The sequence below is a fragment of the Mesoplodon bidens genome (assembly GCF_964165515.1).
Source record: "Mesoplodon bidens genome assembly, chromosome: 2".
Lineage (NCBI taxonomy): Eukaryota > Metazoa > Chordata > Mammalia > Artiodactyla > Ziphiidae > Mesoplodon > Mesoplodon bidens.
The window spans coordinates 158,759,771-158,885,531 of NC_138177.1; the positions used below are offsets into that span (position 1 = coordinate 158,759,771).

At 39.8% G+C, this 125,761-nt stretch overlaps 3 protein-coding genes and 4 pseudogenes across 15 annotated transcripts; 4 read left to right on the top strand and 3 right to left on the bottom strand.

The window, feature by feature from the left end:
* Positions 1–672: 672 nt before the first annotated feature.
* On the bottom strand, positions 673–1,114 carry LOC308605372 (ragulator complex protein LAMTOR3-like; annotated as a pseudogene). Its single transcript has 2 exons — positions 913–1,114; positions 673–825 (listed from the first exon to the last, which is right to left on the bottom strand). The product of its transcript is annotated as a ragulator complex protein LAMTOR3-like (transcript).
* A 12,956-nt stretch (positions 1,115–14,070) lies between these two features.
* ZMYM1 (zinc finger MYM-type containing 1) lies at positions 14,071–41,523 on the bottom strand. Of its 4 annotated transcripts, none has more exons than XM_081223306.1 (11): positions 41,483–41,523; positions 40,778–40,822; positions 29,415–29,584; positions 28,226–28,298; positions 27,772–28,021; positions 21,372–21,546; positions 21,070–21,282; positions 18,007–18,160; positions 16,982–17,119; positions 16,762–16,799; positions 14,071–16,407 (listed from the first exon to the last, which is right to left on the bottom strand). In XM_081223306.1, exons 3-11 carry the CDS (start codon positions 29,508–29,510, stop codon positions 14,101–14,103), a joined length of 3,444 nt encoding a protein of 1,147 aa, XP_081079432.1. In that variant the 5' UTR covers positions 29,511–29,584; positions 40,778–40,822; positions 41,483–41,523; the 3' UTR covers positions 14,071–14,100. The 4 variants fall into 4 exon arrangements, with proteins under 4 accessions (XP_081079432.1, XP_081079434.1, XP_081079431.1 ...); XM_081223308.1 differs by lacking the exon at positions 40,778–40,822 and having other exon boundaries at positions 14,071–14,576; positions 16,176–16,407; positions 41,470–41,516; XM_081223305.1 differs by lacking the exon at positions 40,778–40,822 and having other exon boundaries at positions 41,470–41,516.
* Positions 41,524–60,954: 19,431 nt separating this feature from the next.
* ZMYM6 (zinc finger MYM-type containing 6) lies at positions 60,955–113,439 on the top strand. Of its 6 annotated transcripts, none has more exons than XM_081258972.1 (16): positions 60,955–61,081; positions 62,146–62,312; positions 73,144–73,228; positions 74,064–74,313; positions 77,466–77,640; positions 77,739–77,930; positions 90,168–90,318; positions 91,245–91,360; positions 92,171–92,446; positions 92,619–92,769; positions 95,360–95,532; positions 96,637–96,787; positions 98,010–98,144; positions 98,741–98,781; positions 108,730–108,874; positions 111,477–113,439. In XM_081258972.1, the coding sequence occupies exons 2-16, from the start codon at positions 62,220–62,222 to the stop codon at positions 113,306–113,308; spliced, it is 3,966 nt and encodes a 1,321-aa protein (XP_081115098.1). In that variant the 5' UTR covers positions 60,955–61,081; positions 62,146–62,219; the 3' UTR covers positions 113,309–113,439. The 6 variants fall into 6 exon arrangements, with proteins under 6 accessions (XP_081115098.1, XP_081115102.1, XP_081115103.1 ...); XM_081258973.1 differs by lacking the exon at positions 60,955–61,081 and adding an exon at positions 61,185–61,272; XM_081258974.1 differs by lacking the exon at positions 60,955–61,081 and adding an exon at positions 61,295–61,358.
* On the bottom strand, positions 64,063–64,488 carry LOC308612749 (small ribosomal subunit protein eS12-like; annotated as a pseudogene). The gene has a single exon. The product of its transcript is annotated as a small ribosomal subunit protein eS12-like (transcript).
* On the top strand, positions 67,759–70,760 carry LOC308612688 (ribonuclease P protein subunit p20-like; annotated as a pseudogene). Its single transcript has 2 exons — positions 67,759–67,813; positions 70,356–70,760. The product of its transcript is annotated as a ribonuclease P protein subunit p20-like (transcript).
* A 1,383-nt stretch (positions 113,440–114,822) lies between the features above and the next one.
* Positions 114,823–118,732, top strand: TMEM35B (transmembrane protein 35B). Its single transcript, XM_081224181.1, has 3 exons — positions 114,823–115,015; positions 116,424–116,604; positions 117,581–118,732. Exons 1-3 carry the CDS (start codon positions 114,908–114,910, stop codon positions 117,676–117,678), a joined length of 387 nt encoding a protein of 128 aa, XP_081080307.1. The 5' UTR covers positions 114,823–114,907; the 3' UTR covers positions 117,679–118,732.
* A 2,971-nt stretch (positions 118,733–121,703) lies between these two features.
* Positions 121,704–124,490, top strand: LOC308605378 (platelet-activating factor receptor-like; annotated as a pseudogene). The gene has a single exon. The product of its transcript is annotated as a platelet-activating factor receptor-like (transcript).
* The last annotated feature ends 1,271 nt before the right edge of the window (positions 124,491–125,761 follow it).

Consider the following 125,761-nt stretch of genomic DNA (forward strand, 5'->3'; position numbering starts at 1 on the left):
TATTGCAAAATAATATATACAAAGTTAGGTTTGTACTATTTTATTACTTTTACTAAGCTATTTTATCTTCCTCACATTCAACACAAAGAAAATAATATGAAGAAAAATATGTCTTCATTATTCACAATAAGAAAAAGAGTCTGCTTCATTCTGCTGGCCTGGTGTATTGTACAATAGGGAACACTTCATGGTTCACGGGGATCAAAGTATCGTTTTTCAATTTTTTTTATTTTTTAAATTTTTTGGCTGCACCCTGTGGCATTTGGGATCTTAGTTCCCCAACCAGGGATCGAACCTGCACCCCCTGCATTGGAAGAACAGACTCTTTACCACTGGACCGCTAGGGAAGTCCCCAAATTATCATTCTGATTCTAACCCACTGAATAGAATCTCATACATATTTGGTGACTGGACTAACTCCATGGGAGCTGTGATAGATGGAACTACTTCTGTGGTATCCCCAGATCTCACTAAATAAGGAAAGCCCCTACACAAGAAAAGATATCAATCTGTCCATGAATTCTATCTATAGGCTCTTTCTTTAGTGTAAGGTGGGAAAAGGGGCCCTTTCTTGAGTACATGGATACAAGTATTCTTGTGGTCTACAGATTGCTGGATTGACATTATGTCTGATATAATGAAGATAAGATATACATTGAAACTACTGTCAGACTAAGAAACCTCCACCACTTGTCTCAGTTCTTCAAATAATGGAGCAAGTTCCTTTTCTAGGCTGACAATTAGTCCTGTATTGGCATTGCTGCTGGCTATGAAACTCACCACCAAAGGTAGATGATTGAATTGAAATGTCTGGTAGGTGTTATATTGGATTGGCCAAAAAGTTAGTTCGGATTTTTCCGTAAGATGTTGTGGAAAAACCTGAACGAAATTTTGGCCAACCCAATAGTAACAGATGATAATTTTATTTTTTGAAAGTCCGAGTTTGCTCCCATGGTGTGTTGCAAGGGCAAAAGTAGATAACCAGGTCTCAGAGCATGCTCTGGAGCATTATCATTGGCCACTTTAATGACAGGCACTCTATCTGACACAACAGCATGGAGCCCCTCAACACTTGGTAATTTTTAGACAGGAATTGTTTTAGGTCATCCGCCATAATGAACCCCTTTCTCCTGGCAGGATGTCTCCATGCCTGAGTTTCCAGGCTGCCAGGTTCTCTCTCCAACTATTATTATAGAACTGTCTACTCCTCCCTTTAATTCTGCCAATGTTTCGTTTCATATAGTTTGATAATCTATTATAATATGCATAATTTTTATAATTGATATCCTCTTGCTATATTTGACCTTTTTTTTTTTGGCTGTGCTTGCAGCATGTTGGATCTTCTTTCCCTGGCCAGGGATGGAACCTGTGCCCCCTGCAATGGAAGTGTGGAGTCTTAACCCCTGCACTGCCAGGGAAGTCACCTATATTTGACCTTTTTATTAATGTATAATGTCCTTGTCTCTTGTAACCTTTTAAAAAAATTAAAGTCTATTTTGTCTGATAATATATATTCACTTGTTCTCTCTTGGTTACTATTTCTGTGGAATATCTCTTCCCATTCTTCCAGTTCAGCTTTTTTGTCTCTTTGGATCTAAAGTGAGTCTTGGGCTTCCCTGGTGGTGCAGTGGTTAAGAATCTGTCTTCCAGGGCCTCCCTGGTGGCGCAGTGGTTGAGAGTCCGCCTGCCGATGCAGGGGATACGGGTTCGTGCCCCGGTCTGGGAGGATCCCATATGCCGCGGAGCAGCTGGGCCCGTGAGCCATGGCCGCTGGGCCTGCGCATCCGGAGCCTGTGCTCCGCAACGGGAGAGGCCACGGCAGTGAGAGGCCCGCATACCGCAAAAAGAAAAAAAAAAAAAAAGAAAGAATCTGTCTTCCAATGCAGGGGACACGGGTTCGAGCCCTGGCCTAGGAAGATCCCACATGCCGTGGTGTAAGCCTGTGCGCCACAACTACTGAGCCCGCATGCCACAGCTACTGAGGCCCGCACGCTTAGAGCCCGTGCTCCCAACAGGAGAAGCCACTGCAGTGGGAAGCCCTTGCACTGCAACGAAGAGTGGCCCCCGCTCGCCGTAACCAGAGAAATCCCGTGGACAGCAACGAAGACCCAACGCAACCAAAAAGAAAAAAAAAATAAAAAAAAATAAAGTGAGTCTTTCATAGACAGCATATAGTTGGATCATGTTTTATTATTTTTAAAATTTTTATTATAGTCGATTTACAATGTTGTGTCAATTTCTGCTGTACAGCAAAGTGATTGTTTTACATATATACACTTTTTCATTTTCTTTTCCATTATGGTTTATCACAGGATATTGAATATAGTTCCCTGTACTATATGGTAGGACCTTGTTGTTTATCCATCTTATATATAATAGTTTGCATCTGTTAATCCCAAGCTTCCAATCCTTCCTTTCCCTCCCCCCCTCCCCCTTGGCAACCACATGCCTGTTCTCTATATCTCTGAGTCTGGATCATTAAAAAAAATTTTTTTTATTGAAATATAGTTGATATACAATGCTGTGTTAGTTTCAGGTGTACAGCAAAGTGATTCAGTTATATATATATATAATGTATATACTTGTTTTACATTTTCTTCCATTATAGGTTATTACAAGATATTGAGTTTCCTGTATTATACAGTAGTGCTGTCTTTGTTTGTTGGATCATAGTTTTTAAAATTCATTCTGTCAATCTGTCTTTTGATTGGAGAGTTTAAACTATTTATATTTAAAGTAGTTACTGATAAGGAGAGACCTACTTCTGTCATTTTGTTACTTGTTTTCTGTATGCCTTATAGCTTTTTCATCCCTCATTTCCTGAATTACTGTCTTTTTTTTTCCTGCCTCGCCACATGGCTGGCTTGTGGGATTGAACCTGGGCCCACCGGAGTGAAAGCACCAAGTCTTAACCACTGGACTGCCAGGGAATACCCATTACTGTCTTCTTTTGTGTTGATTTTTTTGTAGTTAAACGTTTAGATTCTTTTCTCCTTTTTTTGTATATTCTCTTTTATTTTCTTCACCTTACCTTTTCTGTTCTTTATTTTATTTATTTATTTATTTTTTGTGCGGTATGCGGGCCTCTCACTGTTGTGGCCTCCTCTCCTGTTGCGGAGCACAGGCTCCAGATGCGCAGGCTCAGCAGCCATGGCTCACGGGCCCAGCCGCTCCGCGGCATGTGGGATCCTCCCAGACCGGGGCACAAACCCGTGTCCCCTGCATTGGCAGGCGGACTCTCAACCACTGCGCCACCAGGGAAGCCCTCTGTTCTTTATTTTTAAAAATTTTTATTGGAGTATGTTCTTTATTTCAGTTATTCTAACTTTTATACCAGCATTTAGTTTCCCTCTATAACTCTTACTCTTGCTTCATGTTTTCAATATTATCCCCTATCTTTTTGAGGCTATTCGTTATGTATATTTAAAATTTTTGTTCTGGATATTTCTTTATATCTTCTTCTTGCCCTGTAGTTTAGTCAATTTATTGCATTTCTTCAATAGTTTATGCTCCTCAGCTATCTAATCTTTTCCTGAGTTCATATTCCTCTGGGACTATCAGCCTTATTGGCTAAGTAATGGGCACCATGGAGAAAGGCAAAAGGCCAGGCTTCGCTTTAGTCATCTTTTTCTACCTCAGAGAGAACTCTTTGAAAGTGAAACCAATATAGAAGAGCAAAGCTTAATGATAAAAAGAAAGAGCTGTGGTGACATCATTTGCATGGCTTCCAGTTCTACCTGAATTCAACTTCACAATTCACTTAAGTAATATGTTTGCTTAAGCTAGTTTGAATTGCTTCGGTCACTTGATAATCAAAATTGCCTTCACTAGTTCAGCTGTCTTCATCATATACTAGATTTCTTTATATATCTGGCCCAGTGAACTATCCATTCCTACATAGATGACATATTTTAAATTTCACTGCTTTATATGAGTTCCAGTAGTTTTTTATTTTTCCTAAAGAAAAGATTATCTTTGGTTTTCTATGGACTCATTTTCTTTAGTGGAATACGTATATACATCTTAGGGTTCTTCAGAGAAACAGAAGCAATAGATTATACACACACACACATATATATATATATTTTTTGGGGGGGCATACTTTTGATTAAAAAGCAAAATATAGCTTCCATATATTTGGAGGAAAACCAACTAACATTATAATTAGTATTAAGGAAGAACTGAGCAGATACTAATAAAGGTAATAAAACAAGATGGGTGTAAAAGCAAAGGTCTCTTTGGGGCATGAAAGTGGGTAGCCCATGGAACTGGTATAGACTTCTATCAGGAGACATACTGGTGGAAACTCAGGTGGAGTCAAACAAGAGAACAAGAAGAGAGGGCTTCTGGTTTTGTATGCATATATAAATTTAAACATGCGTGTTGGAGAACTTTCAGGGTATTGGAGCTGTGCTGCTTCTCCTGAGGACTCAAGTAATGTCATTGTAATTAATAAAGCACGTAATTGTATACCCACCTTGTTTTGACTGTTTGCTATTTTGTAAGTATCACTGCATGAAGAAAACCTTGAACTAAAGGGGCAAGGAGGCTCACAGGGAGGCTCAGTCTACCACTGTCCCATGTGAGCTGGCCTGGGATTGTAGTAATCTAGAAACATTTTTCAGCGTGCTTATTGCCCTTGCCATCTCCCTAGAAGATTTGGCCTGCCTAAAGAGGGAGCAGAATGAAGAGTTAACACCATTTCCTAGATATAAGAATGGATGAGATAAGAAGTTTACTTTCAATACTTTGCTACTCTTTAATGTTCCTAGTAGATGGTAAGCACTCAGTAAAATGGTAGATACTTAATACTGATAAGTTTTATTTGGCATTGCTTACATTCTAACTCCTCTGCCTTACTTCTGCTTAATTGAACTCATCTGGCAAAAATCAAAATCATAATTCTCTGTCTAATCCATATACATTGACTGTCTTTAAAGTCTGCTTACTGATCTCTAGGGATCCCTTTTTGCTGCCCAGCAATCACACGATTTTCATCTTTATTAAATTCTATTTCATGCCATATCCTTTCTTCAAAGCTCCAATGCCTCTTCTTTCATCTTCATTTTCAGAAGATGACCTTTTCTGTTTCACTGAGAAAACAGAAACACTCAGAACTTTCACAAGCTTCTACAGTCATATCTCCCCACCTACCTACATCCGTACCTACATATTCCCTTTTTTTAAAAAAAATTATTTACTTACTCATTTTGGCTGTGCCCGGTCTCAGTTGCATCATGCGGGATCTTCGTTGCGGCATGCAGGATCTTTAGTTGTGGCATCTGGGCTCATAGTTGCAGCATGCGGAATCTTAGTTGTGGCACGCATGTGGGATCCAGTTCCCTGACCAGGGATCGAACCCCAGCCCCCTGCATTAGGAGTGCAGAGTCTTACCCACTGGACCACCAGGGAAGTCCCTGTACCTACATATTCATTTTTTTCTGTTATAATGGATGAACTGTCCATATTTCTAGCTGAGGCCAACTCCTCCACCAAAGAGGATGGCAAATAACCACATGAAAATATTCCCAACATCATTACCTTAAGAGAAATGCAAATTAATGGGAGTATATATATCTATATCTGTCTATCTATCTATATATCTATCTATCTATCATCTATCTAATCTCCAGTGGGATATAACTACACACCTATCAGAATGGCTAAAATAAAAAGTAGTGACAACATCAAATGTTGCAAGGGATGCAGAGAATCTGGATCGCTCATACATTGCTGGTGGAACGTAAAATGGTACAGCTACTTTGGAAAATAGTTTGGCAGTTTTTGTTGTTGTTTTTTTGTTTTATAGAAAACTAAACATGTAATTACCATTCAATCCAGCAATGGTACTCTTGGGCATTTAGACTAGAAAAATGAAAATTTATGTTTACACAAAAATCATGTACACAAATGTTCATAGTAGCTTTATTTGTAATAGCCTAAAACTGGAAACAATCCAAATGTCCTTCAAAGCGTGAACTGTTAAACAAGTACATCAAAAACATTACTCAAGGACAAACAGGAGTGGACTATTGAGACACGTTAACAACTTGGGTAGATTTTAAGGGTATTATGCTGAGTGAAAAAAGTAGTCCCAAAAGGCTATATGCTGTATGATTCCATTCACTCTTGAAAAGACAAAATTATAGAGATGGAGTATAGATTAGTAGTTGCCAATGGTTAGGGATAGAAGGGAGAGAGGAAGCTTGGTGTACTTACAAAAGTATCACAAGGGATCACTGTGTTGATGGAATTTTGTATCTTGACTATAGTGGTGATTACATAAATCCATACATGATAAAACTGCATAAAAGTAAATACAAGTACACATGAGTACATGTAAAACTGGTGAATCTGAATAGGATCAGTGGATTGTATCAATGTGTAAATTCCTGTTGTGATATTGTATTATAGTTATGCAAGATGTTACCATAGGGGGAAGCTGGGCGAATGATATATGAGATCTTTCTGTATTATTTCTTGCTACTTTATGTAAACCTACAATTATCTAAAAATATGTAAGACGGTTGATAGTATCTATGGCTTGTTTCTGATACTTTTGTGGTAGTGCTCCTAATATTTCACCTTTAAGCATGATGTTATACATACTATTGGCTAGGTCTATACGTACACATTAATAAATATATTACCAACATTTTATTGTTAACAGAAGAAACCTTTTATTCTAATTTTACCAAGGTTTTAAAAAGCAGGCACAAAAGTTAAAGCTTTATCAATGCTAAATTAGTGTATATATTGATATCATTTTTTTAATTTGATATATTTTGTTGCATTTCATTAATAAATTTCCTAATATTGAAACACCTTTACATTCTTGACATGAACTGCAACGGGTAATAGTTCATCATTTAAAAAAATTTTCATAATAGAAAACTTCACATGTAAAAGCTGAGTAACAGGGACTTCCCTAGTGGCGCAGTGGTTAAGAATCCGCCTGCCAATGAAGGGGACACAGGTTCGAGCCTTGGTCCGGTAAGATCCCACGTGCCGCGAAGCAGCTAAGCCTGTGCGCCACAACTACTGAGCCTGTGCTCTAGAGCCCGTGAGCCGCAACTACTGAAGCCCGTGCACCAAAACCCCATGCTCCTCAACGAAAGAAGCCACTGCAAGGAGCAGCCCGCTCACCACAATTAGAGAAAGCCCGTGCGCAGCAAAGACCCAATGCAGCCAAAAAAAAAAAGCTGAGTAACAATACAATGAATCCCTATGTACCTATCACCTAGATTCAACTATGAAATCATGGCCAATCTTGTTTCATCTTGACCCTCACGTACTCCCCCTCTCCCGTTATTATTTTGAAGCCCCAGATTTCATGTAGTTTCATCCACTAATGCCTGAAGTATTTTTGTCTAAAAGTGACTTTTTATTTATTGGCTGCGTTGGGTCTTCGTTGCTGCACCCGGGCTTTCTCTAGTTGTGGCAAGGGGGCTACTCTTCGTTGCGGTGTGTGGGTTTCTCATTGCAGTGGTTTCTCTTTGGTGCAGAGCATGGGCTCTAGGCACGCGGGCTTCAGTAGCTGTGGCACGCAGGCTCATTAGGTGTGGTGCACGGGCTTAGTTGCTCTGCGGCATGTGGTATCTTCCCGGACCAGGGCTCGAACCTGTGTCCCTTGCATTGGCAGGGAGATTCTTAACCACTGCACCAGGGAAGTCCCTAAAAGTGACTTTTAAAAAAACACATAACCACAATGTCACTACAAATATCCATTGTTCACAGTTGCTTAAAGATCTAAACATGGTTTACACACTGCAATTCATTGACATGACTCCTGCTTCTCCTTTCATCTATAGGGTGCTCTGCCATCTTATTTTTTCCTTGTAAGTTTTTGTTAAAGTTTTTTGTTTATATAACTGTGCAGTCTCCTAGGATCTGGATTTTGCTGGTTAATCCCACTGATGTTGTTTAATATGTTCCTCTGACCCCCTGTATTTCCAGTAAACAAGCAGCTAGATCTAGGGTCTTGATAAGATTCAAGATCAAATTATTTGGCAAGATTACTTCATAGGTAGTGCTATATCAGTCAAAGTCCAGCCAGGAGACTGGAAGCACATGTTATTTGAACTATAGAACTAGAAAGGCTAGATCACTAAGGTATTACAGCAGCAGCAACTGTAGGAAGCTTCTAGGACAGGGAGAAAAAAGAGAAGGTGGAATTATTAATACTTAGAAGCCTGGAAGAAGAGTCCTGTTGAACTAAAATTCAGACCTCTGAGAAGGATGCATATCTCAGCTGGTGAATATGTCCATTAGGAAGTACACAATGTCTGGCTGTATTAGTGATGTGAGCAGCCATTGATGATCATTGCCTAGATGCATTAAACAAGGTAATATTTTATTCGTCATTTAATACTTGCAAAACTTTACCATGCTTTACATCAATGCCTCTCAGTCAATCTGGTTATCTGAACCTTATTCTAATACATTCTTCAGGTAGGGGTCATGGAAACAATGTTCCATGAATTTGCATATTGATGATAGCCTGTGACTCTTATGCTTTAAAGTCCATTTGGCTGGATATAAAATCCTGAGTAAGTTCATATTACTTCATTGTCTTTTGGCATAGAGTGTCATTATGGAAAAGTGTGAAAATAATCGGATTTACCTTCCCTATACCTGCTTTTTTTTTGGCATGGACTCTCAAAGGACTTTTTCTTCAAAAAACCCTTTATAAATTTTTTCATTCTTTCTTTAGGCCATTTCTCAGTACTGACCATTCTGGGTCAGTGTTCCTAGGTGCACAGTGTCTTTTCAATACAGAAGGTCTTTCTAATTTCAAGCAAGTTCTCTTGGATTCAGTGCATCAGCCAGGGTTCAGTCAGGAAGCAGAAGCCATACTAGTTATCTGAACAGAGAGAATGTAAGGACATATTAAGTATAGTTAACTAAGTTACTGAAAGAATAAAGAGAACATCAAGATGTCATGGAGGTAGCAGCTAATATCCTGAGATGAGAGAACAAAGAAAGGAGATAGGGATTTAAATTTAGAGGGGCCTCATGGAGCTGGAAGTTACACCTCTGAGGAGGGATGATGCTGGTGCTGGTCTCTCAGCTTGGGCCTAAGACCTAGATCCCTGAAGAGGGGCTGTGGGTGTCTCTGACAGGAGGAGGCATGACAATAGGGCTTCTGCCAAGTGTAAGAGAAACTGCAACCAGATTCAGCTGCTGCTAGGGAAGTGCTGGATGAAAACAGCATTGCTGGCATAATGCTCACAAGAACCACAAGCAGACATAAAGCTCACAGAAAGAAAGGATGGAACAAATCCTTTCCTTCAGACTTGCAGTCTCCCTCTAGTGACCCCTATTGGCAGAGGCTAAATCCAGCTAAAGCAGAAATGATCACCACAAAGCCGAGTATAGAGGGGTGGGTGCATAGACAACAGCATAATAACTGGCACATAGTTCTTAGTATTTGCTCTTTTCCATTGCTTTGGATTTCTTTGCAGACTCTATTTATATGGATATCAGGTTTTCAATATGTGATATCACCCTTCTCTTGATTTAAAACATTTTCCTTCTTTCCATTTCCACCCTTATTTCTCAATTGTGTTTATCAATTGTGTTTATTCACTTTTGAGTTCCTTCTAGATTAGTTTTCACTTTTACAGTGACTTTTAATTTCTAATGCTTTCCTGAATTCTTGCCATTTATCTTTTTAAACGTTTCTTTTGTCTACTCATCTGAGTTTTTCTAATTCTTATAGTTCTTATAGCTTTTATCCTTTCTTAATTTCTTTTAGCTTGGTTTGAAACAGGTTTTTGTTTTGTAAGGATTTACTGTTCTATATTCTTATAATTTTGTATCATATTTCACAATTCTTTTCTGTTGCTAAGTTTTAAGTGAAACATTTACCTGTACTTTTGAGAAGAGACAGAATTAACTTTTCCGTCTTCAAGGTTCATGAAATACTATTATTTTCACAAAGTGACTAAAATAAATGACCTAGTTCTGAGATCTGCTTCCTTTGCTTCTCTCCCTCACTTCACATTATACATTGTCTTTCCTTTGACCCTATTGTCCCTGTCCTGCAGAATTTGGTGTATACAGCCAGCAGTTTCTCCTTGAAAGGGTTTTGTTTTGGAATGAAACTTACATTTGTTAGTTTCAAGAGCTCGTAGGACCTAGACTACTCCCACAAATTTGGAATTTAGCACAGTCCCCTTAAACTCACCTGCAAATTGGCATCTCCAGGAACCTTCACTTTTTGGCTGCAGTTTTCAAATTGGCTGGCCATGCTTTCCAGTGGAAACCTGTTGATTTGGGAGATCTATTCTCAAGGCCATCAGACGTCCCACTGATTTTCATCCATGACCTTCCATACAGATAAATGGCACTACTCAGGTTCTACAGCTGCTTTTGAGTTTGTCGCTAATTTTATTTTGGGATTGTGGGGATACCTTATCACCAAGACTTGCTATAGATGCCATGCATGGGTTTTTGCTTTTATGAAGGGATTTGGGAGATTAAAAAAATACACTGCTATTTCTGCCATCTTCTATTCTTCAATGTACTTCTGGTAGTTTAGGAATATCTGTGATAACAGTTTATATAAAAGGTAGCAGAGCACAGTGATTAGAAGCATGAGCTATGGAGTCACGCTGCCTGGGTACAAATCCTAGATTCACTGTTTACTAATTATGTGACCGTTAACCTCCGTGTCTTAGTTTCTTCCATAAAATAATAGGTTGTGAGAAGTGAAATAACATAAAGCACTGAGAAAAGTACTAGGTTACATAGTAGGTATTCAACAAAGAAAGCTGTTTTTTTTTTTTTTTTTTTTTTTTTTTTGTGGCCACACTTGCAGGATCTTAGTTCCCCGACCAGGGACTGAACCCAGGCACCCAGCAGTGGAAGCGCTGAATGCTAACCACTGGACCACGAGGGAATTCCCAGGAAAGCTGTTTTAATTACTGTAGTTATCATTTTTTTCTTTTTCAGGTCTAGCTCTTATTTTACTGGCTTTATAGTAGACTATTAAAAAAGTAAAAAAAAGGGCTTCCCTGGTGGCGCAGTGGTTGAGAGTCCGCCTGCCAATGCAGGGGACATGGGTTCGTGCCCCGGTCCGGGAGGATCCCACATGCCGCAGAGCGGCTAGGCCCGTGAGCCATGGCCGCTGAGCCTGCGCATCCGGAGCCTGTGCTCTGCAACGGGAGAGGCCACAACAGTGAGAGGCCCGCCTACGGCAAAAAAAAAAAAAAAAAGGGGGGGGGGGAACCACCCAACCTCTTGAAATTAACTCTTGCTTCCACAGTAAGATAGAAGTCACAAATGCGAATAGCTAGAAAATAATGAAAATGAGAAGAACACATGGTAGGCAAATGTCACTTTAGAGGAAAGTTCATGGTGTTAAGCACTTTCATTACCAAACAGAAAAGAATGAAAATGTATGCAATAAGCATTGAATACTAAAGATTAACTGCCTTCTATTAAAGTAGAAATCAATGAATTTTTTAAAAAGAGTAAAATGACAATATTAAATGTTGGCAAGGATGTGGAACAACAGACACAGATATTGTGGGTGGGAGTAGAAAAATGGTATAACTGAGAAGTCTAATTAAAGTGGAAGATGCACATAGCCTTGGCCCATCAAGTCCACCTCTAAGTAAGTACCTTAGAACAGACCTTCCCAACTTGTGGGCCGGTAGGGTAAAGCCTCAGGTGGCCACAGCTCTCAAAGCCTCATCTTTTATGCTCTGAAGCATACAAATATTCTTTTCTGTATTATCATCTATCTATCTACATGAAGAGTTGGTAAGCAACCTCTTCTAATATCTTTCTTGGATTTCCACATTAGAAAGCCAAGTTTCACCGGAGTCAAGGCCTTATTTTATTCTCTGCTGGATCTCCAGCAGCTAGAATAGCACCTGGTATACTGTACTTGCTCAATAAATATTTGTTGAATGTGCATACCACATTAAAAAAAGGATCATTGGAGTATTATAAAAATGCAAAATCAGACATATAAAATATCCATTTAAATAAAGGATGTCCACCCTAGAGGGGTGGGATAGAGAGGGTGGGAGGGAGACACAAGAGGGAGGAGATATGGGGATATATGTATATGTATAGCTGATTTACTTTGTTATACAAAAGAAACACACCATTGTAAAGCAATTATACTCCAATGTAGATGTTAAAAAAAAAATTTCAGCACACACACAAAATAAATAAATAAAGGATGAACTTGTATACTCATATAATGGAATGGTATTCAGCAATTAGAATAAATGAACTAGAAATCCACATATAAATCTCAAACAACACTGAGTGAAAGAAAGAAAATTGCAGAAAGATAAGCACAATGCAACTTAAAGTTTTATATAAAGTTTACAATCATGTGCAACAAGGCTATGTATTAAGTATAAAATTATATATGCATGGAATGATGCACCCCAAATAATCATTGCCTCTGGGGAAAAACAGAAATATTATCAGGAAAAGATTTGCAAGGGAGCTTTAACCCAATCTATAATATTTTATTTCTTAAAAAAAAATCTGGAGCACGGCAAAATGTTAGGATTTAATAGGACTAAATGTTAATTGTTATGTTCTTTTATTTTTATGTTAAAAATCAACCATAATTAAAAAGTAGAGTAGGACTGATAAATAAACCTAACAATGTGTATGGAAAACAACTAAATAAAATAAATCACTAGTTTTGGCCTAATCAAGAAAGAAAATGTGTATAGAAGATCAATGAAGAAAGCAAGTATAGGTATATAGAAGAAATTTAGAGAATACTTTCTACAACTCTAAGCAAATTCATTTGAAAGGACTCAATCAAATAGATGCTCTTTCTAGAAAAATTACAAGTTATAAAAGAAAACCAGCCTCAGATACATCTACCACTAAATTCTTTCAAATCTTTGAGGAACACATTTCCCTTGTTATCTAAACTTTTCTAAAGTGTTAAGACAGAAAGAGTTCTTTCAGAATTATTTGAAAAATAGTCATATTTTCATAAAGTAGATTAGGAATTCCTATTGTGTCATCCAGCTAAAGTCAACCAAAACCACAGCAATATTTAGAGTTTTAATGTTTAATATATGAGGTTTCACAGAAAAGGAAATACAAATGGCTCAAGCAGATACGCAACCTTATTCTTAAGTGAAAATAAAAAATTCTATTGAGATTTATCTCCACAGAGATTAACATATTATTCAACTAACAGACTGGTAAAGATCAAAATGTTTGTTAAGGGCCTCCCTGGTGGCGCAGTGGTTGAGAGTCCGCCTGCCGATGCAGGGGATACGGGTTCGTGCCCCGGTCTGGGAGGATCCCATATGCCGCGGAGCGGCTGGGCCTGTGAGCCGTGGCCGCTGGGCCTGCGCGTCCGGAGCCTGTGCTCCGCAACGGGAGAGGCCACAACAGTGAGAGGCCCGCATACCACAAAAAGAAAAAAAAAAAAAAATGTTTGTTAATACTTTATAAAGATTCGAGGAAATAGGAACTCTCACACATTGTTGGTGGGAGTATAAAATGATACAATCTTTATAGAAAGCAATTTGCCAATATCTATGAAAAATAAAAATGTACAAATCTTCTGACCTAATAACTTCAGTTTAAAATTTTATCTCACAGCATCTCACTAATGTGCAACATGACCTATGTACAAGGTTATTAAATGCAGCATTATTTGCAATAGTAAGAGACTGGAAAGAAAATGTTTATCAGTAGGGACTGCTCCAATATATTATGCTACATCCATACAATTAAATCTTACGCAGTTATTAAAAAAAGAATCAAGAAACTCTATGTACTGATACGGGACAATCTCAAAAAATTATGTTAAGTGAAAACGGCAAGCTGAAGAACAATGTGCACTGCACAGTACATTTATGATTAAGTATCTCCAGAAGGATATTTAAAAAACAGATAATACTTCTGGGAGGGGAAACTGGGTACTAAAAAAGGGAAAGAGACTTTTCACTGTATATCATTCTGTGTCATGAATTTTGAACCAAGTGAATGTTACATGTTCTGATGAAAAAACTTTTTTTCTTAAAAGACAAAAATTTGAAATAAAAACTGATAGCCAACAGAAATACAAAATTCTTTCAGGTAAATTCAAGTTAGCAAGTTTTATATTTCTTTCACCTGTAGGATAAACTTTTCCACAGTTCCACTGAGTCTTTCAGGTTCCATCAGTTTATTTACCAATTCCTGCTCAACAGCCATTAGGGCTAAGCCACTAAGCCTTTCTTGTCCCCTGGTATGACATAAATATGTTTTAAGACGAGACAGTGTAGAAAATGAATTTTCAACACTTGCTGAAGTAACTGGCCAAGACAAAGCAATATATAATAGCATTGATATGCAAGGAATATTATTGTGAAGACCATGCTGAATAAACAAATGGCCAAGATTGCTGAAGCTGATGCAATCATAATCTAGGACAAAGTTGAGCTTTGCATATTGCCGATAAAATCTAAGTTCTGGGATGATGTCTGCATCAAGTTTATAAAATTCTTGGACATCTTTAGCTGTTGCTTCATTTAACGGTTCATTCCATTTAAGTAACAGTTCTGAAATCTGCTTCATTTTACAATAATCAAACTCTGAAAAACACAATTTTAAATTCTGTAATATAGTATCCAAGCCTTGGTAATAAATATTAATTTTATATTGCTCTTCTGTTGAGGTAGGAAAAAACATATTGTCTGAATTGCTAGAATCTATTGTTTTCTGAATTTTTCTTCTTTTCTGAAATGAAGGCCTTTCAACTTCAAAACCTTTACAGGTTATTTTTTGACATACTTCCTCTGCTCCATCCCAGATAGTTTTGAAATAAGTATCATTTCTTTCAGATGATAAACATTCCAAAATTGCTTCTATTTTTGAAGACAAAGAAAAAATGTCTATGGTTTCACTTTGAAGCTCTTTGGAAAGAATTCCTGTAACACTTAGTACTCGATAAAGAAATTTCAAACAAAAGATAAATTCAAATTTGGAAACCAATGCCAACAAATCACTCAATTCATCAGCTAAACTTGTGTTTGAAGAATGGCTTGATAGAACTTCCAGTGTTTCAATAACCTCTGGAAGACCCTCAATCACAGATAGTAACGTACGATCATGGACTGTCCAACATGATTGTGATGTATGTTTCTTGCATGTTTTGTTTTGACTTAGCTTATAAATGTTTTGAAAATTTACAGACATTTCCCCATGAATAGTGTTGAACAAGGAACTGAGAGTATTTAGAGCACTTCGGAGCTCTTTTACTTCTTTGCAAAACCTAATCACTGCTAAATCCAAAAAATGTGCGTAACAATGCAGGTATAAAGCTCTTGGCTCTTCCTTCTTGAATTCTGCTGCAATTTTATTAAATTTTCCCCTCCAGTTACTGGTGCTATCATAGGCCTGGCCTCGTATTTTATCCAAATCAACTCCAATTTGCTGCAGGTAAGTTTTAATACTCCTGTGTAAGTTGGTCCCAGTCATCTCTTCAACATCTATGAAACCCAAAAATCTTTCTTTAATTAATATAGCCTTTGATGTTTTCTGTGGGTATCTTACACAAATTGAGAATTGTCCTTTAGTGGCACTATCAGTTGTTTCATCACATATTATTGAAAAAGCTGAGGAGACATTGATCTCATTTACAATATCTTGTAACATTTCAGTCTTTATTATTTCAATAATATCATTTTGAACTTGTGTACTATTGTAGAAGTCAACTTGTGAATTTGTAAGTCGAAATATTTCTTCTCCTTTATCTTTTGCTCGGATTTCTAAGAATTCTAAAAAATTGCCTTTATTCACAGATGAAACAGACTGGTCATTTTCTCTTAAGAGTAAACACTGCTTTCCAAGAAATAAAATATTTTCAATTATAAGCTTTAGGTACTTTTTATTTCCCTCAATCTGTTTTGAATGATTAGATAAACTGTCATTAACGGCTTCATCACAAAACTGGTATTCCCTCCAAAATTGCAATGACTTTGAATGCATTTCACTTTTTTCATGCTTTCTGAATTTTTCCAGAGTTTTTTTCCAATTGGAAATTCCTTGGGCTGCAAATGACTCTCCTCCATAGCTAAATTTTTTTTGGCAGAACAACTGACACGAATAACAGAATATCACATCCTTTTTAATACTGTTTTCTAATTGCTGAAAATTTGAACACCAAGATTTTTTAATACTTCGTGATTTACCTTTAACTTTTTGTACTCTGGATGTAAATTTTGGGTGACGTAGTCCATCGCTTATTTTCATGGATTTCATACTGTTTGTAGCATCTTGGTTTGACACATGATCTTTTTGTACTTCTATACTGGAGCCAGTTGTATGCTGACTGAGTACTGATGAAGATGGTGAAAGGCTTGGCTGTTCCACATTACTATTAACAACACCATTACTTGATTCACTGGGTGAAGTCTTAGAAATCTTGGGAGAAAATGACAAAATAACATTTTTTTGAACAGTTTTCAAATAATCAATTAAAATATCGAACATATCCGTTCTAATAACAAAAAAATCAATGGGTGAGTTACAGTATGAGCTCCACTAGGGGGAAACATTAACAATTATTTATAACTTAGTATTCTTATTAATAATTTCAAGTCAAACTTGAGATTTGGGAAACTGAACGTGAATAACAAAAGGTGTTTATTGCTCTACATTTTTTAGCTCTATGATCAAATCAGGAATGAATATGCTCAAATATACACGTGCACAATATGTTTAAAAATATAAAGCTTAAAAAAGACAGTAGCAAAAACAATTAAGAATAAAACTTACATCCTCAACGACATTTGCTGTTACTGAAGAAACTGTACCTGTTAAAATAAAGCATAAATTGTAGATCTCATACCATAATCTATAAAATAGCATCATTAACTATATAATTGCTTATTTCATATTAGGCAACCAAAAGAAAACTTAAAGACAGATTCTATATTCTAATCAAGTATGGCAAAACAGTGTATATGTCAAACAACGTCACATCATCAATTTTTACCTTGTAATACATCAGAGTTCATGACAGGCAGGGCTTCACGAGTATCTGCCAATGACACTATATTGCTTATAACTGGAGTTGTATCTTTCTTTGGAGAAAGGAGATCTGTTGAAGCATCATGCACCATGGAAACATTTACTGATAAAAATTAAAAGATATCTTATAAACCAGGCAGAATCAATCAATCAGAAAGCACTGTTTAATTACAAGTGTTTCAATGAATAACGCAAATATCTATCAATAATTGCTTTAAGTATTAGTGGGTATTGGAGTAATTTTTATTAGGGCTTAGGAATATCCAGGTTCTTTAGGATAAGATTAATATCAACATTAAACGGATAATTTACATTTTCCCATCATTTTATATCTTTTACCTTTGCACGCAGTTTATCAGTCCTTTCATACTATTTGCTTGAACTGTCAAGCAAATCTTTAATGTGAAATTACCAATGAAGAACACTGCTACAGAATCTCCTAATGGGTATCATTTCTAACCATTCCAGGATTCATAAACTCAATATGAATGGAGCTGAGTTGGTGTCTAAGCTAGTATTAAAGAGATTTCTATAATAAGCCAGTCTGCATGATGCACAAGCCCCAGGGGAATCATTCATTCCACCATCTATGAAATTAGCACCACTGGTCCTATATGAGGCTCTTTGATAGAATACACAGTCGGCTCTGGATTCTCTGTCCCTTTCTATTAGTGAACATCAAAGTATTTCCGACTAGCTCTACTCCATGTGAAAAATGTAACTAATAGCCTTGTTTTTACAAAGCAGGGCTAACTAGAAGATTCTATATTCTAATATGGCAATCTTTACAAATAAATATTAAATCGCTGGTGATGAAATAGCCTTCCTTTTATGCAAAAATACCGGAAACAGTTCTTTGAAACAAGTTTTAGATTGTTTTGACTTGTAAGTCAGTTTAAGTTAGAAATGAATCAAGGTTATAAATTAAAGGAAAGCAGTAATATTCTTCAACAGTTACTAAATCTCTGGTAACTGCTAAAAAAATAGTACCTGTAGAAGATTCCATCTTAGCTTTACTGTAAGCAGAGAAACAATGAACAGAGCAGAAAAGCTCTGTCTTCCCCGAGTCATGGGTAGTCTCAATCATTTCGTCTGAGGGTTTCAATGATTTGCAAAGAACAGATGTAAGTGTTTTGGCTGGTTTCTGTTAGAGAGTAAAATAATATTCATATTCCTGGTATATGACATATGCTCACAACCACTGCTTAGTTGAAATATTATAATAACAATGAAGTCATATTTTTGCACTTTCATAAAAACCAGAAAAAAGGCAGTTATAGATTGTAATGACTAAAATGAAGGAAACCGATTAATCTATTAGGTAACTATTTGTATTATTTGTCAGGTATATTAATAGCTGTAACAATACATATGCAAGCAATGAAGAAAGTGGTCATAAAAGATGTTCATCAATCCAGGCAACTAAAGCCAACTGGACAAATGAACAAAAGTCTTATAATTACAGATCTGTCTTTAATGCCAACTTGGGCATCAACTAAGGAAAGCCTTTTACTGGTGCTAAGGAGGAGCCAGAAAAGGGTGCCTAACACACATTACAAGATGCTGTGGGAAACACTGTTTTTCTAGCCTAACTTCATGGTGAAAATTCAAGCATGTTGTAAGAAAGCAGCACACAAGCAGTAAGAGGTACAGAACGTAGTGCATTCTGTAAGCAGTAAGGTTGCAAAGGAAAAGGATAGAAAATGGGGAGGTTCACCAGCTACTCTTTCTGGTGAAACGGGAGCCATCATTCCTGAACTTAATACTAAGTTAACACTAATGACAATGATGAAATGGAACAGCTTTTAGGGGTACAAAGTGCAAAGACAAATGAAAATATCTTACAGATTTTCTTTTTCTGTGAAAGAATGGGATATTGGCAAAGGAACAATGAAACAAAAAGTAGAGTGTAATTTTGAAAATTACTATTTTTGTCCCTTATTAGTAGGAATTTTCATATTTTACGAAATATAACAACTCACCAATATTTACATTAACCAACAATAGTGGTATAATTTATAACTAATTATTACTCATGTGGGAAAGCTAATACTTAACTAATGTACTCTAGTAAGAAGATGTGGCCAGGGACTTCCCTGGTGGCACAGTGGTTGAGAAGATGCACAAAACATTAATACCTATCAATATTTAAAGTATCCCTGTATGTTGACCCAGAAATTTATACTTATAAGAATTTTGGGGGCTTCCCTGGTGGTGCAGTGGTTAAGAATCCGCCTGCCAAATGCAGGGGACACAGTTCGAGCCCTGGTTTGGGAAGATCCCACATGCCGCAGAGCAACTAAGCCCACACGCCACAAGTACTGAGCCCGCGTGCCTCAACTACTGAAGCCCACATGCCTAGAGCCCACGCTCTGCAACAAGAGAAGCCACCATGATGAGAAGCCCGCACATCACAACATGCAGTGAGTAGCCCCCGCTCGCTGTAACTAGAGAAAGCCCACACGTGGCAATGAAGACCCAACACAGCAATAAATAAATAAATAAATAATTAAAAAAAAAGATGTGGCCAAAATAATTACAATTATACCAATCAACTTTTTAAAATAAAAGGCCACCCCATTTTTGCAGTTTTGGATTCACAGGTTTGAGTGCTTTACTAATTTTTTTTTTTTTTTTGGCCACGCTGTGTGGCTTGCAGGATCCTAGTTCCCTAACCAGGGACTGAACCCAGGCCCTTGTCAGTAAAAGCGCAGAGTCCCAACCACTGGACCACCGGGGAATCTAATTCTTGATTACAGTTCACTAACAATGTGGATTTTCTACATTATCACAATCACACAATATCTTAAATGCAGCAGGGCATAGTGTTAGGTGGTGTTTCTTAACTCATCTAGCCAAATAAGCCATGCCCCATCACATATGCTGAATAACTGAGTACTCAAATACAGGCTCTTAAAAACAGGAGAAGGTCTATTTATTGAGTGTGAGGGGTAAAGAAAGAAAAGGAACGGCATTAACTGCTTTCAGACAAAGGGTTCTATGCTCTCTATTCTCCCATTTCTGGTCCCAAGCAGGGTACTCTCATGGTGTGGGCATTCTGTCATTGAAAAGCTGTGGCTCACAAATGACCTATTTGAACTGTGGCTTGTCAAGACTCCCATCTTCACTTGCTTGTTTTTTTTTTTTTTTTTGCGGTACGCGGGCCTCTCACTGTTGTGGCCTCTCCCGTTGCGAAGCACAGGCTCCGGACGCGCAGGCTCAGTGGCCGTGGCTCACGGGCCCAGCCGCTCCGCGACATGTGGGATCTTCCCGGACCGGGGCACGAACCCGCGTCCCCTGCATCGGCAGGTGGACTCTCTACCACTGCGCCACCAGGGAAGCCCCAGTTGCTTGTTTTTAAGGAAGAATTTATAGGGATACAATTGGGTCTCAAAGCATCACCTGAACGAGCAAGACATGTGACAGTCCACCTCATGAAAGGAGCTCAGACCACTATTGTGTTCAGCTCACTTAGTCCTGCAAAGCAGGGCCAGCTTCTCTGCTCTCAGAGCCACCCATCCAAGGCTCTCCTATCAGAAATAGGGGATTATTTCTCATTGGTTTATTGCCTACGAGGACTCCTGATTCAGAAAAAAGCGTGTGACATTCTTGATTCATCTTAACCTTGCTTAGGTGTAAGAATTAAATACATGGAATTAAAAATAAAAAACATTTCTGTGGTTGAGTCCTACTGACCAATAGACTACTGTTATGTTTGTTATCTAACTTATAAATAAGCTTCCCTCTGATTGCCTTTTCTTCAAGACAAGATGATCACCCTGAGGTTCTTTAGGAAAATCTCCATGCAGCATTCATCATGAATTGTTATGTGAAAAACAACTGTCGGAAGTCTTTTATATCATCTCCTTCATCATCTTGCCAATGAAAAATATTCCCAATGGTACTAAAATCTATACCGCCAGTTTCCTAAAGTGGAAACATTCACAAGCCAACTAATGGAAGGAATTCAATCTTCCATTTTTCATTTGAGTCTTATGCAATCAAATTCAAATGGAGTGGTCCTCACTTTATGCAACAGATCTTTATTCATACCTGCTTATATGCTGTAATACTCTTTGAACTATTAAAGTAATGAGACTGTGCTTCCATGTGAAGTATATGGAACAGACTAGAGCTAGTGGAACAGTAAGCTCCACAGTTCTCACAACAGTTCACGATGAGGTTGTTAGCAGAGTGAAACTTTGAAAAACAGGCATTACTGCAAAGACTACGTTTCATGTTCTGGTATTTTACTTCATACTGAATCTAGGATTTAAAAAAAAGACTTAGTAAAAACTCTGATATTTAAGCAGAATAATCAGAGTCCCTCAAGGTTAAGAAATATTGCAACTTACAACAGTAGTCTTCTGACACATGCTGCACTTGGCTGGAATGCTATTAGTACATATGGTATCAAATGGTTTTCTTTTTTCTTCATATGATGAAAGACAAGATTGGCTGCAAAAAGTTTTGCTAGTGGTAGTATCTTCCAGCTGGATACTGATCACATCCTTTAGATTTAAAATGTCTCTAAAAATAAATAACAAGGGCACCATTAAACTCTTTTACCACAATTATTTCTTTCTTTTCATAAGCTAAATCACTCCCTTAAATAACCCTCTCCCCTATTGTTTCATTTACCTGAAGAACTGTGAAATAGTAGGAACATCAGCCTTGAAATAAGAAAACGTGAATTTGGTATCTAGTTCTATCACTTACATTAAGTAACAGTGATTAAGTCATTTATATTACCTAAATGTTAATTTCTTCATCTATAACGTTAAGGATTATAAACACATTTGATAGTACAGTTTGAGGATTACCTTGCCTGTATTAGTTGGTGCTAGTGATTACAGAATGATGATGAGAAATCACATATTCATACCTGACAAACTTTGGAATCTACAAGACAGAGGATTTAGAAGTTTGGCCTACAAATTCCTGGGGATTCTCCAGATACTTTCAGGAGGTACACAGGATCAAAACTATTTTCATAATATTAACATGTTATTCGCTTTTTTCACTGTGTTGACATTTGAACGGATGGTGCAAAAGCAATGGTGGGCCCCTACAATTCCACTCCTAGGTATATACCCCAAAGAACTAAAAAAAAGTACTCAAAAAAGTACATATACACAAGGGTTCCTAACAGTTACAACAGATAGCAACAGCCTAAATGTTCATCAACAAATGAATGGATAAACAAATTGTGGTATATTATTCAGCTATAAAAAAAAAAGAATGAAGTACTGATACACATGCCACAACATGAATGAGTCTTGAAAACACTATGCTAAGGGAAAGAAGCCAGACATAAAAGGTCACATGTTGTGATTCCGTTTATATAAAATATTCATAACAGATAAATCCATAGATAGAATGCAGACTGGTTGTTGCCAGGGGTTGAGGGGAGTGAAGATAGGGGAATGGGGAGAAACTCCTTAATAGATAAGGCATTTTACTTTGGGATGATAGAAATGTTTTGGAACTAGATAGAGGTGGTAGGTGTACAATACTGTGAATGTACTAAATGGTACTGCAATGGTTTTTGTTATATGAATTTCACCTCAATAAATCGGGAGGAAAAAAAAAAAGCGATGGTGGGTAAAACTGCCAGAGCCTTATTTAGCATAAATCAAGGCAGTGACACCAAAAGGTACCAGTATTTGCGCTATTCACAACGATGAATTTGTTGTAAGTTATTTACTTTATTAAAACTCAATCCTTCAGTACATCTTTTTAATATTCTGTGAGATGAAATGGGACGTAGGCATAAATTATTTCTCCTGCACACCAAAGTATGATGGTTGTTTCAAGGAAAATCTCATGTAGGAATGTTAAGAGTTAAAACCTGAGTTAGGGGACCTCCCTGGTAGCATAGTGGTTAAGAATCTGACTGCCAGTATAGGGGACAGGGGTTCGAGCCCTGGTCCAGGAAGATCCCACATGCTGCGGAGCAACTAAGTCCGTGCGCCACAACTACTGAGCCTGTGCTCCAGAACCTACATGCCACAGCTACTGAAGCCCAAGTGCCTAGAGCCTGTGCTCCGCAACAAGAGAAGCCACCGCAACGAGAAGCCTCCGAGTGGCCCCTGCTCGCCACAACTAGAGAAAGCCCACGCACAGCAACAAAGACCCAACACAGCCATAAATAAACAAACAAACAAATAAATGAGTTAGCTACTTTTTTCATGGAATACCTATTTACTTCAAAGAATGACTATCAGGGAAACTATTAACCAGAAGTAGGTATCTGGCAGATATTTTCTCAAAAATGAATAAAGTAAGACTGTTACCTCAAGGAAAACAACTGGCAGTAGTTATTGCCAATGATAAAATATGAGCTTTCACTGAAAATTAGAATTTTGGAAAACCTCCAGCTTGATAGCTTCCTAATATGTAGACTTTCTTGGTGAGATTAGTGATTTGGTTTTAAAAAAATGTGATTTTTAAAATAATGCATAATGAAACACGACAACATTTAGATCTGCATACCTCAGGGAATCAATATTTTCCAAATGATGATAGCATGAAGCAAAAATCAGCTGTGGGTAAAAGAACCATTCAAAGTACAAATAGACCAATAAATTTTAACGTGACGGTACAAAAAATTCATTGATATGGCTTCAGATTCTACCTTGTAACTAACCTTTAAGAAACTGTAGTATCCTTTAAGGAAACTGTAGTACCAAAGAACATCCACAATTATATGAAATGCTATTAAAACACTCCTCCCTTTTCCAAATACTTATTTGTAAGGTCAGCTTTTCTTCAGACTTCAACCAAAACAACATTTTATAACCAAGTGAATGCAGAAGCAGATATGAGAACCTAGCCAGACAGTAAAGCAGTTTGCAAAACTAATAAAACAGTGCTCACTAAATTTTTCTTAAAACTTCTCCTAAATGTTAAAAAACGCTATTATTCAAAAAAAAATTTAGGTCAACATGCAGAGTTTATTACTTTTAAATGAGTTAATAGTTAAAAATTCCTCTTTTTTTTTTTTTTTTTTTTTTTTTTTGTGGTACGCGGGCCTCTCACTGTTGTGGCCTCTCCCGTTGCGGAGCACAGGCTCCGAATGCACAGGCTCAGCGGCCATGGCTCACGGGCCTAGCCGCTCCACGGCATGTGGGATCTTCCCGGAACGGGGCACGAACCCATGTTCCCTGCATCGGCAGGCAGGCGGACTCTCAACCACTGCGCCACCAGGGAAGCCCCCTCAGTTTTAATTTCTAACACAATATATGTATAGGTAGATGTAAGCTACATAAACTAAAGCTCTTTGGGTCTTCAAAAAATTTTAAGATTGTAAAGGGGTCCAGAAACCAGAAAATGTGAGAACTGCTACTACAGGAAATACCAAGATATCTGGCTACCTAGATCCCTCAGAATATCAATCTTTCAGGATAATAGTTTTCCAGATGAAATACTCCTGAAATCAACCCTATTTTAAACCTCAATATTTACAAATTTTTAGTGTACAAATCTTCCTTGACTTACAATGGGGTTATGTCCAGATAAACCCATCTTAAATTGAAAATATCATAAGTCAAAGACGCATTTAATACACCTAACCTATAGAACACCATAGCTTAGCCTAGTCTACCTTAAAGGTGCTCAGAACACTTACCTTAGCTTACATTTGGGTAAAATCATCTAACACAAAGCCTATTTTATAATAAAGTGATGAACATATTGCATGGTTTGTTGAATATGGTACTGAACATGAAAAACAGAATGGTTGTACAGAATGATTTTAAGTGTATGGGTTGTTTACCCTTGTGATCACGTGGCTGACTGGGAGCTGGGGCTCACTGCTGCTGCCCGGCCTCATGAGAATATCATACTGCATACTATCATACTAGCCCAGCTAAAGAACAAAATTCAAAATTCGAAGTAGGTTTCTACTGAATGTGTATCGCTTTAGCACCACTGTAAAGTCAAAAAATCATTATGTAGAACAATTGTATGTTAGGGACTATCTATACTATAATCTTTCTGCCTCCTTAAACAGCACCAAAATAACAGGTTAATTTTCATTATCACAACACCAGTCATTTTACTGGCTTAAGATGTAGCTCTACATGCAGTATCCGAGTTGTGACAAAATTTTTTCTAGGATTCACTGTGTGCCAAGCAGTGTTTAGGCCTTGGGGACATAAAAATGAGTATAATCTGGTCCCTAATGTCAAGAGGTTCATAGTCTAACTGCAGCATTATCAATTCTTTAATAACATTAATTTTACAATCAATGTTTTGGGAGTTATGAACACTATGGAAACACAGACCATGGAACAATTATCTGGGTGGCTGGGGGGAATAAGAGGAAGGAATGGTATGGGAATAGACAAAGGGTACAGATATTTGAGGCAGACCTTTAAGACAGCAAGAAATTAGCCAGATGGGAAGGAAGGCAGAAGAAATAGCACTGGCAGAAGCACTGAAGTCTGAAAATGCTCATTGGCTTTTACTGCTAATAGCATACTAGATTGCTAGCTTCTAATCTACTAAGGCCTTATTTAAAGAAAAAAAAATCAAAAATGAATTTTGTTAAAAGTGCCTAAAATTAGCTTAACCAAAGGCTGAGCATAGGTCTGAACAACTTTCCTACAAATAAGTGTTACATCATTAGTGCATGGGCCTATTTTAAACTCCACTAATTTCTTTCAGGATCTCTGGTTAGCTTCAGTTGGGATACAGAAGTACAGAAATACACTTAAATACACAGCTCTCAAAAGAAGAGTCTTATCTTTCTAACAAGATTTAAAATGTCATTTGCAAAGTTATCTTTCATTTGGATCATGAAACAGAATAAAAACTACATTGACTCTAACACAACATTGTAAATCAACTATACTTCAATTTAAAAAAAACCTATAGCAACTCAGAACAGATTTAAAATCACTGCTATTAAAAAAAAACCTCATCAAAAACCTCAACTGATAATTAGCTAAAATCTTGAGAACTACATAACTAATACAAGAGGCTAATGAATATACAGTAAAAAGTTCTGAAAACAGTAAAGGTTACTCTGAACAATGGACAGCCTCTCGCAGCCTACACATCACTGTACCTACCACCTTTTCACCAACCTATAAAATAGTATTTTCTATCAAAACATTTTTATTCCAAAGGAAGTAAAACTTATTCCATGTTTCGTTCATATTGGATTTCTTTGCCTTAGAGAATAACTTACACACTAAATCTTTCCTGCTTCAGCCTTTTCAATCTGTCTGGGAGCTCCGCTGAAGATGTATAATGGGTAAACTCCAAACACAGCAACATGATACTTTTAACTTCTCAGAGCCTCAGTTTCCTCAAAACCAAAAGAAAATATTTGGACTGGATGATCTCTAAGGTCCCTTCCAGTTTTATGATTCTGCAGAGAAAGAAAGCATGCTGAAGAGAGTGCCATACAGCCCACGGCAAAAAAGAAAAAGGACAAAGTATAGTGTTAAAGGGTTTACAAAGCACAAAAGAAAGGTAAGTAGAGTTCTGGGGAGGAAGACTTGAAGCAAGGGTTAACTCCTGAAGCAGCAGCCAAATGAGGAGCTGAAGCAACCAATATAAAGGGTATGTGAGTTTGTTAAGAGAATAATAGCGATAGTCAACATTTACTGGGTTCTTATTACATGCAAATATTGTTCTGATCACTTAAATATATTATTTAATGATCAAAATTCTTACGTACATTTAACAAAATAGATGGGAATACTAAAAAAGAAGTTCTCAATGCTTTTTGAACTTTAGCACGTATATGAATCATTTGGGGATAAATGTAGTTCTGATTCAATAGGCCTGGGTGACACCTGAGATTCTGCATTTTTAACAAGCTCCCAAATGATGATGCTGATATAGTTGCTCAGGGATCACATAGAGTAGCAAAATGTAAATTGAGGAAGCAAGATTCAAATTGTGGCAATCTGATTCCAAAACAAGATATTATTTGAAAGGAATTTATATTTACTGGCAAAATTGGTAGCCTATGCATTTTCTTGTTCTGGAACAAAGACATTTAAAACTTTACACTAGCATTTAATGAGTACTAACAAACCAGAATTATAATACTATGGGACTCTCAAAGCACTGATCCTTTAGACATCTTAGTGTAGTGTTCAAAGTTCTGGACATTACGAAATCACTACTACTTCCTTTCTTCTCATCTAAATTGCTTTACATATGTAAAAAAAAGTTAGCAAAAAAGATCCCAATAATAGTTCACAGAAAACGTAAAAAGATTACATACATACATCTATGTTTACCTAAGGCTATTCAATTTTTCAAAAGAATTAAACTACTTCACTTGCCATTACAAGAGAAACATTATATAACTTTACACCTTGGAAGGTCAAAAAAGTAACTGTTATATGATTAAATTTTTAGTAGGTTGCTCACTATACAGTTAAATGATAAAATATAATGGGCACGCAATAACCCCACATACAGAGAATTTCAAATGAAAAGAATAGGAAAATAAGTTTCAGAAGTCATTATTTAAAGGTGAAGAGAAACACAGCTCCTATCATTTTAATTTCTGGCAATCTCTTGACAAAAAAACAAAACTATTTCTGAAGAATCTATTAGAGGAACTAAAAGCAGAAGTAGCTTCTTTTACCTAAACCAAGGTGATTACTTCTTCAGAAAAAACAACAAACAAACAAACAAACAAACAAAAACACGCAGAAAATTACAACCAAGATTCTGATCAAGATCTATGTAGGGAAGTAAAAGAGGCCATAATTTAAAATTACATACTTTGAGCAGTTCGAACAAGTTCTCTTCGGAAGAGCTGGTGAATTGAGAGATGAAATGTATTCAGTGATGCACAGTGTGGAGCAGAAAAGCTGAGTAGACCCTTTCCTCTGATAAGCAGTTTGCCCCTTTTGAAGGATTTTTTTACAGCCACAACAGGAAACCTGAATAGCTGTGGTTGAAACTGAGGGAAGCATCTTATTCATGCCAGATGATGCCAGAGAAAGCTGAATGCCTGTAGTCATCTGAGAAGCTATAAACACAAAACAGGAAGGAAAAAAATTAGTATTTACATAAAATTAAGTATGCATTCTTCCATTATCTTATAGAGGTTACTTCTCTTGGACTTGAAACCCAAAACAATCAATGCACTATTCAAAGGCATTCTAAAAAAGTAGAATAAACTGGCTATCACATTGGTCAGAATAAATATGATTAACTTAAGTAATTCTATTACCATTGTCTGAAAACGTAGTGTTTATTTTCAGGTCATTCTCCTGAGTTTTGGGCTGTTGGGCTGGACAATACTCCTAAAAAAGAGTTGAAAAATAATGAAAATGACCAATCAATAGAAAATGATATATTATGCTCAAGTCTGTTCAGTGAATTGCATAATTGAATTGAACCATGGCACATAAGTAAGCACTACCCTTTTGGTGACCTTTGACTGATAACACCCATCAATTACTACAATATTTTCTACTGTACCTAGATACGACTTTATAAATTTTTGTTAACACAGTCCCTCACCAGCTACTACAAAAAGAGAGTAGACATACTCAATAATGATACCTATTTTCCCTTCTTGTTCTGATCACTAATAGCTAATTGTCTTCATAAAGTCCTTAAACACAAAATTGTTAGGTTAGGCTGAATGAGTCTTACGAAGGAGGATTTTTTTCAGAGCAGCAGGCAATCTACCTAAACTTGATCTATGTCTTTGAATGTCCACGGGCTGAAGGAGCAACGGGTACTTCCTAGATGGACAATATTCCCATTGTCACCAACTCAATGGGAGTCATACTCTTACTTGGTATTGATTTACTTTAGCTATTTCTAAACAGAATACTAGAAATTAATTAAAAATGAAATTACTTTTCATTTCACTATAAATTCCAGCTGGTTCATATATAAACATTCTAAGGAAATTTGGCCCTACTTACAAAACACTCACAGCTTGATTCAGTTTTTCCTTTATATGTTCTTTAGCATTTGACATGTCTAAAAAAGTTTAAGGATAAATATGAAACTAATTTGGATAAACAAATAATAAAAAAATTCTAAGAATTTAAAATGTACTAAATAATTCTAATACTTAATAGAGACAGCAGCATAAAAACATGTAACTAGTTACTTGTATTGTTTCAAGTTAAGAAAAATGAAAACAAAAATGTGTTAACCTCATTTAGGCCCATAATACCCTAAGCAATCCTTTTATCAACCCCCAATCCCATTTCCAAACAGTCCAACCTTCTCTCATATTCTTGCATATGCTCACTACAGCACTTACTGCACACCCTGTTATTATTTGGTCAACTGCTTTGGGGAAGGAATTAAGATTTTCAACTGATAAAGCAGCATCTGCATAACTAAAATTTATAATTAAATGCTACTCTAGAAAATAGAAAATAAGGTAAAATATTTACCTGGGCATTGTCAGGTTCTGCCTTAATTTCATCTAGCCTCCTCAGTTGTGGTGCCACTGCCTTGTCACATTCACCATCTGTTGTCGATTCTTTCATCTTACTATCTGATGCGAAGAAATCCTCTAGTTTCAAACTAATGGTTTTTTTCTTGGAGAACAGTATCCAGATTCCTAAAATAAATACGAACTGATAAAGAGTCTGATTTTTATTTTATTTATTTATTTATTTTGGCTGCGTTGGGTCTTTGTTGCTGCACGCAGGCTTTCTCTCTAGTTGCGGCGAATGGGGGCTACTCTTTTTTGTGGTGTGCGGGCTGCTCGTTGCGGTGGCTTCTCTTGTTGCGTATCATGGGCTCTAGGCGTGTGGGCTTCAGTAGTTGTGGTGCGCGGGCTCAGCAGTTGTGGCTTGAGGGCTCTAGAGAGCAGGCCCAGTAGTTGTGGCGCACAGGCTTAGTTGACTCTGTAGCATGTGGTATCTTTCTGGACCAGGGATTGAACCTGTGTCCCCTGCATTGGCAGGTGGATTCTTAACCACTGCACCACCAGGGAAGTCTCAAGAATCTGATTTTTAAACGTTAGTCCCTTCAAATATAGTAATTTTCTGGACGCACAAAACATTCTTTCACAACACTAGCTTCCTTCCCTCATCCATTACTCCCCAATATAGCTTTGCTTTCTACACTTCTCCAGTATATAAACCTTTATGCTTTTTTCTTGCAGAGACTAGTCTCTATTTCTATTCCCTCAGGTCTCCTCTTCCCCTCCTTATTGGTTTCTCTCATAGAATCATTTAAATACATTCAAAAATTTCTAAAGCTACTGCCCTCCCTCTGACTGTTCCTTCACTTGCCTTTGAAATTCTCTCCTTCCTTGACTTTTTTTTTTTTTTTTTAAAGACAAAGGATTTCTTTTATTTATTTTCTTTATTTGTTTGGCTGCGTTGGGTCTTAGTTGTGGCATGCATGGGTCTTTGTTGAGGCTGCAGGATCTTTCACTGCGGTGCGGGCTCTTTGTTGTGGCACACAGGCTCCAGAGCACATGGGCTCTGTAGTTCGTGGCACGCGGGCTCTCTCCTTGAGGCACGCAAGCTCAGTACTTGTGGTGCATGAGCTTAGTTGCCCCGCAGCACGTGGGATCTTAGTTCCCCAACCAGGGATCCAACCCATGTCTCGTGCATTGGAAGGCGGATTCTTTACCAATGGACCACCAGGGAAGACCCTCTCCTTCCTTGACTCTTAAGACTCCAAGACCTATTTCTTCTCCTACCTCTTTGCCAGTCTTTTTCTCAAACATTTATTTCACCTGCTTCTGAATATCTGTGTTCCTCCAAAGCACAGTTCCTCAGGACTCTTCTTGCTTGCTCTATGAGCACAACCTGGGATTCAACTATCATCTATAGGCTATTTTTCCCCTACATACCTGAGCTCTAGCCCATATACCCAATTGCCTATTAAATATCTCCACTTGTATGTTCCACAGGTCCCTCAAATCCAGGAGATTTAAAATCATATTCTTATATTATCCACATAAACCTGCTTTACACATGTTCCCTTTCTTGGGAAATGGCACTATAGTATATACTCAATTTCCCAAGCCAGAAATCTAGGGACAGTCCTAAATGCCTCTTCTCCCACACCAAATTAGATCAAATATACCTTCTAGTTATGTCTTGAAGCTATTTTCCCATTATACTTAATGCCTACCCCCCCCCCATCAACGGATTCCTTTTTGGTAAATAGTGTTAAGAAGAAACAACAAGCCCAAGCTGGACTTAACTGTGCTAAGCCCCGCCAAGACTTATTGATAATACCTAACAGAACTGTAGTTTCAGCCTCTCCAAGGAGTGGAATTTTAAGCCAATCAGTTTAATTTCCTGGTCAGCAGTAGTGAGGTAATCTGCCCAAGACCCCCTGCTTTCCCCTAAGGGAAGGTGACCCTGTCTAAACTAGTCCACTCTTTTAGCTTTCTTGTCCTACCCTCTTTCTGCCTATAAAAACGTTCCATCTTGTACAGTTCCTTGAGTGCCCTGCTATTTACTAGATGGGATACTGCCAGATTCATGAATAAAGTCAGTTAGATATTCAAATTTACTGAGTTGAAATTTTCTTTTTTCTTTTTAAACAACAGCTAAGGACTTCCCTGGTGGCGCAGTGGTTAAGAATCCGCCTGCCAATGCAGGGGACATGGGTTCGAGCCCTGGTCTGGGAAGATACCACATGCTGCAGAGTAACTAAGCCCGTGCGCTACAACTACTGAGCCTGTGTTCTAGAGCGCGCTAGCCACAACTACTGAGCTCGTGTGCCGCAACTACCGAAACATGTGCGCCTAGAGCCGGTGCTCCGCAACAAAGAGAAGCCACCGCAATGAGAAGCCCACACACCGTAACGAAGAGTAGACCCCACTGCAACTAGAGAAAGCCTGCACGCAATGAAGACCCAATGCAGCCAAACAAACAAACAAAAAACTGTAAAAAAAACCCCAAAACAATAGCTAAAATCCAAAATCAATATAAAAGATTGCTGTGCATTCAAGCTTAAAAAAGAATTCCATTTTATAACTTTTGAGGAACTACAGGAGCCTTTGATTGTGTAAGCAGATAGCTCAGGGGGTCCCTGGAGAAAGAGAACCAGGAATGGCTTTCCTGACGTAAGAGAACCCATTTTGGCCTAAGCCATTTTGTGATCTAAGCCTGGCCTCAATGCTTACCCTTGAACAGGTCTCAGTAATTAATGATCTTGAGGGAATGCAGAAACAAGGGAGGAGCAGTCAAAAAACAACAGTGCAGCCTTGGGGCAAGGGTCCTGGTTCCTCAAGGGAATAATAATATATGTTTCAGTTCTGCAGGAACTAAGGCTCCCACCCAGGTGGAGGATGGAAAGATGATGCTGAGCCTCCAGACTCCAATCAACTAAAGCTTGGACTCTGTCAACCTTTCCCCCAATTCTATGCTGAATTCTCCTCTGCTCAAGTCCCTTCATGAACAGGCATGTACCCTTAGCTTAAACTTCCCCAATTTTGCTGTTGGGGAGATACTGCTTTGGTAAAGATCTCCAGTGTTCTCCTTATTTGCTGCAAGTAATAATAAATAAATCCTTCCTTCTCCAGATCTTTGGCTTGGTTGTGTCTACTGGCTTGACGCCCACCAAGAGGCAAACCCAGTTTTCAGGTAACAATTGTGCAGCCCCAAGGCCTCTTCTCTCAAGGACAGACTGGTTCCTTGTGTTCTTCTTTTTCCTTAAGTGAGGTCTATTTTCCATTTTTCTTGTAGCTGCCACCTCCAATTCTAAATCCTTTGGAACTCTTTCCCTTCCTGCAATCCTAACTTGGCTGCAGAGGACAAGTCTCCTGGATTCCTCTTACGTCACCTCCAAGAGAAAAGGATACTCTTTTAAAAAAAGGGCTTTACAACTAATAATTATGGAGGGTAGGAGATAAGTAAAACAGATATGGTTAAGTTAAAGTTCTTACTGGAGTAACTCCAGGTCTGTGGTTTTATTCTGAGTTAGTACGTTGAAAACCCCGAAGTTCTGTAATTGTCTTTTATTTTTGAGGTTGGGACTCGGCCACTCAACTCACTGATCTTTAACTTAGCTCTTACTGAAAGCTCCTGTCGACTTAAAAAATGCACAACATAAGAGTTGCGAGTTAAGTTTTATTTGGGGCAAAATGAGGACTATAGCCCAGGGAGACAGCATTTCAGATAGTTCTGAGAAACTGCTCCAAAGAGGTAGGGGGGAAGGTCAGTATATATGTGACTTTGGTGAAGGGGGAGTACATTTCTGCTAGTCACGAGGAGCAGTCATCACCATGAAGGATTTTAGTGCTTTTCTAGATATGAGGAGATAACAAGAATTGGGCTCATAAAATCGGCTCCTGAAAATATCTAACTATCTGAAGACCTGTTCTGCCAGTTTTTCCCAGAGCACAGAGTGCCTCATTTCTGCTCTCCACCCTGAACTCCTTTCAGGGGGTGTTGAAAGTCAGCAGCTGCAGCAGCACATGATTTAATCCTTGTAGAGGTAGTTGGCAAGTGCCAACGGCAAGTGCTAATTTGTAGTTGATATTCCTATCCCAAGGCAGAAAATTAAATAAGGCCCGACTGTGAAGTGCAATAACAGCTCATATAGTCTCTGCTCAACCCATTTGAGCGTTAGATACAACCAGCAAAGCAAAACTCACTGGAAATTAACTACTAGATTGTATATTCCCTTCACCTGAAAGTAAATATGCTATGTAAGTCTAAAGATCAATTAAAAATAAAACATATAGGAATCCCTTCATACATGTCAGTCATCACACAGGCAAAGAACAGAAAGTACCCTGAAAGTGTAATCAATCTAAAATATATTTCTGGGACTTCCCTGGTGGTCCAGTGGCTAAGACTCTGCACTCCCAATGCAGGGGGCTGGGTTGGGTCCCTGGTCAGGGAACTAGATCCCACATGCCACAACTAAGAGTTCACATGCTGCAACTAAGAGTTGGCATGCTGCAACTAAACATCCCACGTGCCACAACTAAAAGATCCTGCAGGCCACAACGAAGATCCTGCACCCGGCAATGAAGAGCCTGCGTGCTGCAACTAACACCTGGCACAGCCAAATAAATAAATAAATAAATAAAGTATTAAAAAAGGCAGAGCAGTTAAATATTAAAATATATATATATATATATACTTCTGAGGTAGAGGAAAATGGTATATACCATTTCTTTAGCTACTAAAAAACCAAAAAGAGCAAAAGACATATACGAATGACGAATTCATTACTTCCTTTTTCAATACAATGAACAAAGGAGTAAAATAAGTCCTAGAGACTTCTTTTTAACATAGTCCCACCCATCTTCCCCAACTGGGGCTAAACTATATATGCTGGAGACTACTAGTCATCATAGGATAAATATCTTTCTGCTAGTTAGTACTACTTGTTAATAAGTAATTTAAAACATTTTAATTTAAACCAAAGAGGGATATATCATGGAGCAGAAAACAAAATTCACATGTTTTTAAAGGAAAACATGAGTATCAGAAAGAGAAAGTTAAAAAAAAATCTCATTCAAAATCATGTCAGAAACTCCCACAAAAGCTTAAGGAATAAATTTATACTAGGAAGTAAAAGACCAATACACTGAAAATGATATAACATTGATAAAAGAAACTACACATGATTCAAAGAAATGGAAAGATATCCCATACTCTTAGATTGAAAGAATTAATATTGTTAAAATGGCCATACGACCTAAAGCAATCTACAGATTTAATGTAATCCCTATCAAAACACCCATGACACTTTTCACAGAAGTAGAACAAATAATCCTAAAATTTATAGGGAACCATAAAAGACAAAGAACAAAGCCAGAGGCATAATGCTTCCAGATTTCAGACGATACTACAAATCTACAGTTATCAAAACAGCATGGTACTGGCACAAAAATAGACATACAGATCAACAGAACATAATAGAGAGCCCAGAAATAAACCCACACACCTATCGTCAATTAATTTATGACGAAGGAGGCAAGAAAATACAATGGAGAAAAGACAGTCTTTTCAGCAACTGGTGTTGGGAAAGCTGGACAGTTATATGTAAATCAATGAAATTAGAACACTCCCTCACACCGCAAACAAAAATAAACTCAAAATGGTTTAAAGACCTAAATATAAGATGCCGTAAAACTCCTAGAAAGGAACAAAGGCAAAACATTTTCTGACATAAATCATAACCGTATTTTCTTAGATCAGTCTCCCAAGGCAAAACAAATAAAAGCAAAAATAAACGGGACCTCATCAAAAGCTTTGGCACAGCAGAGGAAACAATCAACAAAACAAAAAGACAACCTACAGAATGGGAGAAAATATTTGCAAGTGATGTGACCGACAAGGCCTTAACTTCCAACATATAAAAACAGGTCATACAACTCAATATCAAAACCCCCAAACAACCCAATCAAAGAATGGGCAGAAGACCTAAATAGACATTTCTCCAAAGAAGACATACAGATAGCCAACAGGCACATGAAAAGATGCTCAACATTATTAGAGAAATGCAAATCAAAACTACAGTGAGGTATCACCTCACACCAGTCAGAATGGCCATCATCAATAAGTCTACAAATAATAAATGCAGGAGAGGGTGTGGAGGAAAGGGAACTCTCCTACACTTTAGTGGGAATGTAAATTGGTGCAGGCACTATGGAGCAGAGTATGGAAGTTCCTTAAAAAACTAAAAATAAGGGGGCTTCCCTGGTGGCGCAGTGGTTTAGAGTCTGCCTGCCGATGCAGGGCACACGGGTTCGTGCCCCGGTCCGGGAAGATCCCACATGCCATGGAGTGGCTGGGCCCGTGAGCCATGGCCGCTGAGCCTGCGCGTCCAGAGCCTGTGCTCTGCAACGCGAGAGGCCACAGCAGTGAGAGGCCCATGTACCGCAAAAAAAAAAAAAAAAAAAAAAAAAAAAAAAAAAGCTAAAAATGGGGCTTCCCTGGTGGCGCAGTGGTTAAGGATCCACCTGCCAATGCAGGGGACACGGGTTCGAGGCACGGTCCGGGAAGATCCCACATGCCATGGAGCAACTAAGCCCATGCACCACAACTACTGAGTCTGCACTCTAGAGCCCACGAGCCACAACTACTGAAGCTCGCGCGCCTAGAGCCCGTGCTCCTCAACAAGAGAAGCCACCACAAAGAGAAGCCTGCGCACCCAATGAAAAGTAGCCCCTGCTTGCTGCCACTAGAGAAAGCCGGCGCACAGCAACAAAGACCCAACACAGGGAAAAATAAATAAAATAAATAAATTAATTTTAAAAACCACTAAAAATAGAGCTACCATATGATCCAGCAATTCCACTTCTAGGCATATATCAGGAAAAGATGAAAACTCTGATTCAAAAACATACATGCATCCCAATGTTCACAGCAGCACTATTTACAATAGTCAAGATACAGAAACAACCCAAGTGCCCATTAACAGTTGCCTGGGTTAAGAAGATAAGTATATATATACAATGGAATATTATTAAGCCATAAAAAAGAATGAAACATTGCCATTTGCAGCAACAAGGATGGACCTAGAGAATATCATACTAAGTAAGTCACTCAAAGACAAATATTGTATGATATCACTTATATGTGGAATCTAAAAAGTAATACAAATAAGTTTATACACAAAATAGAAACAAACTTACACAGACACAGAAAACAAACTTACAGTTACCAAAAGGAAAGGGGGAGGGGGAGGGGGAGGGATAAATTAGGAGTATGGGATTAACAAATACAAACCTCTATACATAAAATAGATAAGCAACAAGGATTTACTGTATAGCACAGTAAATATATATATATTCAATTATCTTGTAATAACCTATAATGGAAAATAATCTGAAGAAATATATATATAACTGAATCACTCTGCTGTACATCTGAAACTAACACAATATTGTAAATCAACTATACTTCAATAAAACAAACAAAAACCCTTGAGACTGCAAAGAAACTGCAAGCTATTAGCAGTTACTTCTAGACACACAGACCTCCAGACGGAATGTATACACTTTCCTCCTGGAAAATTAGTACAATATTGCATACATAAACCTGTCGATGAAAAATTAATCAATTGTCAATCTAAGAAAGAGAGAATTTCCCTCCCCACTATACTTGTGCTCTTACTGTTCTACTTGCAAAGTCATTTCTGCCTATTCAAATTCTACTCAGCTTCTAAACCAACTCAGTTCTAGATTTTATCAAACTGGCAAGAATTAAAAATAAGATATGCCTAGATAAGATAAATCTAGGCATAACAGAATAGCTTTTAGTATGCTAAATTCTTCCACTGGAAACAATTATAAAATTAACAGGCTTTACCTCTGAGGGCACCTTCCAGGATAAAGGAAAATGCCCAAGCAGAGAATAGCAGCATAGTGAGCTAAGGAGACAGGAGTTCTGGGTGCCTAAGTAGTTGGAACTCAAGAGGCACAATCTGGGAGGAAAGAACCTCACAGAGATAAGCCCCCAAATTTGCACACAAATATTCCCCTCCTCCACTTACTAGCTAACTCTTAAACTGCACATCTACAGAGCAAGACTCCAAAAAACCTAGCAGAAAGCAGCAGTTGGGAGGCTAAAAGATATTACAGTAGCTTTGCAAAGCTAAGAACAGTTGAAATTTAAGCCCAGCTAAGGAAGAGGGGACTTGGTAAAGATGTGGACTTTCAGCTGAGACTCCAGGAGGCCAAGCCCTAAGAGTAAGGGCCACAACCCAGGAGAAAAGACTACTTCCTAGAAGAAAGGGCAAACCTAAATAGATCAGCCCTAATTAATGCCTAACAGAATCCCTCAACAGGATCAATGTAATCTGCTAGTACTATCTGCACACTTAAATGAACTGCAGTCCTCTCTGGAGGAGTCTCTCAAAATTTTCACCCACAATGTCCAGAATAAAAATGTATGAGCAAACTCCCCCCAACCCCCCAACAAACAAAACTGAAGGGACTTCCCTGGTGGCGCAGTGGTTAAGACTCCGTGCTCCTAATACAGGGGGCCCGGGTTCGATCCCTGGTCAGGGAACTAGATCACACATGCATGTCACAACTAAGAGTTCGCATGCCGCAACTAGGGAGCCCGCCTGCCACAACTAAGACCCAGCACAACCAAATAAATAATTTAATCAAACAAAACAAAACTAAAAACCAAGGGGAAAAAAGACAACAGAAACAGACCCACAGTGTGACTCATTGATGTTAGCAGGCAAGAACTTTGATGTGTTTAAGAAAATACAGAAAAAGATGGAGAAGTTCAGCAGAATCCTGGAATTCAATTTTTTAAAAAATCGTGGGAATTTGAGAATTGGAAAGTAAAATAGGGAAATTAAGATTTCAACAGATGAATTTAATATCAAATTAGTGAACTAGAAGACAGGTTAGTAGAAAGTAGTCAGACTGATACATAAAAGGATACAAATAATGTAAGCAACATGTGGGAAATAGCAAAATGGTCTGACACACATGTAAACTGAGCCTGAGAATAAGAGAAAACAGGCAGCGAAACAGGAGCAACATTTAAAGAAATACTGGCTGGACAATTCCCCAAAATGAACAAAAATTTCAAACCACACGAATTCAAGAGGTTCTGTGAATAAAAATAAGATAAACATAAGGAAAAGACAACTCTGCACATCACAGTCACACTGGTGAAAACCAAAGATAAAAAGAAAATCTTAAAGGCAGCTAGAAAAAAAGGACATTAACATACAGGGTAACAAAAATAAGAATGAAGGCTATCTTGTCAGAAACAATGAAGGCCAGAGGCCAATGCAATAACTTTAAAATGCTGGGGGGAAAAAAAACTATCTAAAATTCTACAGTCAGTAAAAACATCCTTCAAAAATAAAAGCGAAATAAGGGCATTTTCAGATAAATGAAAATGGTGAAAATTTATCACTAGCAATACTACACTGTAGAAATGCTAAAGGGAATTCTTTAAGCTCAAGTGAAATACTCAATGGAAATTAGGCATAAAAACTGGAAAGGAAAAACTAAACAAATTGTCTTTATTTGTAGACAGCATGATTGTGTATACAGTAATCTCTAAGGAATCTCCTCTTCCTCTCCCCAACCCCAATAAAAACTACTAGAAGAAGTGAATTTAGCAGGATCATAGGCTAATTCAAGGTCAGTATTTTAAAATTTCCTCTCTCATCACTTCTCGTCACCATTGTACTAGAGTTTCTAGCCAGGTTAATAATACAAGAAAAAAAATGTAAAATCGTCATTACTTATAGATGACATGTTGTGTACATAGAAAATCCAAAAGGACTTCCAAATAACTACTTAAATTATTAAGTAAATTTAGCAAGGTCAATACTTAAAAAAATCAATTATATTTCTTTGTAGTAGAACAATTAGAAATTTAAAAATTTAAAGTAACTATTTTCTATAGTGTCATAAAACATCAAATATTGTAATAAATCTAATGAAATACGTCAAGATCTCTAGACTGAAAACAAAACAATGCTGAGAGAAATAAAGTAAGATCTAAATAAATGGAGAGAGACAGCGACTGACTCAATATTAAGTCAGTTTTCCCCAAACTGAGCTACAGATCAAAATCCCAGCAGTTTTTGTTGAACCTGCAAGATGATCATAATGTACATAAAATGTATACACAACCTCGAATAGGCACTAGAGTCTCAAAAAAGAAAAAATTTGAGGACTTACTAAAAAGCTACAGTAGTTAAGATGGTATGGTATGGGCACAAGCAAAAATAAAATGAGTAATGTAAGAGTCCAGAAGCAGGTATACTCTTATTTCTTTGCATTACAGCTACTTCTTTACGCATTACACTTTCCAAAGATTTGTTTTATTCGTTGAGTTCTGCAAGCTCTTTTACTGGAATGATAGGAAGACTGGAGGCAGAAGACTAAACGCTTCTCAAACCAAACTAAAATGTCCATTTTTAGTTCTGTAGGCAATGGGGAGCCACTACTGATGAAGTGCATAGGTACTGGGGTTATAGAGATAATTACCATGTGCAGACTCTCATAACACTCTGCCTAGCACAATGTAAGCATCTATGAGGTACAAAGCAGAAATGAGGTAAGAGAAGATGGTCAAAGAACTCTTAGAAGGTTAAATTTGAGCTAGGTTTTCAAGTAGATGTCTATGAAGCAATGACGGGGGATATTCCAGAATTAGGGACAGTATGTGGAAAAACACAAATATATGGGAACTATAAGAAGTGGAGTTACTGATGAAGATAAAATGCAAGAGTGCTAGTGGAAGGAAATGAAGTTGGAAAAGCAGATGTGGTTCATATACGGAAAGTCCTTAAATACCAAAAACCTTGAACTTAAGTCTTGTACATCAGTAGCTTTTGGGGTTCAGCAAACACTTCATATTTCTTTAAGTAAAAATTTACTTTAAAAAAACCAATAAAATTATGAGATACACTTAACTGTGTTACATACCAAATGTGAAGTATTTTGGTGACCTCCAAAGCATTAATTTGTGCTAGAATAACAGAGACCTTCAGAAAATAGCTTTTCCTGCCATCAGGGTGAATATAATTCAATGCCTTGTAGCTGTGTCATTGATGAGGAAGTTTACAGCTTTGAACCTATACTTTTTGGGTTCTGAATTGTATATGTCCACTCACAGAAAATCCTAGAAGTGAATTTACTGTTTTAGCAAGGGCATCTACTCCTTTAACTAATACTCTTGCCTCAACCTAAGAGTTAAATGCACAAAGTGTTAGGACGAAATGTAGTTCTGTTATAAATTTCGGGGGCTTCTTGTCTTATATATTTGTGATGAGGAATACAAGCTATCGTCAGATGTTATCAGTGATTCAACTCTTAAAGAGAAAATTCTCCACTTACCTACTTTTCAGTCAGTTTAATTTAAAAGTATGATGAGATTGCAACCTGAGAAAGTTAAAAAAGTCACCGTTTGTAAACATTAGTCCATGCAACCAAGATACTTTCGATTCAATCTTGTACACAAAAGCAAAATACTAACATAAAATGACAAAGATTGCACCTTCATCTAATCAAAATTTCAAATCCCATTTCATGACGAACCAAACATTTATAATAATTAAAAAATATCTTTTATTTAAGATCCCATGTACAACTCTCTTTGCAAAAGGAGTTCCATGATTTTTTTTCGGTTTGAAAAAAACTCACTGCTTAACGAGGGAGAGCCACAGGTGTGATCAAAATTATGTTTTAGAAAAGGAGGCCATGGAGAAACACCGAAGGCTGAAGGCAGTTACGGCGCAGGAGCAGAGTAGGCGGCAAGAAACGCAGGAAGCTGGGGGGGGGGGTGGAGCGGGCAGGGGGGGCGGCAAAACGCCCCGACTCTCTGCGGACTAGGTTAAAGGAGACGACAAACACTATCCTGACCCTGAATTCCCGGCCCCCACATGGCGGCATCCGCACGCAGGGCTGAGTCCCTAGAACCCCGGCCCTCCCAGACATTTCATCCTTCTTCCGACTGGCCAAACTCTCCACCCGTCTCTGGTAAAGCACAGAAATAAAGACCGACACTACAAGCGCTTAAGGAGCCTTACTAATTTCTCTCACCGACGGTCGCCGCGCTACGTTTCTCAAAAGAACTTCAACGGGAAACGGTCGCGCAGGCCACACCCCTTCCCCGTCGTGCTCTGCGGCCGAGCATGCGCAGTGCATCCGCCCCACCCCCACCCAGGCGCTGGGCTACTCTTCCGTCAATACGAAAAGGCAAGCTTGCGAGTGGGTGAGCGGGCTGTTTAGATCCCTGACTCGGGACTAAGAGTTTAGCCCTGAAGCCCTATCTATTATAGGTGGCAGCCAGATGTGCACATTTCTTTTTTTATTTTTTAAAATAAATTTATTTATTTACTGTGTTTTTGGCTGTGTTGGGTCTTCGTTGCTGCGCACAGGATTTCTCTAGTTGCAGCGATCAGGCTTCTCATTGTGGTGGCTTCTCTTTGTTGGGGCGCACGGGCTTCAGTAGTTGTGGCTTGGGGGGCTCTAGAGTGCAGGCTCAGTAGTTGTGCGCACGGGCTAAGTTGCTCCGAGGCATGTGGGATCTTCCGGACCAGGGCTCGAACCCTTGTCCCTTGCATTGGCAGGCGGATTCTTAACCACTGTGCCACCAGGGACGCCCCAGATGTCCAACTCGAACTTTCAAATTACGTGAGCCGTTAGGTTTTCTTTTGTACTTAACCTATGTTGACTTGGTTTTCTGTCACGTGGAGCACAAAGTCCTGTCTTTTTTTTTTCTTTTTTAAAATAAATTTATTTATTTATTTTTGGCTGCGTTGGGTCTTCATTGCTGCACATGGGCTTTCTCTAGTTGCGGCGAGCAGGGGCTACTCACGGGCTCCTCGTTGTGGCTTCTCGTTGCGGAGCACGGGCTCTAGATGCGTGGGCTTCAGTAGTTGTGGCTTGCGGGCTCTAGACCACAGGGTCAGTAGTTGTGGCGCACGGGTTTAGTTGATCCGTGGCTTGTGGGATCCTCCCAGACCAGGAATGGGACCCCTGTCCCCTGCACTGGCAGGCAGATTCTTAACCACTGTGCCACCAGGGAAGTCCACAAAATCCTGTCTTTTAATAAATGTACTCATGAGCAATTCCTAACAATAAATGTGTTTTACTTTCTAGGTTCATAAAATTTGTCTCACTCAGCAAGATAAAGCAGTTGAGCCTACAAGATGTTCAGGCTCCTGTTTCTTTTTCTTTTTTTTCTTTTTTGCGGTACACGGGCCTCTCACTGTTGTGGCCTCTCCCATTGCAGAGCACAGGCTCGGGACGCGCAGGCTCAGCAGCCATGGCCCACGGGCCCAGCCGCTCCGCGGCATGTGGGATCTTCCCGGGCCGGGGCACGAACCCATGTCCCTTGCATCGGCAGGTGGACTCTCAACCACTGCGCCACCAGGGAAGCCCTAGGCTCCTGTTTCTAATGAATGACTCTTATGAGTAAAAAATATCCATGAGCTAAGCCTTACCTTTTGTGTAGCAACTTTAAGAGAACTGGAGCAGTGAGTGCATACCCCTGCTTCTGTTAACAGGACTGAGGAAAAAAAAAAAACACTATAAAAGAAACTGAATCCTGGTTCTGGGTGAGGACTTCCATCGGGTGTGCAAACTGCTTGTTCATGGGGCAGTTATCTAATTTTTGAGATATTAATTTGTGTTATTTGTTGTACACTTTTCCTCCCTTGCATCATTATCTCAGGGATTTTAGTAGGACCAAAAGCAGAAGCTGTTGGAAGTCAAGAGCTGGTCTCGTGTTTTGTAAAAATTCAATCTGACTGAAAAGAGTATGAAAGTATCCAGGGAGGGAGGGAGAGAGAGACAGAGAGAGAGTTGTTTGGGGAGACAGGAGGCAGAGACATGCCTTAGAGGAAACCAAGGAAGAAAAGATTTCAGAAGTACAGGAAGAGGATGAAGGTCTATAGTTCTGTGATTTTAGGGGACCTGCAACATGTTCTTCAACTGCATTATGGGGAGAGTGCTGGACCCTGAGAATAAGGAGTTACAACCTTGCCGAAGATACTCGTGATCAAGCCACTGGTCCTGATGAGAACCTGCAAACTGGGGCAATGGTCATCTCTGATGTAACCAGTCTGGACTACTGAGCTAATAGCTGCAGAGATTCCATGATGCTTTGGTGGCGAGTAAGACCCACCATGGGACCTATACATACCTCTGGTGGCATTCTTCTTGGGAACACCAATAATGACTGAGATTAAATTTTCTGCCAGTGTAGAAGCATGAGGTCTCAGATTTAGATTTAAGCTGATTATGAGAAAATAAGTAAGTTATTTCCTCCATACTTGCATATGCCCTAAAATTCATACCTGTTACTTTTGGATGAAGCATGGGAACCCAACTTGTTTCCTTGACTTACCTCTTTTAAATAAGTATCTAAAGAGAGAAGCCCAGTAGGAGTCAAGCCATAGTCCAAGAAAAGCCCTCAGGATCTCATCCATAATCAATGACATTCATACCCTTTGGAAAACACTTAGATATTAAGAGTATCCTGCTTTTGGCCCAAGAGTAGGAGTTCAGAGAGAATGGGAATTAATACCAAACTTTATTCTTTGTATTCTATGCACCCCCGCCAAAACAGGCTTCATTTATTTTTTAAAGTCTAGTGCTAAAATTGCTTCATTGCATTATCCCATTTGGGTAGTATATCCATTTAGCATGCTTGTTTGCAAGTATTACATAACTCAACTTTAACAGGTTTAAACAATAAAGGCAATGCATTGAGTCATAAAATTGAACAGTATAGAAAGAGGATAGACTCAATACTTTTCTGGACTAGGTTGTATTTTTCTGTAATTCTCTCAGCTCTACCCTCTGTTTTTTTTTTAGTTGAAATATAGTTGACTTATGTACGTTAGTTTCAGGTGTATTACATAATGAAGCTCTGCCTTTTAAAAAAAATTTTAAACATCTTTATTGAAGTATAATTGCTTTACATTGTTGTGTTAGTTTCTGCTGTATAACAAAGTGAATCAACTATACATATACATGTATCCCCATATCCCTTCCCTCTTGTGTCTCCCTCCCACCCTCCCTATCCCACCCCTCTATGTGGTCACAAAGCACCAAGCTGATAGCTCTGCCTTTTTTTTTTTTTTTTTTCGGTACACGGGCGTCTCACTGTCGTGGCCTGTCCCATTGCGGAGCACAGGCTCCGGACGCGCAGGCTCAGTGGCCATGGCTCACGGGCCCAGCCACTCCGCGGCATGTAGGATCTTCCCGGACCGGAGCACGAACCCGTGTCCCCTGCATCGGCAGGCGGACTCTCAATCACTGTGCCACCAGGGAAGCCCCAGCTCTGCCTTCTTTGATTGACTTTATTTTCAAGCTGGCCTCCTTCATGGTAGCAAGCTCATTACCATGGAGTATACTTTCTCATTCACAATCAGCTGGCCTATCTGGGATCTTGTGCTGATTTTGAACCAATTAGTGTGGTAAGGAGCCTAGGATACTGTTACTGAATTATACCAATCAGGGACAACCCTTGGAATTGAGTGGTAGTATCAGTCCTCTTTGAAGCACATGACTACCACACAGTGAGGACAGTTGGAATGGAGGATTGCATAAGTAGCATGATTTCAAATACATTTAAAAAAATAACTCACGGAAAGAAGATAAGGGAAAATACGCTAAATGTAAAGAATTGCTGTCTTTGAGACAATGAGACTGAGGGTAGACTTCTTTTTCCCTTACAACTTAAACTATTTATTTATTTATTTATTTATTTATTTATCTCCCCCACCACCCCAACCATAACCTTGTATCGCTTTTTATAATGGGGAAAAAATCCTCATAAATTTGCTAGGAAAAAAAATCAAGAGTCAAAGAATGATGCAAAACAGTAGTGTGAGATTTCACCAGCTTGTGAGTAGTAGCTAACTGGCAATATGTGGAACAATGTGCCACAGGGAGAGTAGGAATGTGTCAATTCTGTTTGTCTCCTTTAAGAGCCCTTCTCCCTCCTCAAAGTTCTTTATGCTAAAAAAAATTTTTTTAAAGCACCTTAATTATGTGTCTCAGGACAATTATTTGAAATATATTTTAGATTTTATCTGCTGGTTATCACACAAACAAACTCAGACGAAACTCTTTGTGTGAGTCTTGCTCTGCATCTCTGCCTCACATGCACTTTCTCTGTTTCTGAAACTGGGTGTCTTTGCCTCTTACATCTCATTTCCTAGCACTTAACACAATAGTGGACAGGGAGTCACTCGATAAATGTTTGTTTAATGAATGGATCAGTGAATGTATCATTTCTGCCTCAGGATGTCTTTGTTTCTATTTCTCATTGTCACTGTCTCTGGACTATGAATCCAAATGACCAAATACTAAATAAATTCACCTTGAAATTGGCTTATTTTTTTCAGCTGATATTAAATCTTACAGGGGCCTGGCATTTGGCACTGTTCCCCAGTGTTTCCATTATGACCTCCGTGGAACTCTTGGAGTCACTTAATCTGGGCCAACCTAGTTGGTAATATCTGAAATAATAGTATTCTTTTCCTGCTAGCTCATCTTCCCATTTTAAAATCAGCATATAGCAATACTATCTTTGGAGTCAGACAGCCCATGTGTAAATTCTGGCTATCTCATTTACTAGTTGAATGACCCTGGGCATTAACCTGTGTGAGCCTCAGTTTCCTCATGTGTAAAATGGAAATGGCAATAATACTTTATGGGGTTGCTGAGGAGATCAAATGGGACAATGTATATAAAGCATAATATCTGCCCAAAAGTAAGTGCTGAATATTGGTAATTATTATTATTAATTAACAGATATCTGTTGAGTGTTGTTTACGTGACAGGCACTATACTAGATGGTGGGGATTAAAAAAAGCACCAAGATAGACACAAATTCCTGCCTTCTTGGAGCTGTTCTAGTGGGGGATTTTGACATGTAAATAGGTATTACCAACATGACCCTTTGAGTGTGGAAGTATGGGATGCTGGGAGGCCCATAAAAGTTCCCATCTAGCTCACTCTTGGAGGTCAAGGAAGGCTTCCAGGAGAAAATAACATAAAAGTTGATATAAGAAGTCTGAGTAGGACTTAACCAGGCAAAGAGAAGGGGGAAGAGTATTCTAGGAACAGCCTGTTCAAAGGCTGAGGCAAGAAAGAGCTTGAAGCATTTGAGGAATTGAAATAAATTCAGTATTATTGAAGCCTATTATACAAAGTGGAAGGAGTAGCTAGGATTGAGGCTGGAAGTAGATGGGGGTCACATCATGTTGGACCTTATAAACTAGGTTAGGGAGTGGCAAGGGTAGTGGGAAGACAAAAGAATTTTAATCAAGGAAGTTACTTGATCAGATTTACACTTTAGAAAAATTGCTTTGGCTGCTGCTGTTGGGGGTAAGGGTAGGAAGGACAGAATACCTGTAGGTACAGAGACCACTTCTGAAGACCAATTCAGAGACTGACTGATGTAGTAATCCAAATCAGAGATGATGGTAGTCTGACCCGGGTGTAGAAGTGGGGATGGAGAAAAAAGGACCTATTAAAGAGATGTTTAAGAGAAAATCACTGTGGATTAGTATGAGATGAAGGAGTTAAGCATGATGATCAGAAAACCTGGTGGGGAATTCCCTGGCAGTCCAGTGGTTAGGACTTCGCACTTCCACTGCCAGTTGGGGGGGGCGGTGGTGGTGGAAAGAAAACCTGGTGGATGGTGGTCTCATTCCATGAAATAGGGAACACAGGAGAAGGAGAAGTAGTTGAGGGGGTGGGGCACTGGGGCAAATAATGGGTGCAATTTTAGATTTGTTGAGCTTCAGGTCCTATGGAATACCCAAAGGAAACTATTTAATAGGCAGCTGGAACAGTTCAGAAGAAATATCTGGGAAAGAGTTATAGCATTGGGTCATCACAGTGTTGATGATTATAGCCACAGAAGTGGGTGATGAGAGTACACTTATTGTGGGTACAATGAGGTGAAAAGAAGACCAAAGAGAGAGGCCTTGAGGAGCACTGATACTTTAAAAATTAGTACAGATATGGGAACATAGGAAAGAGATTAAAAAGAAATGACCAAGGCGTACGAGAATATGGTATCACAAAGCAGTGAATATGGTATCATAGCAGTGAATTGAAGAGTGGGTGTGATATGAAGAAATGAAAACAGTGAGTATAATCAGCTCTTCCAAGAGGTGTGTTGTTATGACAAAGAAGATAAAGTGGTAGCTGGTGAGACACTCCCTCCTTTGTAATTGGAGGAAAGAAAGAATGGTTGGTATAATTGCAGAAAACCTTGTGAGTTTGGTGCCAGGAACTGAAGTTCTTATTTAATGGCTTCTATGGTATTTTCTCTGTGAACTAAGAGGTCAGGTCATCTGCCATGAGTGAGATGAAAGGGTCACAGATTTGAAGAGAAGGGAGAAACTCTGAATAGTCATTGTGAAGAATGAAAGAGAGAACTGACAAAAAAGGCATGGGAAGATTTCTGAACAATACCATTAGCACAGTTGAGGTTGAGGAACTTGAATGTATATTCGTGCCAGCCTGGTAGGCTGTATGATTTTTTACTAACAATAGTAAGCAGCCCAGGTGTAGGCATGGAGAAGTTGATTCAGGGTTGTTTTTTTCAGGTAGGTACAACAGAAGGGCCACAGGAGAAAGGTGAGCATATTGGCAAGTGACTAGTACAAAAATCTAAAAGGAAGAGAAGACAGTGGAAGGTTAATAGGATGAAAATAGACTGATTAAGGAACAGATGTCTTCATAAGATAGAAGTATAGCTTTAGAGTATAGCTTCCCTGCGCCACCAGGGAAGCCCAGAAAGTGGGCTATCTTAATATATTATTTCAGAGGTGGAGCAAATTTAGGTGGTTGAAGGATTCAGGTTGTGGCCATTGGATGTGATGTTTCCATGATTTTGGTTACAAACATCTGGTCAATTGCATAGTATTCTATTATGTCTGGTATGTAAAGAGTGCACAGATTGAGTTAACTTCTCTTTCCTTGTGCTCCCAGAGTATCTCTTCTGTAAAACCACACTGTAGACTAATTATCTGTTTGGTTGTCTGTCCTTCTTCTCAGAAAGTGTATGTGCCAGGGCTTCCCTGGTGGCGCAGTGGTTGAGAGTCCGCCTGTCGATGCAGGGGACACGGGTTCGTGCCCCGGTCTGGGAGGATCCCACATGCCGCGGAGCGGCTGGGCCCGTGAGCCATGGCCTCTGAGCCTGCGTGTCCGGAGCCTGTGCTCTGCAACGGGAGAGGCCACAACAGTGAGAGGCCCGCGTACAAAAAAAAAAAGAAAGTGTATGTGCCACAGTTTCCCTATTCTTTCAACCAACCCTTTATTCCAGTCCCCTATTTATTACATTCCCTTCTTCCTAAGGAATCGTAAAAGCATTATTATCTACTTTGTGACTTATGATTCAGTATTTGCAGGCTCAGCGGCCATGGCTCAAGGGCCCAGCCGCTCCGCGGCATGTGGGATCTTCCCGGACTGGGGCTCGAACCCATGTCCCCTGCATCGGCAGGTGGACTCTCAACCACTGCGCCACCAGGGAAGCCCATGATTCAGTATTTTTGATGGATTCTTTTACATCCAGGGGACTTTTGTGCCTGGGGAGGAACACTCACAGCTATTTGTTTGTTGCTTAACACCCAATTTACTAAAGTCATATTTCTAATAAACAATATGTTGAAATCATTTTTTTCTTGAGCATTAAACATGGAATACACGTTTGATTACTTTTAACTTCCTTAAACAATTTAAACTGAGGTTACAAATTTAATATGGCTGATACTTTATTTATTTATTTATTTTTGGCTGCGTTGGGTCTTCCTTGCTGCGCGCGGTCTTTATCTAGTTGCAGCGAGCGGGGGCTACTCTTCGTTGTGGTGCGCGAGCTTCTCATTGCGGTGGCTTCTCTTGTTGCAGAGCATGGGCTCTAGGCATGCGGGCTTCAGTAGTTGTGGCACACAGGCTCAGTAGTTGTGGCTTGTGGGCTCTAGAGCGCAGGCTCTGTAGTTATGGTGCACAGGCTTAGTTGCTCCATGGCATGTGGGATCTTCCTGGGCCAGGGCTTGAACCCATGCCCCCTGCATTGGCAGGCAGATTCTTAACCACTGCACCACCAGGGAAGTCCCTGGCTGATACTTTTGAATATCTCATATGCCTTAAAAATCAGCAAAGCCTGTACAAATGCAAAGATTACACAGTTGACTACACTTATATTTAACATATTCAATGCCGTAGGTTAAATATTACTGCATTATTTTTGCACTGTTTTTATACCTCTTAAGTTTATACCTATATTATACCTATACTTTGTTATCTTCTTAAGGTTTCAGTAATATTATTTTAAATATCTGGGATTTCAGAAATATTACCAAATTCAATAGAAAAATAAATGCAATTTTAGACCAGTTGAGGTTCTGGGATCTGCGATATCAACTAATTCTTTCTTAGTTGGGATTTAAGACCTAGTTTTGCTGTTCAAGGTAATTTAGACTAACTTAAAACCCCTTTTTTAAGTAATAAAATTAAAAAAATATCATAAGACATAACTCTCTGTCATCCTTATGGTTTTTAATTTTCGAAGCTTAGTGTCTATACTGGAAATTTTGTAAGCCCTAAGTTTTGCATGATCAATAGTCCCTAATCAATCATCCTGCCATTACATAACATCATTCTGCTTGAAAACTTAGGTATTTCTAACCAGTATTTTATTATAAGTAGTAGGGCCATTTAGTTGTTTTATCACCTGAGAGATGAAAGTTTGTTTCACTTTTCTCATCTTTAGAATATCTGTTGAACTCTATTTTACTTGCTTACTGTTAATCTGGTGCTGAGTAACTGCTGGACTGTCTTTTATCTGGTCATGATAATTTTATGAAATCACTAGTGCTGATGGCTCCTTTCTATACTTGGTACTTTTTTTTTTAACATCTTTATTGGAGTATAATTGCTCTACAATGGTGTGTTAGTTTCTGCTTTATTTTTTTTAAGTTTAATTTTATTTTTTTTCTGCTTTATAACAAATTTAATCAGTTATACATATACATATGTTCCCATATCCCCTCCCTTTTGTGTCTCCCTCCCACCCTCCCTATCCCACCCCTCCAGGCAGTCACAAAGCACCGAGCTGATCTCCCTGTGCTATGCGGCTGCTTCCCACTAGCTATCTACCTTACGTTTGGTAGTGTATATATGTCCATGCCGCTCTTTCGCTTTGTCACAGCTTACCCTTCCCCCTCCCCATATCCTCAAGTCCATTCTCTAGTAGGTCTGTGTCTTTATTCCTGTCTTACCCCTATGTTCTTCATGACATTTTTTTCCTTAAATTCCATATATATGTGTCAGCATACAGTATTTGTCTTTCTCTTTCTGACTTACTTCACTCTGTATGCCAGACTCTAGGTCCATCCACCTCATTACAAATAGCTCAATTTTGTTTCTTTTTATGGCTGAGTAATATTCCATTGTATATATGTGCCACATCTTCTTTATCCATTCATCCGATGATGGACACTTAGGTTGTTTCCATCTCTGGGCTATTGTAAATAGGGCTGCTATGAACATTTTGGTACATGACTCTTTTTGAATTATGGTTTTCTCAGGGTATATGCCCAGTAGTGGGATTGCTGGGTCATATGGTAGTTCTATTTGTAGTTTTTTAAGGAACCTCCATACCGTTCTCCATAGTGGCTGTACCAATTCACATTCCCACCAGCAGTGCAAGAGTGTTCCCTTTTTCCCACACCCTCTCCAGCACTTATTGTTTCTAGATTTTTTGATGATGGCCATTCTGACTGGTGTGAGATGATATCTCATTGTAGTTTTGATTTGCATTTCTCTAATGAGTAAAGATGTTGAGCATCCTTTCATGTGTTTGTTGACAGTCTGTATATCTTCTGTGGAGAAATGTCTATTTAGGTCTTCTGCCCATTTTTGGATTGGGTTGTTTGTTTTTTTGTTATTGAGCTGCATGAGCTGCTTATAAATTTTGGAGATTAATCCTTCGTCAGTTGCTTCATTTGCAAATATTTTCTCCCATTCTGAGGGTTGTCTTTTTGTCTTGTTCATGGTTTCCTTTGCTGTGCAAAAGCTTTTAAGTTTCATTAGGTCCCATGTGTTTATTTTTGTCTTTATTTCCATTTCTCTAGGAGGTGGGTCAAAAAGGATCTTGCTGTGATTTATGTCATAGAGTGTTCTGCCTATGTTTTCCTCTAAGAGTTTGATAGTGTCTGGCCTTACATTTAGGTCTTTAATCCATTTTGAGCTTATTTTTGTGTATGGTGTTAGGGAGTGATCTAATCTCATACTTTTACATGTCCCTGTCCAGTTTTCCCAGCACCACTTATTGAAGAGACTGTCCTTTCTCCACTGTACATTCCTGCCTCCTTTATCAAAGATAAGGTGACCATATGTGTGTGGGTCTATCTCTGAGCTTTCTATCCTGTTCCATTGATCTATCTTTCTGTTTTTGTGCCAGTACCATACTGTCTTGATTACTGTAGCTTTGTAGTATAGTCTGAAGTCAGGGAGCCTGATTTCTCCAGCTCCATTTTTTGTTCTCAAGATTGCTTTGGCTATTCGGGGTCTTTTGTGTTTCCATACAAATTGTGAAATTGTTTGTTCTAGTTCTGTGAAAAATGCCAGTGGTAGTTTGATAGGGATTGCATTGAATCTGTAGATTGCTTTGGGTAGTAGAGTCATTTTCACAATGTTGATTCTTCCAATCCAAGAACATGGTACATCTCTCCATCTATTTGTATCATCTTTAATTTCTTTCATCAGTGTCTTATAATTTTCTGCATACAGGTTATACTTGGTACTTTTAATTTTTTTAATTTTTTTAAAAAATATTTATTTATTTGGTTGCGCTGGGTCTTAGTTGTGGCAGGTGGGCTCCTTAGTTGTGGCTTGCTGGCTCCTTAGTTGCAGTAGGCGGGCTCCTTAGTTACAGCTCAAAGTCTCCTTAGTTGTGGCGTGCAAACTTTTTTTTTTTACATCTTTATTGGAGTATAATTGCTTTACAATGGTGTGTTAGTTTCTGCTTTATAACAAAGTGAATCAGTTATACATATACATATGTTCCCATATCTCTTCCCTCTTGCATCACCCTTCCTCCCACCCTCCCTATACCACCACTCTAGGTGGTCACAAAGCACCGAGCTATCTCCCTGTGCTATGCAGCTGCTTCCCACTAGCTATCTATTTTACGTTTGGTAGTGTATATATGTCCATGCCACTCTCTCACTTTGTCACAGCTTACCCTTCCCCCTCCCCATATCCTCAAGTCCATTCTCTAGTAGGTCTGTGTCTTTATTCCCGTCTTACCCCTAGGTTCTTCATAACATTTTTTCCCCTTATATTCCATATATATGTGTTAGCATACAGTATTTGTCTTTCTCTTTCTGACTTACTTCACTCTGTATGACAGACTCTAGGTCCATCCACCTCACTGCAAATAACTCAATTTCGTTTCTTTTTATGGCTGAGTAATATTCCATTGTATATATGTGCCATATCTTCTTTATCTATTCATCTGTTGATGGACACTTAGGTTGCTTCCATGTCCTGGCTATTGTAAATAGAGCTGCAGTGGACATTGTGGTACATGAGTCTTTTTGAATTATGGTTTTCTCAGGGTATATGCCCAGTAGTGGGATTGCTGGGTCATATGGTAGTTCTATTTGTAGTTTTTTAAGGAACCTCCATACTGTTCTCCATAGTGGCTGTACCAATTCACATTCCCACCAGCAGTGCAGCATGCATGTCCCCCTGACCAGGGATCAAACCCGGGCCCCCTGCATTGGGAGCGTGGAGTTTTATCCACTGTACCACCAGGGAAGTCCCCTACTTGGTACTTTTTAAAGGTGCTTTGGCTTATTCATAAATTTTTGGTTCATTTTTACTTGCTTGCATATATATATATACATATATATATATATATACACACACACACACATACATACATAGAACATAAACATAAGTAAATTATATGCAGATATATTTAAATCAACATACCCTTTACAGAAGAAAAAATACATGTGCATTCACACCTCTACTTGCAGATACACATATAACCCATTATTAATGGTATAATATTGTATTCACCCTTTTATTGTATTAAAGCTATTTTTCTCTTTTCAGTCTTAGTATGGATGCATAACCTTTATAGATTTGACTTATTCCAATTAACCCAAATTATGATGTTTTACAATCAAATTATTACAAGTTGGTCAGAAGAAAACATAGGCATAAATCATAGCAATATTTTTTGGATGTCTCCTAAGGCAAAAGAAACAAGAGCAAAAATAAACAAATGAGACCAAATTAGACTTAAAAACGTTTGCACAGCAAAGGAATCCATCAACAGTGAGAAGACAACATACTGAATGGGAGAAAATATTTGCAAATGATATGACTGATAGGGGTTAATATTGAAAATATACAAACAGCTCATACAACTCAGTATCAAAAAGAACAAAACAAACCAACAAGCTGGTTAAAAAATAGGCAGAAGAACTGAACAGACATTTTTCTGAAAAATATACATCAGATGGCCAAAAGACACATGAAAAGATATTCAACATTGCTAACAGTCAGAGAAATGCAAATCAAAACCACAATGAGATATTACCTCACACCTGTCAGAATGACTATCATCAAAAAGTCTACAAATAACAGATATTGGTGAGGATGTGAAGAAAAGGGAACCCTAGCACACTGTTGGTGGGAATGTAAATTGGTGCACCCACTATGGAAAACAGTGTGGAGGTTCCTCAACTAAAAACGGAACTACTATATGATCCAGCAATTCCAATCCTTTGGTTATATATATGAAGAAAATGAAAACACTAATTCGAAAACATACATGCACCTCAAAGTCTATAGCAGCATTATTTACAATTACCTAAGTGTCCATCAACAGATGAATGGATAAAGAAAATGTGGTATATATATACAATGGATTATTACTCAGCCATAAAAAAGAATGAAATTCTTGGGAATTTCCTGGTGGTCTGTGGTTAGGACTCAGTGCTTTCACTGCTGGGGCCCAGGTTCGATCTCTGGTGGGGGCCTAAGATCCCATAAGCTGTGTGGCATGGCAAAACAAAAAGAAAAACAAAAACAAAAAGCCCTAACCAGTAGGGAAATTGAATTAGTAATAATAAGAAAATCCTCAACAAAGAAAAGCCTAGGACCATATGTCATCACTGATGATGAAAAAAAGAATGGAATTCTTCCATTTGCAATGACATAGATAGACCTAGAGGATATGATGTTTAGTGAAATAAGTCAAAGAAAGTCAGACAAATACTGTGTGTTATCACTCACATGTGGAACCTGAAAAATAAAACAAACAAATGAATACAAGAAAACAAAAACAGACTCACATTTATAGACAACAAACTAGTGGCTACCAGTGGGGAGAGGGAATGGGGGAGAGACAAGATAGGGGTAGGGAATTAAGAGACACAAACTGAAAAGTAAATAATTTAAAATAAAATAAAATAAAATAAAATAATTGCAAGTTGGTCAGTGAGCACATCTTTAAGCTTTGGTCTTTTAGCTCTGCCCCTGACATCCTTGAAACACTCTTTCTTGACACAACAGAATGTTCCAAAGCCATACTGATTTTTCTCCTGCCCCATAGAATCATCTATTCTGCAATGAGTTCCAGATTCTTTTGGTGGGAAAAAACCACCAGAGACCAAATTTAGGTTTCAAGGGTGTACACAAGAGTAAATGTTGGGCAAAAATATTAGAGCTGCTATTGGGCCTCTTTTAGTATTGAAAAACCTGGGAAAATATATGTATTTTAAGCTTATGACAAATCTGTAGTCATCAAAACAACATGGTACTGACATAAGTATTGACATATAGGTCAATGGAAAAAAAATTGTGAGACCAGAAATAAACCTTCACATCCATTCATTTCCACAAGCATTCCAACATAATTCAGTGGGGGAAAGAACAGTCTTTGTAACAAATGGGGATGCAATAACTGTTATCCACATACAAAAGAATGAAGTTGGACCCCCTACCTCACACTATATACAAAATTAACTCAAAATAGATCAAGATCTAAATGTAAGAGCTAAAACTATAAAATCCTTGAAGAAGACATAGACTTAAATCTCTGTGACATTGGATTAGGCAATGGTTTCTTAGATATGACCCTGAAAAGCACAAGCAACAGAAGAAAATAAATTGGACATCAGCAAAATTAAAGATTCCATCAAGAGAGTAAAAATGCAACCCACAGAATGGGATAAAATCTTTGCAAATCACATATCTGATAGGGGCATTGCAATAAGAATATATAAAGAACTTTTATATCTCAATAACCAAAAGACAAGCCAGTTAATGGACAAATGATCTGAATAGACATTTCTCCAAAGAAGATCAACAATTGGCCAATAAGCACATGAAAATATGCTCAACATCATTAGTCATCAGGGAAATGCAAATTAAAACCACAATGAGATACAACCCCACACCCACTAAGACAGCTATCAGCAAAAAGAGAGATAATAATAAATGCTTAGAGGATGAGGAGAAAATGAAACTCTCATACACTGCTAGAGGGAATGCAAAAAAGGTACACCACTTTGGAAAACAATCTCAAGTGGTTAAACACAGACCTACCATATAATTTAGCAATGCCATTCTTAGGTATATACCCAAGAGAAATAAAAACCTATGTCCACATAAGAACTTGCACCTGATTGTACATAGCAGCATTATTCATTATAATCAAAAGTCCATTAAATGATAAATGGATAAATAAAATATGGTAATCCATCCATATTAATTGGCAATAAGAATAAAATACTGATACATGCTGTAATGTGGATGAACCTTGAAAACATGCTAAGTGAAAGAAGTCAGTCACAAAAGACCACATATTGTATGATTCTATTTATAAAAAATGTTTAGAATAGGCAAATCTATAGAGAAATAAATTAGACTGGTAGTTGACTAAGAGTTGGGAGGAATTGAGGAGCGATGGCTAATAGATACAGGGTTTCTTTTTGGGGTGATGAAAATGTTCTGATATTGATTGTGGTAATGGTTGCACAATTTTGTGAATACACAAAATCCATTGAATTGTACATTTTTATTTATTTATTTATTTGGCTGTGCCATGTGGCATGTGGCACCTTACTTCCCCAACCAGGGATCAAACTTGTGCCCCTGCAGTGGGAGCGCAAAGTCTTAACCACTGGACCGCTAGGGAAGTCCCGAATTGTACACTTTAAATGGGTATATTGTATGGTATGTGAATTATATCTTAATAAAGCTATTAAATTTTTTTAAAAAAGAAACCCATTCTGTGAGAGCCACTTACAAGATACGCCCTATCTATCTATCTATCTATCTACCTATTTATTTATTTATGGCTGTATTGGGTCTTTGTTTCTGTGCGAGGGCTTTCTCTAGTTGCGGCGAGCAGGGGCCACTCTTCATCGTGGTGCACGGGCCTCTCACTGTTGCGGCCTCTCTTGTTGCAGAGCACAGGCTCCAGACGTGCAGGCTCAGTAGTTGTGGCTCACGGGCCCAGTTGCCCTGCGGCATGTGGGATCTTCCCGGACCAGGGCTCGAACCCGTGTCCCCTGCATTGGCGGGTGTATTCTAACCACTGCGCCACCAGGGAAGCCCATGCCAACTCTTAGTTGCGGCATGTGGGATCTAGTTCCCTGACCCGGGATCGAACCCAGGCCCCCTACATTGGGAGCATGGAGTCTTAGCCACTCGACCACCAGGGAAGTCCCCTGCCATTTCTTATTTTGATGATATTGTGCTAGCTGGAGAGACTGTCCTGGACTCTTTATATTTTGTCTAATTTCTGCTTGAAAACAAAATCGTTCCTTCTTTAGCTTATTTCTATTTTACAATACCTTATCACAGATGGTTAAAATAAATCAATAGGCACTTTTAGTATTCTTTCTGGAAATCCCCTAATCTAGGTCTACAAGTTCATTAAGTACATTTTCTATCTTCTACATTAGTCCAGGTGGCAGCACCGCCAAACATTTTGTCACTACGTAACACTGGTTAGTCTTTTTCTAGCCTCCAATAACAATTTCTTGACTGCTCTTCCAGACTCCACTAACAGTTTCCTTGCTGTCTTTCCAGACCCTGCCTGCTGCCTGGTCCCAAAGCCAATGTTGTATGTTTTAGGTTTTAGTATTGGCAGTACTCCACTTCTAGATATTAATTCTGGAACAGATACCTATTGCTAAATAACAAAGCACCCCAAAAGTTATTTACTTAAAACAAAAACCATTTACTTATTTGTGATTCTACAATATGGGCTTAGTTAGGCAATTCTTCTGCCTGGGCTTGCTCTTGAAGCTCCAGTCAGCTAGCAACCTGAAGGATCTAAGATGGTTCCACTCACAAGTATGGGGCCTTGGTGCTGGCCATGGGGCCACTCTTTGCATGACTTTTCATCATTCAGTAGTTTAACCCATCTAACTTTGATATGTTGTAGGAAAGTTCCAAGAAAGTAAAAGCAGAAGATGTGGGACTTCTCTGGTGGCACAGTGGTTAAGAATCTGCCTGCCAATGCAGGGGACACAGGTTTGAGCCCTGGTCCGGGAAGATTCCACATGCAGCGGAGCAACTAAACCCGTGTGGCACAACTACTGAGCCTGTGTTCTAGAGCCCACGAGCCACAACTACTGAGGCTGTGTGCCACAACTACTGAAGCCCGCGGGCCTGGAGCCTGTGCTCCACAACAAGAGAAGCCACCTCAATGAGAAGCCCGCACACCACAACAAAGAGTAGCTCCCACTTGCTGCAACTAGAGAAAGCTCATGTGCAGCAACAAAGACCCAATGCAGCCAAAAGAAAAACCAGAAGCTGCAAGGACTATAAGGCCTATGCTTGAGAATTCACATGACATCGGTTCTGTAATATTCTATAAGTCAAGGTAATTCACAAGGCCCAACCCAGAAACAAGGGGTAGGGAAATAGACTCCCTTTCTTGATGGGAGGAATTGCAAACAATACAACATATTTAACCCCCTACAGGTGACTGCAAAAATTCTAAAGCAAATATAGTATTTAATTTTATGTTGAAAGCAACATAGCAGGAAGAAGACACAGATGTCCAATGTCACTATTTCCATTTAACACATTGCTAGAGGTTTTAGCCAGCACAATAATGCAAGAAAATTAAAGAAATAAAAGTCATCTGCTTGGAAAGGAAGAGATGATTTGTCATTATTCTCTACATAGTTGGAAAACTAAAAAGTTTTTTTAAAATATATAGATAAACTGTTAGAATTAATAAATGAATTTAGCAACTGTGCTGGCTTCAAGACCAACATACAAAAGTCAATTGTAGTTCTACAATTGAAATGAATTATTAGAAAATGAAATTTTACCATTTAAAATGACATAAAATATCAAAGATCCAGAAAAAAATCTGAAAAGGATGTTAGCTCTCTATACTTAAAAACTATAAAACATTATTAAATTACAGGCATTTAAATAAATGGAGAGATATACCATTTTCATGGATTGGAGGAGTCAACCCTATATAATGCTGTCTTAGTTTCCTGGGCCTGCTGTCATAAAATGCTACTAATAAAAATTTATTGTCTCACAGTTCGGGAGGCTTGATGGCTAAAATCAAGGTTTCAGTAGGGCCATTATCTCTTTGAAATCTGTATGGGAGAATCTTTCCTTACCTCTTCTAATTTCTCGTGTTTAACACCAATCCTTGACATTCCTTGGCTTGCAGTTGCAGCACTTCAATCTCTGCCCCAATTGTCAACTGGTGCTCTCCCTTCATGTGTCCGTCTCTACATCTCCTCTTCTTATAAGGACACCTGTCATACTTGATTAAGGCCAACCCTACTCCAATATGACCTTGTCTTAAATAATTACATCTGCAACAACCGTATTCCCAAATAAGGTCACATTCTGAGGGTTAGTACTTTAACATATCTTTTTGGGGGAAACAATTCAACACAGTGAATAACAAATGGCAATTCTCCAAAACAGGTCTACAGCCTTAGTGTAATACTAAACAAAATCCTAGCTGATTCTAAAATTTATAAGGAAAATTTTGTCCCATTTGGCAAGATGATTCTAAAATGTATATGAATATGCAAAGGACCAAGAAAAGCCAAGACAGTCTTGAAGAACATAATGGGACAAAGGGCTTTTTCTACCAGATATCAAGATTTATTATAAAGCTACTACAGAAATAAAGACAGTGTGATATTTCCACAAAAACAGACAAAAGGAATAGATTACATAGTCTTCAAACAAACCCACATTTATAGACAACTTATATATATACAGGTGATGATAAAGAACAGTGGGGGAAAGCACAAACTTTTAAACAACAGCACTTAATCAGTTTAACATTCACATGGAAAAAATGAAATCTGACTTACTTCACACCATACAGAAGATACAACTTTAGATGGATTGTAGATCTAAATAAGAAAGACAAAGTAATAGCAATTCCAGAAGTCAATCAGAACCTTTGGTAGGAAAATATTTCTTGACAGGACACAAGAAACACTAAGCATAAAGGTCTTTTATGTTCATCAAAGGACACCAGAATTTATATCCAGAAGAAAATGGCAGACAGTCCAATACAAAAATGAGTAAGAGACTTGAACAGGCACTTCATAAAATAGGCTATCCAGATATCGAAAAACATGAAAATGGGTTCAACCTCATTAGAAATCTGGGAAATCCAAATTAAAATCACAACAAGATACCACTATACCCCCACCAGAATGGTTAAAATAAAAAAGATGTACAGTAGTAATTACTGGCAAGGATGTGGGGCAAATGGAATTCTTATAAATGGCTGGTGGAAGTACAAACTGAAACAACCACTTTCTAAAGTTGTTTGAAATTATCCACTTAAGTTTCATATATACACAACAAGCAGTTTCACTGCTAGGTATAAACCTAGCATATGTGTCACAAGAGGCAGGAATGTTCGCAGCACTATTATTCCTAATGGCCCAAAATTGGAAATAACTCGAATGTCCATCAGAAGTAAACAGTTAAACTGTAGCGCATTCATAAAGTGGAATACTATACAGCAGTCAAAACAAATAAATGACAGCCTCATAGATCATAGATGTATCTCCAAAACAATGTTGAATGAAAACACATGAAATCTTGACTTTGAACAAGTTGATGTCTTCATTTACAGCTCCCAGACAAAAATTCTACCTCTTGGAGTTGTGGTGAGCATTAAGTGGAAAGATTCATATCAAGAGTTTACCAAACACTTGGCTTAATAAATATCAGCTGTTATTTATTCCTGTTCTCTTGGCAGGTCACCTTTCCAGACATGGGCAATAAAGAATGGTGCAGGGCACTTAACAGCGTCATCTTACGCCCCTTAGTTTCCTCCCAACCTCTTCCTCTATCTTCTCACCATTGGGTTTTGGTCTCTTTAAGAAGTCAACCATAACTGAGGAAAGAGGAACGCTGGGAAATCCACTCAGCTCAGGTCTGGAGCATAATGGGAAAGGGGGCGGAGACCAGGGTTGCGCACGCGCAGTTGTCCGGGTGTTGCGTTGCGATGGATGAGGCCGAAAAATTCCCGTAAGAGAAAATAATCATCGTCCCAGCGTGGGGGCCTTGGGTTCTACTCCCCCTTCCCCGGTCGGTGCTCCCCGGGAGCAGGGAAGCCACCAGAAGGTGAGCGCGGCCGGTAGCAGCGGGAGGGGCCGCGTGGGGCGGGGCGGCGCGGCGGCCGCGCCACGTGACGAGGCGGGCGCTGGGCGGAAGCGGCGCAGTCGGGCGTTGCGGTTTCGCTGCAGGGACACGCTGACAGGCATTTGCGGGTCGCGTTCTCTCCAAGACATACAACGTTGCAGCGTTTGTACCCTGTGAGAGGCGTGGGAATTATTGGTGGGGACGAGGTTTTGGGAGCGATTACGACACGAGAGCCCATAGATTGTTGTAACTGTGGCAGGTAGTCCTAAATTCTCATCCCTCGCACTGGTTATTAAGCCAGTTGCCCATTTCCATGTTTGGCTTGACTGTTTAGGTAAACACAACTTTGGAGAGTTTCCTTTTTGCTTCAGGTGTACTACATCCTGTTTAGGGGTAGGGAAGTCCGCTGAATGACTAATCTTGTTTACAAGAAGGAGATTGGGAAGCGGATCTCAGAGGGGCTCATTCCTGGGCATGCCCCCCCCCCCCCGTGAGACCCTGCAGGTGGTCCACTTTAAGTAAGGGCATACCTGTTCATTTGTGGTGGCAACTTGCGCTCTCCATCTTTAAGCTGAGAGTTGGGGCCCTTATGGAGGCCTCTAGTGAAGGCTGAGTTAGAGGTGGGCGTGGAGAGCTTGGTGTGCTCCACTTTGAGAAAGCTGAGGTGGGCCTCCAAGTACTAATTCTCATGGACTCAGAAACAGTATTTCTGAGTCCTTTCTTCTAAGAGCTTGGTAACTTTCTCTCACGTGTTGGTCTGCCAGTCTAATTATCTCAGTAACTGTCAACATATAAAAGACCAGAGTATTTGCCTTTAAAGCTATCAGGGAAGTGGGAGCTATTGCTGTAAGACTTTTTTTTATGTGAAGGCAGCTACTAAAGAAGCAGAAGGCAGGAAGAAGGGAGAAGAATCATGGCCCCAGAAGAGTTGTTTTTTTTCAAATGCTTAGCCCTAAAACCTTGTGTTCAACACAAAGCTTTTGATACAGATAAACATGGGGAAAAAAAAAAAAGCCTGAGTACCAATCCTTTATGTTGTGTTTTAGGAATCCAGCTATCCGTCACCAAGAAGAAATCTATTAGTTTTAGACCGGGGAATTCCTTTACCTAAAAAATTAGAATGAAAGAACCTTTGGATGGTGAATGTGGCAAAGCAATGGCACCGCAGCGGGGGCTTCTGGACAAAATTAAAGAAGAACCTGACAATGCTCAAGTAAGCATTTCATATTTATTTTAAATTTTTTAAAATTTCTTCTTTTCTACCTGGTGAATTCAAATTTTTGGTTAGTTTCTGACTTGTAAGGTAACCCAAACTGATTTTTTCCCCATTAGATGAGTAAATCACCTTTTCTGCTCTTTGAATGAAAAAAGATCTTGGTAACTCTATTATATTTCTTTTTGTGAGAAGAAAGTAATGTGTATTACCCTTTTTCCATTGGTACCTTTTTAAAACGTTTTCTTGTATCTGATAGTAGTTTCCGTTTATTCTGTAAGTATTTGTGGTCTACGCTATGCCAGGCTCTGGGGATCCAGGAGTGAGCAAAATCAGTTTAGTCCCTTCCCTCATAGAGCTTGCAGGTTAGTAGAGGAGATAGACATTACACAAGTAATTGATCACATGATATATATAATTACAAACTAAGACAAGTGCTGTGGAAGAAAAGCCTGAAATGGGGAATCTGACCTAGTTTTGATTGGGGGCAGGGGGCTAGAGAAGGATTTGTCAGCTGAATTATGAAGGATGAATTGACTAGGCGAAGACATGGAGGAGAGTGTTCCAGGTAGAGTGATCTGCATACAGGAAAGCTCTGATTTGGGAAGATGCATGGTTCTTTTGAAGGACTGCAAGACCAGTGGGCCTGGGACAGAAGAGGTGCAAAAATGGTGATGACGATGATAATGATGATCATAATAACAATACTAATAGTGATATCAATATGTCAATATGTAGAGTATATTACATCATAATAACATGACCCTATAAATACTAACTTCTTACTATTAACACTTATATGTACTTAGACTGTGCCAGGCACCATTCTCACAACCATATTATTATCCCCATTTTAGAGATGAGGAAACCAAGTACAAAGAGGTCAAGCAGTTTACCACAGATCACAGCTCATAAATGGCAAAGATTGGATTCAAACCCAGGTATCAGACTTCAGAGCCTATGCTATCCTACTTCTAGGATGAGGCACTGTAGGTAGTTTGGGGTCAGATTAAGCAGAACCTTGTGGACCTTGTTACAAATTTTGGTCTTCTCCTGAGAGCTTTGGGAAGCCATTGTAGGGTTTTATGTGGGAGAATAAGATAAACATGTTTGGAAAGATCATATGGCTCCCTTATAGGGATGCAGATTGGAAATCTGTGGAGATTAGTGTGGAGAGACCAGTTAGTTGTTTTGGCAAAAAATGATTTTTTTTTCCTTCGTGGACAGTTCTTTTGCTTTATACTCTAGTTATTGGCTTCACTGCATAAGCAAATCAATAATATTGAAAATATAAATAATAAAATAAGTAATAATGATAATACTCTATTTCTCATATTATCTCAAAGGCAGTGTCATTCCAGGACAGGGATGTCAAGTAGATGTTGTCTTGTTCATCCACTCCACGCCTTCCTAAAATGCTGTGCTGCGAAGGGTTCTGAGGTAGTGTCTACAGGATGTGGGGTGGGGGATGGTGGTCTCCATGACAGTTATTTTCCCTTCAGATGGTAAATTCTTTCTCTTCTTTTGCCAGAAGTAACCATTTGTTTGTCAAGTTTTGTGGGTTCTACCTTTTAAGAATTTTTTTTTACCCTGCCCTTTCTTCTCTTTTATTATTTCTCATCTGGACTTTTATAACAGTTTCCTATTCATCGTCATGTCTTCAGTCACATATCTAACCAAAACTCTGTATAGTGATACTCTTTTTTTTTGAGGAACAAGAGCCAAGTTTTTAATTTGATCATTTCTTCTATTAGAAGTACTCCTTAATGACATCCTTGGCCTGAGACTCTTTGCTTAACCACCACACAACTGCAACCATCCACTTTACAGGGTTTTTCCTGTCTGTCAGTTTTACAGAGGCCTACCCATTCCACTAGTTTCTTGTTACCATCAACCTTAATTAGGTTGATTTGTCATTCAGCACAAGGGCCTTTACCAACTTGACATAAGCTCATCAGAATTGGATGCAAGCACGCAAAGATGGGCTTGGCACTTGTCTAAGGCTTTGGCAGCTTTGGAATCCCACATGCTAGGCCGTCCTGGATGAGGGTGGTCTTCAGCACCTCTTGTAAACCAGTATTAATGTCCATTACACCTCCAGTGGAAATGCTTTCCTCCACCAAGGCGGTGGGTTATGGCCACAGCAGTGGGTTATGGGTGGAGCCAAATCTTTTTTTTTTTTGTGGTACGCGGGCCTCTCACTGTTGTGGCCTCTCCTGTTGCGGAGCACAGGCTCCGGACGCGCAGGCTCAGCGGCCATGGCTCACGGGCCCAGCCGCTCCGCGGCATGTGGGATCTTCCCGGACCGGGGCATGAACCCGTGTCCCCTGCATTGGCAGGCGGACTCTCAACCACTGTTCCACCAGGGAAGCCCTGGAGCCAAATCTTGAATGCCAGGGCCTCTACCTCCCACGCAATTCCCCAGCAACATGGAAGAGCACTATGGTGCTCTTTATAGATCTGATGACACTGCTCTCTTTAAAGACCCTGTCTCCTCATGTGGGATAAAACATAAACTTTTTAGTGTGACATCCGAACTATCCATGTTTAGGCCTTTGTTTTCCTCTTCAGCATCATCACTCATCCTTCCCACCTTTTCTTTTCTTTTTTTTTTAACATCTTTATTGGAGTATAACTGCTTTACAATGGTGTGTTAGTTTCTGCTGTATAACAGAGTGAATCAGCTATACATAAACATATATCCCCATAGCTCCTCCCTCTTGCATCTCCTTCCCACCCTCCCTAACCCACCTCTCTAGGTGGACACAAAGCACCAAGCTGATCTCCCTGTGCTATGTGGCTGCTTCCCGTTAGCTGTTTTACATTTGGTAGTGTGTATATGTCAATGCCACTCTCTCACTTCGTCCCAGCTTGCCCTTCCCCCTCCCCATGTCCTCAAGTCCATTCTCTACGTCTGTGTCTTTATTCCTGTCCTGCCCCTAGGTTCTTCAGAACCTTTTTTTTTTTTTTTTTTTTTAGATTCCATATATATGTGTTAGCATACTGTATTTGTTTTTCTCTTTCTGACTTCACTCTGTATGACGGACTCTAGGTCCATCCACCTCACTACAAATAACTCAATTTCATTTCTTTTTATGGCTGAGTAATATTCCATTGTATATATGTGCCACATCTTCTTTATCCATTCATCTGTTGATGGACACTTAGGTTGCTTCCATGTCCTGGCTGTTATAAATAGAGCTGCATTGAACATTGTGGTACATGACTCTTTTTGAATTATGGTTTTCTCAAGGTATATGCACAGTAGTGCTTCCCACCTTTTCTAATCTATGGTCCTGCAAACTATTTGCATTTCACAGAAAGGTATATTCTGTTGATTTTTATTTCCTTGACTTTGCACATGCCATTTCTTCTGCCTGTGTATGCTAAACTGGGTAGCTTGGCAAAAAGTTCCTCCTTTTTCAAGATATAGTTTAACTGTCACTCGGGTAGAATTAGCCATTCTTTCTCTCTTTTTTTTTTTTTGCGGTACGCGGGCCTCTCACTGCTGTAGCCTCTCCCGTTGCGGAGCACAGGCTCCGGACGCGCAGGCTCAGTGGCCATGGCTCACGGACCCAGCCGCTACGCGGCACGTGGGATCTTCCCGGACCGGAGCACGAACCCGCGTCCCCTGCATCGGCAGGCGGACTCCCAACCACTGCGCCACCAGGGAAGCCCTGTCTTTTTTTTTTTAATCGTGTAGTGCTTTTACATTTATTATGACATCTGGAGGTCAATGAATTTTGTTTTCCTGGGTCTGGTTGTATTTGATCTCAATTCCTTGCACAATGACTGGCACATGCTCAATAATTAAAATAAAAGAGCCTGTGTTTCACACATGAGGAAACTGAGCCTGAAGGAATAAGTGACTTCACCAAGGTCTCATGGCAAAGCTGGGATACAAAACCAGTTTTTTAAAATTCCAGATCCAATATTTCTTTCATTGTACCTTGCCTGTAGTATAAAAATTTAAGAAATATTGTACTGTGAGTTAATTGAGTATTCTTTTTGTATAAAAATTGTGATAATGAAAATCCCGTTAACAGCTTACATTGTAAATTTAAGTGGATAGGGATCTACTTAGTTCCTTTTGGTTTGTTTGTTTGTTTGTTTGTTTATTTATTTTTGCGGTACGCGGGCCTCTCACTGTTGTGGCCCCTCCTGTTGCGGAGCACAGGCTCCGGACAGGCAGGCTCAGCAGCCATGGCTCACGGGCCCAGCTGCTCCGCGGCATGTGGGATCTTCACGGACCGGGGCACGAACTCATGTCGCCTGCATCGGCAGGCGGACTCCCAACCACTGCACCACCAGGGAAGCCCCTTGGTTTATATTAATGCTTCAAGATGAATAGGCTATAATTTTTCATGATTGAGAGTGTGGCCTATGGTGGAAAAGCCAATTGAACAAATAGTATGTACAATTTTTCATGTCATATTGGAATATTGGAAAATAGGAGACAAAAAATTGAAAAGTTGAGTATTTTATGATATACTAAGGGTCTGTTCTGGATATTAAAGCTATAGTTGAGCTCTCGTGCAGTCATTCAGTGACTTTTATTCCTGTTTATATAACCTAAAGCACTTGTTGAACACCACTGTAAGCAGTTTACATGTGATGCTTACAACCCTACGTGTTAAGTATGTTATTATTCCCACTTTACATACAAGGAAACAGAGACACAGATGGTAACTTGCTAAACTAAATGTAACACAACTAGTAACTGGGTGAGTTAGCATTTGAACCCAGGCAGTGTGGTTCAAGAGCCCAAACCCTTAACTAGGATGCTAAGCTTTGTTAGTTATTTTGTTTTCAGAGGAGCTACAAAGATGAAAAGATAGGGCCTCTGCTCTCAAGAGAATTGATAGTGTAAAGGGGAATAAAGATATGGAAATGGGAGAGGTAATTATTTGCTGGGTGACTGCTCCCTGCCAGAAGGTATGCTAAGTATGTCTTACCTATTCTCATTTAAACTCTACAAACATAGAAGGGAAGTATCCTTACCCCATTTTACAAAGGAGGGAACTGAAGGAAGGACAGGTTAAGTAACTTACAAACTCAAAGGAAGCATCAGAGCTAGAATAGGAACTTAGTCTTGACTGGCTTCAAGCATATATTCTTTCTGTTGCTTTGTGTCACTTCTGTGCAGATATAAAATCACAGTATTATGTAATTACTGTCATTTTAAATATTGTATAAGGTGCATTGGGAGCACAGGGAAAGGATCCCTTATGTCTGTCTAGGGAGGAGGGGAAGGCTTCACAGCGTGGGTAGCACGTGAGTTATAGCAATTGATTAAGATCTTCAGACAGAGAGAAGAGCATGTGCCAAGTCATGGAGGGGTGAGAGAATGTGGTGTGTTTAGTGGTTGAGTATTTCAATAGTAAAGTGGGAGAAGAGAATAGATTTTAGATGTTTAGGTAGAATTGATCCAACTTAGAGATAGCAAATGAAGTATGAGGGTCAAGGAGGATCCAGGAATACTCAAGAGGTTTCTGGCTTCAGTAAGTTGAGTTTGTGATGATACCATTTACTGAGGAGCTAGGAACAGGATTTGGGGGGAAGTAATAAGTATTGGAATCTGTTGTGTTTAAGGGGCTTGTGGTACCTTCAAGTGGTAATTTGCACTGGGAGGCATTTGCCCATATGGATGTGGTATTTAGAGATTAGAGAGTTATCTACCTGTAGGTATAGTGTTGCCAGATCAAAATGTAGAATGCTCAGTTAAATTTGATTACCAAATGAACAATGAATATTTTTTTCATATAAGTATGTTGCATGCAATGTTTGGGACTTACTTATACTAAAGAATTATTTGTTGTTTATTTGAAATTCAAATTTAACTGGTCATTTTATGTTTTTATTTGCTATATCTGATAACCCTATATAGGTGATAGTTGAAGTCATGAAGGTGGATGAGATTGTTCAGGGAACAAAAGTAGAGAAAAGAGAGTAGAGCTCAGGATAGAAAGCTGGGAACTGGATTAACTTAGTGCTTCAAAATGGCTTCAAAGTAGTCCCTCAAGCAGCAGCCTCATCATTACCTGGGAACTTGTTAGAAACGTATATTCTTGGGCCCTGCTCCAGACCTGCTGAATCAGAAATTCTGAGGCTGAAACCCAACACTCTATGTCTTAATAAGACTTTTAGGGGCTTCTGATGCCACTGAATTTGGAACCATTGACTTCAGGGGTGAATATAAGATCAATGAAGGATACTAAGAAATAGTAATGATGAATTGAAGTAATAACAACAACAAGACAACCAGTGGAATGTCACTGGTGGAAGACAACCAGTGGAATCATTGGCAGTGTCAGATGTATCTGAGAAGCCAAGTAGGATAAAACCTAAAATTGTTTGTTGAATTACACAATAGTGAGATGATTGGTTATCTTAAAACACCTTCAGTTGAAGCAGTAGCCTGATTGCATTGTGTTCAGGAGGGAATCAAAGTGAGGAAGTAGAGAAAGAATGGAATACTTTTTCTCTAAGTTTGGTTGTAAAGGGAGAGAGAAGAGAGGGCAGTAGTTCCTTAGGGAATAGGTTCCTTATAAGCTGAAGGGAAGAAACCTATATGGAGGTTGTGAAAGGAACAAAGGCAAGAATGACTGAGACTGTCTTGAGGATCTCCACATTTGCTGCCCATGCTGAACTTTTGCTGAACTCTCTAACATAAAACTGCTGAATAGTTGCTGAGTTGCCAAAAGGAAAGAACGATGCTGAGAACTGGACTCTTTCTGGACTAAGGAAACCATACCTTTCCCTAGTAATGGATGAGACGTGCTCGATAACCCAATCGTATGAACAGAACAGATTTATCGTCCAATCCAGATTCTTGGTAAACAGCTTGTGTAAGCCTGTGTGAACTTTCTCCTTTTCCCCATAAAAACCTCTACCCATTTTCCTCCACTGGGAGACTATTCTGGGCTCTTCCAGAATCTGTGATCCCTGAGTTACAATTCTAAGAACCCAAATAAACTACCTTTTTGCTTCTTTACAGTTCATGCTGCTTTTAGTTGACAAGGTGGAGAGAGGCTGAGAATATACAAAGACAGTATGAAGTGCTGTAAGAAGGGAGAGGGAAAGGGATCCTGAACATAAGCACTGTTTTAGTCATGGCTGAGAAGGTTGCCTTTTCATGTAAGGTTCAAGGACAGTTTGCTGATCAATTTGTAGGCATGGCGGAGGGGGAGAATCAGGATGTTGCAGAAATTCTTACTTAGCTGCTTCTATTTTCTTGGTGAAGTAGAAACATTACTGAGCAGGAAGTATGTGGGGTTGGGACTTATGAGTGATGGAGGTGTGGAACAATTACTTTATGAAGTAAAAGAAACTGACTAGGGAAGTGTAACAGGCATATTAGAAAAATACTAGAGATTGAATTGATGATAAGACAATTTTTTATTGAGTCTTAAGTGTTCTTTCTGGTAAGTTGAAGGAGGTGTATATAGGTACTTTTAACTACCTCCTCTTTTTGCAAGTGCCAATGAATATTGTTATTTAAGTATAATGTTTAAGAACATTTGAATTGAATGAACTTGAATGTCCACTTTGAGTTGAATTAACTTAGATTCATTCATTCAACAAATATTTATTCGATGTGATAATTATGAAAATAGTAAGAGCTAGCATTTTTGTTGTTAAATCATGTTTAACTTCTGGCTAACTGTAAGGCATCACACTATGTACTAAATCATTTATCATTAATGATAATTAATCATTTATTAAATGATAATCATTTATTAAATCATTTATCCCCCATAAATCTAGTCCAGTGGGTTAGATAATATTATCTTTATAGATAAGGAAGTTGAAACTGAGAAAGTTTAAATAACTTGTTTAAGAACCGGGATCGCTAGTGTTCTGGCATTCCTGCGGCATACCCCTTTCCTTTTCTTCCCTTCTTGGGGCCTTGGGGTCATGGGCAGCATTCTGTATTCTGGCTGATTGGCGCAATGCTTGAGTGGCCTGGCAGGGGAGTCGGCCACATGCACGTGGAGGGCACTGTGGACCGGAGGGAGGCACACAGCGTGGCTGAAAACTGAGAGCCCCGCGGGGCCGTCGAGGCTGAGCTGGACCCGGTTTAGTACACCCTGTGGAAGCGGCTTCCCCACTGCCTGCGCCGGAAGCCCAATGACATTTCTGTCAACATGAAGACTGACGTTAAGGCTCAGCTGGCCCACTGCCAGAAACTGCTGGACGGACGGGCATGGGGTCAGAACTCATGCACTGAGATCTACATCCACGGCTTGGGCCTGGCCATCAACTGCACCATCAGCATTGCCCTACAGCTTCAGGCTGGCAGCTTCGGGTCCCTGCAGGTGGTGCCAGTACCTCCACTGCGGAGCTTCTCGATGAGCTGGAACCAGAGACTTACACGTGAGAGCTGCTGACCCAGATCTACACAACTCAGCCATCCACATCTGTGTCTTTAGGGTCGCACCCAAGTAATTGAAATGAGGCTGGCCCGTCTTATCCACCCACCGCATACAGCTAGGCTGAGATATGGCTCTACCGAGTACTGTCATGGACCTTCTACCAGAAGCATGTAGGAAAAAGCCTGTCCTCCTTGCAGCCCGAGGACTATGAATTCAGAGGGCGAATATTGTCTTTTGTTGGGCCCAAGCAGTGGGTCTTTCTGAATCTTTGTGTTCTGTAACCATTGTCCTATACAGTCAAACATATCAAGTTGTGTTGGTGCCAGGCCACCCCACTGCAAAAAAAAAAAAAACAGGATCACACCTGTTTCTGTCTGCTCCCAGAACCCATAGTCTTTGTTACGTTGACTGTGCTGGGTGTTGAATGTACAGAGGGGGAAAAAGAGATATGGTCCCTGTCCCTAGTGGACATGGTCCTTTTGGTCTAGTGTATGTGTGGGGGAGGAGGTGGGGTGTTAGACATCAAACAGATTATCACCCAAATAAATATGATATGATGTATTATGACAAGTGCTATGAGTGAAAGGAGAGGGGAGAAGCTACAACAGGGGAACTTAATTTCCATTGGGGACCAGGGTTTGAATTCATTATAGTAATTATGTTATATTGTATTTATACATTTAGGAGGGAGACAGCATGGGTTTTGAAACAGACCTGGGTTTGATTCCCATCTGTACACTTAGTATCTTTGTGACCTTGGACAAGTTGATGAACATCTCTAAGCCTCACTTTCCTCATCCATAAAGAAGGTTCAATAATTCTTACCTTATAGGCAGCAGTTGCCATAACGTACATCATCGGAAGTGGTAAATTAATGCAGTGGTTCTTAATCTTTGGCATTTAATATTCCAAAGAAATTCCAAAGTAACTCTGGGAACTGATACATTTGTCATTTATTTTGCTAAGTATAGGGAGATTAAAAATACAACTACATTTATTATCACCATTGTTTCAAAACAGTAAGACTCTTTTTAAAAACTTTGAGGGCTTCCCTGGTGGCGCAGTGGTTAAGAATCCGCCTGCCAGTGCAGGCCACACGGGTTTGAGCCCTGGTCCGGGAAGATCCCACATGCCACGAAGCAACTGAGCCTGTGCACCACAACTACTGAGCCTGCGTTCTAGAGCCCGCGAACCACAACTACTGAAGCCCGCGTGCCACAACTACTGAGCCCATGCACCACAACTATGGAGCCCACGAGCCACAACTACTGAAGCCCATGCGCCTAGGGCCCGTGCTCCGCAACAAGAGAAGCCACTGCAATGACAAGCCAATGCACTGCAACGAAGAGTAGCCTCCACTCGCCACAACTAGAGAAAGCCTGCGCACAGCAACGAAGACCCAACGCAGTCACAAATAAAATAAATAAAATACTATAACTAAAAAAAAAACCACTGTCATTTAAAAAAATAAACTTTATTTGAAATACATAAGGCTGTTTTAGCAACACCCCCCCCTCCCCGCCCCCGCCACTCCAAAATGTAGGGTAGTTCTGATCTCAGAATAAAGGGCACTCTTTTTCAAGTTAGGTATATGTATTTTAATTTCTTTCATGATTACTTGTTATTTTAAAGCATTTTGAAGAATATATTAAAGATAAACCTGATTTAAGCTGTGTTGATTTTTTGTATAATGAGCAGATTGCATTGAAACTCGTGTCTTTTCTGACATTAAGAGATATGCCACTTGCAAATCTGTTGGCTAAAATTACTAATTTGATCCAAACTCTAAATCATTCAAATTTAATTTCATTTACTGCTCCGTTATAAACACAGCCTATAAAAGGTGTAGTGCTCAGCATTGAAATAGCTGTGTATTACTCCCATATATCAAGATTACATTTGAGAAGTAGATATAACTATCATAAAAGATTCTTCAATTCTAAAGATCCTTTTTGTAAAGATTAAATCTAGGGCTTCCCTGGTGGTGCAGTGGTTAAGAACCTGCCTGCCAATGCAGGGCACACAGCTTTGAGCCCTGGTCTGGGAAGATCCCACATGCTGTGGAGCAACAAAGCTCGTGTGCCACAACTACTGAGCCTGCGCTCTACAGCCCACAAGCCACAACTGCTGAGTCTGTGTGCTACAACTACTGAAGCCTGCGCACCTAGAGCCTGTGCTCCGCAACAAGAGAAGCCATCTCAATGAGAAGCCTGCCCACCGCAACAAAGAGTAGCCCACGCTCAGCAACAAAGACCCAACGCAGCCAAAAAAAAAAAAAAAAAGATTAAATCTAGTCTAATAACTTGTAAATTTTGACTTTTGAGGTATTTGAAGGCGATTACGACTATAATGTAGAAGAGATGAATATGACAGAGTTATTTTTTTGTTTCAATTTCTAGTTTCCTCAGTACTAACACTGTATTCATTTCTCTCTCTCTCTTCTATTTTTCTTTAAGGAATATGTACATGCTTCAAAGCCGAAAACTCAAGAAAGTGAACTGAAAATTAGTGCTGTCTTTTCAGTCAGTGACAGCCCTCTTGGTAAGAAACAGAACTGTAAGTTAGTTAGAATCAGTATTTGTTATATTCTGACCAGCAGAATTGAGGGAAAGTACCTCATGTAAGTCTTTTTCTTCCTTTAGACAAAGCAGTGTTTTTCAAACTGGCTAGCTGGTCTTAACCAGTATTTTAAAAAGTGGAATATAATTACAGTTGGTCCTTGAACAACATGGGTTTGAACTACACAGGTCCACTTAAAGGTGATTTTTTTCAATAAATATAGTACCTGTATTTTTATTCTACACACCTGTAAATTAACTAAGTGTGGGGACATTTTTATGTTCTCTTGGAGATCACAGTATGTGGAATCAGAAGAACTAGGGTTTGAGTCCTGATTCTATCCAGACTGTTTCAGCTTCCTGCCCTTGGATGAGTCATTTATCAGTTCTTTTGTTTTTGAGACAGTGATAGCAGGACACGGATTTTTGACTGCGTGGGGTCGGCGCCCCTAACCTCTGAGTTGTTTAAGGGTCAACTGTATATCAGAGTGTGGTGCATATAGTAAGGAAACATATTATTTCATGAAACTACTGTTTCAGTTATTAAGTTTTATATACATATACACACACACGCATGCACACACACGCACATACAGATGTATGTGTGTGTCTCTTGGGTTATAATGTGAAATGTAGTTCTAACTATGTATCATGGTTAAAAAGTTTGAAGCTGCCTGTTTTAGAGTGGTTATTGCCTCAATATTGGATTTCAAGACTGAGGGAATTTATCCTAAAAAATAGAGAATGTATATATGTTCATGTTGATGTGAAAACAGTTTTTGTTGTTGTTTTTGTTTTTTCTTATTTTGTTTTTATAGCCCAACAGTTGACCCCAGGCTTTCAGCTTTCTCTTGCATCATCTGGCCCAAATATATCGCTTCCTTCAGTTCCAGCCGTAGCTATTCAGGTTTTTTGTTCTGGTTGCAAAAAAATGCTTTATAAGGGGCAAACTGCATTTCATAAGACAGGATCTACTCAGCTCTTTTGCTCCACAAGGTGCATCATCGGATATTCTTCACCTGTCTGCCTACCACCTCCTCCCAAGAAAACCTGTGCAAACTGCTCAAAGTATGAAATTCTTAATTATATCCCTTACTTTTTAAGTGTTTTTAGTTCAAATATGCTCTTGCTATTTTAAATCTCTTTAGCTCATTTCCCTGGAAATACTTTTTAGCTAATTGAGAAGTTGGCAAATTCTAAAGTTTTGTAAAGTTAAATAAGTGACTTGATGTAAAAAAGTATTGCTTAGACCAGTTTTCCTATCTCTTTCAATTAGAAAGAAATAAATTATTTGTGAGAAACTATAGGACCACTCATATATTGTGTGTCTACTGTAATTGTAGACAACAACTATTCAAAATTGTTATCTTGAAAGTTATTGAAGTATAGAATGAAATAATATCACCCTTATAATAGTATATGAAAATTATTTAATTCTTTAGAAGGTAAATGGCCACAAAAATAATGCATTTATTCCTGAAAAGTCCTTGTGAGCTTTTGTTGGGGGTCATTGTTACTTTATAATAATGCATAGATGCAGAGAGAGGAAGAAATAGCAACGAAGTTAAATAAACTTCTTTCTCTGCCTCAGTAAGTTTGAAGAATTTGGCACGTTTTACCTATTTGTGTGGTAGCGCAATTCTAGGAATACAGTGTGTTGTCAGTAGTCACTAATGTAGAGCAAGGAAAGTTAAGAGCTTAGTTTTAGATTGTAGCTCTATCACTTACTAGCTATATGACCTTGGGCCAGATATTTAACCTTTCTAAGCCTTAATTTCTTCATTGGTAAATAGTATCTACTTCCTCAGGTTTTAATGAGACAGTGTTGGCACAGGACCTAGCACATAGCAAATGCTTAATAAGTGGGATCCTATTATTTTTAATAATAAATTTGGTATTATGTATATTTAACATAATTTATAGGCCTCTATTTTGTCCTTGGCGATATATGATAGTTTCTTTATCTGCTTGGTGTGTTGGCCTTAGGTATCTAAAAGTAGATCCTGTTAAAATGGAAATCCCCAACTAAAAGGAAAGAGGAATTTTAAAACATTTTACTTAAATATTCAAATTTAGTTTTGTTCCAAAATGCCCTTCTAATACCTTACTTTAACTCTTTTATGTCATTCTCATAAAACTGATCTGGAAGAGTAAATTTAGTTTTTTGTTTTTAGATATTCAATCTCAACATATCAAATATCAAAAGGAAATTAATTAAATTTTAAAGAACATAACACCGCCTATACATCCAAATACATATCCTCTTAAAAGCAGTCACTCTTGTCATTGGCTTTTTACCACAATGCTGTTGTTATTCAAAATTTTTTTTTGTCTCTTGATTTTGCATTGCCTTCAGAGGCTGTGAAACATTCCTTTAGACTAAGTTAGGTGATAAATCTATCTTTCAAGCTGGGGTTTGATTTTTGCACATTGCCAAAAGTTACTTGTTGTCTTACCAGCTGACTACTGTAGATGATTAAACTGAGTCATACTGTTAAACATAGTCTCTACTGTTAAACATAGTCTCTGACTATAAAATTAAAAAGTTGTGCTTAGAGTTCTTATAAACTAAAAGAGAAATTAGAAAAAATGTTTGAGCCATGTTGTTGGGAGAGGTATGGTTTCTCTAAGATGAATGTTAAGATGTAACATATATTTGGATGTATAAAGTTTAGAATGCATTTATATTTATGTGCACAGATTTTCATTAAAAAGTCATTCTCATTGGTTTACTTATATATACATAGCACTGGCAGATTTACATTATTAAATAAAATTCTTAATTGCTTTGATTTTAGTAGAAAAATTACTTTTCAAAATTAATACTTCATCTGCATGTAGGCATATCCACCTGATTTCCAAGATTCACTGTCGTATTAGGAAGGCTAGGTGAGTTTTAGAACATTAAAGTAGTGCTCTGTTGCTGTTTTTTTATATTTTTAATTTTTTTTTATTTTGGCCGTGTGGTGCGGCCTGCAGGATCTTAGCATGCGGGATCTTAGTTCCCTGACCAGAGATCAAACCTGAGCCCCCTGCATTGGGAGCACGGAGTCTTAACCACTGGACCACCAGGGAAGTCCCTGTTGCTGTTATTCTTTCGTAGTTTACCATGGAGTTCTGTATAATAAAGGTACAGGATGGAAGGCAGAATAGTGGAATGATGAAGTCCATGGACTGTAGAATCAGACTGCCTCGATTTGTACTCTGGCTTCACTGCTTACCAGCTGAATGACTTTGGCAAGTCATTAACCTTTCTGATTTGGTGTCCTAATAATACTTACCTTACAGAGTTTTTTGATAATTAAATTGGATAATTTGAGTAAAGAGAACAATGTCTGGCACATAGAAATTACCCAGTACATTATTGTAGTACATAATATTATTGCCATTAATTTTCTTTACTGTGTGGTCATTAATTAGAAACTAGTGTTTCTAATTAATGACTATTTCCTTCAGTTTTTATACTTGTCAGAAGAATGGCAATAACATAGTCTCTGTTTTTACTGGCAGTGCTTATTGTAACAATTAGCTCTTACAGAATAACTCTACAAGTCTCATAGAACAACTCAGTTATTTGTATTCTTTTTGTTTCATTCTTGTTTCCATCTGTCCTCTGATACCAAGCCTTAATAGCACTTTTGTCTGTCATTTGTTTCTTTGGTCTCTTCAGTTATAGTGAAGATTTATATACCATGCTAATTTTTAATGGTAATCTTTGGTAGTTCATCTGTTTCCCAAATCTTACATTTAAATAAAAAGTTTTTTCATTCCTTGTTTCATTCATGTTTCTACTCTTGGCAGCTACTGGCTAGTAAGAGGACAGTGTTTTGTGGTCTGGAGTTGTGGGATGGCCACTTGTTCTGTTGGCTCCAGTGGATGAAACTTGGTTGGAGCTGGAAGCCTCAATGTTTTTTTCATGAGCATCTGGCTAGATATATTTTAAATGTAGTTCTCCTTCAACACATCTATGAATTCAGTATTATGAACTCCATTTTATACATGAGGAAATTGAGACAGTAATTGCCTCACTCATTGTCACTCAGATGATAAGTAATAGAACTAATCATCAAACCCAGTTTTCCAGATGCCTTTTCCAGGGCCACCCATTTACTACTATACAATAGCTGCCCTTAGTAAATGTAGTTATTTTAGCTCACAAAGAGGAAGAAATTACAATTACGAAGAACACATTTCATTTTGCCTTTGTTATTTATTTTTAGAGACATTTTAAATCCAAAGGATGTGATCACAACCGGATTTGAAAATTCCTCTCCTAGCAAAGATTTCTGCAGCCAATCATGCCTTTCTTCTTATGAGCTAAAGAAAAAACCTGTTGTTACCATATATACCAATAGCATTTCAACTAGGTGCAGTATGTGTCAGAAGAATGCTGATGTAAGTTACATTTCACCTGTATTGGGATTCTCTTCACAGATTAGAGGTTTTTAACCGGCTTTACTTATTTTGTATCTGTGTGTGTTTTTATATTCTAGATTCGATTTGAAGTTAAATATCAAAATGTGGTACATGGTCTTTGTAGTGATGCCTGTTTTTCAAAATTTCATTCTACCAACAACCTTACCATGAACTGTTGTGAGAACTGTGGGAGCTATTGCTATAGTAGCTCTGGTCCTTGCCAGTCCCAGAAGGTTTTTAGTTCAACAAGTATCACAGCATATAAACAGGTATGAATATCAGTCTGTTGTGTACAGTTGGGCTTAACCCTTCTGAGATGGCTGCACAGGGATGAAGTGCAGAATAAAAGAATGAACTCTTCCCATCAGTTGATCTTGGTATGTGATTTCCCCTCCTGAAAAATGGGATAGATTCTGATGTTGTAAGGGTTGATTTTGATAGTGAGATGATATAGGTGAACTAGGTCATTTTTTAGGGTTTCCTTCATGGCCAAGAATTCACAAATATAATTTCATGATTTGCTATGAGTCTGAAATATTCTGTGACATATTGATAGCGAAGAAAACCTCATATTATTGTGAATAAACTATGACCAAGAGTTAAAAGATGATGCAATCAGCAAATACAAAACATATCTTTTTCTTTTTAGAAAATATATATTTTAAATGTGTCTTGGAATAAATTGTAATTATTCTGGCAACATTGCCTTATTAAAATACTGTAGCTTTTTTCTTTCTTTTTTCTATTTTCCAACTGCCTTTTTAAAAATTTTAGCTTATTTTTATTAGTTTCGTTACTAAATATATTAATTTGTGTCAGTTTAATTATTGCTGAATAATATGGGGTCTTTAAAAAGTTTTGTTTTTAAAAGGTATAAATGATAATTAAAAGTTTTTTTCAGTTAGGATGTTTGGTTTATTTTTAATTCCTTTGAGCAGTTGGTAATAGATGTTCATCTTTGGAAAGTATCTCTTTTCTAGAAACTTAGCCACTTTTTGCAGTCTGGTTACTACTTTCACAAGAATAAAATCCATGTTTTATATATGTGTGTGTGTGTATATATATACATATATATATATATGTATTCGAAAAATCAGTTCCATTCCTGATTTTCTTACTGGTATTATACCCTATCAACTGCATGAATGATGTTCCTCTTTTACCAGGAAGATTATGTATTGTAACTTTGCAATTTATATTTTCCTTTTACTTCCCTATTTAATTCATTACTAAAAGACCTTATATTGTGTCAGTGACAGTATAGGGTAGCCTTTAGGAGCTTGGACTTTGGAGCCAGGTGAAGTAAGTTTAGTCTCCTACTCTATTGTTTATTTGTTAATTTTTTTTTTTTTACAACTTTATTGGAGTATAATTACTTCACAATGGTGTATTAGTCGCTGCTTTATAACACAGTGAATCAGTTATACATATACATCTGTTCCCATATCCCTTCCCTCTTGCATCTCCCTCCCTCCCACCCTCCCTATCCCACCCCTCTAGGTGGTCACAAAGCACCGAGCTGGTCTCCTTGTGCTATGCGGCTGCTTCCCACTAGCTATCTACCTTACGTTTGGTAGTATATATATGTCCGTGCCTCTCTCTCGCTTTGTCACAGCTTACCCTTCCCCCTTCCCATATCCTCAAGTCCATTCTCAAGTAGGTCTGTGTCTTTATTCCTGTTTTACCCCTAGGTTCTTCATGACATTTTCTTTTCTTAAATTCCATATATATGTGTTAGCATATGGTATTTGTCTTTCTCTTTCTGACTTACTTCACTCTGTATGACAGACTCTAGGTCCATCCACCTCATTACAAATAGCTCAGTTTCATTTCCTTTTCTGGCTGAGTAATACTCCATTGTATATATGTGCCACATCTTCTTTATCCATTCATCGGATGATGGACACTTAGGTTGTTTCCATCTCTGGGCTATTGTAAATAGAGCTGCAGTGAACATTTTGGTACATGACTCTTTTTCAATTATGGTTTTCTCAGGGTATATGCCCAGTAGTGGGATTGCTGGGTCATGTGGTAGTTCTATTTGTAGTTTTTTAAGGAACCTCCATACTGTTCTCCATAGTGGCTGTACCAATTCACATTCCCACCAGCAGTGCAAGAGTGTTCCCTTTTCTTCACACCCTCTCCAGCATTTATTGTTTCTAGATTTTTTGATGATAGCCATTCTGACTGGTGTGAGATGATATCTCATTGAAGTTTTGATTTGCATTTCTCTAATGATTAATGATGTTGAGCATTCTTTTATGTGTTTGTTGGCAGTCTATATCTTCTTTGGAGAAATGTCTATTTAGGTCTTCTGCCCATTTTTGGATTGGGTTGTTTGTTTTTTTGCTACTGAGCTGCATGAGCTGCTTATAAATTTTGGAGATTAATCCTTTGTCAGTTGCTTCACTTGCAAATATTTTCTCCCATTCTGAGGGTTGTCTTTTGGTCTTGTTTATGGTTTCCTTTGCTGTGCAAAAGCTTTGAAGTTTCATTAGGTTGCATTTGTTTATTTTTGTTTTTATTTCCATTTCTCTAGGAGGTGGGTCAAAAAGGATCTTGCTGTGATTTATGTCATAGAGTGTTCTGCCTATGTTTTCCTCTGAGAGTTTGATAGTTTCTGGCCTTACATTTAGGTCTTTAATCCATTTTGAGCTTATTTTTGTGTATGGTGTTAGGGAGTGATCTAATCTCATGCTTTTACATGTACCTGTCCAGTTTTCCCAGCACCACTTATTGAAGAGGCTGTCCTTTCTCCACTGTACATTCCTGCCTCCTTTATCAAAGATAAGGTGACCATATGTGCGTGGGTTTATCTCTGGGCTTTCTATCCTGTTCCATTGATCTATCTTTCTGTTTTTGTCCCAGTACCATACTCTCTTGATTACTGTAGCTTTGTAGTATAGTCTGAAGTCAGGGAGCCTGATTCCTCCAGCTCCGTTTTTTGTTCTCAAGATTGCTTTGGCTATTCGGGGTCTTTTGTGTTTCCATACAAATTGTGAAATTGTTTGTTCTAGTTCTGTGAAAAATGCCAGTGGTAGTTTGATAGGGATTGCATTGAATCTGTAGATTGCTTTGGGTAGTAGAGTCATTTTCACAATGTTGATTCTTCCAATCCAAGAATATGGTATATCTCTCCATCTATTTGTATCATCGTTAATTTCTTTCATCAGTGTCTTATAATTTTCTGCATACAGGTCTTTTGTCTCCTTAGGTAGGTTTATTCCTAGATATTTTTATTCTTTTTGTTGCAGTGGTAAATGGGAGTGTTTTCTTGATTTCATTTTCAGATTTTTCATCATTAGTGTACAGGAATGCCAGAGATTTCTGTGCATTAATTTTGTATCCTGCAACTTTACCAAATTCATTGATTAGCTGTAGTAGTTTTCTGGTAGCATCTTTAGGATTCCCTATGTATAGTATCATGTCACCTGCAAACAGTGACAGCTTTACTTCTTCTTCTCTGATTTGGATTCCTTTTATTTCCTTTTCTTCTCTGATTGCTGTGGCTAAAACTTCCAAAACTTTGTTGAATAAGAGTGGTGAGAGTGGGCAACCTTGTCTTGTTCCTGATCTTAGTGGAAATGGTTTCAGTTTTTCACCATTGAGGACAGTGTTGGCTGTGGGTTTGTCATATATGGCCTTTATTATGTTGAGGGAAGTTCCCTCTATGCCTACTTTCTGCAGGGTTTTTATCATAAATGGGTGTTGAATTTTGTCGAAAACTTTCTCTGCATCTATTGAGATGATCATATGGTTTTTCTCCTTCAATTTGTTAATATGGTGTATCACGTTGATTGATTTGCATATATTGAAGAATCCTTGCATTCCTGGAATAAACCCCACTTGATCATGGTGTATGATCCTTTTAATGTGCTGTTGGATTCTGTTTGCTAGTATTTTGTTGAGGATTTTTGCATCTATGTTCATCATTGATATTGGCCTGTAGTTTTCTTTCTTTGTGACATCCTTGTCTGGTTTTGGTATCAACATGATGGTGGCCTCGTAGAATGAGTTTGGGAGTGTTCCTCCCTCGGCTATATTTTGGAAAAGTTTGAGAAGGATAGGTGTTAGCTCTTCTCTAAATGTTTGATAGAATTCGCCTGTGAAGCCATCTGGTCCTGGGCTTTTGTTTGTTGGAAGATTTTTAATCACAGTTTCAATTTCAGTGCTTGTGATTGGTCTATTCATATTTTCTATTTCTTTCTGATTCAGTCTTGGCAGGTTGTGCATTTCTAAGAACTTGTCCATTTCTTCCAGGTTGTCCGTTTTACTGGCATAGAGTTGCTGGCAGTAATCTCTCATGATCTTTTGTATTTCTGCAGTGTCAGTTGTTACTTCTCCTTTTTCATTTCTAATTCTATTGATTTGAGTCTTCTCCCTTTTTTTCTTGATGAATGTGGCTAATGGTTTATCAATTTTGTTTATCTTCTCAAAGAACCAGCTTTTAGTTTTATTGATCTTTGCTATCGTTTCCTTCATTTCTTTTTCATTTATTTCTGATCTGATTTTTATGATTTCTTTCCTTCTGCTAACTTTGGGGTTTTTTTGTTCTTCTTTCTCTAATTGGTTTAGGTGCAAGGTCAGGTTGCTTACTCGAGATGTTTCCTGTTTCTTAAGGTGGGATTGTATTGCTATAAACTTCCCCCTTAGAACTGCTTTTGCTGCATCCCTTAGGTTTTGGGTCGTCGTGTCTCCATTGTCGTTTGTTTCTAGGTAGTTTTTAATTTCCTCTTTGATTTCTTCAGTGATCACTTCGTTATTGAGTAGTGTATTGTTTAGCCTCCATGTGTTTGTAGTTTTTACAGATCTTTTCCTATAATTGATATCTAGTCTCATAGCATTGTGTTCGGAAAAGATACTTGATACAATTTCAATTTTCTTAAATTTACCAAGGCTTGATTTGTGACCCAAGATACGATCTCCTGGAGAATGTTCCATGAGCACTTGAGAAAAATGTGTATTCTGTTGTTTTTGGATGGAATGTCCTATAAATATCAATTAAGTCCATCTTGTTTAATGTATCATTTAAAGCTTGTGTTTCCTTATTTATTTTCATTTTGGATGATCTGTCCATTGGTGAAAGTGGAGTGTTAAAATCCCCTACTATGAATGTGTTACTGTCGATTTCCCCTTTTATGGCTGGTAGTATTTGCCTTATGTATTGAGGTGCTCCTATGTTGGGTGCATAACTATTTACAACAGTTATATCTTCTTCTTGCATTGATCCCTTGATCATTATGTAGTGTCCTTCTTTGTCTCTTCTAATAGTCTTTATTTTAAAGTCTATTTTGTCTGATATGAGAATTGCTACTCCAGCTTTCTTTTGATTTCCACTTGCATGGAATATCTTTTTCCATCCCCTTACTTTCAGTCTGTATGTGTCTCTAGATCTGAAGTGGGTCTCTTGTAGACAGCATATATATGGGTCTTGTTTTTGTATCCATTCAGCCACTCTGTGTCTTTTGGTGGGAGCATTTAGTCCGTTTACATTTAAGGTAATTAGCAATATGTGTGCTCCTGTTCCCATTCTCTTAATTGTTTTGGGTTCGTTATTGTAGGTATTGTCCTTCTGTTGTGTTTCTTCCCTAGAGAAGTTCCTTTAGCATTTGTTGTAAAGCTGGTTTGGTGGTGCTGAACTCTCTCAGCTTTTGCTTGTCTGTAAACGTTTTCATTTCTCCATCAAATCTGAATGAGATCCTTGCTGGGTAGAGTAATCTTGGTTGCAGGTTTTTCTTCTTCATCACTTTAAATATGTCCTGTCAGTACCTTCTGGCTTGCAGAGTTTCTGCTGAAAGATCAGCTGTTAACCTTATGGGGATTCCCTTGTGTGTTATTTGTTGTTTTTCCCTTGCTGCTTTTTTTTTTTTTTTTTTTTTTTTTTTTGCTTTACGCGGGCCTCTCACTGTTGTGGCCTCTCCCATTGCGGAGCACAGGCTCTGGACGCACAGGCTCAGCGGCCATGGCTCACGGGCCCAGCTGCTCCGCAGCATGTGGGATCTTCCCAGACCGGGGCACGAACCCGTGTCCCCTGCATCGGCAGGCGGACTCTCAACCACTGCGCCACCAGGGAAGCCCTCCCTTGCTGCTTTTAATATGTTTTCTTTTGTTTAATTTTTGACAGTTTGATTAATATGTGTCTTGGCGTATTTCTCCTTGGATTTATTCTGTATGGGACTCTCTGTGCCTCCTGGACTTGATTAACTATTTCCTTTCCCATATTAGGGAAGTTTTCAACTATAATCTCTTCAAAGATTTTCTCAGTCCCTTTCTTTTTCTCTTCTTCTTCTGGAACCCCTATAATTCGAATGTTGGTGCGTTGTGCGTTTAATGTTGTCCCAGAGGTCTCTGAGACTGTCCTCAGTTCTTTTCGTTCTTTTTTCTTTATTCTGTTCTGCAGCAGTTATTTCCACTATTTTATCTTCCACGTCACTTATCCATTCTTCTGCCTTAGTTATTCTGCTATTGATCCCATCTAGAGTATTTTTCATTTCATTTATTGTGTTGCTCATCATTGCTTGATTCATCTTTAGTTCTTCTAGGTCCTTGTTAACTGTTTCTTGCATTTTGTCTATTCTATTTCCAAGATTTTGGATCATCTTTACTATCATTATTCTGAATTCTTTTTCAGGTAGATTGCCTATTTCCTCTTCATTTGTTAGGTCTGGTGGGTTTTTATCTTGCTCCTTCACCTGCTGTGTGTTTTTCTGTCTTCTCGTTTTGCTTATCTTACTGTGTTTGCGGTCTCCTTTTTGCAGGCTGCAGGTTCATAGTTCCCCTTGTTTTTTGTGTCTGTCCCCAGTGGCTAAGGTTGGTTCAGTGGGTTGTGTAGGCTTCCTGGTGGAGGGGACTAGTGCCTGTGTTCTGGTGGATGAGGCTGGATCTTGTCTTTCTGGTGGGCAGGTCCATGTCTGGTGGTTGGTTTTGGGGTGTCTGTGTACTTACTATGATTTTAGGCAGCCTCTCTGCTAATGGGTGGGGTTGTGTTCCTGTCTTGCTAGTTGTTTGGCATAGGGTGTCCAGCACTGTAGCTTGCTGGTCGTTGAGTGAAGCTGGGTGCTGGTGTTGAGATGGAGATCTCTGGGAGATTTTCGCCATTTGATATTATGTGGAGCTGGGAGGTCTCTTGTGGACCAGTGTCCTGAAGTTGGCTCTCCCACTTCAGAGGCACAGCACTGACTCCTGGCTGCAGCACGAAGAGCCTTTCATCCACACGGCTCAGAATAAAAGGGAGAAAAAGTAGAAAGAAAGAATTAGTAGAAGAAAGAAAGAGAGAGAGGGAGGGAGGGAGAGAGAGAGAAAGAGAAAGAAAAGAAAGAAAGAAGGGAGGGAGGGAGGAAGGAGGGAAGGTAGGAAAAAAAGAGTGAAGATAAAGTAAAATAGAATAAAGTATGATAAAATATAATAAAGTTATTAGAAATAAATATAATTATTAAGAAAAAAATTTTAAAAACAAAAACAAAAAACCGGACGGATAGAACCCTGGGACAAATGGTGGAAGCAAGGCTATACAGACAAAATCTCACACAGAAGCATACACATACACATTCACAAAAAGAGGAAAAGGGGGAAAAATCATAAATCTTGCTCTCGAAGTCCACCTCCTCAATTTGGGATGATTCGTTGTCTAAAGGAGGGAAGGAAGGAAAGAAAGAAAGAAGATAAAGTAAAATAAAATAAGATAAAATAAAGTTATTAAAATAAAAAATAATTATTAAAAAAAACTAAAAAAAAACAAACAAAAAACGGATGGATTAACCCTAGGACAAATGGTGGAAGCAAAGCTGTACAGACAAAATCTCACACAGAAGCATACACATACACAGTCACAAAAAGAGGAAAAGGGGAAAAAATCATAAATCTTGTTCTCAAAGTCCACCTCCTCAATTTGGGATGATTCGTTTTCTATTCATGTATTCCACAGATGCAGGGTACATCAAGTTGATTGTGGAGCTTTAATCCGCTGCTTCTGAGGCTGCTGGGAGAGATTTCCCTTTCTCTTCTCTATTCTCACAGCTCCCGGGTCTCAGCTTTGGATTTGGCCCCGCCTCTGCGTGTAGATCGCTGGAGGGGGTCTGTTCTTCACTCAGACAGGACGGGTTAAAGGAGCAGCCGCTTCGGGGACTCTGGCTCACTCACGCCGGGTGGGGGGAGGGGTACGGAATGCGGGGCGAGCCTGCGTGTGCTCTCCTGGGGAAGCCGTCCCTGGATCCCGGGACCCCGGCAGTGGCGGGCTGCATAGGCTCCCAGGAAAGGGGGCGTGGACAGTGACCTGCGCTCGCACACAGGCCTCTTGATGGCGGCAGCAGCAGCCCCAGTGTCCCACGCCCGTCTCTGGGGCCCGCGCTTTTAGCCGCGGCTCGCGCCCATCTCTGGAGCTCCTTTAAGCAGCGCTCTTAATCCCCTCTCCTGGCGCACCAGGAGATAAAGAGGGAAGAAAAAGTCTCTTGCCTCTTCGGCAGGTCCAGACTTTTTCCCGGACTCCCTCCCTGCCAGCCGTGGTGTACTAACCCCTTCAGGCTGTGTTCATCCCGCCAACCCCAGTCCTCTCCTTGCACTCTGACCGAAGCCTGACCCTCAGCTCCCAGCCCCGCCTGTCCCGGCGGCCGAGCAGACAAGCTTCTCCGGCTGGTGAGTGCTGGTCGGCACCGATTCTCTGTGCGGCTCTCCGCTTTGCCCACCGCACCCCTGTTGCTGCGCTCTCCTCCGCGGCTCCGAAGCTTTCCCCTTCTGCCACCCGCAGTCTCCGCCCGCGAAGGGGCTTCCTAGTGTGTGGAAACCTTTCCTCCTTCACGGCTCCCTCCCACTGGTGCAGGTCCCGTCCCTATCCTTTTGTCTCTGTTTATTCTTTTTTCTTTTGCCCTACCCAGGTACGTGGGGGAGTTTCTTGCCTTTTGGGAGGTCTGAGGTCTTCTGCCAGCGTTCAGTAGGTGTTCTGTAGGAGTTGTTCCACGTGTAGATGTATTTCTGGTGTATCTGTGGGGAGGAAGGTGATCTCCGCGTCTTACTCTTCTGCCATCTTCCCCTTCTCCCCTGTTTATTTGTTAATTTAAAGTTTGTTTAAATTAAAAAAAATATATATAATTTTTTAAAAGTATCTCACTATGTTATTGAAAGGATTTTATGGTATAGTGTATATAAATTGCTTCGTGTGGGACCTGCTCATGGTAAGCGCTCAGTAAGTAATAACATTGGTAATTTATATAAATGGTAGCATTATTATTGTTGTTGTTTCTTAAAACATGAATAACCTTACAGGCAAATTTTATTATGAAACTCAGCTTGAACTACAGGTAGTTCTGTAGAATCTCCTAATATCCATTAAACATCTTTTCTGTCTCCTGCTAAAGAGTCTTCCAAGTTAGGTAACCTTCAGGGTGGTAGACTCTATCCTAGATTGATGTCCACAAATCTGTCCTGAGGGTGGTCCTTCGGTTCATGGATTACTTGGTCCTCTCTGATTATTTGTGATGAGAGAAGTATGTTATGACCAATTAGTTATTACTTTTAATGTGTTTTGTTGTTGCTAATATATATGAGTAGTTACTAATTTTTTTCAGTTTACGTTTTACAGGCATACCTCAGAAATATTGTGGGTTTAGTTCTAGACCACTGCAGTAAAGCAAGATTATACATATCAATTCTTATATACACGTACACACAAATATAATTTATATATATACATATATATATAATTGATATATATTCTTGGTTGAAAGAGGTATGTTTCAGGTCTATGTGGGTCCTTTCAAAAAGTAAAGAGCTAATCCTTAAATAATTCTAAAATAGTGTTTATAGACATTTCATCAGTTAAGAGTTTTAGAGACATGTGATTGAGTTCATCCAGTTTCTGTAGCTAGGAAAGCAGCTTACTAGATAACTTAGATAGATTATGTCTTTTCTTCACCTTTAGAAAGAGAGGGCATTTATAGACATACCTCAGAGATAGTGCATGTTCAGTTACAGACCACCACAATAAAGCAAATATTGCAATAAAGTGACACACAAATTTTTGGTTTCCCAGTGCATATAACAGATATGTTTACACTATACTATAGTCTGTGAAGTGTGCAATAACATTATGTCTTAAAAAAACAATGTGCATACCTTAATTTAAAAATGTTTTATTGCTTAAAAATGCTAACATTCACCTGAGCCTTCAGCAAGTTGTAATCTTTTTGCTGATGGAGGGTCTTGCCTCGATGTTGATGGCTGCCAAATGCTCAGGGTGGTGGTTACTGAAGGCTGGGGTGGCTGTGGCAGTTTCTTAAAATAAGACAACAATTAAGTTTGCTGCGTGGATTGACTCTTCCTTTCATAAACGATTTCTCTGTGGTATGCAGTGCTGTTTGATAGCATTTGACCCTCAGTAGAACTTCTTTCAGAATGGGAATCAATCCTGTCAAACCCTGTTGCTGCTTTATCAACTAAATTTATGTAATATTCTAAATCCTTTGTTGTCATTTCAGCAGTCATCTTCACCAGGAGTAGATTCCATCTCAAGACACCACTTTTTTGCTCCTCCATAAGAAACAACTCCTTGTTCATTAAAGTTTTGTCCTGAGATTGCGGAAATTGAGTCACATCTTTTGGGCTCCACCTCTAATTCTTGTCCTCTTGCTATTTCCACCAATCTGCAGTTACTTTATTCACTGAAGTCTTAAACCCCTCAAAGTCATCCATGAAAGTTGGAGTCAACTTCTTCTAAACTCCTGTTAATGTAGATATTTTGACCTCTTCCCATGAATCACTTATGCTTTTAATGTCATCTAGAATGGTGAATCCTTTCCAGAAGGCTTTTAATTTACTTTGTCCAGCTCTATCAGAAGAATCACTGTCTATGGCAGCAATAGCATTACGAAATGTATTTCTTAAATAATAAGACTTGAAAGTCAAAATTACTCTTTGATCCATGGGCTGCAGAATGGATGATTTGTTAGCAGGTGTGAAGACAACATTAATATCATTGTACATCTCCATCAGACCTCTTGGATGACCAGATGCATTGCCAACGAGCAATAATATTTTGAAAGGAATCTTTTCTTCTGAGGAGTAGGTCTCGACAGTCGGCTTAAAATATTCAGTAAACCGTGTTGTCAGCAGATGTGCTGTTATCTAGGCGTTGTTTTTCCATTTATAGAACACAGAGTAGATTTAGCATAATTCTTAAGGGCCCTAGGATTTTTAGAATAATAAATGAGCATTGGCTTCAACTTAAAGTCACCAGGTGCAGTAGCCCCTAACAAGAGAGTCGGCCTGTCCCTGAAGCTTTGAAGCCAGGCATTGACTTCTCTCTAGCATGAAAGTCCTAGATGGAATCTTTTTCCAATGGAAGGCTGTTTCATCTGCATTGAAAATCTGTTGTTTAATGTAGCCACCTTCATTAATTATCTTAGCTAGATCTTCTGAATAACTTGCAGCTTCCGCATCAGCACTTGCTGCTTAACATTGTACTTTGATGTTTTAGAGACCGCTTCTTTTCTTAAAACTCATGAACCAACCTCTGCCACCTTCAGACTTTTCTTCTGCAGCTTCCTCACCTGTCTCAGCCTTCATAGAATTGAAGAGAGGTAGGGCCTTGCTTTGGATTAGGCTTTGGCTTAAGGGAATATTGTGGCTCGTTTGATCTTCCATCCAGACACTAAAACTTTATCCATATCAGCAGTAAGACTGTTTTGCTTTCTTATCATTTGTGTCTTCACTGGAGTAGCACTTTTAATTTCCTTCAAGAACTTCTCCTTTGCATTTACAACTTGGCTAACTGGCACAAGAGGCCTAGCTTTAGGCCTCTCTTAGCTTTCCACATGCCTTCCTCACTAAGTTTAATCATTTCTAGCTTTTGATTTGAAGTGAGAAATGTGTAACTGTTCCTTTCACTTGACTATCTAGAGACCATTGTAGGGTTATTAATTGGCCTAATTTCAATATTGTTGTGTCTCAGGGAATAGGGAGGCCTGAGGAGAGGGAGAGAGATGGGAAATAGCCGGTCAGTGGAACAGTCAGAACACATACAACGTTTATCAATTTAGCTAGTCTTAAATGGACGTGGTTTATGGAGCCCCAAAATAGTTACAATGGTAACATCAAAGATCACTGATCACAGATCACTGTGAAGTATACAATAATAATGAAAAATTTTGAAATATTGCGGGAATTACCAAAATGTGACACAGTGAGCAAATGCTGTTGGAAAAATGGCACTGATAGGCTTGCTTGACGCAGGGTTGCCACAAATCTTCAATTTGTAAAAAATGCAGTATCTGCAAAGCATAATAAAGTGAAGCACAATAAAATGAGGTATGCCTGTATTATTGTCTGAAAGAACTTATTTTTCCTACATCCCAACTTTTAGGAAAGTCTGTACTTAGTGTAGCTGCTATCATTGTCATGCTCAAATATTTTAGCCAAAGGCTTTGGTTGTAGGTAGCTTTTCTTTTTCTTTCCTTAAACCATATGTATATACATGTGCTTGTACTAGGTATCTAAATGTTATTTTATTTTAATAGAATTCAGCCCAAACTCCTCCATATGCCTTGGGGAAATCATTGAGGCCCTCAGCTGAAATGATTGAGACCACGAACGACTCAGGAAAAACAGAGCTTTTCTGCTCTATTAATTGCTTATCTGCTTACAGAGTTAAGACAGTTATTTCTTCAGGTAATGTTTAAGTTTGATAAATTTATAGATTTCGTAACTATTAAAGAAGAATGTAACTGCTTTTCTTTCACTTCGTTACAAACTAAACTGATCTATGTGGTTAAATAAAGACCCAAGGTTATTTTAGTTTCAAAGAGCTGATTTTTATTTTTATTTTCTTTGAAGGATCCATGCAGTATTTTTTTAATTAATTAATTTATTTTAGGCTGCGTCGGGTCTTAGTTGCGGCATGTGAGATATTTTGTGGTGGTGCGTGGGCTTCTCTCTAGTTGTAGCACATGGGCTCAGTAGTTGTGGCGCACAGGCTTAGTTGCCCTGTGGCATGTGGGATCTTAGTTCCCCCACCAGGGACCAAACCCATGTCCCCTGCATTGGAAGGCGGATTCTTAACCACTGGACCACCAGGGAAGTCCCACAAAGAGCTGATTTTTTTTTTTTTTTTTTTTTTTGTGGTATGCGGGCCTCTCACTGTCGTGGCCTCTCCTGTTGCGGAGCACAGGCTCCGGACATGCAGGCTCAGCGGCCATGGCTCATGGGCCCAGCCACTCTGCGGCATGTGGGATCTTCCCGGACCGGGGCACGAGCCCACGTCCCCTACATCGGCAGGCGGACTCTCAACCACTGCGCCACCAGGGAAGCCCAAGAGCTGATTTTTAAGTGACAAAGTTTTTCAGTGATTCTCTTGATTGAAGTATTTATTTTGTAATTTCATACGTGAAAAGAGAGGAAAAACACGTATAAGTTCCAAGTTAATTTTTGCGTTAAGTGGGACTTAATTGAGGTTAGCTTTACATATTATTGTAAAGTTTCTTCATTTTTGTTTTGCATATTACTGAATATTTGGTTTTTTTACTCTCCTAATACATTTTTGGATCATTTGTTCATCTGTGTAACTTACTCATTGGTTTTTATTTTTTGCTACCAAGGTGTCCAGGTTTTGTGTCATAGTTGTAAAACCTCAGCAGTACCTCAGTATCACCTAGCCATGTCCAATGGAACTATATACAGCTTCTGCAGCTCCAGTTGTGTGGTGGCTTTCCAGGTATGACCTAAGGTAGTACTTTACCCTTGCAGTTCTCTTAGGCGGTCTATGGCAAATGTTAACTGCTGAAGGACCATGCTTATTAAGTTAGAAAGAAAAAAATTCTATTCAGCTGTGATCCAAGAGGTCATTTCTGCAAAATGTCTGAGCCCAAGATTTGACCCTCAGTCCTTCTTTATTCAGAGTGTTCACCTAAACTACCTTTCTCTCCCACTTTCTCCCTTGGCTCTCTCCCTTTCAAAAGAATGGAAGCTAGGCTATGGTTTGGATAGGTGGCATGGTGATGTGCTCATGTGTCCCTTCCTTACATCCTGGGCCAGATACATAATGACTCCTGGTGTGGAATTGGAAGCTTCCACTTACTTGTCCCATTCTCTCCTCTCTGATACACAGGGAAAGGGTAGAGTTCCCCATCCTCCTGGGTGGGAAGATGCCTGATGTAGTATCCCTGGCACCAGGGAGAAAGAGACTACTGGTGGCCACTGTGCTCTTAATAGCCATGAGAGGCTGGTTGGTAATGGGAGTGCAGGTGAAGAGGCATCTTGGGGGAAAGGAGAGGCCTGCTCTAATTTATTAATTAGTCATGTACTAGAGATCTTTGTCTGGAAAGCCTGAATTTTAGTCCTCAATCTTTTAATGTTGCATTTCTCAGTCCTATTCTGGAAGTATGCCATTTCAACCCTTTCTGATAACTACTCAATAAAATTTTCAAGAAACGTTTGGGGGGAATTAATTTATTAAAATGACAAAATGAAATTGATCAAGTTACCTTATGTTGATAAAATCTTTGCCTTATTTGTATTCATTCAGAATGTATTTAACAAGCCAAAAGGAACAAACTCTTCAGCAGTGCCCTTGTCTCAGGGCCAAGTGGTTGTAAGTCCACTCTCTGGGTCAGCAGTGTCAGCAGGAAGAGGTAACACCTCTGCCGTTTCCCCCAGCTCCGTCAGTGGCTCTGCCGCAGCCAGTCTCCAGCCTCCTTCTGCTCAGTCCCAGCAAGTTGCTTTAACCCATACAGTTGTTAAACTCAAGTGTCAGCACTGTAACCATCTGTTTGCCACAAAACCAGAGCTTCTTTTCTACAAGGTAAAGAGAGATCGTGGAAGGGATTGAATATGAGTTTATCTAATAGAAGCATTTTGTCTTTTCATCTTTGACAGTCCCTTGGTTTGCTTTGAAATGAGAAAGAAAAGGATTTCTTAACAATAAAGCAACTGTTTAATTTAATTAGATATTAATGACTGTTCTTCCTCTGCAGGGTAAAATGTTTCTGTTTTGTGGCAAGATTTGCTCTGATGAATACAAAAAGAGAAATAAAGTTATGGCAATGTGTGACTACTGTAAACTGCAGAAAATTATAAAGGAGACTGTACGATTCTCAGGGGTTGATAAACCATTCTGTAGTGAAGGTAAAGAAAACTCAGTTTTGGCCACAGAGCATATGGTTGTTATGAAGTAATTCATGATGAGTTGAGCTGTTAATCCACAATTAATTTTCAAGTAATTTCTTTTATGAAGTATAATTTGAAGCTTTTTTATTGAGTTTATACTTAATTCACTTTAAAGTCTGTCCTTTTAAATGTTATAATAATCTCAATAAAGAAAAATTTTCAAAATATAATTAGGTCAATGGTATTAGTATATAGAAAATCTCTTCATAAGTTTAGCTATGACTTCAGAGATCTTTTTGTTTTTGCACCCATTCATAAAGAGGGTACTTAGGCAATTACTGCTTCTTGGCTTAAGAAACTTTTATATTGGGTTGGCCAAAAGGTTGGTTCGGTTTTTTCTGTAAGATGGCTCTAGTAGCACTTAGTTGTCTTTAACTTCATTGGAAACAATTTTGTTAGATTGTATGTGACAGCTGTCATATCAGCGTGCATTTAAAAAAAGACTTATCAAAATGGGTGCATTTTGGGGGACTTCCCTGGTAGTCTAGTAGTAAAGAATCCGCCTTTCAATGCAGGGGGGCACGGGTTTGATTCCTGATCAGGGAACTAAGATTCCACATGCCGCAGGGCAGCTAAGCCCATGCGCCACAACTACTGAGCTTGCGCACCTCAACTAGAGAGGCTGTGTGCCGCAAACTACAGAGCCCACGTGCCCTGGAGCCTGCGTGCCACAACTAGAGAAGAGAAAACCTGCATGCCACAACTGGAGAGAAGCCTGTGTGCTGCAACGAGAAGATCTTGCATGCCTCGACGAAGATTCTGTGTGCCACAACTAAGATCCGACACGGGCAAAAATTTAAAAAATTGGTGAATTTTTATGTAACCATTTTAACATTGAAGACGGAAGAAAAATAGCACTTTTGGCATACTATGCTTTATTATTTCAAGGAAGGTAAAAATGCAACTGAAACACAAAAAGAAGATATGCGCAATGTATGGAGAAGGTGCTGTGACCGATCGAACGTGTCAAAAGTGGTTTGCGAAGTTTCGTGCTGGAGATTTCTCTCTGGACGATGCTCCACGGTTGGGTAGACCAGTTGAAGTTGATAGTGATCAGATTGAGACATTGAGAACAATCAACGTTATACCACGCGGGAGATAGCTGACATACTCAAAATATCCAAATCAAGCATTGAAAATCATTTGCACCAGGTTGCTTACGTTAATCGCTTTGATGTTTGGATTCCACATAAGTTGAGCGAAAAAAACCTTGACTGTATTTCTGCATGCAATTCTCTACTTAAACGTAAGGAAGACGTTCCTTTTTTTGTTGTTTTTTTGAACTTGGCTTTTTTCTCTTTTTTTGGGAAATAAATTTATTTACTTACTTATTTTTGTCTGCGTTGGGTCTTTGTTGCTGTGCGCGGGTTTCTCTAGTTGTGGTGAGCAGGGGCTACTCTTCGTTGTAGTACGTAAGCTTCTCATTGCACTGGCTTGTCTTTGCTGCGGAGCACGGGCTCTAGGCACTTGGGCTTCAGTAGTTGTGGCTCACGGGCTCTAGAGAGCAGGTTCAGTAGTTGTGATACATGGGCTTAGTTGCTCCGCGATATGTGGGATCTTCCCGGACCAGGGCTCGAACCTGTGTCCCCTGCTTTGGCAGGCAGATTCTTAACCACTGTGCCACTAGGGAGGCCCCAGTGTTCCATTTTTAAAACAAATTGTGACGGGCGATGAAAAGTGGATACTGTACAGTAATGTGGAATGGAAGAGACTGTGGGACAAGCAAAACGAACCACCACCAGCCACACCAAAGACCAGTCTTCATCCAAAGAAGGTGATGTTGTGTATATGGTGACATTGGAAGGGAGCCCTCTATTATGAGCTCCTTCTGGAAAACCAAACGATTAATTCCAACAAGTACTGCTTCCAGTTAGACCAGCTGAAAGCAGCACTTGATGAAAAGTGTCTAGAATTAGTCAACAGAAAATGCATAACCTTCCATCAGGATAACGCAAGACCGCATGTTTCTTTGATGACCAGGCAAAAACTGTTACAACTTGGCTGGGAAGTTTTGATTCATCCGCTGTATTCACCAGACATTGCACCTTCGGATTTCCTTTTATTTTGGTCTTTACAAAATTCTTTTAATGGGAAAAATTTCAATTCCCTGGAAGATGGTAAAAGGCACCTGAACAGTTCTTTGCTCAAAAAGATAAAAAAGTTTTGTGAAGATGGAATTGTGAAGTTGCCTGAAAAATGGCAGAAGGTAATGGAACAAAAGGGTGAATACGTTGTTCAATAAAGTTCTTGGTGAAAATGAAAAATGTGTCTTTTATTTTTACTTAAAAACTGAAGACACTTTTTGGCCAACCCAATACCTCTGATGTTTCTGAATATAGACGACCTAATATTAAGAGTATATGTTTCAAAAGTGATATGTTTGTTTTGTGAATATAGATAAGACTGTCTTTTAACCTAGAGGCAAATAATTGTGTCAAGTATTTAGAAATTAGCTTAAAGTTGCTATCTAAGACTGTAGAAACTCACTTTACTGTCTTCAAGTTTATATAAACTTGATGTTTCTTGCTTTTATCCCTCTGGTTCTCAGTTTGCAAATTCCTCTCTGCCCGTGACTTTGGAGAACGATGGGGAAACTACTGTAAGATGTGCAGTTATTGTTCACAGACATCCCCTAATTTGGTAGAAAATCGATTGGAGGGCAAGTTAGAAGAGTTTTGTTGTGAAGACTGCATGACCAAATTTACTGTTCTGTTTTATCAGGTAAATGTAATACATCTCTTTGGCTTTCTGAAGTTCGTACAAATTATTTTCTATTTGAAATATATTCAGGTTATGTGAAGAAAAATTGGGTACTTAGAATTGGGTAAATAAATTATGGGCTCCTAAAGCAAAATTCAATTGAATATAAACATGAAATCTTTGGGGTAAAGAGTATAGAATTTCGGGAGACTTTGTTGTTGTTTGAAGATATGTTCCTTTAATTTTTGCTTTCTTATAAGGCACACGGACCTTATTTATAACTTCGGGTTTTTTTTAGTTAGAACTTTACATAGTTATGTTGCCTTAAGTTGTTCTCTCATTCAGAAGGTTACTCTGAGAAATTTGAAGTCAGACCTTGTTCTCACTTCATAGGTCAAATGACTCTGACCTCCTTACCCCTCACCTGCCTGCTTTAAAAAAAATTTTTTTTGAAAGGCTAACAATGAAAGCTACAATTAATTGAACCACTAATACATGTCCAGTGCTTCATAAGTGTTATTTTATTTACTCCTCACTACAATCCTAAGTCGTAGATATAGTATTGCCTGTTTATAAATAAGGAAAAAGAGTAAGGTCCAGGGAGGTTAAGTAATGTGCCCCTGAAGAAGCTGGTAGGTGATGGACAGCACCTGTAACATTCCAGTAAAATCACCTGTTTACTTGTCTACCTACCTAACATATAACTTTCTTTGGGGGTCTTTTTCATAATTATATGACCAAGACCTATCTCAGTGCTCAAGACGAAGGATATCTAGTTAGATATTTGTTGAATGAGTCAAAGTCTTTATGACTCCAAAGCCCATATTCTTCATACTGTAGTAGGCTACCTCTGAACGTTAAAAAAAAAAAACCTATCTTTAGATTCCTTCATCAGTAATTTTGAAAACAGGAGATAACTTTTATATCCTCTCAATTGAGGGCATCTATACAAAACAAATAGTGTATATATTTTTAAGTACAGTGTCTTAAGGTAGGAACCTTACATTTTGAGATCTCAACTGACTCATGTATCCTGTTTTCATAGTTCCTCTGATTTTATGATTAGTGTTATATTTTCATTATTTTACAGTTTTAAGCCTATCCTGTTTTACATTTCTTTCTCAGATGGCCAAGTGTGATGGTTGTAAACGACAGGGTAAGCTAAGTGAGTCCATAAAATGGCGAGGAAACATCAAACATTTCTGTAACCTATTTTGTGTCGTGGAGTTTTGTCATCGTCAGCAAATTATGAATGACCTTCTGTCACAAAATAAAGGTAAAGTTAAACTTGGCTAAGGGGGTCTTTATGTCAGTGTTAAGTTACTCTCAGCACACGCAGTTATAAATAATATAATAAAACAAATTTCACTGGAGTCAAATAACCTGAATTTTCTTAAATTTTCCTGTAAGAATTCTTAAAGATTGCTCTTGAGGGAAAATTAATCCTGATGCCTTTTGCTATCAAAATCAAACACACCAAGGAATCAATAAATATATAAGCACTAATTTTTTAGGAAAATTAGATTTGATTGCTTTTGATTGAATTTATCTGTACATAAATAACTTACACTAAGGGATACATGCTATTCAGTTAATAAACCAGAAATAAAAACAGAACATCAGGGCAAACAAAGGAAGAGGATATAAGTATGTTAGTATTGTTGCTGTGACTGGTGTCACATCTGATCCAGAGCTTGCTTGTGGCCAAGGAAAAAAGAACAACACATTAATTATATCAGAAAAAATAAAGTAGACCAGTTCTTCACAGGTAGCGAAGTTTTTCCTGTCTAAGAATAAAATAATTTTGCAAGTAGGACAGCTAATGTGGTCAAAATATCCAGATGAATAGATATGTGGCATGTTCTGAAAGTAGCTCTCTGAAGTAGCACTTCTCTGAGTTAGACTAAAAACATCTGATGTTCTCTCTTCAAAGCCTGGCATGCTGCTGAATTGACAGAATTCATGTGCTTTGACGTTAAAGTCTGACCTTTGTCTGCCTTTGCAATCTTATTAATCATCACCTTAATCACATATGCCTTGCACTAATCTTTTGTGTTATCATTCATTCTGTAAAACCAGTCAGGGTGGTGGTAGAATTTTCATTCTATAATGTGGGTTAACAAAGTCACTGTTTTTATGTGGATGGACAGCTACATCACCAACTTACTTATAAAAATTAGCCTGTTAAATTTTTATCTGAATCAAGCTTAGGTGTAGGAATTTTAATATTCACTAATGGAAAAGTCCGGTTAGTCCTGAAGCTGATTCCTGTATTTTCACCTATTAAGTATCATTTGAAGTTTATAATTTTAGAGAATCAGGTACCCTTTAAGTCCTAATGAACACTAATCTGAACAGAATCACCCAACCCAACATTATACAGAGTTAGATATTTGCATTGTACCTTGAAACTTAGCTGTTAAACAGGGTTTTTTTAAATGTGTGTGTGTGATCCTTTTGTTTATACTAGGTCTTACCTTTTTGTCTGTTTTAATCAGTAAATATTTCTAAGGCTCAAACTGCTTCAGTGGAGCTCCCTTCTGCAAGGACAAATACAATACCAGTTATAACCAATGTGGTGTCATTGGCAAAAATATCTCCTGCCCAGCTCACAGAGAATGTTGTTTTAAAAGGTATGACTTGATGTAAAGGCATTTGGGTAGACTGTAGAGGTGAGCGTTGTCTAGGGTAAATAGCTTTTATTGGTAATGTTTACATATATGTTTATATGAGGAAACATGCCCCTCTGTCTCTGAGGGAAGTGGGTAGCAAGCAGGGTGGCATGTATAGGGAAGGAAGTGGCATGTATAGTTTATTCTTTTAAGAACCCAATTGATTTTATTTATTTATTTATTTTTCTTTTTTTTTTGAATTTTTGAATTTTATTTTATTTATTTTTTTATACAGCAGGTTCTTATTAGTTATCCATTTTATACATATTAGTGTATATATGTCAGTCCCAATCTCCCAATTGATTTTAATATCGCTGCCTTTACCTTCAGAGATTCTAATACAGTAAGATGGGATTAGGCCCAGGAATCCCTCCCTTTACCAAGCATCCCAGGTAGTATTGATGCCAAGTTTCCTTGTACTATTTTTTGAGAAATTCTGGACTAGGCTCTAGGCCACCTTAGCAAGAGGAAAGTAACCTCTTGGTTTCAGTGTTTACTTCTGTATATTCTAGGGATAATGTTATTCTAGGGATAATGTATGTTTTAATTTATAACAGGTGCAGTTACTACGAAAGAGGCAGCAAAGATCATTGAAGATGTAAGTTTTATTAATTATTTTCCTGATTAATGCCCCTTGGGTTTAGTTTCATTTTGGATATAGCCTTCTAATGTATGTCTGCGTTCATGTCTATTTGCTGCTTAGTCTTTTTAAAAAGTAGAGTAATATATTATGCACTGATTTTTGTGTTTGAATCTTAAAGTTAGATCATTAATAAGAATGCATTCCTGATTTTATTGTTTGTGTTCTGGTTCCTTAGTTTCTTTAAATACTTGTTAATTCCGCCTGGTTGCTTATTTTTCTCTTTTACTACATTCAAGTATTTTTCTTTTAGACTAGAAGGTCTCTTGAAATAGTTCAGTATATTGTTGTTTTATGCATCTTTGAATAATGTGAGGCTGAAAATAGTGCAAAATAAAAATATATTTAAATTCCTACTTTATTGTGAAACTTCCCAAGATTAAAAAAAAAATTTAAAGAAGTATATAATTTCAAATCTGGCAGGCTGAAAGAATTGCAGACTATCTCATTGTTGTCCTATGTCAGCATCACTTTAACAGGAAAACAAAATTCCTGTTAATCACACAAACCTAATGTGTCAGATCTTGAGTTAATGTTTTCAGTGACTGTTGTGTTGCTCTCTTAACATTTGCTCTTGATACAATTCAAATCTTCTTTTAAATATTGATATCATATAACAGTGTCATTCAGGTTCATTAAGTGGTGATGCTATACTAAAAAGTGTGCCCCAAATTCTAAATTTGGAGCAGAAGTTAGATGTGATAAAACTTTGTGAAGAAGGCCAGACCATTGCTAAGATATCTCATGCTGTTAATTTAGGAGAGTGCACCCTGCAGAGTGTTAGAGATAATGCTCAAAAAACCCCAAAGCAGTATTAAAGCAGGTATATTCTTTAGTTCACAAAATTATCTTGTAACCAGGCAAGGATAATGGAATAAATGGAAGAAATCCTGGCAACACAGCTGCAAGATCAGTGCTGCCATAATGCGTCCCTAAGGCCAAGCTATCATTTGTGCTAAGGCATGAAGTATTTTTGATGATTTGAAAGGAGGCGACACTGAGACAAAAAGGTTTACTGCAAATCATGGCTGGCTTTCCAGTTTTAAAGCCCACCAAGGTTTTAAGAATATAAAAATGAGCAGGTCAGCTATATCTGCTAACACTGAAGCTATCAAAACATTTCAGCTTTACCAGAATTTAAAGAGGCTTTAACTTGGATGACACCATAACATCTGCTAATAAAGAAGCTATAAGGGACTTCCCTGGTGGTGCAGTGGTTAAGAATCCGCCTGCCAGTTCAGGGGACATTTGTTCAATCCCTGGTCTGGGAAGATCCCACATGCCGCGGAGCAACTAAGCCTGTGAGCCACAACTACTGAGCCTGTGCTCTAGAGCCCATGAGCCACAACTACTGAAGCCCTCTCGCCTAGAGCCCATGCTCTGCAACAAGAGTAGCCACTGCAATGAGAAGCCTGCGCACCGCAACAAAGTAGCCCCCGCTCGCCACAACTAGAGAAAGACTGCGTGCAGCAACGAGGACCCAACACGGCCAAAATAAATGAATGAATTAAAAAAAAAAAAAGCTATGAAAATGGTAAAGAAGGTAAATTTGTGCAAGGTTGTTGAAAGGAATGTTGAAATTTTGCTTGGGTTGTTGCCCAGGGATTAATAAAGGAAGACTTGCTAGAATTAGAAAAACAAAGGTAGCTGGAGGGCCCCAGCAATTAGCCTGGGCCTTTAACATATCAACTAGCAGTGAAGTGACTGGCATAGACTTTTGATCATATTTCAGCAACCAGTTGCTATATTTGAAGATGATCCAAATGTGGATTGCAGTTCCATGGTGGCAAGGCGAAAGACGGACAGTGTGTCTGCATATCAAGAAATCCTCAGTGAAAAAAGAAAAAGTGAGAAAAAAACCCAAACCACGTTAGATTCATTAGATTCATTCTTTAGCAAAAGTCTTCCAGGGAATCAGACCAGCCTTCACCATAATGTGGAGAGATAGTTTATCCTACTTAGTTCGATATCTCTTAACTCTCCCATGATTAGTGTTGTTGGAAGATGGTGATAACTCTACTTAATTATTTTCAGGCAGTATACCACATTAGTTAATGAACTATCATTAAGTTAATTTTGTATCTATATGTATGCTATGTATTGTACATTAAATTATATCTTAAAATTACATTATTAATAGATCACCGTGTTGTAGAATTAATAATTTTGTTATTAACTGCCTAATTGTATAATGAATCATTGTTAATGTACCTTATATTAATAAGTATTATTAATATGCATTATAAAAATATTCTATATTGGTTATAGGCTTATAACTCTGAAAATGCATCCCTCCTCTACTTTATATGTATGAGACAATTAGTCTTGAATTATGTTGGTTTTGAATTATTCAGGATTTTCAGGAACATATCCCTCATATTAAATGTGACTGCCCTATATATGTTTTCCCTATATGGAGTATTTCTGTAATTCACCAATCATTTAAACTATGTTACAGAATAGTTCTGATTAATATTTTCAGTTTAGTCTATAAAAAGTATAATAATAAATAACGTAGTATTTTTATGATTTAAAAAAAAAACTGACAGTTTTAGAATCTTTTCTTTGTTTCTCTGGGACTTTGGTCTGAATCTCCTTCAGGTTATTTAAGTGGTCTTAAATTTGGGGGAAAGGTGAGATACAGGGAAGTGCAAAGAAGAGAATATACTGCAAATGTCAGCAAACTTTTTCTATAAAGGTCTAGAGAGTAAATATTTAGACTTTGCAGGGCATACAGTCTCTGTTACAACCCCTCACCTCTTCCATTGTAGTGCAGAAGTAGCCATAGACAATACATGAGTGAGTAAAACACTGGAACAGTAAAACTTTATTTACAAACACAGGTGGTGGGCCCATGAACCATATTTTGCCAACTCCCTGTTCTACTGTATTCCCTCCATCCAGAATTAACCATTGATAGATTTGGCTTATTAGCTCACAGTTTGTTTTTTTTTTCTTCTACCCTCCCTTTTTTCTCCTTTTTAAAAAATGAATCACTACCTTCAGTCCTTTTTCACAACCCTAGGTGCAGCTACCATTCTGAGTTTGGTGTGTGTCCTTTCGGACCATTTTTAATCTTTCACATTCATATATACACATCCATGGAAAATAATGTTATTTTTAAAAATATCCATGTGATATTTAATAGATTCGTTATATTCCTATCGCTGCTGTATAATATTGTATATAAGTACCATATTTTATTTATCTATTGCCTATTGATAAACATTAGGTTGCTTCACTATCAAAAATATCTGCTACAGTGGACATTCTATGTCTCCTTGTACATGTGTGCAGGTGTTTGTCTAGTGTAGACATGGAATTATGGAATTTTGGTGACAAAGTGCATTTGCATTTTTAGTTTTCAAATTGCTCCATAGAGTGGCTGTTCCAGTTTTCATTCCCACCAGCAGTTTATTTTTGTACTCATTTCCCACAGCCTTATTGTTATTTTATGTTGTCAGATTTAAACTTTTTTTTGTCAGTCTGTTTAGTAATATCTTGTTTTATTTTACATGTCACTGATTAGTAGTGTGTTTGCTTGTATTTCTGTTTTTGAACATTTGAATTTTCTTTGAATTTCCTGTTTTTAATTTTTCCCCATATTTGTGTTTGTCTTTTTCTTATGGATTTCTTTTTCCTTAATATAAATTTATTTTTATTTATTTAGTTTTTGCTGCATTGGGTTTTCATTGCTGCACACAGGCTTTCTCTAGTTGTGGCGAGCAAGGGCTACTCTTCATTGTGGTGTGCGGGCTTCTCATTGTGGTGGCTTCTCTTATTGCATAGCACAGGCTCTAGGCACGTGGGCTTCAGTAGTTGTGGCACGCGGGCTCAGCAATTCTGGCTTGTGGGCTCAGTAGTTGTGGTGCACGGGCTTAGTTGCTCTGCGGCGTGTGGGATCTTCCCGGACCAGGGCTTGAACTCGTGTCCCCTGCATTGGCAGGCAGATTCTTAACCACTGCACCAGGGAAGTCCTGGGTTTCTTTATATATTCTGGATTTGCCTTCCTTTCTACTTATCATTTTTACCAACACAAAAACATGCAGTAATCTTTCCTACCTGAAAAAAATCCTTCTTTAACACCATGACCTTTCAGCTACTGTCCCATTTCTCTGCTCTCCATTTTGGAAAAACTCCTCTAAGTGTGGCCTCTACTTGCTGCCACCATTTCCTTATCTGTTATCTTCCCTTAGCTCACTCTAGTCAGGCTTTTGTCTGCAACACTCCACTGAAACTGTTCTTGTCAAGATCTCCATCAGTGTTTATTTTGCCAAATCCAGTGGTCAATTTTCAGTTCTTATTCTACTCATCCTTTCAGTAACATTTGATACAGTTGATCTCTCCTTCATTCCTTGAAATACCTTCTTCAACTTCTAGGTCAATCATTTGTTCCTTTTGTCAATCTACATTTCTTTGTAGGGGACTCATTATAGTCCTGTGGTTTTAAACCACCTAGATGGTGGCTGATTACCAGATTTATTTCTCTTGCCTTGACCTCTGAGCTCTAGATTCACGTATCCATCCAACTGCTTGCTTGACATTTACTCTTAGATTGTGAATAGCCATCTCAAATAAAGCAGAACTGTTTTATTACCCCCACACTTTCTCTCCAGTGTTCCTTCTTATCACTCCTGTTGCTGTCTTCTTAGTCTGAGCCACCATCATCTTTCTTCTGCATTATTGCAGTGACCTCCTACTTGTCTTCCTCCTTCCATTTTTGCCCTTTGCAGTTTTTTCTCCACACTATTGCCAGAATGATCATCTTAAAACACAAATCAGATTGTCACTCCAGTGCTTCAAAAACCTTCAATGAAATTCTGAAAAAAGAAGAATAGAGAAGGGGAAGAGCTAGTTCTCAAAATTATAGGATAACTACAAATTAAAAATATATTTAAAAAAATTTTTATTGGTGTATAGTTGATTTATAAGGTTGTGTTAGTTTCAGGTGTACAGCAGAGTGAGTCAGTTATACAACAAATTTTATAAGGCTACATAGTTGAAACAACAAGAAGCCATGGATAGACAGCTCAATAGAAAAGAAGTCTAGAAATAGACCTAAAATATATATATATATACGATTTACAAACAATCAAGGTGGCAGTTCAGATCAGTAGGAGAGATCTAGATTATTCAGTAAATAGTGTTGTGACAACTGAGTAGACATATGGAAGAAAATACAGTTGGATTTCTACCTCCTAAGTTAAACCAATGATGTCTAGATGGAGAAAAGTTTTAAGTTTTAAAAAATAATGAAAGTACTAGGAAAAAGTATAGGAAAGAATTTTAGTGCAGAAGTGGGGAAAGTCTTTCTAAATATGTCACAGAACCCAAAAGCCATAAAAGATTTGTAAGGAAAATTCAACTACATTTCAAAGCCAAAGACACATGAAAAAAACAAGGTTGCAACTTATGCCATAAAAGGCTATTTTTTTCCATATGTAGAGAGTTTCTGTGAGTCAGTAAGAAGACCCAACACCCATTAGGAACATGGGCAACAGTATGATCCATCAGTTTACAGACTAGGAAATAATAGTTCTTAAACACATGCAAACATAATTCAACTTCAAGATTAGAGACTGCCATTTAGAACTACAGTTTTATCAGATGGCAAAGATAAAAATGATGAATAACACTAAGGCATTTTTACATATTGCCAATAGCAGCTGGTAAAACTGCTACAGAGGGCAATTTAGTAAAACCTATTAAAATTTAAAACGTAAATACCATTTTACCCAGGAACTCCAATTTTAAGAATTTATCCTTCAGGTTTATTTTGCACATTCATCGTCCTAACTGCCAGTCAACCAAGAACTCCCAGACTGGTCAGACTTATTCCACCAAGGTGGAGGCCTCCGTCAATCACCTGGTCAGCCTGCCTCTGCTGGCCTCCTACACGTACCACTCTCTGAGCGTCCATTTCCACCATGGTCATGTGGCTCTGGAGAGTGTGGGCCACTTCTTCCGAGTCTCCTGAAGATGCAAAACCAGCGCAGTGGCTGTATCCTCTTCCAGGGTGTGCAGAAACTGTCCCAAGATGAGTGGGGTAAAACCCTGGATGCCATGGAAGCCACCATGGTTGTGGAGAAGAGCCTGAACCAGGCCCTTTTGGATCTTCATGCCGTGGTTCTCCCTGTGCAGACCCCCATCTCTGTGACGCCCTGGAGCATCACTTCGTAGATGAGGAGGTGAAACTCATAAAGAAGATGGGCCACCACCTGACAGACCAGCTGGTGTTAGGCTGGGCTGGGCGAGTATATCTTTGAGGGGGCCACCCTCAACTCAAGAAGGGTAGGAGCCTCCAGCCCAGCTGCCTTTGAGGGGCCTCTCTGTTATCCCCCGGTGTCAGGACTTCTGTCTGATCCTCTTCCTGCAGCCACTAGGCAGCTTTTTAACCACGCTGGAGCCCTCTCCCAAGCCATGGACCCAATGGAAACAATAAAGCTTTTGCAGGAAAAAAGAAAGACCTTGGTCTATAGATATACTAGCACATGCAGAATCAATTTGTATGTAAGGATATTTATTGTAGCATTGTTTATAATAGCAAAAGATTTGTAACATTTAAATGTTTAGCAGCAGGGACTCTTCAAATTACATATAGTACATTCAGTGTATAACGCTGTTACCAGGCAGCTTTGTATAAAGTTTTATGAAAATACCTCCAAGATCGTTCGCTAAGTGGCAAAGCAAGGTGCTGAGCCTTGCTAATAATATGCTACCATGTGTAGTCAGAAGCAACTTATTTAATTACATAGCCCATCTCTAGAAGGATGTGTACGAAACTGGGAACGCTGTGTTCAAGACTGAGTCTGGATAGATAGATGGCAGACAGGTGTGGAAAACTTACTTCTCATGTATACACTTTTATACCTTTTGAATTGTTACATCATTCAAAGTTACTGCATCTATCACCTATTTAAAAAGTAAATTTAAATAACAGTAGTCCTCCCTTATCCGTGGGGGATACGTTCCAAGACCCCCAGTGGATGCCTGAAAGCATGGGCAGTACCGAACCCTATATATACACTATGTTTTTCCTATACATACATATCTATGATAAAGTTTAATTTATAAATTAGAGTAAGAGATTAATAACAATAACAAAATAGAGCAATTATAACAGTATACTATAATAAAAGTTATATGAATGTGATCTCTGTCTCAAAATACCTTACTGTACTGTATTCACCTTTGTCGTGGTGATATGAGGTGATGAAGTGAGGTGAAAAACGTAGGCGTTGTGATGAAGTGTTAAGCTTTTCCCTTTGCACTTGAAGGACACACTTTAGGGCTTTTCTTGGCATATCTGAATTGCCAGCATCACTGCTCTTGCACTTCGGGGCCATTAAGAAATAAAATAAGGGTTACTTGACTAGAAGCACTGTGATGCAACGGCAATCAAGCTGACAACCAAGATGGCTACTAAATGACTAATGGGCAAGATACGCTGGACAAAGGGATGGTTAACTTCCTGGGCAGGACAGAATGGGACAGCAAGAGATTCCATAGTGCTACTCAGAATGGTGTACAATTTAAAACTTATGAATTGTTTATTTCTGGAGTTTTCCGTTTAATATTTTCAAACTGCAGTTGACCATGGGTAACTGAAACGAAGGAAAGCAAAACTGCAGATGAGGGAGGCTACTGTGTACCGTTTGGGGGTTTCCCATCACGCTTAAAGTACAATCCTAATTTTCTGTTGTTTTTTTTACTAAGACCTTCCAGGTCCTATACAAGTTGGCTTCTGCCGACCTTTCCAAACGTATCATTTTAGCCCTGGCTTAACTTTATGTCAGCCTTATTCTTGTTGATGTTCCTAAAGCATGTCACGCTCTTTCCCACTTCAGGTCTTTTGCATCTCAGTCCCTCTGCCTGGAATCCTCTGACCTCAGGCATTGCATGGCATGCTCTTTTGAATATTCATAAGGTCTTTGCTCAAATTTTTTTTTTTTTTTACATCTTTATTGGAGTATAATTGCTTTACAATGGTGTGTTAGTTTCTGCTTTATAACAAAGTGAATCAGTGATACATATACATATGTTCCCATATCCCTTCCCTCTTGTGTCTCCCTCCCACCCTCCCTATCCCACCCCTCTAGGTGGTCACAAAGCACCGAGCTGATCTCCCTGTGCTATGCAGCTGCTTCCCACTAGCTATCTATTTTACGTTTGGTAGTGTATATATGTCCATGCCTCTCTCTCACTTCGTCACAGCTTACCCTTCCCCCTCCCCATATCCTCAAGTCCATTCTCTAGTAGGTCTGTGTCTTTATTCCTGTCTTACCCCTAGGTTCTTCATGACATTTTTTTTCTTAAATTCCATATATATGTGTTAGCATACGGTATTTGTCTTTCTCTTTCTGACTTACTTCACTCTGTATGACAGACTCCAGGTCCATCCACCTCATTACAAATAGCTCAATTTCGTTTCTTTATATGGCTGAGTAATATTTCATTGTAAATATGTGCCACATCTTCCTTTATCCATTCATCCGATGATGGACACTTAGGTTGTTTCCATCTCCTGGCTATTGTAAATAGAGCTGCAGTGAACATTTTGGTACATGACTCTTTTTGAATTATGGTTTTCTCAGGGTATATGCCCAGTAGTGGGATTGCTGGGTCATGTGGTAGTTCTATTTGTAGTTTTTTAAGGAACCTCCATACCGTTCTCCATAGTGGCTGTACCAATTCACATTCCCACCAGCAGTGCAAGAGTGTTCCCTTTTCTCCACACCCTCTCCAGCATTTATTGTTTCTAGATTTTTTGATGATGGCCACCTGACTGGTGTGAGATGATATCTCATTGAAGTTTTGATTTGCATTTCTCTAATGATTAATGATGTTGAGCATTCTTTCATGTGTTTGTTGGCAGTCTGTATATCTTCTGTGGAGAAATGTCTATTTAGGTCTTCTGGATTTTTGGAGTGGGTTGTTTGTTTTTTTTGTTATTGAGCTGCATGAGCTGCTTATAAATATTGGAGATTAATCCTTTGTCAGTTGCTTCATTTGCAAATATTTTCTCCCATTCTGAGGGTTGTCTTTTGGTCTTGTTTATGGTTTCCTTTGCCGTGCAAAAGCTTTGAAGTTTCATTAGGTCTTTGCTCAAATGTTTACTCCAGAATTACCTCTCCTCCACGCTGTCACTCTCCATTCCCTTATCCTGCTCTGTTTCTTTCATAGCAGTTATTACTACCTGGAATTATACATTATGTATTTGTTTTACTTGTTTATATTCTGTGTCTCCCTCTAGAAGGTAAGGCCCATAAGAGCAGGACTTTGTCTTGTTTTCTGCTGTATGCCCAGGTCTAAGGACAGTGCCTGGCTTGTAGTAAACGTTCAGTAAATGTTTACTGAATGAAAGAACATGTTTTAAATACACTCTCCCACTCTGTTGTTTATCCTTCAACCTTAAAGACCTTTGTTTGCAAAAGTTTAAAACTTCAAGGTAATCAGTTGTATCAACCTTTTCTACTTTATTTTTAACTCTTTTGTGTTTTATTTAAGAATACTTCCTCTGAGTTCTGGTTATTTGAAAATTCTCCATTGATTTTAAAGTTTTATTTTTTTCATGTTGAGGTCTTTAATCGATATGGAATATTTTTTTGCATATGGTCTGAAGTTGGATCTAAGTTTTCTGAATAGCCAGTTGTCCTAATCAGCAGATTGTTTTCTTTGTTTTGATTGTACTTATTATCGGCAGAGTATTTTTTTAAAACAGTAAATGGCACTGATACTGATTGAAGAATTAGGAATTAGTATATATTTTCCAAAGCAACTTTCTTGTACCACTCTTTTAGAGAATTATATTTCTCTTGATATATGTCACCTTTCAACTGATAGCAATTGTAATCAGTGAGAAGGTACTAAAAAAAATCTCTCTGGTTTCTGGATTTTTTTAACTAGGGAAGTACACAGACAGATGCCATGAAACTTCTGTCTTCCCAGTCTTTGAAGCTTTTAAAGAACAAAGCATTATTGTGCAAACCCGTCACACAGACCAAGGCCACCTCTTGCAAACCACATACACAACACAAGGAATGTCAGACAGGTATGTGTTGTTGTGCTTTCCACATGTAGTAAGTTTGTTTTCTGTTTTGTGTGCTTGTTTTTGATTTTTTAAGAAAGGAAAAGAAAGTCATTGACAATTTCTTAAATGTGAAAACAATTCTTGGATCACATACTTTGAACATCTAATTTATTCCTTTTGTATTTATTGTCATTAACACTAATAACTACTAAATTGAATCCATATGCACGCAAAGCATTATGTGTAGAGTGGACAGGCATCTTCTGTATATGTGCACTGCTTTTCAAATGTATAGACAGGCTATTATAATTACTAAGATACGAATTTAGTTAAAAGTATTAGTGATTTAACCTTGGTTCTTTTTTTAAACACTGAATTGACTTACTAAGAGTATAACTGTATGTCTGAGGTGTTGGTGATTAGGAAAATTATTTGAATTCATACTTGAAAATATTGTACACTCTTGCCCCAATCCATGTTAACTGCTTTTAATCCCACTACCCTTATGTTTTCAGTTACTTTTATAGCCTACTCTGCCCAAAACATTTTTTGATTTTTGTTTTTAATGATACTTTTACTTCACAGAATATATTTAAAAGCTTAGTCTGGGGACTTCCCTGGTGGTCCAGTGGTTAAGACTCTGCACTTCTAGTGCAGGGGGTGCGGGTTCGTTCCCTGGTTGGGGAACTGAGATCCCACACGTGCTGTGCGGTGCAGCCAAAAAATGAAAGTAAAAGCTTACTCTGTCAACAGCTAACCATGAGTTTTTATGTAGGATGCCTTTCTTTTGGTAGGAGTCAAGGAGAATTCTGTTTTCCTTCCTCAGTAAATTTGATTTTATATTCCTGTTAAAATGATACACTCTTTGTTTACATGAATTTATGTTAAATACACATTCACATGTGGAAGGTAGTAAGGGATCTGTGGACAGCTATATATGTGGGTATGTGTGTGCTTACACATTTTTGAATTTCTAGATTAAGTATTAGGATGTTTTCTGTATACTGTTGTAAACTACTTTTTCACTTGACATTGCACGAAAACATCATTCCACATCAACATAAATTTAAATATACGTTGAGATTCTTAATGGATGCATAGATTCCAATGTATATAACGTATGGATATATATAATGTATATCCATCCTCCTAAGGTTGACATTAGATTGCTTCTAGTTTTTTAATCTTATAAACAGTATTGAGTTAAGCTGTGTAAATGGCATTTCTCTACTTGTCTAATTATGTCCTTAGGATAAATCCTAAGTAGTAGAATTACTGATTCAAAAGCTCTCATAGAATTTTAAGGCTTAGATTTTGATATATGTTGCAAAATTGACCTCCTGAAAAGTTATATGAATTTATGCTCCAATCAGCAATGTTTGAGAGCATCCATTTCTCTACACCTTCACTGACACTGGGTATTAAAACTAATAATTAACCCCCTTCACCTCAACTTTAATTTGGAAAAATTCAAAATTCAGAAAGATTGAAAATACAGCACAGTGAACACCCTTAGATGAATATACATAATGAATATACCCTTCATCTAGATTCACCAAATGTTAACTTTTTGCCAAATTTTTTTCTCCTCTCAGTTTTTTTCCCCATCTTTTAAAAAGTAAGATAGTATATTCTTTTTTTTTGGTGTTAATTAATTAATTAATTTTTGGCTGCGTTGGGTCTTTGTTGCCGCACACAGGCTTTCTCTAGTTGCGGTGAGTGCGGGCTAGTCTTCATTGTGGTGCGTGGGCTTCTCATTGCGGTGGCTTCTCTTGTTGCGGAGCACGGGCTCTAGGCGCGCAGGCTTAAGTAGTTGTGGCACGCAGGCTTAGTAGTTGTGGCTTGGGGGCTCTAGAGCGCAGGCTCAGTAGTTGTGGCGGACGGGTTTAGTTGCTCCGCAGCATGTGGGATCCTCCCGGACCAGGGCTTAAACCCATGTCCCCTGCATTGGCAGGCGGATTCTTAACCACTGAGCCACCAGGGAAGTCCCTAAAATAGTTTACTCTTAACTTGGTGTGTTCTGTGGACATCAGCCCTAATTCCACTAATCTACTGAATACATGGCTCTGCTAGGACACATACCACTGCCTACAGTTTTACTACAGTCAATGACCAAGCTTTGGGCAAAGAGAAATTCAGTTTTTTGTTTTTTTGTTTTTTAAAAATATTTATTTATTTATTTAGGCTGCACCGGGTCTTAGTCTTCGTTGCAGTATGCGGGATCTTTTAGTTGCGGCATGTGGGCTCATAGTTGTGGCATGTGGGCTTCTTAGTTGCGGCACGCGGACTTTTAGTTGTTGCCTGCAGCCTTCTTAGTTGCCTCATGTGGACTCTTAGTTGTGGCATGCATGCGGGATCTAGTTCCCTGACCAGGGATTGAACTCTGGCCCCCTGCATTGGGAGTGTGGAGTCTTACCCACTGGAGCACTAGGGAAGTCCCGAGAAATTCAGTTTTTAATGGCATCATGGAAGTATTATGGTTTGTGTTTAAACCTTAATTAGTGTATGCTTTTGACAAATATAAATAGTAACAAAATATAAATTTTAAACACGTGGGGGAAAAACATAAAGAACATTGCTTATTTGTTCTTGAAAATAACAGTGATTCAAATATTTCATTCAGATTTATCTATGCCTAACGAGAAAAATGATGCGGAACTTGATTCTCCACCTGCAAAGAAAAAAAGAATAGGTTTTTTCCAGACTTATGATGTGGAATATTTAAAAGTTGGTTTTATTATCTGTCCGGGATCAAAAGAAAGTTCACCAAGGCCACAGTGTGTCATCTGTGGAGAAATTTTATCCAGTGAAAACATGAAGCCAGCAAATCTTTCTCATCATTTGAAGACAAAGCATTCAGAATTAGAAAACAAACCAGTAGATTTTTTTGAACAAAAATCTCTTGAAATGGAATGTCAAAACAGTGCTTTAAAAAAGTGTTTACTAGTTGAAAAGTCACTTGTGAAAGCTTCTTATTTAATTGCTTTCCAAATTGCTGCCAGCAAAAAGCCATTTTCCATTGCTGAAGAAGTAATTAAACCGTATTTAGTAGAAATGTGTTCAGAAGTTTTGGGTTCCAGTGCTGGAGACAAAATGAAAACCATTCCTCTTTCTAATAGTACAATTGGACACAGGATTGATGAACTATCTGCAGACATTGAAGATCAGCTGATTCAGAAAGTCAGAGAGTCAAAGTGGTTTGCCCTTCAGATAGATGAGTCATTAGAAATCTCAGATACCACCCTTCTTTTGTGCTATATTCGTTTCATTGATTATGGTTGTAGTGATATAAAAGAAGAATTATTATGTTGCATTGAAATCCCTTCTCAAATGACTGGTTTTGAAATATTTGAACTAATAAATAAATATATTGATAGTAAATCTCTGAACTGGAAGCATTGTGTTGGTCTCTGTACAGATGGGGCTGCAAGCATGACTGGTAGGTGTTCTGGTTTAAGGGCAAAAATTCAAGAAGTTGCCATGAATACAGTGGCATTTACACATTGTTTTATTCACCGTGAACATTTAGCAGCGGAAAAGTTGTCTCCGTGCTTACATGAAATTCTTTTGCAGTCAGCGCAAATTTTAAGTTTTATAAAGAGCAATGCGTTGAATTCACGAATGTTAACAATTTTGTGTGAAGAGATGGGGTCTGAGCACGTGAATTTACCACTTCATGCTGAAGTACGTTGGATATCAAGAGGGAGAATTTTAACAAGATTATTTGAATTACGACATGAAATTGAAATACTTTTAAATCAAAACCATTCAGATTTGGCCAAGTATTTTTTTGATGAGGAATGGGTTGCAAAGCTGGCCTACTTATCAGATATTTTTTCACTTATAAATGAACTAAATTTAAGTCTCCAAGGATCTATGACTACTCTCTTCAATATGTATAATAAAATCGATATACTTAAGAAAAAGTTAAAAATGTGGTTGAAGCGCATGCAAGAGAATGATTATGACATGTTCCCTTCATTTTCTGAATTCTCAAACTCATCAGGCTTAAATATGAGCAGTATTGCAAGCATTATTTTTGAGCACCTGGAAGGACTTTCTCAAATGCTCAATGACTGTTACCCACCAGAAGAAGACTTGTGTTCAGGAAATTTGTGGATAATTAATCCTTTTATGAATCACCAAAATAGTAATCTCACGGACTTCGAAGAAGAAAAACTAGCACAGTTATCGTCAGATTTAGGATTACAATCAGTATTTAAATCAATGTCTGTAACTCAGTTTTGGATAAATGCAAAGGCAAGTTACCCAGAACTCCATGAAAAGGCACTGAAATTTTTATTGCCTTTTTCAACTATTTATTTATGTGATGCTACATTTTCAGCTTTGACTGAGTCAAAACAAAGAAATCCGTTGGTTTCTGGCCCTGCCCTACGACTTGCAGTCACATCTTTGATTCCGAGGATAGAAAAATTAGTAAAGGAGAAAGAATAGTAATGTGCATATTGCTTATTATCAAAGTCTATAATTTTGTGTTAAATTTTGTATGAGATAAGTATCCTAAAATATAAATTCCTAATGTGGATGTGTGTTCTCGGTGATTAAATAAGTGTTTTAATAATTTTTCTCTTTTCATTGAGGAATTTAATAATTACGCATTTATACATAATTATATATAATAGTCCAAGGTAGAGAACTTAGCTATTTTATTGACTGATCAGATAATTTGGATTAGTGACAAAGATGTAGGTAATGAAAGGCCCAGTTTATAGTGTAATAGCTAGCACACCTGGATGTTGAAACTGCTTGTCTTTAGAAGCACATAGGACATTTCAGTCTTCAGCCTGCCGGCTACCTACCCAGCAGGTTGTGGGTAGGTAGAAAACAAAGTTCCAAGCAGCTGGGCTATCAGGAAGTGGAAGCAGCAGGAGAGTTTGAGACCCCTGTTAGGGGCCTCTCTGGCTCTCTAGACCAGGGCTTGGCAAACCTTTTTCGTAAAAGGCTGGGTAATGAATATTTTAGGCTTTGAAGGCTGTAAGGTAAAAACTACTCAATTCTGCTGTTGCAGCACAAAAGCGGTAGACAATACGTGAAGTGTGGTTCAATAAACCACAGTTTATGAACTTATTTATGAACACTGAAACATGAATTTCATATAATTTTCATGTGTCATGAATGCTGCCTTAAAAATTTTATTAAAAAATGTAAACAAACAAACATTGTTAGCTGAGGGAGGGAGGGGAAGGGAGTAAAACCAGAGCGCTTTCTGAATTTTTCATAGTTTTCTCATCCAGGTCTAGATAGATTTCCAGGTAAAAGCAGATGGGCCAGGAGTGGCCTGTAGGGTTTTGTTCAGTGAAAGCCTCTCTACCCATGGCTGTAAGAATCTGAATTTTCAAACACCTTCCACATTTTAATTTCAGCTGAGAGATATTAGAGGGAAAATACATTTCAGGCAATGATAGAAAAGAACAACTTATTTTAAAATTACTAGTTATTGATTTATTCGTAATAATTTCATAAATTTACTAATTTACAAATAATTCTGAGTTCTTACATGTGCCAGGCGTTGTGCTAGGCCTGCTATAGTCTCAGAACTGATAACGGCATTATCCCCATTTACAGTTGCAGATGCCACTGAGGCCCGCAGAGGTTAGGTGACAGCTCAGATCGCCAAGCTAGTGTGGCAAGGGCAGGAGATACTCCTCCCCTACCCCCGCTACCCCCACCGCGCAACGTCTTTTGACCGTAACAGAGCTCTTCTGCACGTCACGTCCATATACCCATGTTTGATTCTACTCTGTCCATATTAGCTGGGAGACTTTCCCTGAATTCGGAGGGGCCCGTTTAGTTAAGAACAAGTGGGCCTCAGTGTCCCCATCTGTGAGATGGGGCTGCCCTGCCCAAGCGCAGTCTCCTCCCTCAGCCGGTGCTGGCCCAAAAGAGGGCGGCAACCCCCTTGGGGGCAAGGAGCGGCGGCTCTGGCGCAGGTCTTCCGGCCGCCCCGGGAGGGAGGAAACGGACGGGCGGCAGGGGGCGGGTTTTCGGCGGGGCCTACCCTGGGGCGGGTGCGTCGCGGAGGCCTGCGCGGCCATGGCGCTCCCGCTCGCCGCTCTGCGCGTCCTGTTGGGCGGCTTCTTCGCGCTCACGGGGGCGGCCAAGCTCTCGGAGCAGATCTCGGCTCCGGTGTCAGAGCAGATGGTGAGCGGCGCGGGGTGGGCGGCGGGCGGTTGGGCGGGACTGGCCGCACGGTGACGGGGGCTGCGACCCCGGCCGTTACCCAGGTGCCCGGCCGGTCCCCGCCCCACCCTGCCCTCCCGCGCCCCGCGGACCCGCCTGTCTTCGGGCCAGACGGCGCTAGAGCTGGGGGGAGCACCTGGACAGCGACTTAGGCGTGGGCCCCTGCCTGGGGAGTTCCTCCGAGTTCTCTGGATTTTCCCTGGAAGGGGACGGTCACATCCCCTTCCATTCGGGCATTTTTGGCCCCAGGCAAATCTAGAGACGAGGAGGAATGCTCTGGGACCCTTGGGGAGGGAGAGGGACCGAGCTCCCTTTCCGCCCTCCTTCCATTGCTTGAGTTCTTGGGGGGGTGGTTCATGAGGCAGGGGTTTATTAATCCCCGCTTGTCAGGGTAGGAAACCTGCCCTGAAGGTGAAGTGTATCTGCTAAAGGTTACACAACTAGTCAAGAAGCAGGACCCAAACTTTAGATGCTCTCCTTAGAATCCAGAGAGCCCTTCCCAGAGCCTGAGAGGGAGGCCTAGAAGTCGCCCTTCGACTTCCTGTCTAGTTCCAGACTCTCCGGAAAGCTGTCATGTCCTTCTGCCCACCAATCTGCCCAGTCCCTCAAATAAGCCAGACTTCTAGATCTCTGCCAGTTTCCTTCTCCCAGGCCTGGCTTAGGGTGGGGGGTTGTTTGGGGAAGTACATCCTCAGAACCAGACAGCTTAGAGTTTCTTCCTTAGAGCACCGAGTAGGGGAGGTAGAGCTGAGGTGGGAGAGACAGCAAAGGTAGCCAACCTAAGGGTCCAGGTGAAGTTGTCCTGTGGCCCAGGACAGAGCTTGACTTAGCGGGCGAGCTGAGTCACTCACTTTGACCCCCTCAACTCCCCTTCTATCTACTGCAATGAGATCCAGGTCCCAGCATATGATATTGAGTAGAATCTGTTTAATGAACAAGAACCTCCCCTTCCATTCCCTTCCTCCTTACCAAATATTCCCTGCATAGTAGCCTGAAGAGAAACCAGGCCAAACAGAAAGAAAGAAGCGGCGGGGTTCCCAGGGCCTTGGCACTAGACGAGAAAGCCCAAGCCTAGCTTCCTCTTCCCTGAATTTGGGGCTGGGTTGTAGTCTGGTGAGAAAATCAGTCCATCTCTGTACCACCATCCCACCCTTCTTGGAGCGTAAAGCCTGTTTTCTGATTCCAAAGCTCAGCCCCCCAGGGAGGCCCTCTCCTTTCCAGGCTGGCTGACCTTAGCCCTGGACCTGGCCTAGAGTAGTATCTCCTTTGCTGGGGGAGTTGAGCGCACTGGCACAGAATGCCTCTGTGGAGCATCTGGGCAGTGGATTCTTGGTGACTGTGGCTGACAGGCATTCCCTACCGCCCCTAGAAAGCCCTGTTCGTGCAGTTCGCTGAGGTGTTTCCGCTGAAGGTGTTCGGCTACCAGCCAGATCCCATGAGCTACCAAGTGGCTGTGGGCTGGCTGGAACTGCTAGCTGGGTTGCTGCTGGTCCTGGGCCCACCGATGCTGCAAGAGATCAGCAACTTGCTTTTGACACTGCTCATGATGGGTAAGGGGGGTGCAACTGGGCTGGTGAAATGGGGACTCCTAGGCGAGGGTGATAGCAAAAAATCTGGCTGTTCTCGTTACTTTTGCCACTCTTTTCCTCTGGAACCAGAAACGTTTCCTGCTCTATTGCAGTTTCCATGGTCTTCAGACTAGGATAGGTGCTTTTTAAACTTAATATACTGTAACACTCTTCTATGTCAGATATACCTTCTATGTCATCAATTCTATTGGCTGCATGGTATTTCCATTATAAGGATATATTGTAACCTAAAAGCCCCTACCCCTTTCTCATCACCCCTACCCTGAGATGAGGGGATGGAGTAGCAGCTGCCACTGGACTCATGTGTCTGGCAGGTGGAAACAGAGCAAGGAAGCCAGGCCCCCTGACCAGAAAGGCAGAGGATTTCCCTGTGGCAGGCATTCCTAGAGGGCCCCCTCTTAGTGGCTCTGCCCACAGGAACTGCTGATGTACCAAGGCAGCTGCTGCTTCAAAGGCCAGACATCTTCAGGCTCTTCTCTATCCCGTGGCCTTGTGTCACCATTGCTACTGCCACTACCACCCTTCTTCCAGGCTTTCTTTCCATTTCCACAGCTTCCTTCATTTTCAGATCTTTCCCACTACCTCCACCACCAATCCCTGGGCCTTCTTCCCTCCACTAGGATTGAGAAAGGAGAAGGATCAGGGAGAATCTGTTCCAAAATGCCCACCTACTCACCTTGACCTGTTTGGTTGGATTGTTGCTGTTTCTTGCCATCTGAGAGGGTCTATGTTAGTTCAAGAAACTTCAGATTTCTGGTTCTGCTTTCTCTGGGAGGTCAGAGATGAGTGCAGCTAGTTTAGGGTGTGTGTGTTGGTGGGGGGCAGTGTTCACGAGAGGGCTTAAGGTGGAGTGGGTCAGCCTTGGCTGGAGGACCCTGAGCTCCTGGATCTCCTGAGCATTCCCAGGGAGCCTCAGGGACCTCATTTTCCATTCCAGGGGCTATCTTCACTTTGGTGTCTCTGAAAGAATCACTGAACACCTGCATCCCAGCCATCGTCTGCCTGGGGCTCCTGCTGCTGCTGGAAACCTGCTAGCTCTTAGTCCAAACTAAAAAGATGTTCAGACACCCTAGCAAGAAGTCTCCAAGTGCGTTCAAGGAATCCTGGGAGTAGAGTCTGTCTTGCCTCTTCATGCCGTGTCACTGCCAAAGCAGGAACATGGTGGAACACAGAGTGTCACCTTGTTACCAGTACACCCAAGGTTGGTCAGCCAGTACACCCAAGGTTGGCCAGTGTTGAAGTAGACATCTGGTCTACCTGGCCCTGCTTTATCTCTTGGACATTTACTGCTCTTTTTTGAGGGGTACATGTTACACATTCTAGCATTCCTCATGTCATGTGAAAATAGAAAATAAATTTAAATCACCCAAACTTTTAATGCCCCCAAATAACTACTTTCAATTCCTTTGTATAACTGTACCTCCCAGTTTTTTTCTGTGCCTTTATACAGATTTTTTAAAATGAAAATGAGACCATGTATACTACTTTTATTACCTGCTTTTTAAACCTAATACACTGTAATACCATTCTCTGTTTTACCTCACTGATGTTAATGGGTCTGTAGTATTCCATTGTAAGGATGTACTGTAATGTATCTATACAAGCCCCCAATGAGAAACATTTGGATTATTCCCAATTTTTTAACTATTGTAAACCTCACAGTTAATCATCTCTACATATTTATTTTCTTTCCCTAGAAGTGAGGGTGCTGATTCAAAAGGCATGCACGTTTTTAAGGTTTTTATTAAATGCTCAGAATTTACACATCGAGTATGGCAGAGTATTGAGTATATACCTGCTTCTGCCTGCTGAGCCACATGAGGTACTCCCCATTCTTTTCTTTTCTTTTAAATTTTAATTGTTTTTGGCTGCGTTGGGTCTTTGTTGCTGCGCGTGGGCCTTCTCTAGTTGTGGTGAGCGGAAGCTACTCTTTGTTGCGGTGTACGGGCTTCTCGTTGCGGTGGCTTCTCGTTGCGGAGCACGGGCTCTAGGTGCGCGGGCTTCAGTAGTTGAAGCATGCAGGCTCAGTAGTTGCGGCATGTGGGCCCTAGAGTGCGCGGGCTCTAGGGCGCATGGGCTTCAGTAGTTGTGGCATGGGGGCTCCGTAGTTGTGTCTCACGGGCTTAGCTGCTCCGCAGCATGTGGGATCTTCCTGGACCAGGAATTGAACCCATGTCCGCTGCATTGGCAGGCAGATTCTTAACCACTGCGCCACCAGGGACGTCCCTCTCATTCCTTTTTATCTCGTGCACTTTAGAGTTGTAAAGCTAACAAAGATGGGCATTAAGTCATCATTTTACAGGACCTGAAACTGCCAGGGCAGTGCTCCTTGGACACCTAGATGGAGGCAAGGGACAGCCAACTCTAAGGCATGCTGCATAGCAGTGCCAGAGCCTGTGATGAATCCCAGGGGCCCTAGGGAGTCAGAAGGGTGGTATGTGAGAGACAGTTCTCGAGGGCAAGTGACATCACATCACCAACCATCTTCACCTCAGTGGGGGTCTTTTGGGAAGTGATGTTCCTCCATAAGGGAAAATAGGGAAGAAAAAGAAATCATTTATTTATGCAAATACTCTAGCCACCAGCCTACAAATTGCTTTGGGGGTTAGGGAGTGGCTTTGGGGAGCCCACAGGAGTGAAAGAAGTCTATGTATATTACTCCATTTCACCTTCACTATAGAAGGGTAATTTCTGCTTTGACACTGACGAGCTGGGAACCTCAGGTAAGCTGGCACTCTTAGTTAGGTCTTCTGTGTCTGAGGGCACAGTGATGCAGTCTCTCTATAGTTAAGTGTGTGTGTGTGTGTGTGTGTATCCATATATATGTATATTAATACATATATATGTAGTAGTGTATGTATACTACATGTACAGTGTGTCAAAACAATAAGGGGAGGGGCTTCCCTGGTGGCGCAGTGGTTGAGAGTCCGCCTGCCGATGCAGGGGACACGGGTTCGTGCCCTGGTCTGGGAGGATCCCACATGCTGCGGAGCAGCTGGGCCCGTGAGCCATGGCCGCTGAGCCTGTGCGTCCGGAGCCTGTGCTTCGCAACGGGAGAGGCCACAGCAGTGAGAGGCCCGCGTACCGCAAAAAAAAAAAAAAAAAAAAAAAAAAAAAAAGGAAACTTTCTGTCACAGAGGTCCAGAGATAACATAGCTTCAGTTTCTTTTTTTTTTTTAATAAATTTATTTATTTTTCTTTACGTTGGGTCTTCGTTGCTGTGCGCGGGCTTTCTCTAGTTGCAACGAGCGGCGGCTACTCTTCGTTGCGGTGCGCGGCCTTCTTATTGTGGTGGCTTCTCTTGTTGCGGAGCATGGGCTCTAGGCGCCCGGGCTTCAGTAGTTGTGGCTCACAGGCTCCATAGTTGTGGCTCGTGGGATCTAGAGCGCACGCTCAGTAGTTGTGCTGCTTTCAATTTATTGACTTCTGCCCTCAGGGTTACAGAATAGCTGAAGCAGCTCCAGACAACACATTTGCACATAATATCCAAAGGTGAAAAGAAAGAGGAAAGCTCTCTTAGAAGACCCCTAGGTTTCCCCTTGCATCCCACTGTACAGAATTGTGTCACATTTCCATTCTTAGACCAATCACTGGCAAGGAGAATGGAATTTCCAAGTTGGACTTAGACTAGTTAAGATTTACCCACACTGGTCAAGTGGTCAGCAAAGAAGAAGGGAGAGGGTAGATAGTGCCACTTATTAGCTTATTTGCAAATATGGATAATAATGGCAAATATTTTCATAGAGTTGCTGTGAAGATTTAGTGAGTTAAAGTGCTTACAATAGTGCCTGGTGCATAATAAGTGCTCAGTAAATGCTATTATTAAATAGCGTTTGTTATTAAATAGCAGTTCTACAGATGAGAAAACGGATTCAGAAAGCTTAAGAGCCTATGTGTCAGACCTGAGACTAGAATTAAGACCTGGTTGACTCCAGAACCCACACTTTCCACTGCACCAGCTGCCAAAGTTGGAAGTGGGCAGGTGTGGCACCCCTGCTCTTCAACTTGAAGGTAGATGGGATGATGGGTCCAATGTAATGAAATCTCCATTGCTTCCCAGAATTGCCCTTCTGCATGAAAATTTTGAAGCCCTTGAAAGTAGAGCCTGGAAACCCTGGGATCCTGGCCTCTTACCATCTCCACCCCTTCCAGGATTCCACAGCCAGCTTGTCTCCAGCCAGGACTTTAGATTGAACGCTCCTATTTACCGAGGCTTGGCCTGTAAGCTGATTTAGCAGCTACAGGGCCCTTCAAGCTTGGCTGTAGGACCCACCCAGCCGCTGCAGGAAAGGCAGGGTGCTGGAAGAGTAGGCTGGCCAGCTGGTATGGAGGAGCAGTTGGGATTGACAGCAGCAGGAATAGCTTCAGCTTTAGCTGTGCTGCCTCACTCCAAGGAGAAGCCAGGCCTTAGGAAACGGGCCCCCTAAACGACAGCCTAAGCCTTGGTCAGGTCAGCCCAATGACATTCAGCTGCAAGGCCTTCCTTATACTTTGCTATCTCCCTCCCTGTGCCCCCTTGCCTTGCAATGACATTCCCTTCCCTTGGGGCCCTGGCTGCGCCCCACAAACCCTGCTCACAGCTGCCACAGGTGGACTCCAGCCTTTCCAGCTGTTGAGCCCATTCTTCATGTCGTGTCTTGGGATTAGTCAGTTGATGGGAGGGCCTAGGATATGTGGGTGGCAGTGGATTCTGATCTGTCTCAGCTCCTTAAACCCAGGCCCCCAGGAACCCAGAGAGATCTGCAGCAGCCAGAGCAGCAAGAGGTAAGAGAGGAGTGATCTGGTGGAAGGGCAGGGAGAGGTTCAGGGTGGGATAGTTAGGGGCCAGAGCCATGGTGGACAGAGCTGAGAGCGAGAGGCAGAAGGGAATATACTCACTCAGGGTCCCAGAAAGGATTGGAGCCTGAGAGATTCAAAGGTAGAAGTACAAATTTTGGTATTGGAGGAACCATGTTTTGGAACACCCTAGGAGTGTGACTGTGTGCCACAAATAGGAACAGGACATTGGCTTGTGCACTTATCCCCCTTGGGGAGAGGGGGAATATGCCCAGATGTGTTTGTGCCATTGTGTTTGACTGGGGTGTCCGTGTCTCTAACACTGTGTGTGTGCCTGTGTGAGTGTACACATTTATCTGTGTGCTGCCTAGAGGGGAAGGGAGCGTATCTCCCCAGTGTCAGCCAGTGCTCAGAGTTTTACTTATGTTTTCTCATAATCCCCCCAACAACACTGTGAGGTAGGTATTTTAATCTCCATTTTACAGCAGAGAAGACAGGCTCAGTGAAGCTGAGTAATCTGCCCGAGGTCATATGGCAGATAAATGTGTGTATCTAGGATCTGCCTGATTCCCAGGCCAGTGCTCTTTTTGCTTTGCTGTCCAAAGTTTTAAATCAGACCCAGGACTTCTTTGTGGTCAAAAGGCAAGGGGGACGGAAACAAGACTGGAAGGCCTGTGAGATGTGAAACCTTTTCAGCTCTGCCCAGGGTGCTCCAGGCAAGCCCCAGGAGAGGACCTTCACCAAGGTAAGTCCAAGGTCACTGTGCATGGGCCTGCCTCTGGGTCGCTGCTTCCTAAGACCATAACTCCATCCACGCCTCACTCTCCCCCCACTACTGATCTGGATGGCACTGGAGCAGGGAGGCTTGGGCTTTTTCTAGGAAGGACCCTATCTTCCAGCCTGGTTTCTCCATAACTCCCTGTTGGCTCAGCCTTGCTTGGGCTTATTAATGCACATACCTGGGCCCCACAAATCAGAACCGTACACCATCTGTGAGGGGCACCTTCACCCTCCCAGTCACCAAGGTTGGAAATTTCCAAACTACCTGGGATTCCTGTCTCTTCCTCATTTTCCACATCTTGTCACCAAGCTCATTCTACTTCAGGTAACTCCGGAGCCCATCCCCTCCTCTCCATCCCCAGCTGGTGCTGGCTGAGCTCAGGCCTCAGCCCCTCGCCGGGCTTCCCACCACCACTGACTGAGGAAAAGAGGACGGGGGTCGGGTCGGGGAAGGCGGGATGGAGGGCTCTTGTGTGGCTAACCTCCATGGTGACCTCTCTTCCTCTCGCTAGTCCAAGGTCCGAGATGAACAGCAGCGCTGGGGACCTGGGTGTTGGTGCTGGCGGCCGCAGCCCCTGGGACGACCCTGCTGGCTTAATCGTGGTGCCCGCAGCCTACGCCTTGGCGCCGGGCTTGGGGCTGCCGGCCAACGTGGCGGCCCTGGCAGTGTTTGTCCGCCGCGGCAGGCGCCTGGGCCAGGCCCTGCGTCTCCACCTGCTCAACCTGGCCCTGGCTGACGTTCTCTTTCACGCTCACGCTGCCGCTGTGGCTCACCTACTACCTGGGCCCGACCCACTGGCCCTTCCCGGAGGCTGCCTGCCGCGCGGCCGGGGCCACCTACTGCGTGTCCACCTACGCGGCCGTGGCCTTCGCGGCGCTCACCAGCGTGTGCCGCTGCGGCTCGGTGCACCCGCCCAGCCCTGCACCGCTGGGGCCACCCCCCCGCGCCACGTGCGCTGCCGCCCGCCTGGCCGGCCAGGCCTGCGCCGCACCCTCGCTGGCCGCCCTGCATGTGCTGCGCCCCAGGCCGGGCGGCGCCGCTCGCTGCCTGGAGCGCGGCTGGGCTAGCGCGGGCCTGGCCTACGCCACCGTGGCCTTCTTCCCCGCCGCCTTCCTGCTGGTGCTCGCGGCCTATGTGAGCTTGGCGCGGGCGCTCGTGGCGCCCTCGGGCCCAGGCCCGGCCCTGGCCCCAGCCGGGCCAAACCGGCGCGCGGCCAGGACCATGGTGCTCGGGCACCTGTTGGTCTTTGCCCTCTGCCTGGCGCCCTACCGCCTGCTGCTGGCACCCTGGGTGGCCGGGCAGGAGGGCACCGTGGGCCGTGACGACGGAGGGTGCCGGGCCACCTCCACACTTGACGTCCTGCACACCCTCAGCCTGGCGCTGTTGAGTCTCAACAGCTTCCTGGACCCACTCATCTACTGCTTCTCTGTGCGCAGCTTCTGCCAGGACTGCTGGGCGCTGAGCTGCCTTCCGGGAGTAGGGAGGTCCGGGGCGCACTCGGTCTCCTTGGCCTCCTTGGCCTCCTCCTAGAGAGCCCCCTGGCCTGCTGCCTGCTTCACCCCTGCCACCCTCCCAGTGGCGTCCTGGGTGGTGAAAGCTCTTTGCAAGGACCTAGACTCCAATCCTGACGCAGCCACCTACTAGCCGCCTGTGGCTGTAGACCTCCGGGCTCTGTCAAAAGGGGAAAGAACATTCTTTGTTAACCCAAATGTTTCCTAGACTTTGCCAGTGTTTGGATACAGATAATATGCCATTGCTTTCAAAATCTCTGGGGATAAACCCCGAAGTCCTAAAAAGGGCCTACAAGGGCTGACTGCCTCCTGCTTCTCTCTCAGCATCCTCTCATCCTCATTTTCCCTCTTCTCCTCTACCACATCTGCCTGTCTCCGTGGGTTGAGTCACCTTATCAGTCCCTGGAACAGACCAGTTTCCTCCTCTTCAAAGCCTTTGCAACTGACTGCCAGGAATGATGTCCTTCTATCTCCTTTGCTAAGTTAATTCCTTTTCATTCCCACTTCCTCAAATGTAGCTGTAGGGAAGCCTTTCTTGACCAGCACCACATACACCATTCCCTAGACTGGGTTAGATCTGGTGGCTCCTTTATAGCTCTTTCCACAATTGCAATCAAGCAATTAACTGGTCCTTTTTTTTTTTTTTTCTGCTGTTCTTTTTCTCTGTATTTATGTTGATCCATAAGAAAGTGCCATTTTTGTAGACCCAAAAGGGTTGAATAGTGGCAGTTTTATTTTCATCCAGTTCAACTTAATAAATTCCATGTTTGTCTTATTTACTGCTTGCTACTGTGCCTTGCACGTAGTAAGACCTCAGTATGTCAGATGAATGCATGAAACCTGAATATCATTAGCTTAAAATGCTCAGGGACTCACTCAGACATTCTAGTCTCTGGTAGATTTTCCTCAAGTGTTTCTGGGATTTTCCAAGCTTGTATTACCAGATGCATTCTTGAACCAGTCCTGATGATTGCTTCCTTCTGCTGTTGCTGGTTACCCACGACTCTGCCATCACCTCCACTGTCCCAAGAGTCCAGTGCCAAGACTTGGTAATAACCAAGCTGGAGATCCATCCTGCCATTAGCTGGGACAGGGATCCGCCAGACTTGCTGCCTTCCGCTTCAGCTGAGCCGGGACTCTGTCACTGGATGCAAATCCCTGGCAATGGTTCAGGCCACCAGTGCTTTCCCTCCTCGTGCCTTGATGACTTAGCAGTTGGCTTCAAGTTGGGGAATGGAACCACTCCCTCTCCTCGGCCATGTTATTGGGGGCCCCATAACAGGACTGCTTGGGTCTCAAGCTTAATGAGTGAGGGCAGCATGTTCATGTTGCCAAGTCAGATGGGTCAGGAAGGGTTCACCAGTCAGCTACCATGTCTTACTGACCTCAGGTCCTATTGCTGAATTTGCCTTCTAATGGTAAATTTGAGAAATTGCTTCTTTAATTTTTGATACATTACCTTTCATTGTTCCCTTATTCCTTCTTTAAATGTTTTCTTTTACATTTTAAAAATAATACATGTTCATGAAAAGAAATTCAAAGCAGTAGAGAAAAATGTAAAATCAAAAATAAAGCTTCCCCCAGTGGTAACCACCATTCACAGTTTCTTGTTGTGTATATCTTTCCAGAGATTTTCTATTACAGTACAGATATAGGTATAGTCAATTTCCTTCAAAAATCCACAAACGGGATAGTGTTACAAGGCTCTTCTGCACTTTTCCTCATTTAATGTATCTTGTACATCTTTTTATATCAGCACGTATAGATCTACCTCATTCTTTTTAATAGATGCAGAGTATTGATTTCACTCAATTGGTCCCCCTGTTGATGGGCATTTTTTTTAACATCTTTTTTGGAGTATAATTGCTTTACAATGGTGTATTGGTTTCTGCTGTATAACAAAGTGAATCAGCTATACATATACATAAATTCCCATTTCTCCTCCCTCTTTGCGTCTCCTTCCCACCCTCCCTATCCCACCCCTTGGGCATTTGTTTTACTGTGATAAATGATGATGCAATGAGTGTCCCTGTCCATAAATCTTTGCATA

Bases quoted from the DNA above. Each gene is read 5' to 3' on its own strand.
- TMEM35B (XM_081224181.1), top strand. From the start codon at position 114,908: ATGGCGCTCCCGCTCGCCGCTCTGCGCGTCCTGTTGGGCGGCTTCTTC. The intron at 115,016-116,423 runs GTGAGCGGCGCG...TACCGCCCCTAG, and splicing joins CTCCGGTGTCAGAGCAGATG to AAAGCCCTGTTCGTGCAGTT. The intron at 116,605-117,580 runs GTAAGGGGGGTG...TTTCCATTCCAG, and splicing joins TTTGACACTGCTCATGATGG to GGGCTATCTTCACTTTGGTG.
- ZMYM1 (XM_081223306.1), bottom strand. From the start codon at position 29,510: ATGAAAGAATCGACAACAGATGGTGAATGTGACAAGGCAGTGGCACCA. The intron at 18,161-21,069 runs GTATGAATAAAG...ACTCTCTAACAG, and splicing joins GTATTACAGCATATAAGCAG to AAACCAGCCAAAACACTTAC. The intron at 16,408-16,761 runs GTAAGTTTTATT...TTTTCTCCCAAG, and splicing joins CAGCAAATGTCGTTGAGGAT to ATTTCTAAGACTTCACCCAG.
- ZMYM6 (XM_081258972.1), top strand. From the start codon at position 62,220: ATGAAAGAACCTTTGGATGGTGAATGTGGCAAAGCAATGGCACCGCAG. The intron at 77,641-77,738 runs GTAAGTTACATT...TTTATATTCTAG, and splicing joins TGTGTCAGAAGAATGCTGAT to ATTCGATTTGAAGTTAAATA. The intron at 108,875-111,476 runs GTATGTGTTGTT...TATTTCATTCAG, and splicing joins ACACAAGGAATGTCAGACAG to ATTTATCTATGCCTAACGAG.